The sequence below is a fragment of the Artibeus jamaicensis genome, unplaced genomic scaffold (assembly GCF_021234435.1).
Source record: "Artibeus jamaicensis isolate MK-2021 breed Jamaican fruit bat unplaced genomic scaffold, CSHL_Jam_final contig_1998, whole genome shotgun sequence".
In the NCBI taxonomy this organism is placed as follows: domain Eukaryota; kingdom Metazoa; phylum Chordata; class Mammalia; order Chiroptera; family Phyllostomidae; genus Artibeus; species Artibeus jamaicensis.
Window position 1 is genome coordinate 13,548,349 of NW_026521407.1, and position 106,563 is coordinate 13,654,911.

Here is a 106,563-nt window from a genome sequence, read left to right on the forward strand (position 1 = left end):
TCTAGTCAGATGCTCTTTGCTCCCGTTAATTCAGCAGTGGAGAATGGGGGCAAGCTGGGAGCACACTGGGGCCCAGGCCTGGTGAGGGCCACCTCCTGGCGGACAGGGAGGGTGTGGTGAGCTGGGCAGACTCAGGGAATCAAGTTCATAAACAAAGACGTCTTCTGCCATCGACTCAACCCCCTCTCAAAAGGTCCCACTCTTCATTTCCCGGAGAGCAGGGGTCTCTGTCAACTCATTTGACCCTCACTGAAACTCTCTGATGTAGGACAGGCACCAGGTGCCGGGGAGACAGCTCTCACACCCCCCGTGAAGGTGTGCAAGTCCGCCAAGCACAGCAACGCATGGCTGAGGGGCTGGGAGCCCTGGGAGAGCCTGGTGGGATGGGACCCTCCGCCGTCAGTTCTGGGGTCTTCACCCGGCCAAGGGATGCTTAGTATCCATCTGCCTGAGCCAGTCAGCACAGCCACATGTGGATGGAAAGTGCTAGAAGGTGTTTTAACCTGCTCCCCTAGTTTTTATGAGGAAGGCTTCAGAATTGTCAAGAATTCCAGAGCTGGATTTCCCTGACTCAGTGCATTTAAGATGGAAAAACGCAGTGGTGTTTTTCCTAGAGGGGGAGGCCTCCTATGATTCAGCTTCAGACCTGGCCACACACACGGCGCTCCCTCAGCGCCCCCTGCAGCCCCCCCACTCCCTTAGGACTCCCTCTGGGTGCCTCTAGGCCAGAAGACCCTCCTGCTTTGGGGGGAAGCCTGACCAGAGGCCCTGTCATTATTTTCACTCCTGTTCTCATACTAGTCCCTGTGGAAAGCAAGAAAAATGTCACCTAGATAAAGCCACAGAGCCTAAAAAGGAAAAAAGAAAATAAAAACAAAGAGTGACATTTGGGAAAGTTTAGACAAGAATAGCCTGGGCAGAGCTGAGCTTGGGATGGAGGAGAAGGTCAGAGCCCAGGAGGTCAGGGACACGGGATGGCTGACCGGTGACAGGAGACGTCTGGCCTGGGTTTGTCTCTCACAGACATCATACGATGCTTCTCTGGAGACTTTCTTTTTTTAAGAATTTATTTGTTTATCTTTAGAGGGGAAGGAGAGAGAGAGAGAAATATCAATGTATGGTTGCCTCTCGTGAGTCCCCTGCTGGGAACTGGCCTGCAACCCAGGCATGTGTCCTGACTGGGAATCGAACTGTAGTCCTTTGGTTCGTAGGCCTGCGCTCAATCCACTGAGCTACACCAACCAGGGCCAGAGACTTTCTATATGCTCAGCGCCTTCCATTCATCGTCTCATTTAATCCACACAACATCCTCGGGAGGTCGTTACTCTCATTAACTCAAACAGAAGAGGGGACACTGAGGTCCAGGGAGGTAAACTCACATTTCCAGGTTTCCCTTTCTGTCCCGGACACTGTTCCACACCCACCTGCCACCAAATCTTAACCACTGGGCTCGTTGGGTTACTGGTGCCCCTATGGCCTTGACGTTCAGAGCAACTGAGGTGTCTGAGGGAGTAAAAAGCTCTATCTGAACAGATGAGACTTGCTAAGAGAGAAATCCTTGTGCTCCTAGTGCAGCAAACTGGGAAGAAACTACTCGCAAGTCAGAAATGCTTGAGTCCCAACCCAGGTTTTGTCGCCTACTTGAGTGACTCACTGTACTTCTGTGGGCCTCAGCTGTCTCGTCTGCAGCTAGACTGACCCTGCCTCCTCTGTGTCAGGTTCTCAGTAAGTGGCAAGATCGTCTCTGTTGCTTCCTCAGCGTCTTCTCCAGGATGCAGGGTTTTGGAGTTTCAGTATAGACTCTGATGCCTTCTTTTTGCCAGGGCTCATTGGGTAGGACAGAACCTTCTGATGGGGAACAAGCTGCTAACCCACACAAGCCCTCCTACTCCCCCTGGTATAGACCCAGCTCTGCTCCAGCTTCCAGACATGGGAGGAAGGTTACTTAATGGCTCAAGTGTCCAAACCACTGCCTGGGCCAGAAAGCACCCAACCTCAGAGATGGCTGGGGCTAGGTAGGGCCTCGGGGGCCACCAGGCAACCCTCTTCCTCGTATCTCTGATCCTCTGAGCATCTGCTCCTGCTCAGGCAGCTTCTCCCATATGCTGAACCAAGGTTTAATACTCCCAGTTTCCCCACTGAAGACCAAAACTCTTCTCTCCAGTTTTAGTTACAAACAAGCAAACTAAACAAATAAGGTAGGACTTCAATTGGCTAGGCTTGGGTTGCCCTGTCACCTTCTCAACCAATTATTAAGGTCCAGCCAGAGATGAAAAAGTCCATGATTGGCCAGGCTTGAATCAGGCGATCATGCCTGGGCCAATCATTTTTAACAAGTTAGCTGCTCCCATTCATTTCCCCTGATTAAAGTGGAAATGAGCAGTGCTTTGCCCAGAGAAAGGGATGGGCATGAAAGGTTCTGGGAAAATTAATAAACATTTTATTTTTCAAATCCCAGTTTTCTCTGGGATTCCCATCTAATACCAAAGTGCCACTACTGAAATTTGCATTCTGCTATCTACTCCGGTCCTTGGGTCTGTGGCTTCCTGCCTGCTGGGCACAGCCAAGCTAATGAAGCAGCCCAGCTTACAAGCCTGACAGGTTTTCCTGAGTTCAACTCTTAAACACCTTCCCTACTCTGTCTCTTTTGACAATAATTTCACCCGAGGAGATCCGCTTTCCAGCTTACCCAGGCTTATTCCCATTAAAATGCACATCTTTTTGCAAGTAGGTACTGTCACTGTCTGAAAAATTGTCTACGGTTTGGCATTGGAAGCCTTAGCAGCTTTCCCCCCATTTTGGCAGGAAAAGGGGTTTCCTTGAGGCTGTACTGGAGGGAGGAGGAGACTGGACGGCACGCGGGGGAGCCAACCCACCTCCTGATTCACCGAGTCTGTTCTGGGCCAGTCCTGGCACCTGCATGGGAGCCTTGGCCTCTCTTCTCTCACTGTGGAGAAACAGCAGCTGTTCCTCCCTTTTTTTTCCTCTCCATGTTTAAATGTATTACTTTAAACTCTTTAATTTTCAGATAATTGTAGTTTCACACGCAGTTGTGAGAAATAACACAGAGAAGTCCCACGGGCCCTTTCCCAGTTCTCCCAGATGGTAAGTAACGTCTTGCAAACTCAGGACACTGACATTGTCCTGGTCAGGACACAGAACAGTTTTGTCACCAGCAGGACCTTCAACATTGACACTTCATAACCACCCCTATTTCCCACTCAACCCCATCCTCTCTTTAACTGCTGGCAACAACTAATTTGTTTTCCATTTCTGTATTTTGTCTTTTTGAGTATGTTATGTAAGTGGACTATGGTTATAACAGTGTGTAACCTTTGGGGACCAGCTTTGTTCACTCAACACAATTCTCTGGAGACCCACCCAGGTGGGTATGTATCAATACCTCACTCTCTCTCATTTGCTGAGCAGTATTTCACGCTGGGACGTGCTGCAGCCTAGCGAACCAGCCCCCTGCTGATAGGGCAGCTGTGTGGGCCACCGCTGGGGGCTGTTAGGAAGAAAGCTGCTCTGAACGTCTGCGTACAGATTTTTGTGTGAATGTAGGCCTTTCATTTCTCTATGCAAAGGAGCTGGGACTAATTATTCCAAAGTGATAATACATATACAATGTTTAATCATTTTGGAATAATTTCAGATTTACCCAAAAATTGCAAGGATAAGCTGCAGACCAGTCCCTTATCTCCCCCATCCAGTTTCCCTAAGGTTACTGTCTTTCATTGCCACAGCACGCTTGTCACAACTGAAAAATGACATCGCCACACTACTAATAATTAAGTTCCAGACTTGGTTTGGATTTGACCAATATTTCCACTAAGGTCCTCTTTGCCGCTCCAGACGCCAGTCTTGGATGGCATTTAGTCCCGGTTTAGCTTAGGGGGTTTGCCCTCAGAAAGGCCTCAGGGAAGTGGCCAAAGCTACTGTGAAATGGGGAGGGGAGGGGAGGGGAGGGGAGGGGAGGGGAGGGGGAGGGGAGGGGAGGGGAGGGGAGGGGAGGGGAGGGGAGGGGAGGGGAGGGGAGGGGAGGGGAGGGGAGGGAGGCTTTTTAAAAATGGTGGTATAAGTTACGGACAGTAAAATTCAGCCTCGATACCATGCAGGTCTGTGAGGTTCGATGAATGTACAAGTCACATAATCGCCACCACAATCGCACTTTCAAACATTTCCATCACCCCTCCCCCTGAAAATTCCCACCTGCTCCTCGGTCATCAACCCTTTCCTGTCTTTGGCCCAGACAATCGCGCATGCATCCCTATTGTTTTTCGTTTTTCAGAAAGTCATATAAATAGAACCATACGATCCACAGCTTTTTGATGTCTGGCTTCTTTCCCTGAGTAAATTACATTTGAGACTCACCCATGTCACTGCTTGCATCAGTACTTCATTTCTTCTTATTGCCGAGCAGTAGGTCCCTGTATGATGTACTGGTTTGTTTGTCTGATTGCTGGTTGAAAGACATCTGGGGGGTTTCAAGTTTTTGGTGATCGTGAATAACATCTCAGTAAACATTCACACAGAGCATTTACTGTGTGCACAGTTTTCACTTTTCCTGGGTAAATACCTACAAATAGGACTGCTGGGTTCTATGGCAAGTGTATGTTTAACTTCACAAGAAACTGCCCAGTAGTTTTCCACAGTGGTTAGACCATTTTGCATTGCCAACAAGCAATGCATGTGAGTTCCAGTTGCTTCCCTCAGCCAGCACTTGGTGTTGTCTGGTTGTTGTTGTTCTTGTTTTGGCCATTCTTTCTGCTGTGAGTCTCAAATTTTACAGCCCTCCTTTCTATCTCGGTTGCCCTCTTCGTGGGTACCGGTGAAGTGCAGGTGTGATCACAGTCAGAAGCAGGACACAAGAAGCCTCATAACTGCAGGTTTTAGGAAGGGGTGACTGTCAGCAAGTGTGGCAAGATGAGTCAGGACAAGGGCAGAGGAAGGAGGGGCACAGGGCTGGCAGTGAAGAGCATGGGGACAGCAATCCAGAATGGCAGGACCTAGAAGGCCTGGCCCGTCCACTCAGGGCTTGCTGGCCGTGAGGAAGGGTCTCTGGGGCCCAGAAGGCAGCCCCACTGCCTCTGAAGCCTTTCACGGCCGTCCCAAGCCTTCCAGCCATGTCCAAGAGAGACAACCGCAATCTCCTGGATTTTCACAGGCTTGAGGGAGGGAGAGGGGGCCTGGGAACCAGAAGCCTGGCTTGGAGCCCAGTTGTGTGACACCTGAGTCTTAGGGAGGGTGGCTGAGAGGCCAGGCCCGTGGAACCTCCTGGGACAGCTGGGACAGGGAGGGGCAGCTCACGTTTCATCACCACTTGGTGTGTGACCTGGGCTGTGACCGGGCAGCGGAATGATGCCAGGCCCAGCCCCGTCGGGGTGATAGCTTTCATCAAGAAACAGCCGTCCTTTGCCCACTCCACAGGGACTACTCTGTCCCAGGCTTTAGGTTCTGTGGTCTAGCGGCAAAGGGGCCAGGTTTTAGCCAGCCCCAGGCTGAGAGCCTAGAGTTAGGTCAGGAGGGGTATGTGGGGTGCACGTGTGCATCTGTGTCACGTGTGCCTGCAGCCTGGGGAGATACAGCTTTCCGTGTCTTAACTGTGTGACCTTGGACGTGTAACTTAGCCCCTTATGGCCTTGGTTTTCCCGATTTTTGACGCAAAGGTTTGGACTCAGGTGATTTTCAAATTTCACTGAATATCAACATCACCTGGGGTTTGTTTTCATAAACTACCAATTCCTATTCCCCCCCCACCACCACCACCAACAGACCTACCGAATCAGCACTTCGGCCTGGCACCCTGGCATCTGGCGGTTTAACAGGCTCCTCATGAGGGTGTTTGTGGGGGTCAGCAGAGCACTGACATCCTGACATAACAAGACTCTTGACCTAGAAGTTTGCTAAAGACACAACCTGAGGCAGCCTCTGGAGGAAGTTAGGAAGGAGGGTCCAGAAAGGTGGGAGGAGTCAGGAAACAGGATCCAATCTGTGATCAGGAAGGGGAGGGGCCAGAGGAGGAGACTAGTTAAGAGGAGCAGAGGCAGGCACTGGGATTTTTCTGGCGAGGGAAAGGGAAGAGGTGGGCTGGACAGAGAGGGAGCTGGGCTGGCCATCCAGGAAGGGAAGTCTCAGAAGAGAAGCCAAAGTACTTTGGTTACTGCTGTGTCATGGTGCAGCTCCTCGAACCATGAGACGGTTAGAAGGACATCCTCTTTGGGGACAGGAGGAGAGGGTGGGGACAAGGGAAGGGAATAAGAGGCACATCCCAAGTCTGCTTGGAGACTTAGAACAACAGGTCTAGGAGAAGCTGCCTCTGCCTGGGAGGACACCATAAACAAATCCTGCAAACCCTGAATAGCTTCCGGAGAATACATGGCCACTTGGACCCTGGCCAGTCCGCCTCACCATACCTGACTCAGCGGGAAGACCCAGGAGCCCCGGTTTGCTGCTTCCTGGCTCCGTGACTGTGGCCATGTCCCTCAACCTTTCTGACTGTGTTGCCTCATCTGCGGAGTGAGGATAATAGTCACCCATGCCCTACTCCTCACTCATTACTGTGGACCTCATCCAAGATGAGGGGAGGTGACAGCGCTTGCCTCCTGCAGCGTGCTGTGCAGTCCAGTGGGAGTGGGCACTGATGCAAGCCCAAAAGGGAGGGACTGACCTCGCTCATCTGCCCCAGAGTTGTAGTGCCTGCGCCTAAAATAAAACCACACCGGCCATTTCCCTTTTAGACTGTTACACAGCCACAGGGAGCCTCTCCTTTGACACACACCTCACTTTCAGGACTAACAACAATTATATGAATTTGATGTAATCTACCCACACTTACGAAAATGCCTTTGTACATATGCATGGACATTTGGAAAATATACAGTATTTTGTGAGGGTGTGTGTGTGTGTGGCTCATTTGACATAACTGGTGTCACACTAACCTCACACTCGGCAAATGCTTTTTTTTAAAAAACTCAAGATTTTATGTGGCAGATCTAATTAGGTCACCTTTTTATCTGCTGTGTAGCGTCTCACCGCGTCTCTTGCACATGTTGTCTGTTTTGCTTGATGTCAGAATTGTTGCCGAGTGTTCCTTGTGACTTTTCTTGTCCCATCGTCCACCTTCAGCCATAAGTCCAGTGGAATCAGTAAGAAGTAAGAGGCCTCTGAGGAAGCCTGAGGATGCATCCGTGAGGATGAGTCACGCCTCTGAGCCTGGAGGGGGCGTCGCCTCTGTCTGGCCCCCCTGGCTCATCCGCAGCCAGGAGAGAGAGAAGCAGAGAGAATACGAGAGTGCTGCCCTGAACTGACCGTACACCTCTGTCTGTGGAGTGAGAAGAAGGGGGCGGAGTCTCCCTCATCCCAGGGAAGGAAGCCGAGGCCCTGCTGCCAGAGGAGACGGTGAATGGGTGGTAGCATTGCTCTGCCCCAAACCTTCAGATGAAAGTCAAGAACTTTCGTCCAACATCAGGGCAGGCTGCATAGTTTACAAGGCCCAGTGCAAACTAAAAACGCAGGGCGCTTGTTTAAAAAGTATTAAAACTACCCTGGCTGGTGTGGCTCAGTAGATGGAGCATGGGACTGAGAAGCAAAGGGTCACAGATTCGATTCCCAGTCAGGGCACATGCCTGGGTTGCGGGCCAGGTCCCCAGTAGGGGGTGGGTGAGAGGCAACCACACACTAATGTTTCTCTCCCTTTCTTTCTCTCTCCCTTCCCCTCTGTCTAAAAATAAATAAATAAAATCTTTTTTTTTTAAGTATTAAAGCTGCATTGAGCCAAAGTAGACTCTTTCTAAGTCTGGAGCCTCATGTGAATGCATAGGGGCATATCCAAAAAGGTCACAGGCTAGTGGGGAGCTAGGTAAAGAGCCAATACAGCTCACAGCTGTACACTAATGCCAGGCAATGCTTTCTTTTATGGAGGAAAAATAAGCAAGAAGGAGAGTGGAGAGAGGTGGGGGGGGGGGGGAGCCCTGCAGGAGAGCTGGCGTTTAAATAGAAGCTGCAGCTGAGAGTGAACTGGGGGACTTGGGGAACCCCGGGTGGGGAGTGGGATTCAGGGAGAATTCCTTGAAGTCCCAGGCTCCTCCATGAGCCAGTGGGGACACACTCTGCTTGCCATCACAGTAAATTAAAAAGTCACCTGGCTCAGAGCCTGTGCCAGAGTCCTCCGGGCAGCAGCGGCCTCTTTCAAAGAAAAGAGTTTTACCTAAAAAGGGCAGCGTGGCGTCCTGCTGGGGATAAGCGCTTTAAAGTTTTAGGCGGAAATGTGTTGAAACCCCAGCTCCAGCAGGATTATGGTTTATTTCTTAATCACCCGGTGCCCCAATTTCTTCATCTGTAAATGGGGATAGTGCCTTTTTCTTAGGGTCGTGGTAAAGGTTCAAAGAAGTAGCCAGGATAAAATGCTGAGCGCAGCCCAAGCTTCCTGGCAGGAAGGAGGAGTTGGAGAAACGGTGGCCTTTCTCACCCTTTTCATTCTCCTGGTGCCCAGTGGGGCTCCTGGCTTCTCATTCATTCCCCAAGTATTCCATCTCTTCGCTGCCAGGCACTAGTGCTCCTGGGCTGCCCGGAGGAGCAACACCTGAGCTGTCCAAAGGAGGGACGGAGAGAACACCAGTGCCAGGGCAGAGCCCTGGATGCTGCCCGCTCGGGAGCCCTGCCGACATCCAAGGCCTCCGGGGCTGTGGGGGCTCTACTGCAGGAGGAGGCCACGTGGGGAAGTGCTCCGGAGGGCGCAGGTCGGAAGTGAAGGCAGAGGAGGGGGAGGACCTGTAGGAGAAGCGGCTCCTCTCATTTCCTCCCAAGTCCCGTTTCCACTTCTAGTTCAGAGAGTAACTGTACAGCTGGTCTTGGGGCCACCACCCTTTCGGCACACCCTCTCCTCCGTTCCAGCCCTTCTCTCCTGGGCCACCTTGGGCCCTGGTACTGTCCCTTTCTTCATCCCATATCGAAACGTACCTCTCCTGTGTACCTTTCTTTCCTTCGGAGCTACAGGGAACTAGGCTCTAAATGGTATTAATTCATTTATTCAAAAAGCTTTTCATGAGTTCGGTGCCAGGACCTAGTTCAGCACTGATGGTAGAGGAGTGGACAAAGCAAACAAAATCCCTGCCCTCAGTAGCTCATTCTAGAAACTAAGGGGCAATAGTGATTTAGTGCGCCGTCTTGTTAGAGTACAGGTTCTCGTTTATTAGATCTGGGGCGGGGCCTGAGAATCTAAGTAATGCCAGTGTTGCTGGACCACGGTACAGGTGGCTAGGATTTGTGTGGTATCCCTCGAAGGGAAATTAAAGTCTGAAAGAGAACTCCCTGAGATGGCATGACTTATCCAAAGGAATAGTTATCTAATAGGGGAGCCCTGGACCGGTATAAATGGGGTGAGCGGGTGCTTGAGCACAGTAACGCTACCGGACTGGCCTAATGGTAGCTTCTTCCTTTGTGTAGAAGGCTGGCTCAGCTTTCCATCTCTGGCTCTTTCCCTCCCCACTGCTCCTGTTCAGCAGGGCTGTGGGTGAGAACAGCTGGAAGGGATTTCCTGGAACTGGAAGGAATTTCCAGGCAAATGAGGTTCTGTCAGCTGAGCCGGGAACACCCACCCCTGCCATCTGCTCCAGACATCATTGCAGAGTCTGGGAGAGGAACCCAGCCATTGCCAGCTCCCCGGGGGGCACATGTGTCCTGCCTGGGGCACTTCAGGGGATCGCACTGCTGGTGCTGGGGCCTGCTGGGAGCCCGGCTCCTGGGTGCACAGGCGAGTCCCTTCCCTGGCTCCCTTTCTCCGCTGGTGGGTGAGGAGCCTTGCAATTCCAGAGACGCTCTGAGGCATTTTCAAGGACGGTGATGGAGGGAGAGGCTGCCCTGGTTGTCAGAAACTGCCATCAGCCCAGAATTTCCTCACCTCGCTAGGCCACATTTGTCTGACTTACCTGTGCTCCGCCCCATGTGACTTCTTAGTAATACCCACCTGGAAATACCCATCAATGTACACTGATAGCCCCACGTACATTCCTGTGTCGCGGCGTTTTCAGCTTGGCCTCATCTGATCTACATAAAACTCTATGAAACTCTTCTTATCCTCACATCCTCACCTCCCTACAGACAGAGACACGGCAGCCTGGAGAGGTCAGGTTATCCGCAGCAAGTGGCAGAGCCGGGCTTTGAACCCCAGGTCACCTAATACCAAAGCCCAGTGCTAACCACTTGGTCACACTGTCTCCCTACATGTTTTTCTTGAAACAGGCGCTGGCCGAGAGGGATGACAGGGCTGGATGGGACCTTGTTCCGCTGGAAGCCTTGCCTCTCCCTCCCCTCTTTCCAGTAAGACCAGGCACCGCAGGTTAATGAAGGTGATCAAGGACTGCCATTGAGTCTGGGAGTTACTCGGCTTCAAGGATGAACCCATCCAAGGATGACAAGGATGGTGACATCCTTGCCAACAGCAAATGCCAGAGCACAACACCTGATCTCAAACCAGGAGACCCAGGTGTTCACTCGGGAACGCCCAGGGGTCTCCCTAGAATAGCCCGCCCAGCCGTGGGGCAGTGGGGTGGGAGAGCCAGGGCTTGAGGTCGGCTTTTGTGGAGCCGGGATGGAGGCTACAGCACTCGCACCCCAGCCCCACTGTCACCCAGGGATGTGGGCGAGTTGTCATTGGATGTTAAAACTGGACGTTTACCCCTCTGTTTTCTGTCGTGCTGCCCTCCCGCCACCTCCACTCTCTCCCGCTCCTTCCCCTGAGCATGGGTGCCCTGGCCTGGGAGACCAGGCTGTGTTGGCAGGCGGATTAACAAGTCTCGGTGTGTAGGACTTGTGCCAACGGCGGTGAAATAGACCCCCTGCCCCTCCCTGCTGGCCCGGCCGGGATCTTGAGACTAAACAGGCAACACAATAGCTCTGACTCCGCCTGCTCTGCTGCCCTCTTTGTCTGCTGTGCCCTCGGCTTTAAACCTGAGCCTGGCATGTGTGACCAGGGAAAGAGGGCTCCTGGACCAAGATCGGCCGAGAGATTAGGGGCCCCTGAGGACAGGTCTTTGTTTCTGTATTTTGGTTTCACAGCTTGGGGAGATTGGAGATAGTGCACATTCCCCTGAGTGGACAGGCTGTGAAAGGTTCTGTGAAAGCCAGTCATGGGACTCTCGCCTCTATAAATGGGCAAACATTGTCATTTTAAGGGGCTGTACCACCTCCCCTCTGCGGGGGGGAGAAGAGTCGTCCTCCACTCCTGCCCTAGGATGAGGCAGCAGCCCAACCAACACGACAGGGCAGGGAACAGAATGTCGGGATGCTGGGGGACAGGCCCTGGCTCAGTGTGTGTGTCCAGGCCAGTGAGTCACCGCTCTGGGTCTTGGATCCCAGTGGAAAGAGGGAAGGAGTGATTTCAGAAGAGGAGGATATGGAGCGTGGACGAGAGAAGTCAGAGTGATCGGGGAGGTGGGTGCAAGTCAGAAAGAAGAGGGAAGGGGGATTGGGAAGCAGGTGTTGAGAGACTGGACAGGCTTGAATGTGTTGTCGTCAGAGGCCGAGGGTCCCTTTCCACTGGTGTCCACCACTCCGGCCTCCTCCTTCTGCCTGGGTGCCCCTGTTTAAGGAACCCGTGCTGAGTGGGCAGGCAGGTCGACATATCAATATGCATGTGGAATTGTGCCAACCACAGCAAAATAAACCCCACAGGCTTCCAAAGGCCTGGCCAGCTCCCTGCCCCTCTGGCACTCCCCCGACCCACACTGGGGGCTGCACAGCCTCCACCTGCAGGGGGGGTCACCTTCTCCCCAGGGTCCGATTCTGATCCTGCTCCCAGACTGAGGATTTAAGGGGTCCATAGACTCAACATCAAGTCACCTATTATCTTCTTGGTTCTGTGGGAATCTGGCCTTTATCCTGGTTCCAGGCTGGGGTTCAGGCACAGTCCCAGCCCCAGTCCCAGGCATGCGTTTGGATTCCAACTCACAGCCTGACATCTACACCTTCCTTCTGCTCCAGTCCCTGCTCCCTCTTCTGTGAAATGAGCATAATATCATGCCTCCCTCCGAGACCTCTTTGAGGATTTGATGAGCTACTAGCAAAATTCTCAAATGAAGTAGGAGCTTGATAACTGTTAGGTGGCAACTCATGGACCCCTTGATGGGCTCCCTTGGGTTGGGCAGCTACACGAGCTTGTTGACAAAGGCCTTGGCCATGCAGCCCACCGCTAAGGCACATGGAGCGATTCCCTACTGCTGCCGTCAGCAGCAGAGGGGTAGGGGTAAAGGGCACTGCCACTTGAATGCTTTCAGAAGGCCAGACCCTTGACCTGCAAAAGTTGTAATTCTCACATCAACCTTGCAAGGAGGATTTTCTTATTCCTGTTTCAGAAATGAAGAAACACAAGTTCTAGCTTCTTAAATACCTTGCCCGAGTCCTGCCGTGAGTGAGCGGTGGAGCCTGGATTTGGGTCCGGCCGCCATTCCCAAGTTGGCTGGGATCTCTTCACCACCCACTCTGTGAGACATGGCGTCCCTTGGGCAATGGGTGGACAAAGGCTGATGGGGCCAGGTGAGGAGAACCAATTCTAGAAGCTAAGTACCTAAAATGTCAAGGCCAGGGCAGCCAGGCACACTCAGATGAACACAGAGAGCAAGAACAAGCCAAAGGGCCCTAGGGACCAAAGACCTGGCTGGTGGGAAGACAGACAGGCAGAAACCCAAGCAAAACAGTGCCCTGGGGCACAGTTCTGACAGTGGGAGCGAGGAACACCAGAGAAACCGGGGCCACAGTGTCCACCGAGTGTGCAGGGAGGGGGGCCTAAGCAATTCCTTCTGGACAACGCACTTTCCCGGTCTAACAGCACCTCATAGGAAAGCCTGTGCAATCCACAAAAAACCAACATCGAGGCACGGCCTGCCAACGTCTCAGGGTGCCCTCAATCTGCATCTTGTTTCCAAACCCAACTACATCTCCCAGAATCCCACCAAAAAGCCAGGCACTTATGTAACTTGCAGACTCACCCAAGGTCCAAGATACTATTCCAGCTATGAATTTTATTGCTAGCCAGCTGACACTTGAAGAGGCTCAGAAATGGGGCGAGAAAAAGTCCCCGGTTGTGACTATTTAGCGTGTCCTGGGAAGAAGAAAGGGCTCTTTGTGGAGCAATGAAAGAGATCCAGATAGAGGCAAGCCCCTGCCCTCCTGAGCAGAAATCATCTTTTCCATCAGCAGTTTCTGCTGTGCAGGGCCCAGGCCCATTGTGCCTCTGCATTCCTCCAGGGGCCAGAAGAAGATGTCGGGATACGGGGCTTTCTCGGCACAGGTGCATGTGTTTCTACACAAGGGCCTGAACACAGATCTCCTCTAATCATCGTTACTCAGAAATATTTTGACAAATAGTTTCTCTACAGATATATATCTATTTTCCTCTGCCTTCTCAGTTTATCTTTTTTTTTTCTTCTTCCCAGGAACAATGTAATTCTCTAACACAGTTTGCACTGTCAGGCAAGGGCAACTCTGAACTGAAAGGCAGGCGTGGGGGCCTGGCGGACAGAGATGGCGCATGTCCATGACAAGAGCATAAGCCAGATGGCCACCAGCACCTACAGCTCCTCCAGATCAGGCCTGCCATGGTCACGGCCCCCACGGTCATTCTTCTCCCACTCTGTCCACCCTATGTCTCTGCCCCCCTTCTCCACCTGTCTCAGCACTCGAGCTGTGGCAGTGAATCAGTCAATGAGCCCTCTTTCCAACCCAGTGGGCCAGGATACTCAATAAAGATGTTTCTAGAAGCAGTGGGTGGCCAGCTGTGGAAGGCCGATGAAACCAGGTGAGAAGCGCTGGTTTGGAAAGAAAAGCACCCAAAATGTCAAGGCCGGGGCCGTGATGCATAAAAGAGATGGCGTCAACTCTCGAGGGGTTTTTGTCCTAGCTAAGGAGGTAAGACAAGCATTTCAACATGTCGTGGGCGCAGTGGCCTCTGCAGAAGGCAGTGATGGTGAGGAGAGGTTGTTGGGCCAACGAATGAGAGAGCTAGCGTAACACAAAGCTGCTGGCCCCGGGCGATGAGCTGGGTTCCCTTGTCCCCAGGATGCCTGCTGTCCATTCCTTCCTTTTCTATGCACTCACGCCATTCTCCCATGGAGAGGTCAACTCTGTTCCTCCCTCCACCTGAATCTGGGCTTTCCTCAGTGATTGGCTTGACCTGTACAATGTGACAGAAATGGTGCTTGGGGTTTCTAAGGCAAGATCATAATGATCTTGAAGTTCCTGAGCCTCTAGGGACTGGGCGCCTTGAGTTGCTGTGTAAGACCAACTACCCTGGGGCTGCCACACAGTGGGGAAGCCTGAGTCGCCACGTGTAGAGAATGAGCAGAAAGAGATGTGCCAGACTGACCATCCTCCAACCGGTTTCTGCTCCCAGCCACTGTTGTCATCTGCACTACAGCCCCAAGCTGCAGAGGTGAGCCACTGCCTCTGTGTTATGTGCCATTGAATTGGCTCTGACTCCTGACAACTCTATGAATGAGTGATGTCCACAATGTCTTGTCTTTAACAGCCCTGCTCAGCTCCTGGAGACTTAGGCCTCTGGCTTCTTTTATGGAGTCAATTCATCTCATATTTCCCTCCTCGTTTCCTTTCGCCTTCTATGTTCCCCAGCATTATTGTCTTTTCCTAGGAACCCTGGCTTCTCACGACGTGCCAGAAGTAGGACAGCTTCAGTTTTGTTATTTTTGCCTCCAGCGATGCTTCAAGCTTAATTTGCTCTTGGACCCACTTGTTTGTCTTTGTGGTGGTTCAGGGTATCTTCAGAGCTGTCTTTCCAGAACCATATTTCAAATGAATAATTTATTTTCCCCTGTCAGCCTTCTTCACTGTCCAACTTTCCCGTCTGTCCATAGTAACTGGGACTAAGGAGGTGTGGGTGATCTGAGCCTGGGTCTAATGACACGTCTTTGCTCTTGGTGACCTTCCCCGGTTGTTCTGTTGCTGCCCTCTGGGTCTCAGCCTTCTCTGGGTTTGACTACAGTCTCCGTTTACGTTCCCTCTGTGCCCCATCCAAATTCCTGACCCAAAGAGTGTGGGACATGATAACAATAAATTGCCTTTTAAGCTACTAAGTTTGAGGTTATGTGTCATGCATGCATCAATAAATAACAGTAACTGGGGAAGGGGACATGTGTAAGTGCCAAGGGTCTCTGTTGACTCAGCCCACTCCCTTTAAGACAGTACCTGCCTTCCCTACTCCCCAGGCTTCCTCCACCATGGCCCTCCTGAACCCTGGCACTGCCATCCCTGGGACCTTGGGGAGAGCTAGGGGACACTGGGAGAAGGGCAGGTTGTAGGTAACCCATCTCTGGGGAAGGTCCCCATTGACTGGCTGGTGGGAGAGGATGCATGTGAGTCTGTGTGTACATGGTGCTATGTGACTTCCTCCAGGGAAATGATAAAGCTCGTTCCTGCCTCCCAACCAGAACTCATGTCCAGCCATCTGCTGGGCTCTCCTGGGACCTCCATCAGGTTCCTCAAATCCAGCACATCCCAGACCAGAACCCACCCTAAACCCACCCTTAAGGCAATGTCTGGTCCTCCCCTGTTTCTGCCAGGGGTGTCTAAGTCCCCGGGCCCATCCAGGTGTGGGCAGCCAAACGTCCAGGGACAGAACTTGCCCAGCTGGAGCTGAAACCAGCAAGACCTTGCCCAAACGGTTGGAGATTGGTTCTAGAGATGCCAAGGTAGGAGTGGGGGTGGAGGGACTTTTGGGTAGGGGCTGAGATGAAAAGCCCCTACTTGTGGCTAAGCAGCTGGGCAGAACCCAGCCAAGGTCATAGACAACCCCAGGGTTCCTCCTGGACATAAAAGGGATTCTGAGGCTGTGTCCTGGGGCTGGGAGATGCCCATAGGAGGTTACAATACCATCTCCACTCTCAGACTCCTCTCTGACTCTACCCCTACCAGAACCCCCAACCGCCCTGGTTCTGGAGCAGCCACTGGGAAACCCTGTAGCTTCCTGCTTTCTGGGTTCCTCACTTTTCCTTTCCATTCCCTCATCAGACTCTGGCACAGCTCGTCATCAGCCCCTCCCTTCTTCTGGCCTCCCTCCTGTCCTCTGCCCACACCTCCCCCTTCTGCTACCCACATATCACTCCTCTGAAATAAGTCCCTTATCATCATAGCACTCATCTGCCCAAAGACCTCCAGCTGCTTCCTGTTGCCCGAGGGATGATGACCCTCTGTGGCCCAGTGGCCCAGACCCTGACCCCTGTCCACACTTCCAAGGAAGCTGTGAGCTTCTGGCTCCTGCCACTTGGGCCTCCCTTTAGGGCTCCTGACCTCCTCTGTGGAGTCACTGCCCCCCACAACTCCCTCAGCCTTTGCTGCCCCTAAACCTGCTGGGGCTTCAAGCTTGCCATCCAGGCTGGTGGCCAGTTGCCCCCAGGGGGGCTGTTGAGAACTTGGAATGTAGCACTGATATTCATTCCAATTACTGAAAACTTTGAAATATGTTTGGAACAATTTGGGTGTGTAAACCTACCTTTTTGGCTGTTAATTTAATGAAATCCAAATGCAGATCTAATATATCCAATGAAAAATACTTCTCTGAATTTAGTGTCCACATTGAGATACACTGTGTTAAATACACATTGGATTTTGAAGACTTTGTACAAAATAAAAAGAGAATAAAATATCTCAATACATTTTATTGGTTAAATGTTGAAATGATCATCTTTAAGATATATTGAGTTAATAATACAGAGAGCAAAGAGCAAAAGTAAATTCTTCTGTTTCTGACTTCCGCCAAGATGGAAGTGTAGGTGGAAGCACTGCACCTTCTCGCACAACCAAGTTTAAAAACAACAAAGTTTTAGCAACAAAAACGCAGCCAAACCACAGAAAATTGAACTACATGGAAGTCTGACAACAACGAACCCTTCAGCCAAACCGGTAAGAGGGGCAGAGCCAGCAGCAGAGCGGGGTCGGGCAAGAAAGAGCCACCGAACCGACCCGGGCGCGAGACCCAGGTGCGCCAGCAGCCGTGGGTGGATCCCAGGTGTGGAGAAGCAGGTGGACCCACTGAGGGTGCAAGGCGGTGGACCCACTGAAGGCTGATCGTGGTCACAGATTGGCCCGCAGATAAACTGGTGAAGGACGGACCGCACAGACCCCAGCGGCAGGAAGCAGCAGAGGGAACTGCCATTGTCCCTCTCTGTTCACGCCCCCACATATAGCATCACAAACCAGCAACATGGGTGGCCCTGCCCTGGTGAACAACTAAGGCTCTGCCCCTCATACATAATAGGCACGAACAGATCAAAACATGGCTCAAGAACAACTCAGAGCACCAGAGCCAATAAATCTAAGCGATGAAGAAATAGCCAAACTTTCAGATGCACAGTTCAAAACACTGGTGATCAGGATGCTCACAGAACTGGTTGATTTTAGTCACAAATTAGAGGAACATATGAAAACTAAACTCATTGAAATGAAGGGAAATGCACAGGAAACCAATAGTAATGGAAAGGAAACTGGGACTCAGATCAAAGGAGTGAACCAGAAGGAGGAAAAAAATGACCAAACAGAAAAGGATGAAGAAACAAGAATTCAAAAAAATGAGGAGAGGCTTAGGAACCTCCAGGACATCTTTAAACGCTCCAACATCCGAATTATAGGGGTACCAGAAGGGGAAGAGGAACAGCCACAGGTGGAAAACTTATTTGAACAAATAATAAAGGAGAACTTCCCCAATCTGGCAAAGGAAACAGACTTCCAGGAAATCCAGGAAGCTCAGAGAGTCCCAAAGAAGTTGGACCCAAGAAGGAACACACCAAGGCACATCATCATGACATTAGCCAAGAGTCAAATGAAGGAGAGAATCCTAGAAGCGGCAAGAGCTAAGGGGACAGTCACCTACAAAGGAGTTCCCATCAGACTGTCAGCGGATTTCTCAAAAGAGACCTTCCAGGCAAGAAGGGGCTGGAAAGAAGTATTCCAAGTCATGAAATCCAAAGACCTACATCCAAGATTGATCTATCCAAGCAAAGCTTTCATTTAGAATGGAAGAGCAGATAAAGTGCTTCTCAGATAAGATCAAATTCAAGGAGTTCATCATCACCAAGCCCTTATTATATGAAATGTTAAAGGGACTTACTTAAGAAAAAGAAGATAAAAAAGATGAACAGTGAAAGGACAGCAAACTCACAGTTATTAAGAACCACACCTAAAACAAAAGCGAATTAAGAGGACAGCTAGATCAGGAGCAGAACCATAGAAATGAAGATCACATGGAGGGTCAGCAACAGGGGAGTAGGAGAAGGGGGGAGAAGGTACAGAAAATAAGTAGCATAAATAATAGGTAGAAAATAGATAGGGGGGAGAGCAAGAATAGTATGGGAAATATAGAATCTAAAGAACTTGAGACACATGGTCATAAACTAAAGGGGGGAATGGTCGGGGAGGGGTGTGCAGGGTGGAGGGGAATGAAGGGGGGAATAGAACAATTGTAATGGCATAATTAATAAAATATATATCTTTTAAATTAAAAAATAAATTCTTCTGCTTCTTTTACTTTTTAAATGTGGCTGCTAGAAACTTTAAAATTACGTATGTAGCTTGAATTCTGTTTGTGTTAGACAGCACTTATGTAGCTCACTCATCTAAGCACATGATTGACAGGTCAGCCCCACCTTCTTCTTCCCTCCCCCACATCCTCAGGCTCAATCTGGCCCCCTTGGGCTTACATATGACCCACACCTGGTATTCTGATCTTCATATAACACATGCATGTTTACGAGTATGTGTGTGTATTCATGTGGATTTGTGGATAGATGTCCCTACCCACATGTGTGTACATGCATGTCTGCATCAAGACCTCTCTATGTTTCCATGTCTGAGCACCCAGGAGGGTCCCCTGTGTGGAAGCATGCACAGCCCACAGACTGTGGGGAGCTGACATGGGGACAGGGCCTTGGGTATGAAGCAGCAAGCTGGTTGTCCACCCTCAGAGGATGCTGGAACAGACCATGTTTCCCTGGCAAGTTGATGAGAATGTCATGTAAGACTGAACCCCCAGCCACCCAGAAATTAAGATAGATGACAGCTCCTTCGCCTCCCTCACCAATGAGGCCCGTCACTCTATCACTGGAGAGGAAATTAAATCGGTCTGGCACAGTCTGCTGTTTCCAAAGCCAAGTCGGTCGGTGCTGTGTAGTGTGTTATCCTCTTCTGGGTGGTGTCTAATTGATTGTTTGGTTTATTAATAAATTTCAGAGGAGCTAACCACAGCACAGGAAATTAGGAGGACATCCTTGTTCTTTTTTTCTAATCATGTAAAAACACCCATCCATTCATCCATCTATCCATCCATTCATCCAGTCATCCATACACTGAGTCGCCCTCCTTCAGCCAGCCTATACTGAGCATCGCCCGAGTGCTGGACAGTGTGCAGAATAAAAAAGCGAGAGTCTGAAAAACCAGATTCCAGCACCAGCTCTTGGGCAGCTGTCTGCCTCCATGGGCCTCAGTTGTTCTCTGTAAAATGAAGAGATTGGACTAAAGATCTCATGGCCCCTTCCAGCTCTGGCACTTCGGGGTTTGGTCTGATTTTCTGGGGTAGAGATTTCTCTTCTCCACCGGTGGTCCTTGCATGGGTAACACAATGGGATGAGGGGGCCACAGGCCCCCAAGGTCATGGGCCTCACTCCATTGGCTGAGAGCCTGATTTACAGGAATGAGGTGACCCTGAAATACAGAGGGTTCCAATCAAGTGGTCATTTGTGTGTTGTACCTAAGAGATTTGGGGGCGACCAGGCCAATCGGCAGTGTCTTTGTCCATTTGATCTGCTACAGTAAAACTACCACAGACTGAGTAGTTTGCTTAAACAACAAATATTTACTTCTCACAGTTCTGGAGGCTGGAAGTCCAGGATGAAGGTACCAGCAAATTCAATGTTATACACAGCTATCTTTTCCCTGGGCCCTCACTTGGTGGAAGAGGTGAGGGAACTGTCAGGTTTCTCTTTGATAAAGGTGCTAACCTGTTTGATCCCCTTGATGAGAGCTCCCAGAAGCTCCACCTCCAAATACATAGCACTAGAGATCATATTTCAACTATGGACTTTTTTTCCAGTAGGCGGGGTCCCAAACGGTCCATAGGGAGCAGAATGTGGCACTAGTATTTTGGATGCTGTGGCTTGGTTTGTGGATTCTTTGGGCCCCTTGGAGATGCAGGGACGCTGGAAGCCCTTTCTGATCGCTAACTATCTCCACAGGTAGTGGGTGTGTTTGGGTAATTCCAGGGTTCCTCTTCCTTATACCAAATAAGCTCTCGCCATTTCCAGGCCTGGCCTTCCTTCCCCACTGCTTCCCTTTCACCCTGGGCGACTGCTTCTCAGCAGGGGCCGGAACGGCCACCCTGGGGCATCTTATCCAGCTGGCTGTTGGAGGCCCCCAGGACCCATTCCAGGTCCTGCTCAGCTCTGCCTGGCTGATGGGTGCAGAGTAACGGAGCTGTGCTGATCTGTTTACCCAGGAATCTATATTCCTACCACCAAAGTCAGACACTGCAGAAGCTGTCTCAGGTCCCCATCCGTGCACCATCAGTCTTCGTAATGAAGATGCTGATTGCATGCTGTCTGGGCAGAAGCAGAGGGACAGGGACAGGGGAGAAGCTCTGGGGATGAGCTTTGGCTGCCTTGATCCTGTCTACAAAAAACAGTCTCCTTTGGCTTCTCCAACATATAAACCCAACAAACCTCAAGCCTCCTACTGACCAAACCACAATGATGATGGCATGTTGGAATATCCCAGAATGCAGGGGCAGGGGGGTGGGGTGGGGAAGATGGGAGAAGTGGATGTTGAGAGCGCTATACACACTTCCCAGCAAATCCCTCCCCCCAGCTCACCTCCTCTCTGTAATTTAGACTGTCAAGGGACTCATTTCTGCTGTGTCCTCTGAGCCTAGCTCAGTGCCTGGTATGTAGTAACTGTTCAATGAGCATTGTTGAATAAATGGATTTCTAGCTCTAGAATCACTCCAAGAAGATTTTTTGGTAATAAACTAATTAGGAATGGCTGAAGGTATCCTCTATCCATTCAGTGAACATTCGTTAGACAGCTCTAGGCTCCTGGCACTATGCTAGCTGTTAAGGCCTGTGATACGACTGTTCAACTAGACACCAAACTATTCAGCAATGTGCGTTGAGCTCCCACTCTGCACCTGGCATTGGGTTCTGGGTTCTGGGTTCTGGACATCAAGAGGTGAATAGGACAGATAGTCCTACCTCCACAGAGCTTATATGTTCCCCTCCACAGAGCTTATATGTTCCCCTCCACAGGAGAGAGACACTAATCAATACATGACTAATAAGCAAGACAACTCTAGGTTCACAGGTGCTATAAAGGAAGTATGCAGGTGTTGTGATGGAGAGCAACTGGATGGCCTGCTTTGGATAGGGGCAGCTACAGAGGGCCCTCCAGGACCCGAAGACTGAAGAGAAAGAGCAAGGGGGCTGGGCCAGGAGCCAAGAGAGAACATAGTAAGTGCAAAGGCCCTGAGGCTAGAAACTGCTCAGCGGGTCTGAGGACCAGAGAGGAGGCCAGTGCAGCAGCAGGAGGGTGAGACAGAAACAACAATGGTGCAGGATGAGGTTTGACACGTCCCATCCTGTGAGACGCAGACAAGCCAACAATCAGTGCAGAGCCACAAGTGCTGCATCAGAGGCAGGAGCACGCGGGTGAGCCCTAAACCCAGCCTGGAAGAGACTACATTGGCACCAAGATGCGAGTCTGCTCTTAGAAACCTCTCTCTGGCCTGGTGTGGCCTTCTGTCCTTCTGTCACAATGGACCTTGCTCCAAGACCCCCACCCTTTCCCTGCCAGGAGCAGGGGACTCTGGAGTGGTGTCAGCTGCACCCCGCTCCGGCCCACAGGAACATCCCCAAATGATTTCCCTGCCCTGAAGCTTCTCGAAGCCTCTTCTGCTGAGAAAGTTGCTGGGTGGCAGTGCCTGCAGTTACCTGGGGCGAGCAGGTTAGGTAGTTGTCACCCTGCGGGATAATATCGTCAACAGGGTGAGTCTCTACCTTTCATCTCTCTGGTCTCCCTGGAGCTTTTACTGTCATTGAGCCCCGCATCCAGCAAATAGCCCCGCTGCTGCCTTTTATCTGTTTGGCTTTCAACTTGAGACACTCTCTTCAGGGGCCTTGCCTGGCAACAGCGCTCTTTAGAACCACAGAGTGGGCTGCCAGGTGTTCAAGTAGTAATAATAACAACAATAATAAGTTAATTATGTAATAATAACTGTAAAATCCGTTCCCCATTTATTAGGGTTCTGGGAATTCCAGGCACAGTGCAGCATTTTATGTATTTCTTAGCTCCACATTATAAGGCCGGTGGTGATAAGGGTCTCAGAGAGGTTAAGTAACTTAGTAGGGTTGCACAGTAAATAAGTGCTCGAACTGATATTAGACCTCAAGCTGTCCACTTCCACAGACTCTTTCTCTGTATACGAGTGGTTTCCAGCTCCAAGCTGGTTACATCAGAATTGTCAGGGGAGCTTGTTAGAAATTAAGATTTCTGGTTCCACATTCTCAGAAATTCTGATTCTGTAGATTTGGAGGGGGGCCCAGGAATCTGTGGAGTTTTTTTGTTTTTTCAGTGTGTTTCTATTTTAACTGGTTTCCTTAGGAGCTTCAGGAACGAGGCCAAATGTATGTAGGTACGGAGCCCAGTGACTACAGGTACACTTTCTGCAGGTGTACACGCAATCTTCGGGAGTAGGAGGCGGAGATGAGGTGGGTTGGCAGAGAGGAGGTCTCTGGAAAGAGCATGTCTACCTCTCGGGCCCCACCCCACCCATCGACCCCAGTCAGGAGCCAGAAGCTGATCCCTGACCCCCTTCCCAAGCTCTCCTCTCCTTCCTGCAGTGGGGGACAGCAAGAAAACAGGGTTGAGAATGGACTGAGTAAACGGCTTTCAGGGGACACAGGAGGGGTTTGGGGACAAGGTGTCTAAAGTCGGAAGCCAGGCAGGTAAAGGGCATGAGGGAAGGTGAGGTAGGTGATCTGCGGGGTGTTTCCAGATTAAAACACTGAACCACAGTGACAGTGAAGCTAGCCGGACCCTTCAGTCACTGGATGAAAATATAGTGGAACCTCGGTTCTGGAACTTCATTTGTTCCAGAAAACTGTTCGAGAAGCCATTTGTTCAAAAACCAAATCTCCTTTGTCGCCTGAGAGACGCGTGACTCACCGTACAGGTGTCAGCATGAAAGGGTTGTCAGGGAGAGAACAGAGACCTGAAGTTTTGTGAGACATCCAAGGCATTTTTCCATGAACAACTTGGTCAGGGACCGAATTGTTCGAGAACCGAGACACTCAAGATCGGAGGCTTGACCGTGTCCATGCAGCAGAGTATGAACAGCCACCTCCCTGGAAAGAGGCTGCGGGGCAGAGAGAAGCATAAACCGCGTCCTTGCCCCAAGCCCCCATCTCAGCACCTGGTATTCTTGTTGGCTCGTGTTAATCCTGCAACACAATTTTGTCAAATGAATGAAGACCTTCAGTTCTAGGAAGGGCACGTCCAAAACCATGGAACAGCAGACATTACTATTGGGACTATGCAAAATTAAGTGTTAACACACGCAACAGCATGCTTGGGCCTCGAGAACAACAAGCCGGGCACACGAAAACAAAGACTGCGTGGTGCAGCCGGTAAGAGCTACCAATGGTAGGCAAATAAATTCATAAAGACAAAGGGGAATGGCGGCTGCGGGTGGACAGGGGAGCAGGGAGTCACTGCTGACCGGGCACAAAGTTTCCACTTTGCAAGACGGCCAGGAGAGTTGCACACACTGTGAATGTGTTTAATGCACTTAAAATGGTTAAATGGCAAATTGTGTTACGCGTATTTTACCACAATTTAAATTTTTTTGTGAAACAGAAATGTATGAGGGTGGCAGTTCCTGAGAAATAAGCTACTCATCTCTATGGAGACAGCTTTTGATTTGGGGATAGGTAGCCAAAGAGAAAGTCACCTTCAGGGCACAGTCCTGCCTCCCCAGTGCCATCTCCATTTCAGGAACAGGAGGTGGGGAAGACGTGGGCAGGAGAAAGGAGAGTGCCAGTGAGGGAGGCATCTGACTGGGGAGAAGGCCTGCCCTGCAGAGGGGTGGGTATCAACAGCCCCACCCCCTCCCTAGCCTTCGGATGGAACTTCTGGGTTCTGAGAAGCACCTTTATTTTCTGTAATCACAACGTCCCGGTGGAGCAGGCAGGACACTCACAAAGTGGCATTACCCCATTTTGCAGCAAAGGTGAGCCTCAAAGAGGCGATGAGGGAGCCCAGGCATTCAGCTGCCAGGAGGCATAGGAAAGTCCTCCAAGGTCAGGTGCATGGTGGGTGCAGGTGTCTGAGCAGAGGCCTGACTGATGGAGGTGGTGTCTGCCAGTCCAGAGTGGATTGTGGGAGGGAAGGGAGCAGGCAGGGACTGAACCTGGAAACTTTCTGATGCCTGGGGCTTTCTCGTGCCCAGCACCCTCCTGCACCCTCCTGCACCCTCCTGCACGCTCCCCCACCCCCGATTGCCTGCAAAGAACCTTTTTGCTGCTGAGCTCCCTGTCTCCACATACATCTGTTCTTATCTTTCTTTTAAAACATCAGAATGAAATTTTATTAAAAGAAAATCAATACCCGCTACATAAACTGCAGCAGATAAATCAGAGACGCTTAGGTTTCACAGCCTCGGTGCCTTTGCAACCATGTCTGTGTCCCTGAAGTCTCCCTGTCACAGGGCCTTTGATGAACCACATCTGGGAGGCCAGTCCCACCCTCTCCTCTTACCAGCGGCTTGGCTCAGCAGCCTGGCTCAGCGGCCCCTTCTCCCCTCCCATTTCACCTCTGTTCCCCCTCCTGGCTGGCTCCCCCCAGCTCCAGCCCGGCCAATCAATGTCCTACGGACTCACTCTTGCTCCTCACTCAGCCTCAGTTTACCAGCCCCTCCAACAATCAGGCCCTTCACTTCCTTCAACACCGGCTTCTAAGTCACCTTCTCCAAGAAGCAGGTACTTTGGAATCAAAAGCCTCTGGTCTCCTCTCACCTCTGTGTGACTAACCCCGGGCACACTGCATAACTTCTCTGAGCCTCATGTCCCTCATGGATAAAAATGTGGATAATGACATTATGTTCACTGTATTTTGGGGGCCAGGAAATTACGTAGAGCATGAAACAGCCCTTAGCACATGCTCAGGGTAGTAAGCTCACGGTAATGTCTGATTCCTTTCTCTGGGCCCACCTGTGCCCTGCTTCTTCATTCCACCTCTCTGGTCACTTAAATGTCGGATAGTTTATCCCAGGAACCGAGCAGCCTACCCCTCCCTCCTCTACCAGGCGCATCCACTGTGGTAGGCATCAGGCTCCTGTCTACAGGGACAGAGCCGGAGTTCTGTATGGATGAGCACTCAGGGCACATGAAGGGAGGTGGCGCCAGAAAGGCAGAGAGAAGAAGGAGGGACCAGGGACAGGGAAGAGGGGAGGGGGGAGGGAGGAAGGGAAGAAGAGAGGGTGGGAAATGTGGTGTCAGTCTGTGTTCCCCGAGTACAGACTTCCCTTCCTGCCCAGCTCTGCTCTCTCTTGAGGTGGGATGGGGCTCCCAGCAGGAAAGAGCCTTGGCTCCAGCGGCTCTGCACTGCCCAGTAGACCCAGGAATGCCCGCCCTGGCCAGGTGCAGCTTGGGGGCAGGGACAGCAGAAGCAGCCTGTCCTGACCCAGACAGGCCAGATAAAGGGTGCCTGGCCCGTGAAAGCTGCACTTGTCTTCCTCAGTTTTCCATCTAGCCCCCAGCTCTCCAACCCAGGCCTCGCTGAGGGGCAGGCCTGTTTAGCTCACCTGGGGGCTGCATTCAGGCTGTAGGCGCAGGGGAAGCAGAACAAGGGCCCTCTGGAGATTACCGGGCTTGGGCAGGCCTCCCTGGGTGGAGGGAAGTCAGCCACAGCAGCCGCCTGGCAGGCAGGGAGCTGGGAGCCAGCCCAGGCCTTTGTGGAGCTGCCAGCACCCGCACTCACCTCACCCTGCCCCCGGAGAGCCTTCTTCAAGATGAGAAGAGGGAGGAGGGGAAACCCTTAGTCTTCAGCCCCTTCCTAGACATCACTGAGCAATGAGCCCAGCAGAGTCTCTGAGGGGTCCTGCAGCGAGGAAACCTGTTTAACTGGAACTCACTGCTTCCCGAACCCCTCCTATCATGGAGACTTATTTTTTCTAAAGGCACTTAATTCACAGCTTGAAGATACTAGAGTTTCATAGGATGCAGTTTGGAAGTGCTGAGGTGGATGAGGGAATAGAATTCTGGCACTGGAGAAACTGAGAGAGTCACTGAATTCCCTCTGGAAAACTCCTACCGATCCTCTGAAGTCCATTTCGGAGGCCCTCGGGCTCCCCTTTCCTGTGGAGCTGGTTGGTTGTGCCTGTGTCTCTCTAGACACGTAGCTTCTTGAGGGCAGGACCCTGTGTCGCTCAGGTTTGTTTCCCTACCACCTGGCGTGTAGTAGGTGCTCAATGCGCATTTACCGGTGGCATTAGTACAGCACCCCCATTCGACAAAGAAGTGAGCTGAGATCTAGGAAGGAGCCAGCCCCTGCCCAGTATTCACCAGCTGGACTTGTCCAGGGGGGAGGGTGTCATCAGACTTCCGGGTTATCCACCCCCTCCCCAACCCACCCTGTCCTCTCCTTGACACTGGGCCAGTCGTCACGAGTGCTGGGGTTTCTCCCTGTGTTTCTGTTAACAGGTATGCAGGAAAAGCTCTCAGGTAGGGAGAGGCCGTGGCTCAGCCAACCTTTTGGGTCAGCAGGTGTTGGGGTGGTCACTTCTGTTCCCACTTTAACACCTCATTGTTGCCACAGACGGCTGCAGGTTTGGTTAAAGGGCGGACGCCCCTGACCATGGTCCTGCCCTGAGCCTGGCTGGGAGAGGATTGTGTTTCCTCTTGTTCTTTAGAGTTGGAGGCTGACTACGAGTATCCAAGCAATTCAATAAATATATTTGTATGGAACGAAAAGAATAGACGGCCAAAACTGCTTATTTATGTGAATAAGCAGACTCTCTGGGAGGGGACCAAGAAAAGGATAACCTTGGAACCTCCAGCGAGAGGGATGAGCTGCCTGACAGCCAGGAAGGGAGGGGCATTTTCAGGATATATTCTGAGCACTTTTGGATTCTTGCATCATGTGCAAGTTCCATGGTACCTATTAAAAATATACGTACACAACTTAAAAATAATTGTAAAGAATAACCATAAACCGGGTGTTCAATCGCAGAGTTTTGCTATAATGATCAAGCCAATGTTAGCTCGTCTCAGGGAAGCTGAACCCGTGGCTGGTGGCATTTCACCTTCCTTCTCTGATTCAGCGTCCCCGTAAGGTGGTTCTGCACCATTACCCCAGGTTTCTAAGTAAGGAAAGCAGGCCTGAGGCCGGTCTTCCCCCAAGATGCTAAGTGTCAAAGCCCTCCTTCCCCAGCCCTTTTCCTGGGATACTGGAAGCTTCCTCAGTCTTCCCAATATGGGGAAGGCCACAACCCTTCCAGCACCGAGCAATGTGAAATGCAGGCCACTGTCCTTGGAGAGGACGAGGTCAGGCGGGGGGCTAGATGAAACGGCCTGTCTGTGGGAGCTTCTACTGGGTGGGCACCATGTTCTCTTTCTACATCCCAGAAGCCTGGTGCAGCACCTGGCACATTTGTTGGATGGATGGATGGATGTCGTTTTGCCCCAGCATTCCAGGCATGGAGGACCAAAGGTGAACAGGACCCCCTCCTCCTAGCTCCTGGGATCCTGGGTCAGGGAGCGGTGGGAGCAGAGCTCTGGAGCTGGACACGTTCTGCTTCAGACAATTAAATAAGACCCCATCGAAGACCTGGCTGGTGTAGCTCAGTGGACTGAGCGCAGGCCTGTGAACCAGAGGATCTCGGTTCAATTCCCAGTCAGGGCACATGTCTGGGTTGCAGGCAGGTTCCCTGCAGGTCAGTTCTCAGCAGGGGGACACACCAGAGGCAACCATACATTGATGTTTCTCTCCCTCCCTCTCTCTTTCCCCTCTAAAGATAAATAAATAAAATCTTTAAAAAATAAATAAAAATAAAAATAAAGTGAATAAATATATGCTCAGGTGAGAATAAAAAATAAAATAAATTCAATTAATGAAAAAAACAAGACCCCATCGAGGGGATGCCCAGTGCGCTGGCCTGTGGCGGGCTCCGCCAGGTGTCTGCTTGTCCCTTCCCCTCCTTCGAGCGGCAGAATGACCACCACGAAGACCAGACATCGTCCCCCCTCTGCCTCCGACAATCACCTTCGTGTTGAGAGGGTCCTCCTTCTATCTAACTGACGCTTCCCGCTGTTACCAGGTCCGTGGCCTCCTGTGCCATTTGTCCAGAGGAAAGACAAAGAGCTGTCAGCGAGGTCCCGCAGGAGCCTCTTCCACACCTGCGTGCAAAGACAGTCAAGGTTGAGTCCCGTCAACTGCAAGACAACTGAGCGCCCAGCAGGCCCGCCCCTCCCACTTGGTCCCCAGTGCAGCCCCCAACCCTTTTATCCTCTCTGCCCCCTCCTGGGTTCAAGGACCCTCAGTGCAAGGTCAGGGAGAGCAGTCCACGGTTTCTGCTCCTCGCCACCCCACCCCCTTTTCCCTCCTCCAAGAAATTGGCAAACGGCTCAGACTCTGATGTTGGGGAGATTGAACACCTGCGCTGCAGCACCGACAAGTTGCCTTTTACAACAAATCCCGCCACCAGACCGTGGCATCCCTGATATATGGCAGGGAATTAGCTTATGTCCCTGGCAACCAATTCTTGAGCTAAAAAATCTTGAGCTAAAAATAGGTGGCTTGTGGGTTCGCCTGTCCCTCCTTAACGTTCGATCTCTGCTGGTGCCAGAAAGGAAGTGAGTCTGGGGTCCAGGTCCTGCCTGGGTGCTGCGGGCAGGTGTCAAAGGTTAAAACAGCTTTAACGAATGAGACTGTCAAGGAATCACCCAGCAAGACAGGGGCCTGGCTGCCTTTTGCTGAGGAGGGGAGCCAGGCTGAACTGTTTTTATTTTAATCGTACAGGCTTTTTCTTTTCAAAGATTTTATTTATTTTCAGAGAGAGTGGAAGGCAGGGAGACAGAGAAGGAGAGAAACATTGATGTGCCAGAGAAACATCAATCAGCTGCCTCCCCTGAGGGCCCCCAACTGGGGACTGAACCTGCAACCCAGGCAGGTGCCCTGACTGGGAATCAAGCCAGCTTTCGATTTGCAGAAGGACACCCAGCCCACTGAGCCACACCAGTCAGTGAAATCCCACAGGCTTGTTTGAGTAGAAAACCACCTTCCTGAGATCTCCCTGGTTGGTCTCCCAGAATACGCCCTCTACATCACCCCCCCTCCCCCACGCCCCTCCCTGCACACCCTTCCAGCCCGCTCGTCACCTTGGGCTGGTCATTTCTTTTGCAGTTTCCTCAACTGCAAAAGGAGCGAGTGAAAGAGTCCATCTGTTTATGTACCGGATTCGCAGACACGTGGACTGAACTTTCAGTATTTTGTCCCAAATGTCCTCACACACATCGAGGTCCCTGAAATGCCAACACATTAATGCACAAACGCCCCGCAGACCATCAGGCAGCACATCTAGTGGGACAAGCCTTTGTCAGATGCTGCGTGCTCATTTTTCCCCTGAAAAAAACCACTTTAAAGTTATTTTAAGAGTCCAGTCTGGCTTTTAAAATTCCAAAATTCCTATTTTAGAGCCGCTTACCAACAGCAAAATACCAACTGCCCCTATAAAATAGGTTGTTCATAAAGTCTTGCCAGTCAGTCACATCTTAGTATGAATGAGTCTATAACGCCCTATCCTGGAAGTGGAGAAGGAGCATGGAAACTTGGGGTCCTTCCTGGGGGGCCCATCAGGTTAGAATGTGGAAAGCCTCACCTGGCTTCCTACCACCCCTGTGAGAAGCCCCCCACGTGGAAGTCAAGGGTCCATAAACCATGGCCCCTGCCCACCATGCCAGCCTCAGAACCTCCCGGGCACGCCCTGCTCCAGGTCCACAGGACTTCTCGTTCCCCGAAGAGACCCAGCACAGTCCCGTCTCCGGGCCTTTGCTCAGCGGTGCCTCTGCCCGGAAGGCCACTTCCCCTTCTCCCCTTTGTCACTGTACCATGTTTCTCTGTTGGCGGGAATTCTCCTTATCTGTGAAAGTATAAATTCCACCATCTCTTTTGTGAACCCATGGCTAGAATGAGCCCCTCTGGGTCCCTCTCCTCTTCTACCATCTTTAGGAACCATGTAGTGTCAAAGCTGGAAGAGCCTCAGGGACCATCTCCACAGTCAAAATATTTTGGCTGTGACCCCTGGTAAGGAATCCATTCTATACTGTGACCTAGCAGACACATGAAGAGATACACCCATTAAACACACAAAAACACACATGCACACAATGTATACACACTCACCCACACAGGGGCATAGCCATACATGTGCACCCACCCACACACAAACACACATGGACACAAAACATACATGGACACACATACCCACAACTGAAACAAGTTTATCTATGTGACGCTTTCTTCCCAGCACCACGTGCGGTGCTCTGATTCTGTACGTGCCTTCCTTTATTTCAAATGCTGGTTCTGACTCACTAAATTTATTTCACCGTCTTGTAATGGGTTACAAGCTGCAGCTTGCAGAGTGCGGACCTAGTTTAACCCCTTATTCTACAAAGAGAACTACCAAGGTCCAGAGAGAGGAAGGGACCAGCCCAAGGTCACACAGCTGGCTGGTGCAGCCACCTCTCCTGTCACACATGGAGCCCTTCGAGGTGTAGCCACTCTTACAAGTTTATAGATCCACAAGAACAATGGCCATGTCCCTACACCACCACCCCTCCCGTGAAGCCTGGCCCACGTGGGGCACCAGTAAACGGCTCCATTGGAATGCTGAAATAATGATGAGACAGGGTTTGGGAGGCCAACGACAGACCTGCCAGAGTGAGAGATTAATAAATGCAGCGCCACGGCCTGGAGACCCGGTCCACTTTAGCTCATTAGTGGGGCTGGGCTTTCCCAGGGTTTAGAAATGCTGAAATTGCCAGTGGAGCAAAAATCCTGCTGCTGATTGGGGGGAGGGGCGGAGGCAGGAGGAGGGGAGGGTGGATGGGAGAGGTGGAGCTGTCGGGGAGGGGATGTTAGAGGGAAGGTTGGGGGGGGCAGCCGGTGCTCAGTGCTCTGGGCATGTTTCAGGGGGTAAGCGGGGCTGTGGTTCATTGAAAATCTGAACCAGCTCCAGAGAGAATGGAACTGGGTGGGTGTTCTTTAATCTCTTCCTGTCATTCTGGGGAAAGCAGCTCAGGAGGGAGACGAGGTGAGACAAGGATGCGCACAGGGAGAGGTGAGAGATGGTGGAGACGTAGAAATGAGCACTGTGGACACAGCTCTGCTGAGTTAATACCAGATGTGACGCCGCTCAGGGGCGGCCTGGAGTCACTGCCCTGGAGTCACAGCCTGGAGTCACTGAGGCCTGCACAGCCCTCTCCCTGACCCCTGTCACCTCCACGCCACATCAGAGCTCAGCCACCCTGGGAGTGGAAACTCAGAGGGAGATAGTAGCTCATTCACCCACCTCAGCCCCTTGTGGGAAATTAGACCCAGGTGTGGGCAGCCTGGGAGGGGCAAATGCTCATTCATTGACAAGCTGAGCAGCAACTTGGTCCACACCATGCCCTTGAAAGACTCAGACTTGGAGTCGGCCAGCACAGACCCCTCAAACAGCCATCTTCTGTGGGCAATGCCCTGGACATCAGTGACCAGCCCACATGCAGGATGTTGAAAAGAGAACAAGTACGGTGTCCTGGCCAGAGCCGGGGTCCGGCCATCGATTTATTCATTCATTTGACAAGTATCTACTGAGTTCCAACCAGGCCCAGGGCAAGGTATGCTGGGTTGTACTTGTGAATAAGACATAGTTAGGGCTTAGTGTGTAGCAGGGGAATCAGACTTTGGACGGGTGTTTCAAGTGCCATGGGGAGGCCCACACAGCCAGCTGGGGCACTGGTAAGGGCTTCCCAGGGGAACTGAGAGTTAACGTAAAATTTCCAAAGACAAAGCTGAGGCATCTAGAGTCCAGGTGAGGAGCTGAAATGTGATAGGTGGTTTGGGAGCCCCATGTGTCTGCAGTTTGGTGGGGTCTCCTCAACCCCGTGTCTTGGGAACTTTGTTATTCTGACTGCCACCAATGGGATGGGGCTCAGCATGCTGGCTTACAATAAACAAACTTTCCAGAGACCGAGTCACATGTCAAAATGCTAGCTTGGTTTTCTCTAATGGGAGCATATTTGGCAAGCTAAACCTCACTGGCAGTGTGGTTTAGGATGAGAGACCCTGGCTGTGAATCTCAATGCCACATCACACCAGCAAAGCGACTTTAAGCAAAACTTTAATCCTCTATGAGTCTTGGTTTCCTCATCCGAAAATAGGGATCACAATGGCCACTGAAGGTTGTGATGAGAATGTGAGTGATTGCATGCAAAAGTAGCTCACTTCTCCCTAAGAATATCAGTGCACAGGTTAGTGATGTCTCCAATTTGCATTTATTTTGTAATAGGAGATGAACACACATGGTTCAAAATTCCAAAGGCACCAAAAGATGCAAGTTGACAAGTGAGTCTCCTTTATGTTCCCTTTCTTGGGATAAATAAATACCATGACATTTAAAAAAAATTAAGTCATAAGAGAATTAGGACTTTTTTCCAAGAAGACTTCTCTATCTTACAAAAGGACTCATGTTTTAACAAATCCAAAGACAACACAAGGAAACACAATGAACACTTTCTCTTTCTGCAGAGCCCCCAGGCTCACAGCCAGAGGAACTGCAGTCAATAGTTTCTCGTGTTCCTTTAAAGGGGAACTATTGTTGCTGGCTCCTGGTACACCTTCTGATGAGGAGTCTGCTTAGGAGACCAGGTTACAAATAAGGACGTGCAGGATTAGTCAGGAAGTGGGCAGAGACACTGCAATGTTCCCGAGGGGCCAGTTCTATCAACTTAGGACCATGGAATAAATTGTCTTTCTCCATTCCAGGAAGATTTGTCATCCACCCACCTACCTACCCCCCCCCCCCATCCAGCCATCCAGCCCTTATGGGCTGGGCCCTCTGCCAAGTTTGTGGGAACTACAAGATGAATAAACAAAGTATGTTTTCTTCTCTCGAATCTTCTATCAGCAGGAAAATGGATATAGATCCATCAATTTATGCAAGCCTGAAAGGGACAGGAGAGTTCCCTAATATACCACACCTACCAACACTACCGCTTCACAGACAAGGGAACTGAGATGGAGAGAAGATGTAACTTGCCCAAGGCCAGGACCGGAAAGCAGGTGCTGGGATTCAGTCCTAATATAAGGCGGGGACTGATGTGGGACAGAAGTGGGCCTGGAGAGCTGTGCAGCCCAGAAGAGGGAGTCTAGCTGTGTTAGAGAAGGTCAGGGCACCCAGGCAGCTGGCAGAGCTGGGGGGAACTACCAAGGCGAGAAGCCGGGGGTCTCTGGGATCCTTTCTGGCTTGCGCAGGATGTTAACCAGGAGGACCCAGAGCAAGACGGCAAAGATATTTGGTAGGAGATGCTTGTCCAGCTGGTGGGGACCGTCCTTGGGAGTATAGCAGCCACAGGTGCAGGCCCCCAGGGCACCCCCGGGGTGGTGCAGTGCACAGCTGGACAGGCATGGGCAGAGCCTGGCTTGCTGCTTTTTCTTAGAGCCATCTGCCTCCTGCTCGCCCCTGTCTCATAACATTATCTTTCCAGTGAGGTTTGGGAAGGCCCTCGGGTCTCCTCCTAAAACCTCTACCAACCACTTGTCTAGCCAGCTGCCCTCCACAGGGGTCTCTGCTCATGTGTTTCAGGTTGCCTCATATGCTGCCTTCACTCCTAGTCCTGTCCGTCCAGCCAGGCCCCCTGGGGAGGGGGGCCTCGCGGTCTGTCCAGTTCACTAGGGTTATATGCAAGAAAAGATTCATTGTGTACTCACATTTGCAAACTCAGCTCTGAGCCGCCTGCAACAACCAAGGTCTTAACCAGAAACAAACGGCCCACTTGAATTCGATAATTTAAGAAGGGCTTACTAAAGGGACTGTTTATAAAGATTTGTACAGACTGAGGAAACCACAAGGTGTCACGTAGTACTCTGAGGCCTGTGAGAACTAACTATTCTTAGATCCAAAGGGCTGAGGGGGAAGGAAGTTACCAGAATCCTGAAGGACAGTCAGGGAGCGAGGCAGCCATGAGAGCATCAGGGACACAGCCAGCCCCCGACCACCCCACAGGGAGACAGCTGTTGGGGTAAATTCCCCTACTCACTCCCCTTCCTTCTGCTGATCTACAGCTGAGGCTTCCTATTGGCTGAACCCATCAAAAAGTGGGAGGGTGAGGAAGTCCATTGGTGCAATTACACAGGTCAGTCCTAGAGCACAAAGTGGGGGTAGATGTGTAGGGGCAAGTGGGAGGTCCCCTACACAACCAAAATGACCTCCTTCATTACTGACATGCCCTCAGGAGCCTTACCAAACGCTATTTCCTGTGAATGGATCCCCCACCTGTCTCTCAGGTAGCTCCCCTCTTTGTCTTCGTCCTCTGCCCCACGACTCCCAAGCCCTCTGTGTTCCTCTCCCACCGGGCCTGCAGGTGGGACCCAATATTTTCTGCCTTTGTCACCCTCCTGCCCTGATCACATGGGGATGGAACCACATGGCCAGTCTCAGGCAGTCCTGTCATGCAGGAGGGACTCGGGAAGGAGCAAGCATGAGGCCTTCCTCCTCTGGGATGAGCTGCTGCTGTGGCCAGTGGGCCAGGCCCTGGTCAGCACTTCCACAGCTCAGGCATGCCTGGAGATGCCGGCTCCCATCCAGCTGAGCCACTGGGGCCTGGCCAGATGGCAGCAGGCAAAGCCGAGGCTGGCTCCGAGCCACAGGCTTGGCTTAGCCGATTTGGAAATCAGGCAACGAGTGTCTCAAGGGAGGCAGCATGCTCACAGGTACCTCGGGGCCAGGATGGCACGGCCCAGCCCCAACCCAGCTGTGGCTCAGCTTGGGTCTCAGGTCCATTGAGTCTGGCAGGGGCCACAGGGCCTCGGCTTGGCCTCGGGAAGGTGGTGTGGTGCATGCAGAGTTTGTCCAGCTCTGCCCCAGACACAACCGCGCTGGGAAAAATTGCTTCCTCTTCTGGACAGAATCCTTCTCCCAAAAGGAGATCTCCTTTAGAACGTCAATATATAAAACTGGTTCAGACAAAAGTACAGCCTCAGTCTGAGCTTCCTCCTGTCTCCTCACCACCACCTCCTCTCCACACTCCACCTCTAGCTTTAGTCCCTGAAGCATGTCTTTCGAATCTTGGGGTTTACATACAATGAAACCCTGTCCTGTGCACTCCCTAAGTGGGGTTAATATGCTGTGAAATTTTTAATGCATAAAAATAGACAAAATGTTACCATAAACCCTGATGTACCCACCACCCAAATTCAATGAACAAGTCATGGCCAATCTTCTCTTTTTTCTTTTTAAAGCATTTTAATTTTTAATTGTAGTTGACATGCATTTTTATATTAGTTTCAGGTGTATACACCAGTGATTAGACATTACATGATTTACTAAGTGATCATCCCCAAAAATCTCACACCCACCAGGCACCATACATAGTTACTACAATATTATTGACTGTATTCCCTGTGCTGTACTTTGCGTCCCCATGACTGTTCTGTAACAACCAATCTATACTTCATAATCCCTTCACCTTTTTCACTCATTTCTCCAATCCCCTCCTTTCTGGCAACTGGCAAAATTTTCTCTGTATTTATGAATCTGTTTCTATTCTTCTTATTCATTTACTTTGTTTTTTAGACTTAACTGTCAATAGATGTATATTTTTTACCATTTTATCATTCATATTTTAATCTATTTTTCTTATTATCCTTAAAGAAGACCCTTTAATATTTCATTTCATATAATACTGATTTGGTAATGATGAACTTCTTTAGATTTTTCTTGTCTGGGAGGCTCTTCATCCCTCCTATAATTCTAAATGATAACTTTGCTGGGTAGAGCAATCTTAGCTGTAGGTCCCTGCTTTCCATGACCTTGAATATTTCTTGTCAGTCCCTTCTGGCCTGCAAAAGGACCAGAAAGGAACCAGAAAGAATCATTTCTCTGTTGAGAAATCAGTTGACAAGCTTATGGGAGCTCCCTTTTAGGTAACTAACTGCTTTTATCTTGCTGCTTTTAAGCTATTCTCTGTCTTTAACTTTTTACACTTTACTTACGATGTGTCTTGGTGTGGGCCTCTTTGAGTTCATCTTGTTTGGGACTTTCAGTGGTTCCTGGATTTATATGTCTATTTCCTGCACCAGGTTAGGGAAGCTTTCTGTCATTATTTTTTCAAATAGGTTTTCAATTTTTTGCTCTCTCTCTTCTCCTTTATGCATCCCCATAATGAGAATGTTGGTATGCTTGAAATTGTCCCACAAGCTCCTTATACCATCCTCATTTTTTTAAATTCTTTCTTCCTTATTGCTGTTCTGATTGGGTGTTTTTTGCTTTCTTATATTCCAAATTTGATTCTCAGCTTTATTTGCTCTACTATTGGTGCCCTGCAAATTATTCTTCAGTTCAGTTAGTGTATGTATATTTCATTTCTGACTGGTCATTTTTCATGCTGTTGAGGTTCTCACTAAGTTCACTGAGGATCCTTATAGCCAGTGTTTTGAACTCTGCATCGAGTAGATTGCTTGTCTCCATTTTGTTTAGTTATTTTTCTGGAGTTTTGTTTTGTTCTTTCACTAGGGACATGTTTCTTTGTCTCCTCATTTTGGCAGCCTCCCTATGTTTGTTTGTATTTATTAGGTGGAGCTGTTATATCTCCCAGGCTCGGTAGAGTGGCCTAATGTAGTAGGTGTTCTGTAGGGTCCAGTGGTACAGCCTCCTTATTCACCCAAGGTGGTCACTCAAGGTATGCTCCTGCTCTCTTCCAGGTGGGCTGAGTACATCCTCCTCTTATAGTTGGGCTTTGATTGCTGTTGACCCATCAATGGGAAGATTTACCCCCAGGCTGATCAGCTGCAAGGACTGGCTGTGACCACTGACCACCAACCCCTGACCACCATGGAGGATAAGCTGTGTAGGGGCCCACTCCACAAAGAAGGACTTACTTCAGTGGAGTTCTGGCACCTGCTGATTCTGCCTCTTCAGTGTGCTGCTTGTGGAGGTGGTTGGGTGGTGATGCTTCAACGTTGATCTGTGGTACCCTGGGTGTGCTGGCTCTGAGGCCTCCTGGGAGGTAGGTGCAGGCCAAGGTCAGCCACTGCCTGCATTCTGCTCAGAACCACCCAGCATGAGCTACAAAGTGATCTGCAGATGGCTGTTACTTGTGCTGCACTTGGAGGTGCCCAGGTGAGACCAAGCTGCAAACCAAGGCTGGCTTCTGCTAGTGCCAGGCCTGGGGTGACCAAGCAAGAGGTACAGGGCACATTGAGTCCAGCTGCTGATTTCTTTTAGAGATTTTAAGAAAATCTGAAGCATGAACCACTGGAAACAACTTGGGTGAACCTTAAAGTTGGGTGGGTGGGGCCTCAGGATGTCACCAACAAACAGTGTGAGCCAGGTTGATGGAGGCTCAGATATGGCACCTGCCGGCCAGCTGTATGGGAAGAGGGCTCGTCAGAGAAACAGTGGCCTCTGCCAGCACTTCTGTCCAGTTGAAAGCTGCCCCACCGGCACTCTCCCTGATGCGGACAATTCAGTTCCTCCTGGAATGTCTCTGGTGCCTTTCCAACGGCTGGCCCAGCAAATCCCAAACATTACACCATTTCATCTGTAAATATTTCAGTTTATGTCTCTAAAAGGCAGGGATTCATTTAAAATATATAAACACAATGGCATTATCACACTTGAAAATATCTAATCACAATTTATATTTCCAATTGTTTATTTACAAGTTTGGAGGTGGGGGGTTGGATTGGTTTTGAACAATCGGTTAGAGTCAGGGTCCGAGTGAGGTCCATGTATTGCCCCTCTCAGTCTCTCTTTGTGTTTGTCTGTGAAGTGCAAGTGGCCAGTGGTGCTGGGGGCAGCCAGTAAGTACACAAGGGCTGTGAGGACATTCCCAGCAACATGGAGGAAGAATCTATTTTGCCCTGAGCCTTTCTGAAAGCCAGAGGGAAGAGGAGAGAAGGAGTGAAAAGGCTGGCCTGGGGCTCAGCGCTGTGGTTTCCGACAAGGAAGCTGTAACTGTTTAGTTTGGGGGCACCCACGCAGGGCTGGGCGAGGCCATACCTAAGAAGTAAGGGGCACTTCACTGGTGGTGAGAAGAATCCAGAAGAGCATGGGTGCCTACGGAGTACGCTGTCCCGGAGGCAGGAGCCTGGGGTCTACTCCACTGGTAAAATTGACCATGACCTGCGAGCATTTCATTTGGCGTCCGCTGAGACACAGGACTTTTCCAGAGGCTGGGACAACTGAGATGAATGGGAAGCAGTCTCTGCCCTCCAGGAGGAGCTCACGGCTCTTTTGAGACACAGACAAGCACTGTTGTGCATTGAACCTCTACACTTCAGTGTACCGACCTGGAAAATGGAAACAGCGGCACCTTACCTATTAGACCAGCAGAAAAGGGACAAACTATACCTATAAACAAGGTGGAGGGGGTGGGCTGAGTGCTAGCCTGGGGAGCAAGGGGAGGAACATTCATAGAAGACCCCAGAGTCCTCAAGACCAGCAGGGTGACCTTAAGTAGGATACCCCTGCCATTGATGTTACCCCAGTGCCTTCCCAGGAGCCTTCACGTTTTGAAAATGATGGAGTTCAGGACATGTAGAGTGGAGAACGCTTGCCTTTCTGTGATGTTCAGACAAAATAGAATGTCTAGGTTTGTATCACGGCCCCATGGGAAGCCCGGGTTTCTGCTGTCCGTGGGACCACCCGATAGTGCAGGTCACAGTGCCTCAACCCCAGCACTGTGGATATGCTGAACCGAGCTAACTCTGCTGTGGAGGCCGACCTGCGCATTATGGGATGTTTAGTAGTGTCCCTAACCTCTATCTACTAAATGCCTCCCCTTCCCTGTTGTTGCAACCAAGAATGCCTCTAGGCATTGCCGCATGTTCCCTGGGGGACAGAAGCACCCCAGGCTGGGAGCCACTGGTCTAGGCTAGAGGGATGCTATTTCTCTGCGAGGACATATGAGTATGTCACTCTTTGCATTTCACTCTGAGTTTCTGGCTGGCACCTCTGATCTGCTGTCACTTCCAGGATGTTCCCAGGGTGCCAACCTTTCTTACTTCAGTGCACCTTTCAAGTTTTCCAAAAAACAAACACCTTCAATGTCCCTCTCAGCCATGCTTAATAAATGCAAAAATATGGTAATTGCACCCAGAGTAAGCACACTTGCCCTCCATCAATGCAGAATCAGACTTGAGAGAAGGAGAAGCCAATAGGTCACCTGAGGAGCTGTCTGTGGCTGAGTGGCCCAACCCCCGCCTGCTGTCACTACCGAACTCTGTGGTGTGGCTTGCCTCTGCTCCTCCCTTTGTCCATTCAGTGGGAAAAGAAAAAGGCTGAGACTGGTCCTAGACCACCATTTCCCTGGAGTTGGGCCTCCGGGGTGGTATCCCAGTTCCGTGAGGGGCCTAGGCTCAGTTCGCCTCTCCGTGGTGCACTGCCAAACCCCTGGAGCAGGAGCTGGACGCCAGGCTGGGATCCTTCCTGGGCCAAAGCCATCCATGCAACTCTCCCTGGGCAAGGGCTCAACCTCAGAGCTCACTTTCTCATCTGTAAAGTGAGGTTATTAATACCTCCTTCACAATTGTTAGAGGGATTAAATGAGAAAATATTCATAAAAGAGCTTTGCAGGTTACCAACTGTCATACAAATCCTAATTTGTATTGTTATTATCTGTTGTTCTAAATGAGGGAATGAAAATTTCAAGCCCCTTAATCCAAGATCCTCAGCCCAGTGGTGTCTGCCCCCAGCTCTGCCGAGCCTCACCCTGGCACTGCACCCCCATCATGTGTCCCCATCAGACCAGTCCCCTCCCCTGCCCCATGCTTGCTCCTCTGGCTGTGTGTCTCTAAGAGGCCCTCCTGCCTCGAAGGTCTCCCTCTTTTTTGGCCCGTTCACACCCACTTCCTTCAATACCAAATGCCGACCCACCTCCCCTAGAAGGTCTTCCCTCTGACAAAGGGGGCAGATTAAGATGCGTTTGCCTTCTTCCCCCAACTGAGCCACCTAGAACCCCAAACCCCAAGCGTAAGCACAGTGCTTGCCGGATCTAGATGGATGATGATGAAGACAGTGATAATGTATCACCATAATAAGGTTCAATAATAAAAACAGCTAACACTGTGGAAGTGCCAAGCACTTTACACAAACCTGATGTTTATAGAGTGCCAGCTGGCCATATGGAGTGATGATCTGCCTCCAAACCACAGCACAAAAGCTGGAATCTTTTCCATTGACCCGGGGCAGAGTGAATATTCTTGCCTCCATGCCTACAGTCTATTATTGACCTAATTTTACTGGATTTTAATTATTCATCAGAGTGACTGTCTCCCCTTCCAGCCTGCGAACATCTTGAGGGCTAGAGTCCTGTTATATTTCTCTTTATTAACCTTAGCATCCAACAGTGACTGACACATAGCTGCTGCTCATTAAACGTTTGCTGAATGAAGGCACAGATGAATGGAGTAATCAACACCACCTGCCCTAATGTTTACGTGGTTTTATAAGCCGCTCCCTCAACGAGGCCATTTTCCTGACCTCATACTTCAGAAGCATTCTGGTCCAGTGTTGCTCCAAGCATGATCTGTCTGCAAACTATCTGCTGCAAGTTCATGACAAGGTTAATGCAGAAACTGAGGGTGAGCATTTAGAAGTTTTGAAGCAATTCAACAGTGTTTGATGTCCATTGGATCTAAAAGTTTTAAAAATTGAACTTCTACCTTGTATGTCTTTATTTTGTATCTTTTTCTAACGATGCATTCCCACTATATTTTGCAATCGCATCATTCTGCAACAGATTAGAAATTTAAAAATCAAAAACCAGTTCTTTGGCACAAGTAGCCTAAGACGTATGGTTCCAGACCATGGACCTCACTGGGATGCTCAAGGTTAAAGCCAAGTATCCCTCAGACTCAGCCCTCCATTGCTCTTGCTGGGTCCTACCCATCACCACTTCTTATCACATCTGGAAGGACGTAGAATTGTCTTTTATTCCTTTTGGGATTCCTCATATTTTCCCTTTCTTCCACATGTGGCAGGTTAAATGAATGAAAGCCCATGGTGGTCTGGGCCTAGACAAGAAGAGGTGAAGGCCAGAGAGGGGTTGGAGGAAAGTGTGAAAAGGGCCAGGCTGGGAAGAGGAGGGTGGAATGGAGGAGAAGGCTGTCCTGAGGAGGGTGTAGAGAAGCTGCCTGAGGAGACCATGCTGAGCCATCAGTCCAGAGAGGCTGGGACTGGGGCGTAGGGAGGCTGAGGGGGCTGAGCATCGTAGAAGGCCCTGCCAGTGCAACCTGAGCCTATGAGAGTGGGAGGAGGCAGTTTCAGGACTAATGAAAGACGGTATGAAATCCTTTTACAGAAGGGGTGTTAAACACGAGGCTCACATAACCCCCCTCAGTCAGTCAAAGCCAAAACCATAAATAAGTGATGAAGTGATACAATAGGCTTCTTCCTCTTTGCTCAGGGCAAAACGGGGGAACAAAATGTGCCATCTGTAGCTGCCCCTATAGAAAGAGAAAGTCCAAGTCCCAGACCTGAAAATCAGGAAAAGCAAGACTTGATTACAGCCTGATCATGGCATTAGCATATTTAAAGATCAAGTCAAGGGGAGGATCAGGGGCTCAGAAAGGCGAAAATGTGATGGTGTTTATTAAGCAAGAAAAACAGGGAATCTGGAAATCTGGAGCTGTCTGGTCCCGGGAGAGTCAGCTCCAAGGTCCTGAGGCAGAGCTGGGAAGCGATGCCGCTGCAGGATCTGGGCAAACCTCCCTGAGGCCCCGCCAGCTTTCTCTCCTCTGATTCCACAGTCTCCTGCTCCTGAGACCTCTCATCAAGAATTCAGCTTTCCACCAAGAACTGCCTAGAGAGAGGGACCACGCTGCCCATCCCTTTGAGCAACTAGTCTCCTCAATGATGATGCAAGTGATGGTGACTATAGCTAACCTTCTTGAAGACCTTGTTATGGACCAGGCATCATTCTGAGCCATTGAAACATAATAATTCATTTAAGCCTACCTATGAGGTAGGTATTCCTACCCCTGTTTTACAGATGAGAACATTGAGGCACTGTTAAGTCATTTCCCAGTTTCATACAGCTCGTGAGAAGAGCCAAGACTCAGACCAAAGCTCTGCGCTGCACTAGAACACCCTGCCAATTTTCTTGAAAACAATAAAATGGCAATCTGGTTGGAGCATGTTCACCTCTTCTGGGATTGGTTGGGGTGAGTCAGTGCCAAAGTCAACAAGACCAGCTCTGGAGCCCTTACCAAATGGGGGTTTTGCAAGGCTCCAGACTAAGTACTTCATCTAGAAAGTGCCACCCTGTGTGGCTAAGCCATTGTGACCAGATGGCTTCCACAGCAACATCCCTCCCCACTTCAGAGCCCCAGACGTCAACAGGGTCCACCTGTACAGGCACTTTGAGCTGGCATTCAGGGGACTGAGGACTAAACTTACCAGCTCTGTGACTTTGGACAGGTCACCGAGCTCTGGGCCTCAGTTTCCTTGAGTAATTTGCATATTGGGTCAAACGACCTCTACAACAATAACTCCCTTTCCACATGAAGAATCATTTAGAGCCATGAATGCACTGGCTCCTGCCAGATGCGCTGAAAAGTGGGCGGAAAAGAAGAGGGAGGTGGGCACTGGCATGGTGCAGAATCCAGGGCAGCTAGGTTCAAAGTGGTGCTGCGGAAAGAAGATTGACATGAGAGGTCAAAGTTCTGCCCAACTGGAAGTATTGGAGGGGAAAGCTTAAAGGGTGGAGGAGGCAGGGGCTGTTCTCCAGAGTTGGGGGTGCACTGGGGTCTAGGGTGACCAGCAGAAGAAAAACCTCGAGGTCTGGAGGGGCGGGTGACCCTACCCTGAGGGCTCGGCCGAGAGGGGGCGCTGTGGCCTCCTCCGCGCCCTGCCCGCTGGATTCCTAGCGGCTTTCCCCGGGCTGTAATGCAATGCGCGTCCACTTTCCCCTCCGCTGCGTTCGGATGCCAGCTAGTGCGCAAAGCACCGCCGCCTCCCCATCTATTGAGGTTTCCAGGTTCAGCCCCTGGGCAGGCGCTTAAACTGTAGAATGAATGAGTGAGTGGATAAACGAGCAATAACGAAATGAATTAAAAGGAATGAATAAATGAGAAGGGTTCACCCCACAGAGCTTTCACGTCTTTGCCTGCACCGGGTGTGTTACAGCCCAAGGCACCGTGGGACACGGCCCCTGCACCTGGCCCTGCCGAAGTGCAGACTGGCGAGGACCTTGTCCCGCATCGCTGCAGGGCGGGAACTGCCCAAACGCAGTTCCCATTTCTTCACCCGGCTTTCCTCGGTGGCTCTGCTCAGTCGGGGCCTCCGATAGCCTTGCTCTCTTAGATTCGCCAAACTCCCTCGAGTCTCCCTCAGACTCCTTGGACTCCTCAGGCCCCGACCGCAAGCCGGGCGGGAGGTGGAAAGGTGCCTCCTCTCCTGTCCCCCGCCCCCCATCCCTGGCTTCTCCCTGGACTGCGGCGGCCGCCACCGCTGCCAGCGCGTCCCGCGACTGCCGCAAACCCGGGCTCAGGGAAAGGGGGTCAGCGCGGCGAGGGCGCGGGGAGCGGGCCCTGGGAAGGGGAGGGGACGAGGAGGCGGGGTGGAGGAGGGACTCAAGTGGTGGGGAGGGAAGAGCTGGAGAGGGGAGGGGACGCCGCGGCGAGGGGGCGGGGAGCCGAGGCTAGCGCGGCGCGGACGGAGGGGTAGGCGGCGCAGGCAAGCCGGGCTCCCCGCAGGCAAGAGGTGGTTGCCTGCCGGGCTGAGTCAGGGAACGGCAGCCGGGCTTCCCTAGGGAGGGGAGAGCGAGAGCCCGCCGGGCTAAGCAGCGACCAAGGAGCGCGGCCGCTCACCCCGCGTGCGGAGCCCGCACCCGCCGCCTGCTCCTCTGGGATGTCCGAAGGACCCAGGCTTCCAGGACGGTGACCGAGCGAGCCGGAGGATGGGACGGTCCCCGCAGCTCCGGCTAGTCAAGGTACGAGCGAGCCGGTCAGCCTTCGAGTGCTGCGGCCGCCCGCAGCCTCGGGCCCGTGCAGGACGTGGGCGGACTGGCGGGGGGGGGGGGTGTCCCCGGGGCAGAGCTGAGCACAGGTTTGGGCGACGCTGGGGTTTGAGGGGCAGCCCAAACCCTCCTCGCTGACCTTTGCAGCCGGCACTGGGTGGGTGGGGGCGGAACGCTAGTGAAAAAGAAATCGTGGTGGCGAAGCTGCCGAGACGTGGTCGGAGGAGGGGTCCGCCCACCCGGGTTACCAGCTCAGTGCGGAGAATCGCTTTAGGCTTCGGGAGTCCGGGCTGGGTTCCACCCCCGGCCCGCGCAGACCCCAGCACCCGGACTGGAGGCTCTGGAGATGGGCCCCCCAGCCTCCCCGGCGTCCTCTCACCGGCTCCCCCAGTCCACACGCCCCCTCCCGGTTTCTGCGAGCGCCTTCCTGCCCCTTCGCCTCCGCGGAAAGCTGCAAGTCCGGAGTAATAACTGTCCCCCGCGCCTCCGAGCCCTTGATCAATATCGCAGTCTCCGGGCGGAGACCGCGCATCCGGCTGTGGGTGCCGCGCCGCCCGCCCGCCGGCTGGAGCGCCCCGCTCGCGCTCCGAGCCTTCTTACCTTCCGTCCGCGCGCTGCGCAGCAGCTCGCGCCGACTCGCTCCCACCTCGGGTCTGGCGCCGCGATTGCGGCGCTGGGAGTTCAGGAAAGTCGCCAGACCGCACGTCCAGCGTCTGCCCGCTGAAGTTCGGGGGCGGCTGGGCGCTGCCCGCAGGCGGTGTTGGCCAGGGAAGAGCTGGGGGTCAACGGTCGCGCCCGCGGCGGACAGCCACCTCTTCCCACTGCCCGGCGTTGTCCCGAGTGGTGGGACTCAGCGCGCGGGAGCGGAAGCGGCAGCCGGAGGGCGCGGCGGGTGGGCCTCGGCGCCGCTGCCGGGAAGCTCGGCGCGGCTCTCGCCGGAGGATCCGGACTCCGCAGGGTCGACTGCCTGGGCCAGCTTGACTGGGTTCAGTGCGTTAAAAAGCAATGGCATTCACGAGAATGGAGGGGAGGGGAGAGATTGACTTAATGTCATTTTCCATTAGTCGTTAAATACAGTTGTACGTGTACCACCAGCTCACAAAGTGGTTCGCATGAAACCACCAAGATTTTAAAATTCAGCTGCTGCCAGGGCATCCTTTGGGAGGTTATGAGTTACCGGGGCTTCTCCATCGTCTGCCTCCTTCCCCCAGATATTTACAAGTTTTTAAAAAAATGTGTTCCATGGGTCCCAAATCCCTTTCACTACCCGTTAGCTGAGGTCAGGGGGCGAGCTTAGATTGTTTCCTGGGTGATCAAGGAGACTGGGAGACGGAGGTAGGAAGGCAAACATCCAGAGAGGTTAAAAAAGGGGCATTGAATGGGAATATTTTCCAAAAGGCTACTGTGTGCTGAGCCTTGGTCTAAATTCACAAATCAGTTAGACCTAATTCGAATTCGACGTTTTAAATGGATTCGAAGGATTGAACTGTACGTTTTTTTGTTGCTGTTATTTTTATTCCTTTTTCAGTTTACTTGATAGCAGGCAAATGGCCTTTCTATGGCCTTTCTTAGAATTGTGTGCAAGCCTCTACTTAGAATTAGCACATTTTCCTAAAAGAAAAAAATACTTTTTTTTCTGTTATTGCCTGTGTTTACCCACTAGTTGATGGGGTGATGGTAAAGAACTCAGTAAGTGCCCAATAAGTTCCAGATGAGTGAAAGGCAGTGAGTGAATGGGCAGCTAATGCTGGTTTCAATTAAATAATCACTTTTTCCTTTTATTTATGTGCCCTGTACACCTTGCTGGACATTGTTCTACGTACTCTGCTAAGATTAAGCCGTTTAATCCTCAAGAGCCCTAGGAAGTAGGAATGATGACTGATGCACAGAAAGGCTAAGTGACTTGGTTAAGGTCACACAGCCAGTGAGTGATGAAGTCAGAATTCGAACCCAGGCAGTGTGGCTCGAAGTTTGTTTTGATGGCTTTTATCAGAAAATATCATAAGCTACTGAAGGTCTGCCAGATGAGAGCTCAGGCAGTTTTTGTCAGCAGGAAAGTGCGAACCTAGGGGAGTTAATCCAAAACCCAGCTCTGTCCGAACCAAGTCAACCAGTGTTGGGGGAAAAAATCCACTCTGGGACCCTTCTTGTGGGCCCAGCACTGCACTGGTCACAGAGACCTGGGGGAGAGTGTCAGGGCAAGAGCACCTGAGTGTATGGGAAAAGTGTGTGTGTATGAGTATTCGTGAGAGAAGAGTGTGTGTGTGTGCCTGAGACGGTAGTTGTGTGTGTTAATGAGAGAGAGCTGATGTGTGCATGTGTTTGTGGATGTGAAGGAGGAGACAGGTGAAATATTGTCTCTGCCCCCAGGAGCAGGGCTACCGAGCACCTCTGAGTCACCTACCCACCAGCCCCAGCTCCTGAAAGGGAGACCCCAGTGTAGCTCCAAAAAATGTGGTTTCTGGCCAGTGGGAAAGGTGAGTAATTAAAGGACAGTTGAAGAGGGAGCTGGCTTTATTGCTGTTGTTATTATTATAAAAGCAATCTTGCTGCATTATACAAAGTTTGAAAACCACAGGAGAATATTATTACGACCTCGCTCTCCTAACACAGCTATGTTACCCTTTTAAAAAATAACCCCTGCGGGCCCTTGTTCAAGTGCAGGTTTGTGCGCAGCTGCAGCCACTGGGCAGGCGCTCTCACTCACTGTGGTTGGTACAGCCCAAGACTTTCCCATGTTATTTCTGAGCTTTCAGAGGGAGATTTTTAGCCTCTGTGTGTTCCCTGTGAGTGGATGTTCTTTGCATTCCTGTATCGGTGCACATGTGGGCCATTTCCAAATCGTTTCTTTGACAAGTCAGGCTTTTGAGGGGAGCATTGGCAGGAGGGATACTGAGGGCAAGTAAGCGAGCCCAGAGTCGGGTGATGGGCTGCCATGGGGTGTGGGGACAACTGGCCCAGCTGCCACCACCAAAGTAAGGTAGGAAAGAGTGCTGACAGCCAGGCCAAGCTGTCCCGTTTGATATGGCCAGCCCCCAGGAAGGGCGTGTCGAGGGTCGGTCCACTTCTCAAGGAGGCTATAGATTTGTGGAAAAGCAGGGCACTGGCTGGGCCAGTGAGGACAAGCTCCAGTGGAACGTGCATTTCTCACTCTCTCTGACACTTGGATCCTTGCAGAGCATCAGCAGCCAGCAGGGTTCAGCTGCATAGAAAGAGGAGTTTGGAGGGTTCAAGGTGCCCCTTGGCAGCATCCCAGTGTCCACGGAGTTTGCCAAGTCGCTGGGCCTGAGCCCTGGCTATGGCATGGCCTGGAAGGAAGGGTTTGGGCACAGGGCTGATCACTGCAGCAGCTGTTGGGAGGGAGACCATCCGCCTGGGAGATGGCAGACCTGACTTTGGTTCCAGCTGTGCCTCTAAGGGGCTGTGACTTCAGGCAGGTTGCTTTCCCTCTCTTACCAAGGCACAGTTGGTAAACAGGGAGATTAGCCTGGATTCTCTATTACCTTTCTGTCTCTGTAAAAGGTGTGCTTCCACACACACCTTAGGGCCATGACCCCACATGGGAAGAGCAGGGCACAGCAGATTCAATCCCCAGCCCAGCTGTGAAACAGCGGCAGTACCTAACTCATAAGGTCGAGGTAGGAACGAAATGAGTTAGTACGTGGAAAATGCTGGGAACAGTGCCCGGCACAGAGTTTGTGTTCAGAAAAAGTCACGGGGCAGCTGCTCTTCAGAGAAAGATAAGGCAGGAAAAGCAAATCGCACTCATATGTAGCATTTCCACCTCTTTCCCCCTTCACAGCACTGCACCCAATAACCACGGCAGGTAGCAGGCATCTCACAAATGTTTGTTGACCAGATGCGTGGCGTTATTGTTGCTTCCTCCAGTTTAGTGTTTGTTAGACGATTGGAAAGAACTCACTGCTGTTCCCATGAGAAGGAGATGTCGTGCCGAACAGGGAAGGCTTAGGAAACCCCCGCTACGCGGACATGCCACCTCTGATGCAGGAAAGAGTAGCACTGCCCCTTAAGTGCGCTCTGGTTATTCTTTAGGGAGGAAGGGAGGAAAGGAAGAAGGAAAGGAGAAAATGAAAGGGAAAGAGAAGAGAAGAAAAAAGAAAAGAAAGTGCAGCCCTAGGTCATTGGAGAATCCCCTGAGGGTAGGGCCTTGGCTGGTGAAGTTCTAGCCCCTTTGTCTGGGGGAAAGCAGGTTGGTGGCAGGGAACCTGGGGCCGTTCCTGCTCTGTAGGACGGTGGGTGATCTCTGCCGTCTCCGACTCTGCCCTAACCCCTCCTGGTACCAACAAAAGGAAGAGGGAGACTGCTTTGGAGCTGAGGCCCAGCTACAATTTTAACTACAGTGTTATATGCGAAGAATGAATTTGGTAGTGACATATGACTCCTATATAGATTCTCAGGGGATCCTATCAGCAGAGTTCCTTGGAAGTAACACCAGGTCCTTTTAAAATGCTCGTCTTTGAACTCGTCCTCTGGGCCGGCCAGCCCTCCCCGAACCGCAGTCAGCATCTCCCTGTGTGGCTGGGAACATCGGGTGAAGCAGATGTGGACTTGATCCTGACCCTGCTCTGAAGCTCTGGGAAAATTGGGTCATCACTCTGAACTTGGTTTCTTCATCTGCAAAAAGCGGGGAGATAGGACCTACTTTGGGAATAATCATGATGACGTCATGAGATGGCGGGTGTGAGACTAAGCACAAGGGCACCGTGTCTGGCACATAGTAACTGCTTAATAAATACTAGCTACAGTAGTCACTCACTAAGTCTCACCAGATTTTATCAGTCCAAGGAAACCATCAAAAGGAGGAGTGGGGGGATGGGAGAAGGAGTGCTCGGCATTGTAGAATCTTCTGCCTCAGGTCCTTTAGACAGTCCCTGCGGAGAAAGGATGGGGCCACCTGCTGTCAGCTGAGCTCAAAAGTCAAAGGACTGAAGCGCCTGCTAGGAACCCTCTGAAATCTCTAGCACGTAAGCACACTTGACAGTAAAAACAGACGTGTGGGGAGGATAACACAAGATGATTAACTCACAGATGCAAACAATTGTTTTGAAAACAACTAGCTGGATTCTGTTAAGCAACAGATTATTCACCATTTCGTTCCAGAGTAAGTGGAGTCTGCTTCAACGAAAGGGAAAGGCTAGAAAGCGGGGGGGGGGGGGAGGAAGAGAGGGAAGAAGACTTGGACACCGACACACACTGCCTGTTCTGTGAAGGCGGCATGTGGAGATGGGTTCTCGGAGACGGTTCTCTGCACACAGAACATGCAGCTCAAATGCTTTAGCTCAACGCTTTCTTTGGTGACTGTGCCCTGGCAGCCATGGAAGCATTTTTGGGCTGTTCGTGGGTACTCTTCCCACCCTATAAACTGGCAATGTTACAATCCTACCCCTTGCCCTGCTGGGCCTCAGGGCGCAGCCCTAGTGAGATGCTTAGAGGTGAAGGTTGTGGATGCGTACCTGCCCCCTACACCTGTCAATCATTCCCAACCTCCAGCCCATCTGGCCATGAGCCAGGGCACCTAGGTCAGAGCCTGGGACGGAAACTGGCCAGACTGGTCCATCTGCTTCCCAGGCTGCAGAATAAGGGGATGGGATTGTTCTAGGCTGACTGACTAACTACCATTTGGAGCCCACCCGTGGTGAGGCACAGTGGGACACAGTTGAACCCTTGGGAGGGTCGGGATAAGGTATTGCTTGGTACCCCTGGCAGGTACATGGAGCCAAAGAGCTGGAAGGCAGCCCGCCTAGTGTGACAGGCTAGAGCACAGGTGGCGAACACAAGGCCCACAAGCCGAATCCGTCCCTCCACCTTGTTTTATCCCGCCCAGCACCTTGTTTCTACCCGGCGGCAGCGCTGAGCTCCTTGCCCCTAGTTAAGGAGTAGTTACATTTATACAGTCCTAAAATTACATTCGGCCCTTTGAAGGCAACCTCGAGGCTGATGCAGCCCCCGGTGAAAATGAGTTTGATACCCTTGGGCTAGAGTGAGAGATGGATGCAGGGATTTTTTTCCCCCCATTTACAGCAGGGATTCTCTCCCCACCCCCACCCCCATCTCTTGAAACACATTTCTCCAGCCTCCTTGGCAGGGGTGGTTTCCAGAGGTACCAGCTGTTCCTCAAGGCATAGCAGCCTCACCACTGCCGGGACCGAGCTAGGTGGGGAGAAGCGGGGAGGCTTGGGGATGAGGGGCTGGGCTGTGCAGGCAGGAGAGGAAGATGGGTTCCGGAGGGGTTTGACTACCCTGGAGAAGGGTGGAGGGAAAGCCCTGAGCTGTAGGAGGCGCAGTCATCACAGGGCCAGGCCCCTGCACGGGGAAGCCCTGACCCTACGGTCAGAAGCAAAGCCCAGCTGAGTGCCCAAGGGCCTGCTGAGTGTGGACAATTATATCCTGTAAGATGTGGGCATGTGGACAGACAGACAGACAGTGAGAGAGAGGCAGACATGCAGACTAACTAAAGGTGACGCAGAGAGGTAAACCACTGGCTAAAGTTGGCGGGGAGAGAGAATCAGGACAAAGTTCTGAGAGGAAGCAGAGGTCAGGTGGGAGAGAGGTGGGACGTGGGGCAGAGAAGCGGTAGCGAGAAAAAGACCTATGCGTCTTTTTTGTTCAGGCTTTAAACTTTCTTCCTAGCACACAAGAGAATGAGTGTCCCTGGTTCTGAAGCCAGAGATGGCGCTTCCTAGAACTGCCATCCCCTCTCCATTTGTTACAAGAATCACCTCCCCCATCCCTAGCCCGGAGGAACCCTCCCAGGCTGTCAGAAGAGCCCCAGCGAGTGGAAGGGATGGGCCCAGCACCCGCTCCCTCCTCCATGGAGACATTTACTAACCAGACCCCACGCAGATGCGGTGGGGGAGCTGCAGATACATGTGTGTGGGAAGGAGCTCTCCCCTGATCCCACACCCTCCCGCATCCCCAGGGCTGGGAACCCCCTGGGGTTCAGAAGGCACAGAGCCTGTTGCCTCTCTGCCTGGGGCTCTTTCACGCACACATACTCCCCCTCGCCTGTCCTATAAGCACAGACCCAGGAGGCCGGTGTGTGGCACCCACCAGCTCAAGGCCAGGGCTGGAGGACTGACTCCCAGGAGAGCAGGTGGGCATCCAAGGGCCACAGGGTCAGCAGTGGGAGAGGGTACAGGTCAGACCGCCTCCACGGCTACTGTCCAGCCTCACATGCCTGGCTGGGAGGCCGAGAAGCTGGTCCTTAGAGGGAGGCCTGCATCCTGGGCTTGCCCCCTGCTTCCACCCTTTTCCTCCACTCTGCCCAGCTTCTCTCAGCCAGATGTGCCATTTCCTGAGCTGCCTCGGCACCAGGACCCACATGCATGGCCCCACTGAGCCCTCCTGTCCCACTCTGGAGGCGAAGGAACCAGATACTCCCTGAACCTCTCCATCCTCACCTGGCCCTCAGTCTCAGTCCTCCTTCCTAGCCCCACACAGAAGACTCATTACCACCAGCCCTGCCTTTGACCATGCTCTTCCTCCTTTTGGGGCGTCTGCCACCTGGTCTCACTGTACCAAGGCTGTCTGTCAGGTCCACCAAAGCTTTTCTGAACCATCCTGCCCGTCCCCTCCAGGAAGCCCTCCAGTCTAAGTCCATCTCTCACCGGTTGCCCCTTGGCTTTCTCCGTGTCTCCTCCCCTTAGTGTGAGCTGCCCACTCACAGTAGCCATCAGGTTCTCAAACAGCCAGGATCCTCCAGCTCTTTGCTATCTCCTCCACAAGATTCTAAAGACATTTGCTAACCACGCCCCACACGGATCCCTGGTCACTTGCTTCTAACCTGAGCCCTAGTTCCCACCATAGATTCTGGGCTCTGCCAGGGCGTGAGGATTCCCTTAAAAACAAAATCGGAAGACTGTGCCCCAGCACCCACTGCAGTGCTCCAGAAGCCTGGGTGCTCAGTGATGCTGGACCCTGTGGAGGGCGTGCCCGCTCCTGCTCTCTCCTGCACACCTGTCTGTGTGCATGGAGGTGCTACGGCGACAGCAGACTTGGAAATGACGAGCTCAACAGACAGAGGCCTCGGCCTCTGCCTGTGGATTTATGACTCAATGGCTTATCTAACCAGCGCTGTGCTGTCAGCACCGCTAACATATAGCAATCGCAGTCCTGCCCCTGTTCCAGCCCCAGCCCCAGGCCCCCTGGCACAGGGGGCATTTGTCCACATGTAAAAGCAAGGGCTGCGTTTTGCTTCATAACAGGTCCTGGAGGCTGGTGGGAGACGCTGCCTCAGGGAGGTTTGAAGCTGGTCTGAGGACAGAGTGCAAGAACTTTCTCAGAACCTGGGGTCTTCAGAAAGCAGGTCCAGGGCACGTTGTTCTCCAAGCAGGGGCTGCGGGGGACATGGTGTCAGCCTGGGGTTCCCGCCGCTGCCCCAGCTCTGCTGGTTGTGAGGCAGGAGCAGCCAGGCCAAGCGGAGGTTGGCTCCCTCTACAGGATCCTGCCTCTCAGTCCACACCCCAACCTCCCAGCTACCCGCGGGCTGGGGTGGGGCGGCCTTTGGTGCCTTTCTCTCCAGTGTGCTGGCCCCAGCGGCCTCGCCCTGACCGCTGCTGCCTGGCTGTGCAACATGAGGCCCATGCAGTGGCAGGGTGTGTGTGCACCCCAGCCGAAGGAGCACTGTCCTTAAAGCTGAGGAGGTAGGACACGGGCTCTGCCACTTCCTGGCTGGGTGACCTTGGGCAAGTCACACAACCTCTCTGGGCTTGGTCCTCTTCTCGACCATGATGGAGAATAAAGGAGGAAGAAATGCCTGTGTGGTGGGGGCCTGTCCCCACGAAGCTCAATGAGTAGCCTCCCCGGCCCCCTCTTTACTCCTCCCTTTGACGCTGAGCCCACCCATCACTCAAGACCCTCCCCCTCCATGGGGCCTTCCCTGACGAGCCAGCCATCCAGCTCTCTCCCAGAGCCGAAAAAGTAGAGCTCCTCAAACCAGCCAGGGGAGAGAATCACATGGCTCCTTCCAGTCCGTGGCAGATTGGCAGGTGGCCCTATTGCGTGTGACAACTCGCAGCCTGCACCACAGGGCTCACCTGGAGTGTTGGACAACATCTGAATTGGCCTAGGCCCTGTCCAGCAAGATGAGTCTATTAGCAACATACGTGGATGTCACGGCAAGGACACATTCCTACCAGTTTCCAAATGCTTCCTGCAGGAGCAAAGAGTTTGCAGCCCGCCCTAGTCCTGGCCACACTGGGAGTAGCGCTGGTCTAAATCCCTCCCTTGGGGACAGAATCCATGACCAGATCCCTGGTTTACTTCTCCCATAAGGTCTGGCTGCAGGCCACGCTCTGCACCGCCTGCTGTGAGGACTCAGGGCCGGAGCGGGAGGAACCAGTGACCAGGAGGGTCGTGGAAACCTCTGGTTTACTCAGAGCCCTTTCCCCTGGTGGTTGTGGGTAAGCCCCTCCCCCTCATTCTCACTCATCAAACATGCACCTTGTCGCCAAGGTCAGGGGGAGGCTCATGACACTCAGTGGTCCCAAGGCTCTGGTGGGCTGAGGAGGCCCTTCCTCTGGGGTGGGCTCAGCCTGTCTTGGGTTCTAGCCCTTGTCCTCACCAGAACAAGGTGAGGACAAGGACCCTGGTCTTCTCCAGTGCTTCAGACCAGCTCTGTCTCCTGCCTCTGAAGAGCTGGCCCTGGAGAGAAGCCGGCTGAGCTCGGCTTGCTGGCTCATGGGTGTCCCCACCCCCGGGGAACACAGTGAGGGGAAGGACTGCTCAGTCGGTCAGGAGAAGTCATTCCCACCAGTCCCCTGCCCTGAGACTGAGGCCAGGAGGCTGGCACATGGCTGGTTCAAGGCCACACAGGACCCTGCTGGACAGAGGGACATGCAGGGCCTCTTCCTGTCTTGAAGGCCTCTTTCTCTTGTTCTCTCCTTCTTTCCAGGGTTCCTCCCACCATCTTCCTTCCTCCTTCTCAACGTGTACGATGGGCAGGCAGTGGGTGTTTTCAGAGCTGGGAGGAAGCTGTAAGCTCTCCAGCCCAGGTTTGGCGGTCTCCGGGCCTGGGTGGTCCTTTGCTGTGGTCCTGTGCTGTGCATTTGAGGATGTTGAATGGCATCCCTGGCCTCTAACCATGAAATGCCAGTCACTTCCCCCCCAATCGTGGCAACCAAAAATATCTCCAGACACTGGCACATGTCCCGTGGGGGACAGTAGTGTCCCTGGTTGACAAGCACTGGACTAGTTCAGTTACCCTCAATTCTGGTGACAGTTTAGAACCCCCTGGAGGGCATTAAAAAGTAGAGTCCTCAGTTTCCTCTCAGGTCTACTGAACGTGAATCTCAGGGGTAAAGGCCGAGACACAGAATTTTCCATCTCCCAGGAGCCGTCTGGAAACTTGTGATTTTGCCTGATTTTTTTTTTCCACAGGCAAAGAAACAGACGGGGTTATTGCTTGTCCTGTGGACAATTGCATGGTTATTTCTAATCTCTGCCCTACACCCCTCTGCTCAGTAGGGTCTGGTGGTCCAGCAGCCCCCTTTCAGCCAACCCCTCGTGGCCTTGGAAGGCAGCCACTTCTCCAGGAAAAGCAGCCTCCAAACCTTCAGCTGTTTTCTAATAGAATCTAATTTCCACTGACAGATGATTTCACTCTGCCTTCCCAGCCCTCTTCACACTCCCTTTAAAACGCAGCTTCTTGAAGGAAGAAGCCCGTTCTGCCCACGCCGAAATCCCCCTCACTTTACGCTTGTCAGAGAGCAGGCTCAAGTGAGAACACAGCTGATAGTGGCACCTGCGGAGCCGAGTCTCTCTCCCCTCCCGCTACACACGCACCTTTGCTCCGGCTCCCAGACTAGCAGATGTCCCCTCCCCGGGACGGTTCCCCAGTTTCTGGGTGCCACAGCCAGCCCCCAGCTGAGCAGCTCCCAGGGCGGGCGATAGGATCAGAGCCCAAGCCAAGCTCCATTCATCTTCAAGAACCAAATTCAACTCTTCCTGAGTCCCCCATGGACAGGGCCCTACTGGGGGCCACCCCCCAGCTCTCATTGCCAGCTCTTGGTCAGCCGAGCTGCAGCCCAGAGATAGAGGTCAAGAGGGAAAAAGAAACCTGTACCTCCCCTTTACTTCCATGCTGGGGGTGGGGCTGGGAGTGGGGGTGGGAAGGGAGGCAGGGGAGACAGGCAGGGCACAGCCCCAGGATTGGAAAGGAGAGAAAGGGGAGGGGGGGCCAGGGAAGACTGGGAGGGGCGGAGTGAGGAAGGCAGGTGAAAGGAAGGCAAGAGAGAGTCGGAGGCAAGAAGGCACAAACTATGAGAAAAATATTAACGAGTGGATCTGAGAGAGAATCGTAACAAGGGGGAGAAAAGGCATGCGTGAGAGGCAGAACAGGAGGCTGGGCGGCCACAGGAGCTCAGCAGCGCTCCCGGCTGCTGCCTGCCATCCGCCCTGTGCTCAGCAAATCAACCTCATGCACATTGCAATTTTGCTGGTGGTCGCTGGCTCCTGGGAACAGAAGTGGTGGAAAGTGGGTGTCCCGGGTGGGCAGGGGACTGGTCACGGAGCGCTTGTGGGGAGCAGGCCAAGTAGGGAGGGAAGCAACTTGCACGCAGTAGTGATCACTGCTGTTCGTTCCCTGCTCACTGTGTGTCAGCCCCGTGCTGTCTTAACTGCCTCGTATTGTTGAAGTTCTCCAAGAGCTTTAAATACTTCACTCCTAGCCCCATTTGTAAGGGAACATGGAGGCTCGGAGATGTTAATTGATTTGCCCGAGACCACACAGGGAGGAAGGGGCAGATAAAAGATTCCAGGGTGGGTCTCTCTGGCCCCCAAGTCAGAAGTCCCAATGTCTACCCTCCCTGCAGTCCCGGAGTCAGAGTGCATTCAGACCCGGAAAGCAGAGAAGGGAACTCACTGCCCTCCTCCTTCCACAGATGAGCAAACTGAGGCCGGAGGAAGCAGGGGAGCGACTTGTCCATGGTCACAGAGCAAGTCTGTCAGAGTGAGAACAGGATCTCAGCCCCACACTTCCTACCCACAAACACTTTTTCCTTCAGCACACCCTTCCTGAGTCCTGGAGGGCACTCAATGGGGGAAGCCAAGGCCAAGAGCAAGAGCGCTCCTGGTGGCCAGGAGGGACACGCAGGGAATGGGGACTAGGGAGTGAGCCCGTAGCTGCCCTGCTGGGAATCACGATGGGACCGGCTGGTCACAGGGGGCGGAAAGCGAAAACCCATCTGTTCATTTACTGGTCAGCCATTCATTTATTCATTCCATAACCATGCCTTGGGGCCTGCTCTGGGCCAAACGCAGACCCTGCCCTCAGGGAGCTTCTGACCCAAACGTAGAGTCTATCTGGGGCCCTGGGAGGGTGTATGTATATTCCAGAGCTGGGGTTCCCCAAGCTCTCCCTGCTCCTCAGGAGGGCGAGCCGGCAGCTCCCGGCTTTCAGCACTGCTGGGAGGCAGGGTTGCCTCATTAGGGGATCAGAGGAGTGAAGTGGCAGGAAGAGGGAGCCGGGTGGGGCAGGGCAGCCCTGAGCCTGGGACTCCGGGGAGAGAGCCTGGAGGCGGGGAACACCCAGGCACGCCCCCCTCCCTGAACTGTAGGCAGGAGATTTTCGTTTCCATTTTTTCCTCTCTGCATGACAGTAATTTAAGTTAATTAAATGTAACGATAAATTATTTCTTGTCTGCCGGGAATAATCTTTCACTGTTCACCCCTTTTGGGGGAATACGTGGGCTCTTTGCCTTGAGGGCAAAGAGATGGGGGCAGGTTGTGGCTGTTGTGGAAAGAGGCCGTGGAGGAGGAGCTGGTGGGGCAGGACGACAAGAAGAGGGTGCTCAGGGGCCGAGAGCCCTGGGCAGTCCGGCCTGGAGTCCTTTGTCCCCAGGCAAGTTTTACCCTGATTAGTGAAAAGCCCTCCCCACCCCCACCCCAGGGCCTCAGCTCTGCTGGTGCACAGCCTGCAGGCCCAGCCCCCACTGACCCCTCTGGTGCCTCTGTGCGGGGCAGAAACTGGGGGACCCTGCCCCTCCCCGTCAGTCCATTCTGCAACTCCAGATACATCCCCCATAGGCACCGACAGGTTACAGAGAATGGATCGTGCGTGTTTTATTTCTGCAAACCAGATCCTAGTTCTTAAATGCAGTGGGAGCCAGCTTTTTAAAGAAATCTGGACTCGTGACCCCACCTCTTTTTCATACTCAGATTTTCGTCTCTTGGCTTTGCTTAAAACAGGCTATACCTTGCAAACCGCATATGGTGAGGCTTTAATATCCCAGAACATTAGGAATTCATACAATTCAACATCCCCCCAAATACCTGAAAAAATCCTGTTGAAAAAATGGGTGAAGGACCTGAACAGACATTTTTCCAAAGGAGTCATTCACACGGCCAACAGGTACGTGAAAATGTGCTCGACATCACTAACCATCAGGGAAATGCAAATCAAAACCATGGTGAGATATTATCATCCGTTACAATGGCTATTATCACAAATGCAAGCAATAACACTAACTGGTGACGACCTGGAAAAAAAGGGGGCCCTGGTGCACCGTTGGTGAGACGGTAAATTGGTGCAGCCGCTGTGGATGACAGTGTGGCGTTTCCTCATGAAATTAAAACTGGAACTGCCATATTCCAGCCATCTCACATCTGGGTGTTTGTCCAAAGGAAACAGAATCATTATCTCGAAAGGACGCCTGCACCCCCGTATTCAGTGCCCTGCTGTTCGCAGCGGCCAACACATGGAAACAACCTCAGCGCCCGCTGACCGGTGAGTGGGTAAAGGAAATGTGGTCTGTATACAGTGGAATAGTATTCAACCGTAAAAAAAAGAATGAAATCGCTCATCTGCAACCATGTGAATGGACGTTTTAGGCATCGCGCTAAGTGAACTGAGTCAGAGAAGGACAGACCCTGTGTGATCCCTTACAGGTGGAAGCCAAAGGAAGTGAACTCCTACAAACAGAAACAACAGTCTGGCTGAATCAGGGTGGGGAGGGCGGGTCCTGCCTGCAGCCCCTCCTCCACCCGCCGGAAGACTGCTGAGGCCCAAACCTCTGTAACTGGGGAAGATTCCGGGGCCCACGGCTGCCACAGACGGCCGTGTGGTGTGGTAGCGACCACACGGACACTTGGAGGGGCCTTTCCTTTTCAGAAAGCATCTTACTCCTCCTTTTTCCTCAGGTGGCCCACACCCCCGTTCCTCTGATGCAGGTAACAAAGGCCTCCTTGCTCAGAGGGGCCCCGTAAACTCCAGCAAAGTCACACAGTGGGTGGCAGGACTGGGCTCCGAACCCAGCAGAAGGGGAAGGAGTCTTGCTGAAGGATCACTCTCAGATCGTGCGGCTGGGGCTGGGGCTCTCCTCAGGGCTGTGGCCGGTTCCCTCCGTGGCCTGACCAGAACCTTACCTGGGACCTCCGGGTGCTCTCCCTGCTGAGCATCAGATGGAACCGTGAAGGGGAGGGAGGGCAGGCCCCCTTCTCATGACTCCTCATGAACCTCTAGGAGGCGGGGGCCAGCCCTTTTCCCTTCAGAACCGTCCCTGAAAGGTTAATCACCAAATCATCCCATCAAAGGAAATTGCACTTTGTGCCTTAAAGACCAAACTGAGCTCCAGCAATGTAGTTATTTATGGTCTCTAATAAGCATTTTCTGGGTGTGATTAACCTTTACGCCAAAGTCACACTGGAATTTAGGATGGCAGCTTCAATTCTAGCCACGTTCTGTGCTGGCCTGGGGGTGGGGGCCTGGGCATCGGCTGGAGCAGGAGGCTGGCGGCCTGTGGCCCTTCCACCCCACCCTCCTGCACCTTCCTCTGTCCATCCCTTCTTCCCATGCTCTTTCCTGACCTGGGCCATCACCCGCCTCCATCTTTCCTCCACTTATGAAACAGACAGATTGTCTGCTTACTGGATCCTCATCCTCATGCAGCAGCTAAAACCAGTTCAGTGAACTTGAGCCCCTCCACTGTGAAATGGGGAGCAGGAGACCTGAAGGTTTGGTTTGTCGAAAATTGTTCTGAGAGGAGAAAACGTGGCTAGGGCTGGTGTTGGAGGGAAGGAGTCGGTGGAGGAATCCAAACAAGGGGCAGGTCCCAGGTCAAAAGCACGTTGGTTTGCTGTCAGAGGGAATGACATGTCTGGTTTGGTGAGGCCCAGGCCTCTGATGGGACCACACTTGCCATATGCTCTGGCCACATTCTGGGGGTGTTAGACGTCCTTGAGAAGTGGAGGATGCTGAGCACCCTCCCCAGGAAGATGACTGGCGTCTACTCACAGAGTTTTGTGTGCCCCCCATCCTTCTGCACTCGGGGACCCCAGATTCAGAACTCTCAGCTTTAGAAGGAAACAAACCATGTCCTTGAAACTTTGGGGCCTGTGCCTACAATGTGGTAACTGCCTGTTGAAGGAGCCGCAAAACTGCAGTTCAGAGGGAGACCAATGTATGATGGGAGGAAGTGCACAGGAAAACTCCAGATTGTCCACGGACTGTGGTTCACGAATAAGTCGGAGCCTTTACAAGCCCTTCGGCAGAGCTGGGATGGCGTGGTCCAGGGTTCTGCACAGGGCTGACCTTCCCTTAGCAGAAAGGTTGGTTCGGGAATATTAAGAAGCCTTTTTCTCTGCATAATGCAAAGCCAGCCCTCTCTCGGTAGAAAATGACTGTGAACCATCATACCCAAGAAGGAGATGTAAGGGTCAGTGTTGCGGGCAGCCAGCCAACAGCAAGCTAGTCTGTCGCCCGGTGGCCTTTGGTCTGGTTTCATGATGAATCTGGATTGCTCTGCTCCGAATGGACCCCAGGACATTAAGACACGAGACTAAGACACTGGCCGGTGTATTTGCCACCTAATTGGAGCGCTGGGGTGTAGGCACTTTGTATTGAGGCTGCCTCATGCACCTGGGACTAGTCCAGGGTTCAGAAGGGATGTGGACACACTGAGCGGGTGATGAGTGCTCTGCTTCCGAGGGCTGGGGATGGTGCTGCCAAGGGCCGGGGTTGCGGAACTCACTTTTGAGGACGGCAGAGTTCATGAGGTGACTGGTCGCCAGGGTGAGCAGGGGCAAAGAACGGCAAGAGCACAGGTGGGTGGACACCACCAAGATCGGAGCGACCGGGAGGAATTCACCAGGAGTAGACCCTGTAGGGCTTCAAAGCGGCTCTGACTGCTGGCTGATGCTCCAGGCACAACCTCAGGATCAGAAGGATAATGGTGGGGTGTCAGGCTGCAGGAGCGATACTTTAGAATGCGGTATTTCCAGTTTCTTCAATTTGCCTGTGGCTGAACCCCACTTTCATCCTGTGTGTGTGTGTGTGTGTGTGTGTGTGTGCATGTGTTAGGAGGGGGCAGGGGCAGGGTGGGGTGACAAGCTGGGGGCAGAAAGTCCTAGTCTCCTATCAGAAGGAACCCTTGGGGACAGGGCAGGGCTGGGTCCCCGCTGACTGCTAAGCTGAGCAGGGACCCAGCTCTCATCCTGAGGACTCTGCTCTCTGCTTTGCCAGTGAGAGCCACTGGTGGCCTGGTAGCTTCATTTTCTCTCTGTTTCTGCATTTTCATTTGGAATATGATGGTAAAGATATTTTGCCATCTCTTTGGAGACTGTGAAGTTTAATTACTGATTAATAAACTGCTGGAAGTTGCTTCGAGCCAGAGAGTTGAGTGGGTTTGTTCTAATATCTCCCGGGCCCCGGAGCGAGGCAGCTAACCCCAGCACCAGTTGCCGAGCCTGGAGTGCTGGGCGCAGGATGGCTGCAGGGCTGGGGGCGCGCTCGGGAGCTTGACCCAGCAAGTGCAGAGACCCCTCTGATGGGACGGAAAGAGTGTCCCAGCGAGTGAATAGAGTCAACGAGCCCACTAAGGACTCAGGCAGGGCACTGAGGGGACAATGTGTGTGAATTTTCAGGTCAAGGGGGGCTTCCTGAAGAGGGCGGTGACAGGACAGGCTCCGACCTGGTGTGGGGAGCACTCGATTGATTCCACCACACAGTGTAGGGTCGGAGACAGGAGCAGAGCCTGCCTTTGTCATCGGCAAGCATGGGAAGGCACAGGCACCAGGAAAAGTGGGTGGCAGTGGGGGTCGGGGGGACAGGGCAGGAGAGGACATTGGGACAGGCGACCCTGGGAATTTCACCTCTGGAAAAAGGCAAGTTGGTTTGCTTCTAAGGGCCGGGGGAAGGTCCTGAGGTCCAGAAGGGTGCAAGGGGAGGACGTCCAGTGTTAGGGAGGGCAGAGGGGGGACAGTAGAGTCCAGCTTGGACAGAAGACTGGCGAGCAGGGCAGGGCCAAGTGAGGGCGAGGCCATGAGGCCAAACTTAAGGAGGTGCCAAAAATCTCAGTAATTGAGGTAAATAGCATTTTAATATTATTCTAATTTTCCCTTTATCCCACGTTCCAATAGGCTGCAGTACCACTGCAGATCCTGTCTGTTATAAAAAGGTTTAAAATATTTTGTTCATCTTGGATTTTTTGCATTAATTGAGAGTTTTTAAAAATGCTGCATTCCCCCTGGCTGGTGTAGCTCAGTGGATTGAGCACAGGCCTCCGAACCACAGGATCATAATTCAATTCCCGGTTAGGGCACATGCCTGGGTTGCAGGCCAGTTCCCAGCAGGGGACCCACGAGAGGCAACCATACACTGGTATTTCTCTCCCGCTCTCCTTCCCTTCCCCTCTAAAGATAAATGAATAAATCTAATACTGCATTAAAATATTAGTTACCTTGAGCACTCCCAACAAACTGGGGTTTGTTGCTGGACCCCCCCCCCCCTTTACCCCCCGCCCTGCAAGTGAGGGCTGTGTGTGGTGACTGTGAGCCTATAGCCACCACCCTGACTCCGGTCTAAACTAGCCGTTTGCTTGGTGGGACTCAGACAAAACCCCTGCCTCTCCTCGACCTCATTTCCCCACTGTGAAGATCACAGGGCCTGGTGCCTCGAAAGTCTTCAATAAAAGCCGGAGAGGAAACTGAGGCACAGAGAGGTCAAGAAACCTGTCGGTGGCAGCACAGTGAAACCGGGGCTGGACGCCAGGTCCCTTCTGACTCTAAATCCTTTGATGGAAGGGTGATGACCTCAAAGGAGGGGATACAGTGGTTGTGTGGGGTGTTTGTTGAAGAAGGGTCAGTCCTCCAAGTGTGGGGCCCACACCACTCTCTCCTCAGCGGACTGAAATTCTGGAATCAGAGCGACACAGAGCGGCTGGGGAATGGCAGGGATAAAGGTTCTCCCTGGCATCAGGCAGCCACTTTTCCTGGCATATTTATTCCTCCACCTCTCTGGGCCCTAGTCTTCTCATCTGCAAAACGAACAGCCACATCAGCCCCAGGGAGAATTAAATGCCCTCGCAGATGTAAAAAGGCTTGACGAATGGGGAGGCACGACTTGCAGGGACTGCTAATGAGCTGGGCAAGGACCAGGGCTGGGAAGCAGCTCGTTGAACAAGAGGCCGGGAGAGCCTGCAGCTCAGGAGCCAAGGTGGAGGGAGGCTGCGTACCAACGAGAATCTGCGAGCCCTGGGTCTCCAGGCTGTGGGACAGAGTTGGGCCGTGCTTGGGGTCCTGTGTGGACGGAGGCAGCTTCTCTAGGCACGTTGCTTCTCTGGCGGTCTTCCTTCTCACTGGGAGCCCCAAGCCCTGGGGAGAAAATTCACCTGTCCTGGGAACCTGGGCCCTTGCTCTTAGCAGCCTCCGTTCTGGGCCCCTCTAAGAACAAGGCAGCTCTAGACCTTCCAGGCAGAGAGGACATGGAGGCGGGGTGGGGGGAAGGAGCCCGGAGATGGGGGCAATTGTCTGGGAGAAGACATAGATGAGAGAGGGGAGGCAGAGGCTGCGGGCCGCCCTGCTCATGGCAGTCTAACCGGGTCCCTCACCACCCTGTGCCCACAGGCTCTTCTCTTCCTGGGGCTGAACCCCATCTCTGCCTCCCTCCAGGACCAACAGTGTGAGGGCCTGTCCCTGGCCAGCAACATCTCCGGTAAGTACCCTTACTCAGCTCCTGCAAGAGGCCAGGTGACCACAGCCCTGCCACCTGCCCCCACCAGGGTCTCCCGGGTGCTCACGCAGGGCCCCACCCCAAGGCAGGAAGAGCAGAGAGATTCCCCTCTGGGGTCCATGCAGTCACTCTCTCCACAGAGGGAATGCTGAGTTGAGCGGGACCCTGACATTGTGGTGGGAAAGGGAGCTGCGACTAGGCAACAGCATCTGTCACGGGTGCAGGAGGGGCATGTGGCGAGTGTGCTGGGTAGTTCTCTTCCCTGCTTTGGAGTGGCCAACAGGGGAAGTGGCCCCAGCCCTTGCTGCTATGGGGACTGGCAGAGCAGGGCCACGCTGTGACTCAGGAATCAGGAGGAGAAAGACTGTGCTTCATGCCGCAGCATAACAGTGCAGGGGCCGGCCCTTTGCCAGGGCCGGGGGAGGTGTCTGAGACATATCAACCCAATTCTCTCCTTCAAGGTAGGTCTTATAACCTTCATATTACACACAGTGAGATGGAGCAGAGAGAAAAACTAGTAAGTGCTGGAGCCAAGGTTTGAGCCCAGGTAGCCTGGCCTCCGAATCCATCTTCAACACTGTGCTCCACACCTGTGAACCCTCACTGGGCCCCTTTATCAGCGTCTCGAAGATGCTGCTGCTGGCCAGGTGGGAGGGCCCCTGCCCCCGAGGGTTTTAGGGAGCCTCAGTCTTTGGTGATTTATTTTCCTCTTCCGGTCTTTCCTTGATGCAATCCAACTCATTAATTGAGCACCTACTATGTGCGAGGCCCTATGCAAGGCACTCAGGGAGCAAAAAAGGGCCCATGGTCTGATCCTGGAATTGAGCCCACAGATACACATACTGTGAGGCAGGATGCAAGGCATATACCAGGGCAGAAACAGACCCAGGGTGCCAGCAGGGAGGCCAGGCCTCAGGTTCTGAAGCTGGGCCTCTGGGGAGAGGTGACTTCCCCAGCTCAGAGCAGCTGCCCTGACCAGCTATCTTCACTAGGAAGGTCCTGGGGTGGGGCGGCAATGAGCACTGGACTTGAGAAGGCTGAGAGGGCTCCCAGGCTCACCGTGACACTCAGTCTCGTCCTGGCTGGAGGTGGGGACACCAGTTGCCACAGGGATGAACATGCCCCTGAGCCTCTCTTTGCTCAGTTGTAAAGTTGATGTTGGGGGTGAGGGGAAGGGCGACACCTGCCTCAAGGGTCCATTACGATTAAATGCACTCAGTTGCATGGTAATATTCCACAAACTGTAGATGCCACACCGCTACTGAGTATGATTTATTATTGTTGGTAACATCTGCAGGCTTTTGAAAGTGCTTACCATACATCTGGGCTGAGGAGAAGGCATTTGCCATGAATTGCTCACTGCAATGCAGGTGGCAGGGAAGTTAGATCAGGAGTGGTAGGAATCCAGGAAGGCTTTCGGAAGGAGGAGATTTCAAGGTGAGTCTCTGAGAGACTCTGAGCGTGGACTGGCAGAGAAGATTCAATGCTCTGAGACAAAGCTAGAGCCGATTGCGGACCAGCAGGCAGGTTTGATGTAAGAACAGGGGAGGGGTTAGGAGGGAGGAGCAGCAAGTCTGGAGAGGTATTGGGAGCTTGCAGCATCTGGCTGCAAAGTTGGCTAAGCTGGTCACGGGGAACGGGAAGTTCCTGAACCAGTGTCTGGAGTGCTGGCAGAGAGACTGGGGGAGAGGACGCCCCTCAGAGGCTGGGCCTGAGATGACAGGCCCTGCCTGCAGCCCCCCAGGCACTGGGGCCAGGTCAGACTCCATTAATTTGCTTGCTGTGCTCAGGAAGTGACATCTCTGAGCCTGCGAGGGTCTCACGTGTCCTTGGAGGCAACAGGCCATGATGAGTGCCATTCATTCCCCAAGTATCCGTACTCCGTGCCACTGCCCCCTAGCTTGGCCAAACCTGCATGGCTTCATGGCGCACAACCCATCACCCTCTACAATGGTCTCTGGTAATGCACCATTTGTCTTCCCATGCCAAGACCTACCCGGACCAATGGGCACTGGTAGACAGATGGTGAGAGTGGGGTGGAGGGACTGGGACAGATGGATGAGCGTCTGGCAGGGGCAGCTGGCACTGAGCCAGGGCCTTTGGGCGGGTTTCTCACATGCCAAGAACAGATGACCCTGGGTGGGTCCCCAGGGCCATCATGTGGCAGATCACAGACTGGGCAACTCATAATATCATGTCCTGAATATGACGTTAGAAAGTATAGAATTATTGACTAATGACATTAAAGACAAAAGGAATCACACTGTTGACACAAACCCAGGGTCATCTGTTCCCATCCCCATCTTAAGATCACGAATGATAACAGTGATTAATGACGGCTAAGACTTATTTGGTGCCCCTGGACGCGTACTCACCATTCTGAGTGCTCTAATCTCATGCAATCATCACGACGGTATAGTCAGAAAGTATTTTTATCCCCATTTTGTAGAAGAGGAATGGAGGCCTCAGAGAGGTTGACTAACTTGCCCAAGTACCTACAGTTACTAAGCAGTGACTCTAAGATTTGAAGCAGGTGGGCCCGACTCTAGACTTTCCCACAGCCACGTAATGTGGCTGCCCAGACAGCCATGGTGCCCAGGGCCCAGCGCGGTCAATCATCCTGGGGTGCAGAGTCCCCCCTGCAACTTCCCAGACCCATATTGGCTTTGCGTATGGCCCCTCATTTTCCTCCAGACCTACTATGTGCATGGCACTGTGCTAGGTACTAGGAATACAAATATGAAGGGCCCACAGACCCACAGGACAGGAGGCCCAGCCATTTGTCTTGATGAATCACACACCCTACAAAGGCATCTTTCTTCTCTTCCGAGAGGAGGCAGCCGAACCACAAGGTGGCAGAGCGAAGAGCAGGGCTCTGCCTGCCCTCTGCCACTCTCTCCAGGCCGGTGACCAGGCAGAGCCCCTGCCCATTCATCCCCGCAGCACCTTCCTCTGAATGGGCAAGTGTGTGTGTTTCAGAAGCTGCCCTTGGGCCACCTGGCTGCTCCCCTTCTGGACAGTCTTGGCTGTGTTCCTCTCCTGGGCCTAACCCAAACAGGGGGATGGGCTTCCCAGCCACAGGGCTGCTGCCAAGTGCCCACCTACTCTGGTTTGTTCAGAAACCCCTGTCGAGAGACCTGACATAACTGGGGCAGGAGCCAGGTTCCAGTTTCCCTCAGAAGGATCTGCTGAGCACATGTGGACCGGAGCCTGATGGGAAGGGAACTGTGTTACCTGCTTGGGGGAAGAAGCCAGTGTCCAATTGTGCACAAGCATTAAATAGGCCACCTTCAAAGAGTTCTTATCTGTTCAGTAAAGCAGCACCCCCACCCTGATCCTGACTCAGCAAGAGTTTTTTTCAGAGGCAGGTGGAAGCCACTATGCTACTCCTCCTCTTCCCTCCATTCGCAAGTGTTTGGTGTAGCCTGACCACCCTGCTGCCCGGAGCAAGGAGAGTGTGGGTCGCTAGGCATCTGCTCTGTGCACAGGCGTGGAAGGAGGAAGATGCAGGACCAGTGGTACGTTAGTCCACTCGACTCCAGCCTGCCCAAGAGAGACCCTGAAGGTACCTAGCTGTCCCAGGAATGAGGGGATAAGCCAGCAAGTGAGAGCTGTGTCAACAGTTTAGACACACCAAGCACACACCTGCCTCGGGGGCCTTTGTGCTTGCTGTTCCAACTGCCTAGAGCACTTTTCCCCATTCCGTCCTATGCAGATGGCTCCCTCCCTCACTTCCTTTAGGTTTCTCCTTAAGTGTGAGTACTTAAGCACCACCAGTTTAAATAGCCCTCCGGTCAGTCTATCTCTTCATTCTGCTTTTTTTTCCTCCATAGCATTTCTCACTGCTTAACAGATTCATCTGTTTGTTCGTTGTTTACTGCCCCCTCATTTCACGGAGGGTAGGGCATCCGTTTTATTTATTACTGTATCCCAAGCACCTAGATAATTTCTCAGGTGGTCAGTAAAAACGTACTAAGAGCCGTCATTAGCATTCTTTCCGTCTATAATTTAACTGACCAGGAGGGGCGCTGTGGAACAAGAAGCTGTGGGGTAGAGTTAGCGCCTAACAAGGGCTACTGAATTGGCTTGGCTAGTTGCAAGGCTGGCTTAGTCCCATCCGAACTGCTACTCGCCCCAGATCTATGACATTCGGGTGGGAGAATACCCGACAGTAGTGCAGAAGGGGTTGGACATTTGTGATAGCGGGACCTGAAAGGGACATTGGCGCAAGAATCAGAGTCCAACAGCCTTGACTTCGAGGTCCTTACAGCCCCAAGGTGAGAGACACGAAGACTTCCCTTCCTTCCTTCTCCCCTTTCCAGCTGCGGGATCCACTCCCTCCCGTTTCTGGAATCTATGATTTTTTTTTTTTAATCTTTATCCTGGTTTTCTATCTGCTTCTCTCTGCTTTAATCTCAGCCTTTGTCTCCTTTGTTTCCTCCCGCCCCTCCTCTCTCCTTGCCCACTTGCCTCCCCCGCCCCTTGTCCTCAAACAGTGGATTGAATTGAGTGGCGTGAGTTCCATAATGGAAAGCGCCCTCACACCCCCTGGTGCAGTGTTCAGCAAACGTTGGTCTCCCATTTCCCCCAGCCCCCAAGTCCTATACACTCTTCCAGAGGACCAAACTGCAGTATCCCAGGGTCCGGCGCCCGCCCCACGGTGGGCTGCAGTCCTGTGCGGGAGCTGCGACCGCCGCATGAGGGAGCACGTGGCGGGAGGCGTGCAGCCTATGAGTCAAGTCGAGCCGAGAGGGCCCATGGGCAGCGCCCACTTGCCTGGAACAGCGCATCTGAGGCCCGACCCTGCTGCCTCACCCCTTCAATATACCTCTGAGTCGCTGCCCTTTCCCTTCACCCTCCCTTCACTCTTCGTTTCCCTCCAAGTCTCTACGGGCCCCCTAAAACTGCACCACACAGCCAACCCCCTACTGAACCTTTTGGGCAGTATTTTTGTGGGGCCGTCGCTCCTGGTTGCTGCTTGTGCCTTCGGCCAACCTAGGAATGGGTCCGCCCCTCCCTTGGCCCCGCCCACCTAGCTCCTGCCCCTGCCAGCCACACCCCGGCCTGATCCGCAGAAGGTAGGGGCTACTTTGTCTCATGACCCCTTTCATTTGCTTTTAGTCTTCCAGCATGTAGCTTCTCCCTCCCTTTATTCCCACCTCTCCCAGACTTTCATTCCCTCCGGGGTTTTCTGGTCTCTTCATCGTAAAAGTCACTTCTGAGGAGTGTTCCCCACACCCCGTCCAGGCAGCTGCTGGGGTGGGAAGTGGTGCTGGCGGGTATGGCAGGAGACAGGGAGAGAAGCAGAGCGAGGTTGAAGAACTCAGGGTGCAGAGATGCGTGCAACCAAATGCTGTGAGGGCCCGTTGCCCAGGCTGGGACCCGCCGTGGGGCAATGGGAAGAGCCCTGGGCTGGCACCGAACACACCAGCATTGGACACCACTTCTGCCCCTTAGTGCCTCTGTGGCTTTGGATAGGCAGTGTGACTGCTCCGGACTCCGTTTCCCTGTGAAACAGAGAACCAGCACCCAACCTTGGCGGGCGGTGCTGCGGACTGCTAATCCACACAGTTAGGGGCAAATATCCACAGCTCTGCTCATTCCCAAACCCAGACCAGCTGCGGGCGGTGCTGGGCCTCAGGGCACTGGCTGGTGCCTGGTTCTCCAGGCCAAAAGACCCATCTGCTCAGGGGCCGGTCCCCGCCTTGGCTCCAGCCTGGTCCTGGCTGTGGCTGGTGCCCAGTCCTGCCCTACCCTCTGTTCTTTGTGGAGGGGGCTCTGGGGAACTGTCCGAGGCAGGAAAGAGAGGGAGAAGGAAGAAGGGGAAGTGCAGGGTGTGCTAGGCAGGTTCCAGGTGCTGCCGCACAAGACATGCCATTCAGTCTTCCCAGAACCTCGCTCAGGAGATGCTGGGAGTGAGCGAGAGACTAAATGGACAACCTACCAAGGAAGGTACAATGACGTCACTGAATCGGATGGAATGTGTAGGCTGCCTGGCATGTGCCCATCACACTGTCAGCCCTCGATAAATGTTGCTCCCTACCCCACAATCTCTTTGACTGTTCCCCTCCCTTTATTGGAACAAAATGTGGTATAATAGAAAGAGCACTGGATTCAGAGTCAAAAACACGAGGCTCTGTATCTTGGTTCTTTCGCTCATTGATAAGTAACCTTTGGCAAGTCAGTTACTTCCTGGGACCTCAGTTCCCTCATCTGTAAAAAGGGAATAACGACACAGCAGGGTGGATGAGAATCAAATTAAATATATGAAGAAAGCTTTGAAAAAGCAGAATATGGTTCATAATATAACCCCTCCCTTCCCATGGCCATATGCCTCCAGCTACCCACTCTGGGCTCAGCTCTATCAGCATGACCCCTGAGGGACTAAAATCTTACCCTGCTCTCCTCACTCCCCCAGCCTCTCCTGCACTTGGTGAAGCCATTCACGGATGCTGCAGTGTGGCACGGTGCCAGGGCCTGGCCCACCCGGCTGCCTGGCCCATCGTCTCCTCGAGCCGTTGAGCCCCAGTCCAGATTTCTTTCTCTTCCAGTTAAACGACTTGGTGTCAAGGCCTCCGCCCCTTGAGCCCTGATTTGCAGGAACACCCTAGGAATAGCTTTGATTAGAAAGGAAAACCGGCATTTGGTACAAGTGCTGCTCAGCACTGCCCTGCAGCCAGCAGGGAAAGGCCGCCAATCTAACCCGCACTGTTTCCTGAGAGACTGGAGACAAGCTAAGCTGGGGAGGAGATGGCAGGTGGGCCCCAGCCAGGGCTTGGCAGCTGCTGATGCCCGGACCTAAGGAGGCTGCCCCCGCACTGGTTCCTGGCTCTCCCCGGCTTGCCTGTGCCATCCCAGGTTATTAACTCCCTCTCGTCGTGCTGGGCACGCTGGGTCTTACTAGGACCACCGTGCCAGCCTCCTGCAGGAAAGGGGCATCAAAGGGCAGAGAAAGCAGGGGATGTTTCAGGAGAGGTGCCAGGACTGGCCTCAGCCCAGCCCCTGCCCATTGGAGACCAAAAGCTCCCCTCTCTCCAGAAGTGTTACCGTGGCTTCACCTCTGCCCTAACACACACACACTCCACTCCAAAAAAAGCTCTTTAATTAAGGGCAGATATTTGGAAGGGGAATTTGATATTCACTTTCTAATTCAGCTGTTTACATCCTTTTTAAAGTCATAACCCCTTTGAGAACCTAATGAAAGCCAAGGTCCCGTCCCCAAGTAAAATGCATGTACACACCAAATTTTCAAAGTAAACCTTTTATCAGACACATTTCTTACATTTGGGGTGGAATGCTTGCTATGACAATCGGTATAGTTACATGCCATATACAGAGGGCTAGTGTTAGTGGTAGAAAGTTTTTTCATAGTAAGTGTATTAGTTGATCTTTACTATCAGGGTCTCTATCAACCCTTAAAACTTCCATGAACAGAGATTAAGAATTTCTGATCGGATCCAGTCACTTCATTTTATTATAAAGACACTGAGGCCCAGAGAGGGCAAGACTTGCCTGTTGTCACACAGCAAATTAGTAATAGAGCCAGGGTTCCAGACTCCTGGTTCAGTGTCCTCCCTACTCCCCTGGACGGCGTCTCCCTCCCTTTTTTCCCCACAGCCCTGTTCTCGGTCAGTCCTCTCCTGGGGCACAGCACAGACCAGAGCACAAACCGTGTAGGTTCAGTAAATGTGGTCGTCAGGCCAGCCGGAAGGTGGGCCAGCTTCACTGAGCTGATTCCTCCTGCAGGGCTGGAGCAGGTGTGTTTGGGTTCCAGCGGTGTGTGAGCAGGGCTGGGTCAGGGGTTGGCTGAGTCTGTTCCACGCTGCAAAGTCTGAGAGCTCCAGCCTGCACCAAAGTGATGTGCTGAGAGAAGTGTCCTCAGGCTACAGAGCAGGGGACCTGAAGCATGTCCATCCTTCCTCTAAAGGCCAGCCAGGACCTCAGCTTTTAATACCACCTCCTGCCCTCTCTGTTCCTCCTCTGCTCTGGAGCCCACTCTGGCTCCCAGGTGCCCAAGCATCAAATTCCGGTTCCTTTCCTGGTACCCTGCTCTGCAGAGGATGAGCTATCTCTGCACTAGGATCATCACTCCTGTCCTGCCCCAGCTGGTGTGTGCGGGCCTTTGGGGAGATGGGTAGGACACAGGAATGGGGGTCTTCCTCTGCCTCACCAGCTGTCTCTGCCCACAGGGCTGCAGTGCAATGCATCCGTGGACCTCATTGGCACCTGCTGGCCCCAGAGCCCCGCAGGCCAGCTGGTGGTTCGCCCCTGCCCCGCCTATTTCTACGGCGTCCGATACAACACCACAAGTAAGGGGTCCTGTGGCGGGCGGACTTGTGGGAGGTGGGTTAACTAATAATGACAATAACAGTAACCATACCTCTCGTGGGTACAGTCACCAAAGGCCAGCTCTGCTCTGCTGGGCGCTCTGTGCTCACACTGCTGATTCTCACAGTACTCCTGGAAGGCACTATGTGTAACTCTGTGGTGCTCGTCACATAAATAAAGCTTCTGAGGCTCAGAGAGGTTAGGGATCTTGCCCAAGGTCACCAGGTGGTAGGAGGTGAAGCTGGACTTGCATCCAGTCCGTTTGACACTTTCTTCTGCAGTTGACAAACTGGGTCAGTTGACTTGAACTCCAACAGCCCCGTGAGGCAGGGCAGGAATTATCAGGGCCCTCCAGCCGGGAGGTGGGAGACTCAGTTCTCGATTCACCGCCAGGAGGCCAGGCCCTGCATGCAGGCCCGTAGGTGACGTGGGGGTGGGGGAAGACTAACCCTGTGACCAGATACTTGATCCCTTTGTAAACACCTCACTCCCATGAGGCTGCGAGCCTCCACCTCCAGGCTTTACAGCTCCTTGCTATGTCACCTGTCACCCTCCCCTGTCAACAACTCACAGCCCCTGCTTATCCAGACAGCAACAGCTGCCAGCCAGAGCCCCTGACCTGTCCAAGGGGAGAATGGGGGCCCCTAGTGGAGCCTTGGGGTCTGGTGGGCCTCAGCTCAGGGACCCCAAGAGGGTACCCAGGGGACCAGACACCAGAGGGTTTACTCTGAGACTCGCTCTGTGACCTTCAGCGCATGTTGCTCTCTCGTGGCCCCCGACCCCCTCTGAGGGTGGAGAGGGCCAGAAGACAGGCTTCTAAGACCTCATTTAACTCAAAGCTCCCCAGTTCCTTCCCCGGCACCTTTCTCCTTTATCAGCTGGTCGAAGGGGATTAGGGTTGGGGGCTGCAGCCAAGAAAGAGTTGGAGGGCCCTGGGGAGGCCCTGGGACTGGACAGGAGGCTGCAGCAGCCAGGCCAGGCAGTCTCGGGTGCCTGGAGCCCGCAGGAGGAGGAAGACCGGAAGGTGTGTGGGAGGACGCGCAGGCAGGAGGAAGCACAGGAGGCTGTGAGAGGCCAGCTTCTCACTCAGTAGGGCCCATTTTACCATTAGGAAATGGGGGCAGAGCCCGTCAACTGCCCCGGGCCACAAAGCTTGGAAGCGGGGCCAAAGCTGGAGTCGGAGCCCCCCTGCCACCCCCCTCACAACGCCTGCAGGAAGGAAGCAGCACTGGGCTGGTGCATAATGGGGGGCGCGTTGGAAGGAAGCCCCTCTCCCTCTGAGCTACCGGGTCCTGTTCTTTCAGCTCCAAAGTGATTCTCAGGTCTAGCCCCACCTGCTCTCCATCCCCAATGCCACCATCTCCACCCGAGGTACCTGATCTCTAACCCTTGTTTGGCATTGGACCCTGTCAAACCCTTGCTTGGAATCATCCCTCCTGTGGCTCCCCACCGCCTCCACGGCCAAGTGCACTCGTGGGCGAGGCTGCCAGGCTCTCGGGGGCTGCAGCCCCACCTAATGGCAGCCAGCTCTGGCCACTCCCCGTGGGCTTCCTCCACTCGTCTCTCGGGGCAACTTGACACTCCCCAAAGTAAACGTTTTCAGAATGTGATGCCTGGGGCGTGCCGCTCAGTTTGCCAGTCCTGACCCACGTGGAAGCCGGGCGTCCTGGGTTCCGGCCTCAGCTCTGTCTGCGACTGGCTAAGGAACCCTCGGCACCGGCTCTCCTGGGCCTCGACTGCCCCACCTGCAGTGTGGGTGCAAGGCCCGGGTGGGGTGCTGCTCCTTGGCTTCCTCTCTCTTCCCTCTGTGATCCCAGGAGAGGAGCTGGGGGTGACAGTCCTTAGACGTGGGGGCAGGGCTGGCAGACCCCCCTTTCCAGGTACTCCAGTGCCAGAACAGTGAGGAACAGGCCCGTGAAGTAAGCAGTGAGTGAGAGCCCAGAGTGGCACCTCGTCATTAGCGCTAATTAATTCATTTACTGGTGAGGTGCTGCCCGGACTTCCAGGCCTTCTCCGTAATGCCCTCCTTCCGGGTGCATCTGATCTTCAAAGGGATAGGACGCATTTCCAAAAATATCCATTCTCCCATGATTCTTCGGGAGGACTGCTCAGCGCAGCAATCAAAGACAAGGAGGTCGAATCCTCCCTGGCAACGACTCCCTGCTTGTTAAGCCTGTCTTCTTCCAGGGTCGCCTCCCGCCTCCCCAAGCAGAGCCTTGGGAGGGACTCTGGCTCCTGGCTCCAGGTTGGGGGGGGGGGCGGTGCAAGGGGGGCTTGGGCCAAAGCAGTGACTCTTATTATTACCCCCTTTGATAGGGGACAAGTGACATGTTCCGAGTAATAACAGTTACAGCTAACACCACATGCCGGGTAGAGCTCCAAGCCCTCTGCATACGTTAACTAAAAATGCTCAACTCAACCATTAGATGGGAGCATCTTGCAGAGAAGGAAGTTGGAGTGGTTGTGTGACTTGCCCAAGATCACAGAGCTAGTAATGGGTGGTGCCAGATTTCGAGCCCAGGCTGTCTGGGTAGAGAACCTGCTCTTAGCACTGCTTCGTGCTGCCTCTCGTAAGGAGAAGAGCCACCGCCCCCAGACAGTGGGGGCAAACATTCTCTCTTTGCAGACATTCCAGAGCAGCCAGTAGTCCCAGGCACTCCCGTCCGTGACAGAGACCCTGTATCCCTGTATCCCTTGCCCCCTGCAGACCTCCCTGAAAACCCTCTTACCGAGCCCTCTGCTCTCTGGCTGCTTATCCCTCATTCAGCAATTAGGAGAGAACCGCAGCATCTCAGCCAACTCTGCCCAAGGGCTCAACTCTGCTGAGACTCAGGTCTGTAGGCAGGGAGGCTGAGCAGAGCTTTAAAATCCATTTAGCCTCATTTCCCCTGGCAGGCCACGGGTGGCTGGGCTGTGTGAGCAGCCTCTCAGCCCTGGAGGCCAGGCCGCGTCTCCCTCGGGGACATACCACCTCTCCCCCCACCGCCCACACCATCATCTCCCTCTAATCCTGATGCTGCTACAGAGAGGCAGCTCCCAGGATGACTCCTTGGGAAGCATCTGGCCCCGCCCTCCCTGGTACACAGGAGGCCAGCGCCCAGGTCTGGCCCTGCCCCTGCCCAGCCACAGGCTCCGGGATTGGGATTCAGGCAGTTTCCCCAGCCCTTCTCCTACCCACTGTGATGTGAGGGTCAGTGGGAACCATGGAAAGGCCCACAGCTCTGGGAAATGGCTCAGGACTCAATTCTCTTCCAGCTTATTCTGCCTGGAGTTGGGGCCAGAATTAACTTAAGGAAATATCTTTAGAGCCACCCATGCTGGAGTGGGTTGGGATGGGGTAGGATGACATTTACCAGCAAGGGAGAAAAGACCCAATGTTTGGATCTTCCTTGGCCCTTTTCCTACTGGGTTCAGAGCCCTGGTGACCCCCCACTCAGCTCTCATCACCCCAGAACCCTGAAGCCAGGCTCACACCACAGGACTTCACCCCATCTCCTTAGAAGGTGGCAGGTTCTGGGCTGCAGCCAAGCCGATGGCTGCACAGACCCCCGCCGCTCCTTGGGCCGTGCGCCAGGCTGTGAGCGGTAGCAGGGCCTGAGAATGAGACCTTGCTGTGTGAGCCCACCCCCTGTGATGTGCCCCAGCACACTCCTGCTACCTGTCACCTTCTGTCCCAAGACACGAGCTGCTCTGGGGAGATGCCACCCTGGGGGCCTTCCTGTGAGCCTCACCCCGCGTGGGACACTGCCACGGGAGGGCCACCCGCCCCCACGGGACACCTCACCACTGACAGCCACTGTGTGAAACCCTGTCATCTCACTGCCACGCGGGCTGTCCCCACACCCCCTTCCACCATGTCGTGCCCAGCCTTGGGAGCGAGAACTGACTCATCAGGACTCACCATTCTTCTTTCCTGTCACACCAGACCCCCAGATAGCAGAGGTCTCAGAAGGGCACGCACCACATATAGGCTTGCAAGGAAACAGCTCAGAGGGCTGGTCAAGACTGTCCAGGGGCCAGTCTCGTGGGCGTGGGCATGCCGGCATGAGTGGGCAGAGTCACGGCTCCATGGTCAGGTGCTGGATCAACGCTGACCCCTGTCGGGACTGGTGGGCAGAAAGAGGCAGGAAGATGGGGTAGCAGGGAAGCCCCTCTGCCCAGCTTCACCCAGCAATCAGGCCCCTGTGCTGGCCTAGGTGGATGGGTGGATGGACAGATGAATGGACAGACAGATGCCTAGGCTGCTGCTTGCACGAGGAACCACAGGTCATGTTGCCTCTCTCTCCTTTTGCAGACAACGGCTACCGGGAGTGTCTGGCCAACGGCAGCTGGGCGGCCCGAGTGAACTACTCAGAGTGCCAGGAGATCCTCAGTGAGGAGGTGAGGCTGCCTGCAGGGAGGGCTGCGTCAGGGCCCCCAGCTCGCGCCGTGCCTGCCACATGGCCGATGGCTGGTTAGGGTCCGGGAGCCAGAGGCTGATGTCAAGGCTCGAGGGAGGGAGTGCCGAGGGGGCGATGGGCAGGCTCACAGCCTCCAGCTGGGTCCTCAGCTCTTCCTCCTTCCATCCCTCCCTGCCTTCCTTCCAGCTACACCCCCTGGAACAGATTGTCACCCATTTTCCACCTCACCCACCTGAGCCACACATCCAGGCGAGACTAGATCAGAACCGAGGGTGGGCAGCGCAGTTTGAAAAAGCCCTTTTAGAAAACACTGCACATGGTTAGCTGTGTGTGAGACGGTACTGCGCACACGCGATCCAGAACTCGGAAGTGCAGGCGCACACAGAACGGCTCCCTCTCAGCCCCGCTGCGGGGCTCCCTCCCTGGGCAGCGCTCCTGCCAGCTTCTTACGTGTTCTTCCAGGGGCCTTCTCTGCACGGCCAAGTAATTAGGTGCCTGTATTCTTTTATGTTTTCAGCAAAACGCTGCACATTACACACCCTGTTGGACACCTTGCTTTTTCCATATAATTATCCATCTTGGCGATTGTTCTGTATCAATACATAAAGAACAGCTTTGTTCTTTTTTTACATTTGCATAATATCATGTTGTACAGATGGGCCATAATTTATTTACCAATTTTTATTCTCAGTCTTTGGTTATTACCAACAGCAATGCAATGAATAATCTTTTAATGTTGACATTTGGCAGATGCTCGGGTGTATCTATGTTTCTGGTGTTGCTGCCCCGGCCCCTGGCCCCTCCCCTGCATCTCCACCCACCCTTCCGTGGGTGCTGAGGAATGTCCCCGGGGTGTAGAAGTGAGGGGGGCTGGCCCAGGTGGCCCTGGGAGTGCCTGCCCAAAAGGGTCTGACCCGGACAGGACCTCAAAGATCCTCTTTCCCATCCTGACCTGCTTGGGAATGAGAGTCACCGGATTCCCATACAGGTCCCAGGGCTACACCCAACACCCAGTAAATGAAATCCTCCAAGGAAGACAGGGTGTGATTCTGATGGGAAAAGAATGAGAAACTCTGACCTAAGGCAACCCGTTCACTTACAAATGGGGAGACTGAGGCCCAGCATGGGGGAGGGGCTCACACAAGGTTACATGCGGAGTGAGTCGGGCCTGCAACCTGGGGCTTTGGGGGCCAGATTGTCCTGTGCCCACCCCTAGATACTCAGTGAGAGGCCAGGCTGGTGGTGGGAGAACAGCTTTCCCCACCCACCTAGCACGGCCCCCCACCCCCAGCACTTTGGTTCTGGCGTCTCAGATCACACGTGCCAGACAGCGTGGTCTGCCCTAGGCTGGGGTGGGTGGTGCGGCTCCCTGACAACCTGACCTGAGCAGAGACGTCCCCCAGGTTGCTAAGCACGCACACCAGGGAAGTCCTGGGGGTGGGGAGGAGGGTGCCCCCTGGACTGGGAGAGGCAGGTGGGGTTCCGGGTCAGGAGACATAGTTGAGCCAGAGAACCATGTGCTTGGTTAGGGGTGGGAGGGCAAGCAGCCCCGTCAGCGGGCGGGGACTCCTGCCCTGTAGCACAACAGAGGTGTGGGAGGATGGGAAACTGGCTCATGCTCAGGAAGGCAGGTCGGTGCTGTCCGAGACTCTGGGGACCACAGGCGATGCCCAGAGACGGGTGGTATGGAGGCTGCCAGGCTAAGGCGAGAAGTCTCCAGCCCCTCCCCACCCCCATCACACCCACCTTGTGCTCTGGACGGATCTCCAGGCAACAGTCCCCTTCGAAGACATCGACAAAGCTGGAGAGGCCAGCTGCTCCCAGCCTCCCCGCCTGCACTGGAGCCTCCTGAATGTCCTGGGAAGTTCACGGTTCACCCAGATCTTTCTGGCTCTAGTTTAAGCCCCTTCCTTTTAGTCGGCTGATGGGGAACACTCAGCAGCCCTTCTTCCCCCAGTGCCCTCCAGAGACTCAGGGGCCTGAGTCAACTGTCCTCAGCCTTCTCTTCTCCCCATCCTGTCGCTCCCTCTGGGATTGGGGACTCTCCCTCTCTCCACCAGTCCCTCGGGGTTTGGTTGAGAAGGAGCATTAGGAGCACCAGCTTCTCGTCAGCTCCCTTTGGGTTATAATGGGAACTGCACAGGCTGTGGAAGCACATGGTTTGGGGCTTGGATTCTGGTTCCAACCCTTGTGTTGCGTGACCCTGGGCAGATCCCAGCTTCCTGGTCTGTCTATCAAAGGGCCAGAAGTTACACGGTCTCTGCCTCCAGGTAGAGGACGGCAGTACCTACGTGTATCTTGGCCTGTGGAGGGTACCATTCCTGTCATCTCCCTGGAAGTCATGGGAGGTCGCAGCATACACCACGGGGGTCTCCTCGTTGATGAGGAGACCACGGATCACACGCCACCCTTTCCTCTGGCAGTGACTTGGTGGGGGCTGCCACTCACACCCCCCGCCCGGCCTGCCCTGCCTGGCTCTGTCTCCCACCCTTTTCCCAGCAGCCTCTCCCAGCCCTGTCGCCTAGCAACTCTGGGTGATCAACTAATTTAATTTGTGACACTGCCAGGCCCCTCCCCACTCCCAGGACTCCCCGGGTCTCTGGGGCTACTGCAAAGAGTAGAGTCTCCAATTAACCAAGCACCCCGGTTTGGTTTCTCAGCCCTGGGCTCTGGCTAAGCCCTAATTAAGCACCAGCCCCCAGGGGGATTGCAGATAATGGACTGGCAGACCCACAGCCTGTGAAATGGGACTTGTGAGGGTGCCCAGAGGCCAGGCTCAGGGTGCGGGGGTGGGAGACCTGCCCATAGCCATCACACCCAGGGGACAACCGTCCCCCCACCCACCCCCGCCATTGGGGAGCTCCCCAGAGGGCACTGACCCTTCAGCACCAGCTATGTTGGCCCCAGCTCCCCGCTCAGCAACCCTTCCAACCCTTCCACACAGTGTCCTTCCACTGCAGGGACACCCCTGCTGCCCCAGACCCTCCCCCACCTTCTGTGACACTTGCACCCACCCTGCTCCCTCCCCGACACCCTGCCCCTCTGCCCAGGCTCCGCTGAGCACAGGGAGCCCAGGCCTCTGCACAGCCTGGGAGGGCTTGCTTAGGAAGATGTGAGTGAGACCCTGTGGGCACAAGGTTACGGGCTGGGACTCACTGAGCACACGGCAGGCGTTTGAGAACTTCTGAAATGCTTAGGGCTCATCTGGGCTTCTTGCTAAAATGAAGATTCCTGACTCAGTGGACCTGGGGCGGGGCTTAAGATTCCACACTTCCTTAAGGTTCCTGCAGTCTCCCAGGTGATGCAGACGCTTCCTAGTCTGGGGATCACACTCAGAGGAGCCAGGGGCCTGCTGAGGAAGAAGCTCCTCCGGAGGCCCAGGTGGAAGGAAGGGTCCCAGAGGGCGAGGTCAGGACTGGGAGTGACCAGGGCTGGGAGGACCTGGGCTGGGAGGACCTGGACTGGGGTTCTTGGCAGGCCCGGGAAGGCCGGGCAGTGGGGCCTGGGCTGGGAGCACTCCTTGCGCCATCCTGAAAAGGCCCCGGAGCAGCAAGTGTTTCACTGTTGCCATTTGGGACGGGATGCAGCGTGCAGAGTCTGGTCACAGTTGGCGGGACACTGCTTACTGGGTTCTGGTCACTGAAGGTACGGTGAAGTGGTCTCCACCCAGTGCCCCACTGCTGCACCCTCCCTGGGATGCCTGAGGTGTCCATACTGCACAGGGACAGAGTGCTGGTCAGGTCCCCGGGCATTGGTTGTGTCCGTTTGTTGTTTGGGCACTTCAGCGGCTCCTGTGGTTTATGGTGGCCTTCTCCCGGGAGGTCACTGGCTGATTCCTGGGTGTTGTTAAGGTCTCTCAGAGTGCCACTGGTGTATCTTAGGACGTTGCTGGCTGTTGTCTTTGGGTTTCATTGACCACCTCTCAGGGTGTTGCTGACCATCCCGAAGGGTATCTCTGGCCATCTCTTGAGTGTGGCTGGCTGCCTCTCCTGGTGATGGCTGGTCATCTCTTGAGGTAACACTGCCATCTGTCCAGCAGTCTTCTCCGGCTCTCCCTGCACTGTGACCCCCACCACCACCCCCGTGCCCCAGCTGGCTTGCTTCTTGTCAGATTGCATCAGACCAATGTGGCAGCAGGGAGACGGGGCTAGGACCCAGACTGGCCTCCGACCCCAGGAGCCGCGCAGAGGCAGCCCTGGAATGGTTTGTCCCAATTCTCCCCTTTCAGCCTCAGTGGAGAAGACCCCTTGTGAGCCCCCTGCCCGCTCTGCAAAAGCCCAGGACTGAGAGAGTGCCTCTGTTTTCCGTCCCTGCTAGTCCCCCAGGAAATACACCGTGGGGACGGGGGAAGGAGGGTCTTTAAGACCAAGCAGTACTGGATTCTGCCTGCTGGCTGAGTGGCTTGAGCCGATTATGCGGCCTCTTCAACTGGAAAAACAGGGACAGAAGGACAGTCTCAGAGGGCAGTTGTGATAAAGAAAAGCAGTGACATCTGTAAAGCTCGTGGCTCTGTGCTCAGCATACAGCAGGTGCTTAACACGTGACTCATCTCACCCCAAACCAAACCACCCTGTGGGGGTCAGTGCGGTGGGGGAGGGCAGCTGACAGCAGGTAGCGGCCCCCTGTGTGCTGTGCTCATCTTCCTGGGCCTGCGAATGAAGCAGTTCTCACACCATGCCAGGCGTCCGGGGTTGTCATCACCCGGGGGCTTCACAATGTGGGTTCGAGGAAAATTGAATAAACGGTAACTAAGCACAAGCTCCGCCCAGGCCGGATGTGTGCATGGAGCCTCCGGACTTGGTGTCAGCTGCCAGGTGCTCAGAGACTCCCTCCACGAGCACAGCCCATTTCCTCCCCGTCTCTCTCCATTTACACCTCTTTGGGTCTCAGCCCCTAGGAGCCTGAGTTGCTAATGTATTTCCTGCCATGGTGCTGAAAGCCTCTCCCAGGAATGCCAGCCCCTAAAGCAGAGCCTCTGAGGTCCTGGGGCCCTGGACCTCAGAGGTTCTGCAGCGAGGAAGCCCCTTCGGGAGGGGGTGGGGCGTGGCTCCTGTGCCTGCTGGGTGTCCTGCAGCGGCACGTCCCTTGGGTGAGTGGGCTTGGGTCTCACTGTTCTCATTCGGGAAGATGGACAGGGCCTAACTTGATGGGCCACCAGTATATGAAATGAATTAAGTAGTAACACTGGGGCCTTTGTTATATAGCCCTGAGGCAGGATTCTCTTCACTTCAAGCAGACCCCCGGAGCCAGGTACAGGCCCGAGAAAGTGAATGATAGAACCTGCGAGAGCTTCCGTGATGTCTCCTGATTCTGGGGGTGCTAGTCCACAGCAGCTCTTCCCCCTCACTGACAGCAGCAGGCTTCGGCTACGGCAGGAGGGATTCAGGGTGGGGGTGATCCAGAAGCCGGTGGCTCCGCCCAGAAATGGGGGGTGGAAGGGAGCCCTGGAGGGTGGTGTCTGCACCGAAGGGACACGGGAGTGTGAGAGCATGCCTGTGAGCTGTGCCCACACGGTTGTGCATGCAGAACAGGGAACGCTGTGCGATGTGGCGTCAAGTTCACTGACGTCTGACAGCACAGAGCCATGGACAGAGCATGGGATTCAGGGACAGGCAGACAGTGGGACACAGTCTCAAATCACACGGCACTGCTGCAGGGCAGTGCGTGACACCTGGGGTAACTCAGTGGGGGGTAACTGCTGTTAGTGTTGCCCACTTTGCCCCTGCCACCCACCGGGGCTGTCCTCAGACACCCAGCGGGTGCAGGGGTGGGGCTGTTCGGGAACCTCACCCCTGCCCCTCTCTCCGGCTGCAGAAGAAGAGTAAGGTGCACTACCATGTCGCTGTCATCATCAACTACCTGGGCCACTGCGTCTCCCTGGTGGCCCTCCTGGTGGCCTTTGTCCTCTTTCTGAGGCTCAGGTGAGAAGTCCCCAGCTCTAGTCCTGGGCCTGGAGTGGGGTGGAAGAAGTCAGAGGCAGGGGGCCACTGGGGAGAGGGATCCTGCCCCCTCTCTTCAGTGGGAGGAGGTGACAGACATAGAGTCCCAGGTCTCCTGGAACCTCAGGCAGAGTCACTTCTGCCCCCTGCATGGAACTGCTGGGGGCAGGCAGGGAGGATGGTGCCGGCCAAAGCATCAGGGCTGACAGCTGCGGGGAGGCCTCCCACTGGAGGCCTTGTGCTTTCTGACCCTCAAACCTGGCGTCACAGGGAAGGCAGGAGCACCCATGGCAGAGGGGGCAGCCCTGGTCCTGGAACATTGGCCGTGGCAGGTTCTGCCCCAGAGCTGAGGTTTGGGTGGGCCACGGCGGGCGGGGGGCAGGGGGCGGGTCCTGTGTGACTTAGCCAGTCAGCCCCACTCTGAGGCTCAGTTTCCTCATCCACATACCTGAGCTGGAGTGGTGCTGGCGGCCTGCCCCTCATCCTCTCTCCCAGCCTCTTGCTTCCATCCCTCACCCTCCCCTGCTGCCCCCAGGAGCATCCGGTGCCTCAGAAACATCATCCACTGGAACCTCATCACAGCCTTCATCCTACGCAATGCCACGTGGTTCGTGGTCCAGCTCACCATGAGCCCCGAAGTCCATCAGAGCAATGTGGTACGTCCTGGAGGGGCGGGGCCAGGCTGAGGAGGGGCCAGGGACAGGCCTTAGGGCCCACCGAACAGGCGTGAATCCCAGGGAGTGCCCCGTATGGCTGAGGGGAGGCCCCAAGCCCAGGGTGGGGTGCTGCCACTGCCCCGGCCTGTCCCCAGGCTTATTCTCATCTCTGGTGGGGGTGGGGCGGCAGGGCTGGTGCAGGTTGGTGACAGCTGCCTACAATTACTTCCACGTGACCAACTTCTTCTGGATGTTTGGGGAGGGCTGCTACCTGCACACAGCCATCGTGCTTACGTACTCCACCGACCGGCTGCGCAAGTGGATGTTCATCTGCATCGGCTGGGGTGAGCAGGCCAGCCCCCTGCCCATCCACCCACCTGCCGCGCAGGCCGGCTGGCTCAGGGCCAGGTTGGGGTGGTGGGATGTGCACCACAGCCCCCTGCCCCTACTGAGGGGTGGGGGCAGTGGGAACATCTTGAAGGAGGTACAATGGGTGAGTGGGTCGCAGCTGTGCCCTGGGGACCCCTGTCTACCTTCAGGCCCTGGGCTGCACTGGGGTCCTCCCAGCCCCACACCCCAGCCCCCACTGACTGGCTCTGTGACAGCCAGTCTCCTCCCCAGGTGTGCCTTTCCCCATCATCGTGGCCTGGGCCATTGGGAAGCTGTACTACGACAACGAGAAGTAAGTCACCTCCTTCCTTTCTCTGCCCTCAGGGCCCCCTGCACCCCAGGTCCAGGCTTTCAGCTCAGCTCTGACACCCCCCAAGGGCCTTCAGCCACGTCCCCTTCCCTGTCAGGGCCACAGGTTCTTCGTCCATAACGAGAAGGCGCTGGAGGCTGGGCTCACTCCAAGGCTCCTTGGCGGTGCCCAAGGTGGGACAGGATGGGCAGATCCAGGCCATGTTATCTGTCCTGGGCTCTGCCAACAGTCAGGGTCACATGAGGGTCACCTGCTGTCTGTGGAGCCAGACTTTCCAGGGTCTGAGCTGTGGCTCCATCAGTAAGTAGCTGTATGACCTTGAGCTGCTTACTACAGTGTGCCTCAGTTTCCTCATCTGTAAAGTGGGCATCCTAATAATAGTGCCTCCCTCACAGGGTTATTGGGGGGGGGGTGATGTGAGTTAATACATATTAAGCAATTTGAATAGTGTCTGGCACATAGTAGATGCTTTATAAATATTTCCTATTAAGACTTGTTTTAACAAAAGATCCCACAGGCTTCATAGAAACTGATCCAGACAATCTCAGGCACTCCTTCCAGCTCTGAAGTCCTGAGGTGCTTTACTAAACAGGTGCAGGTGCTCCCAGCTGCCCCTGAAAACAAGACTTCTGGTCCTAGCCTTGGCTCACACTAGAGCCATCCAGGAAGCTTTAAAAAGCACCAGTGCCCAGGCTTGAGCTCCCAGCTTGGGTGTAATTGGTTCAGAGTGTGGCGCAGGTGCCGGGCTGGGTTTTAACTGCCTGGGTTGATTCTGCAGTGCAGCTGAGATAGAGAACCGCTGAGACAGAGGCAGAGAAAGGGGACAAAGCCAGGGGACATGCCAGGACCTTCTCCACCACAGTGGTTTCAGGAACCCATTGTCTGGCTGGTCTTCCAGGCGGTGTCCATCAGTGACAATCCCTCCCCACCATCACAGAGGGCAGCCACCACAACCTCCCTGGGATGGACAAGGGGCCTAAAAAAATTATGTTCACATTTATCAGGGTGATCCTTCCTGACTCTGTTTGCACAGCCGATGGGGTACAGGCCCAGGCTGGGAGGAGAGGGCAGCAGGAGCATCGTAAATCTTGGGCCATGGTGCCTGTACCTGTGCCTGCAGGTGTGCAGGTGTGAGTGTGAGTACTGGGCGGAAGAGGACGAACAGGTTTCCCACAGGGGCCCAGCAAGCATCTTGAAGGGAAAAGGCTGCCAAAGTTGGCGTGAGTAACTCTGGATCGCCACCTAGTGTTCAAGAGGCTGCACTGCAGCAGAAGGGATTCAGACTCAAGGCCTAGGACTAGAGTTGACTCTAAGACAGCTCACGTTTGGTCTACACAGTATTATGTGAAAACTTGAATGAGCTGCCAGTCTTTAAAAAGTCAAGATTTTTCCACCTAAAAATCCCAGTGCTGGTGTATGGAAGCATTATGAGATCTAGACACTGCAGGTCTACATGCCCACGGGGGCATCCAATCCATCCATCCTCCGGGCACAAGGAGGTGGGACTTCCTATGGGTCCCCTCCCTGCCCACTCCCCAGACCTTCCCAGAGCTCCCACCCACTCCTCACACCACCCAGAGCTTGCTGGAGGGAGCTCAGGAAAATGCACAGCAAGCCTGCCTCCTGCAGCAGGTGGAACTATGGAGTTCCTGCCTCAAGACTGCTCACGCTGCAGTTGAACAGATTCAGAGGTTGCAGGCTACTGGGTGCCCTCTGCCTGACAGGGGCAAGGCACAGCACCTCCCGCGGGCACGTGCCAGAGCCACTCAGGGACCGAGAGGGGAGCCGTGGTGTGCTGGGCCCATGCCTCTTCCGCTCGGCTGTCTTTTCCATGGTCTCCTTGCCACACTGCCTGCTTCCTCACTTTGCCTGATAGCTTCACAACTAACAACAGAGGGCTCTGTACATCCTGCAGATGGGCTGTGGTGGGACCATGTGGCTTGACTATTTGCTGGGGTTGGAACTGGGCACCCACAACCTGGTTTCGAGCCCCACCCTGCTTTGGCCAAGCACCGCCCTTCCCCCCATGCCACTGAACTGGACTGACCCTCTGCTCTCCTCTCCACCTGTGGCCTTTTAGGTGCTGGTTTGGCAAAAGGCCTGGGGTTTATACCGACTACATCTATCAGGGCCCCATGATCTTGGTCTTGCTGGTAAGAACCTGGGTGGGGGGCAGGAGAGAGGGGCACAATGTGAAGGGGCAACCAGTGCCTATTGGGGACCCAAAGGATCCCTCTGCCTGGAATGTTCGGGTGCTAGTGAAGGCGGGGGAAGAACAGCAGGGGAGACCAAGGCCAGACCTGAGATGGCTGAGCCCCTGACATGGCCGCCCCCTCCGGGCATCATGCGCACACACACACACACACACACACACACACACACACATCCGCACCACCCCACTGTGTGCTCCATTGCAGATCAATTTTATCTTCCTTTTCAACATCGTCCGCATCCTCATGACAAAACTTCGGGCGTCCACCACATCTGAGACCATTCAGTACAGGTAGCTGGTCCTGCCTCCCCCACCCCTGGGGGCTCCAGAGATCCCAGCCCCTGACCCACGGTCTCCCCCCCAGGCCTGGCAGTCCCTCCTGAAACCCCAGTCCCTTCTGGGGTGGGCTGTGACTCCGGGCCTCCCCACCCCCCACCCCAGGAAGGCTGTGAAGGCCACTCTGGTGCTGCTTCCCCTCCTGGGCATCACGTACATGCTGTTCTTCGTGAACCCCGGGGAGGACGAGGTCTCCCGGGTCGTCTTCATCTACTTCAACTCCTTCCTGGAGTCCTTCCAGGTACCGACGTCTACTCCTTCCTCTGCCCCTGCTGCCCAGCACCTCTGGGGGTGGGCACTCTCCCAGGCTGGGGCCTGGGGGGCAGGACACTGGGGAGGAAAGGGGGCCACCCAGAAACTGGGTGGGGCGCACCTTGCTCTCCCTTGACCCGCCTTCTCCCCCTGCCCCAGGGTTTCTTCGTGTCTGTGTTCTACTGTTTCCTCAACAGCGAGGTGAGGACCCCAGGCCGGGGCTCGGGACCGCAGCAGGCCTTTGGGCCCAGAGATGGTCTGTAGCCTCCCTCTGCCCTCCACATGCCGGCCCGCCTCCCTGCCCCCAGGTTCCCGTGGGGATGCACGGGGAGCCCGGGCTGCTCCTGCAAGCCTGCTCCTCTGCCCTCATAGGCAGTTGACATGAAGGTGTGGGGGGCGCGAATCTGGGGCTTCAGTCTCATCCACGAGTCTGTGAAATGGGTTGTTAAAAACCAGGAAGCTGAGCCCTGGGGCAGGGGATGCACGTAGGTGGAAGGTAGGGGTTCTTCGTGGCAAAGGCACCCCTTCCTCAGGACACTTGAAGAAACTGTCCCAACAAATATGCAAATCAACAATGTTGCAACAGTGTTCCTTAATGGCCTCTATACACCTCACACCTGAGTCCCACACCTGTGCACTGCTCACCTGTAGCTGCTTGCCTGTACAACCGCTTATGGAGGGGAGGGAGGGAGGGAGGGTGGCCTGTGACTGGGCCCCAAAGCTGTCATCTGCTCTGCGCCCACAGGTCCGCTCTGCCATCCGGAAGAGGTGGCACCGATGGCAGGACAAGCACTCCATCCGCGCCCGTGTGGCCCGCGCCATGTCCATCCCCACCTCCCCGACCCGGGTCAGCTTTCACAGCATCAAGCAGTCCACGGCCCTCTGAGCTGCAGGACCATGGGGCAGCCCCGAGCTCTCCGGTGGAGAAGAGGGTGGCCAGGCTCAGCCGGCTGCCGTGTCTGTGGAGGGGACCAACTCCTGCCCACTCTGTACCTTCAGGAGCACTGACATTGAGACCTGGGAGCCCCCTCCCTGTCCCCCAGCTGAGCAGGAGTTCTGGCCTGTGAGAGCAGCTGCTCTGGGCCACAGGACGGATGGAAAGCTACCTACAGGGCTGGGCTGGGCTCGGGGCTTCTGGCTGCCCCATGCCCCAGTCCTCCCTGGCGAATGGAGTGGGAATGGGCAGCCGGGAAGTCCAAAGCAGCACAGGGGTCCCTCCACGCGGTGTCTTCTCCCAGAGCACAAGGTGGCCAGTGCACGGGAGACCTGGGGCTTCCTCCACAACCGTGGGGGGCCATTCACTGCCCCAGGGGCATCATGGGAAACCCCTGCAACAGCACCCCGACCCCCGCCATGATGCCTCCAGCCCCTGCGATGCTTTCCAACAACACCGGGAGCCAAGGCCACCTTCTCAGAGACCTGGACCTATTAGAAGCCAGTGGCATCACCAGACAGCAGGCTGCGTCACCAGAACTTCATCTGGCCCTGTGGCACTGCCACCAGAAATGCCCTGCCTCGCTGCATTGCACCCTTGGACCTTTACTGCCCCTCCGGACACACGGGCACCTTCTCCCTACCCAACCCCAGGTGCCTCCCCTTTGTGAGAAGTTGGGGGTGGGAGGGAGTCAACTGCAAGCAAGAGCCAGGGTGTGTCCCAGCCAGAGCCAGTCCCCTTTTGAGGGGGCAGAGAACACAGGGGACCATCCAACCTGCTGGCTTAAGTGACCCGGCCTCTGGGCAACCTCTCTGCTGGTCACAGAGAGCTTCTTACCCCTGGATGACCTCTGAGGTAGCACTGTTGGTTAAACAAAGACAGGAAAAGGGGCAGGCCCCACAGCCCCTCGCTGGCCCCAGTGCCCTGGAGCAGGACAAGCAGCCCTTGGGCCAGCCAGCCGGCTGGTCACTTGCACCAGGTATAGACTGGCCCAGTGCTCCCTGGACCCACCCGTGTCCAGAGGTACGACAGCCAGAGCGAGCTTTGGGAGTGTGGGGCTGGGAGATGGGTGGTGGATGTAAATAATAATATTTATCTTTTCAACCAGCATCTGTGAGGTTCGGGACTGTGCCAGGGCTGGGTGGAGAGCGCCCGTGGGGAAGGGGAGGCCACCTTCAGTGCCCAGGGCCCCAGTGGGTCGGGGAACCTGGTGGCACTCCCATGCCCATCCAGGGTGGGTGCGTGGTGAGCCCTGTAAACCGGTTGTGGGCTGAGAACGGGTGGGTCCTGCTGGACCCAGGCAACAAGGACAGCTCTTGTACGGGGCCAGTGGTAGGGAGAGACGGGCCACAGGTGAGCGATGGGGGCAGGGGATGGCATGAGCAGGGGCACAGCTGGAGCAGAGGTGGCAAGGGGACCGGAGAGGAGAGTCCAGGCCCCAGGGGAGGAGCTCAGTCGGCAACAGGGAGCTGGTGGGGGTGTGAGGCCCGGAAAGGAGGGGTGAGCACACGTAGGCTGCAGGTCCTTGGGGAGCCCGCGTCAGACACGTGCCTCTGTCCTCCCCCCTGAGGAGCACTTGTCCACCAGCTCCCTCAGTCACGGGGAAGGGGGCTGGTACCAGGGGTAGTTAATCCCCCTGCACTTCCCACCACCACTTGGCCCACAAGGAGGACAAGGGAGAGCACCCGACCACAGCAGCGTGTGCAGGGAGGGGTGTGCTGACACCCCACCCCCAGCCTCTGGGCCTCTGACCACGGGTGCGCTGGAGGGCATGTAGTGCCAGAGAACCAGACGGGCCCAGGATGACATGCTGAGAGCCCTGAAGCTCCTTGGAGGGAAGGGAGGTGCCATGGGTGAGGGAGGAGCTAGGGGGTGACCCTAAAAGCTTCGTGGGGCACTCTGCTCTGTCCCCTTAAGTAGAGGGATGGGGAGGGGGACCAGCCGAACAGGAGATGTGGGAAGGGGGTCAGGGAACGCCAGGACCAGTTGGGCTCATGGTGTCCAGAGCAACTGGGGGGAGAAGCCGCGTAGAGTCCTGGCTGGCAGGAGGGACCAGAAGTGACTGACAAGGCCACCACTGAGACATTTTTCTCGACTGCGTTCCACTTGACAGAGAAGTGAGGAAAGGAAGCTTTTCCTGGGCAGTGTCGGGTGTGGGGGGTGGGGCTTCCCTAGGACGGAGGAGCCTGAGGGGGCAGGTGGGGCAGTGACTCCCCTCCCTGTTTGTGCCTCCTGGTAGCTTTAGCTGATGGGGTCCCAACCATCACCTACTGTGTGCGTGGCTCTGTGTGAGGGACAGATGAGCAACACCCCCAGGACCAATGCCAGCCACCGACCATTCAGCTCGGAGCTGCTGACTCTGGAAGGCCATCAGAGGAGCTGCAGAGGGCTCCCTGGGCAGGCGGAGGGGTGCAGGCAGAGGGGCGATGCTTCAGAGGGGCCTCGGGACCCCTCCTGTCCAGAGACTGGGAGGGCAGAGGGGCTGCTTCTAGCACAGCTGGCAACACCGAGGCCCAAAGAACTGCAGCTTCTGTGCCAGCGGCAGGTGCCCAGAGTTTAACCCGCCCTCTGCCGGTGTGTGTTCTGCCTCCAGGCCCAGGGTGAAGGCAGGCCCCCGGTCATCCTGCCCTGAAGTTCAACTTGTGGGTGGGGCAGGAAGGGGTCCTGGGGGGATGGGTGCAGTCCTTCGGGCTTGCTACACTTCAGGGAGGGGCTGGGCAGCCTCAGGGTGGGGGTCACTGTGGCACAGGCCCCTCTCTCAAGCCAAAGAGCAGTCACTAAAACTGCCCTGACTCATTTCTCCTGGGGACCCTCCCTCGGGGGGTGCAGATTAGCAGTGGAAGAAAAACCACAGTGGGCTGTTTTGATTTTCCACTTGGGCTCCCCACACCTCCCTGAGTGTGACAGCAGGCCCTGCCCTGGGGTCCTGGGGTCCTGGGCTCCCCCTCCAGCCTCCTCAGCCCCGTTGCTGCCTCTTCAGACCCCTCCGGCCAGGACAGGGAGAGAGTCAGATCTGGGAAATGCACTTGTCAGGACAGGAGGGAGACTGGAACCTAGATGATAATTCCTTCACTGTAGGCACTTGCAGGTCTCTCTGCAACCTGCAACCCACGGAATCCTTTATAACACTTATCCAGTCCTCACCTAGCTGATGGAGGTGGCAACCAGCCCATTTTACAGCCAAGGAAACAGGCCTGGTGACTCCCCTGAGATCGACAGTCCTCTGGCTCCAATGCCAAGGCTCTTTCTACCCCCTCAGTTGACAAAGTCACTGGGCTTGAATCTGGGGAGACCAGGACTGATAAAGCACCTCTGGGGGAGGAGGTGGCAAGGAGGCCTCAGTGTTTCTGGCCAGTGCAGACCAGGCCGCCAGAAGCCTCTGGGGGTCTCTCTGCACCCACCCAGGCTCTGCCTGGCCCACACGGGGATGCCAGTGGCCTCAGGATGATCCCGTCCACCCACCTGACTTCAAACTCAACGGCCCACCCTTGGTCCAAACACGGGGCAGTGCTTCCTATGCTTCATCAGCAGCGATGCTGTCATGGACTGAGTGCTGACGGGGCACTGGCAGGGCTGGGCCCCTCCCATGCTGGCCTCATCTACTCTCCACCACCCGGTGCGGCCGGTGCTGCTGTGCCCATTTAACCGATGGTGAAAGCGAAGCCCAGAGAGGCTGAGGGCTGCCCAAGGGCACCCAGCAGGGGCACCGCTGGGTGTGAGCCCAGGCTGGCCTCACTTAACCTCCACTGTTTCACTTCGTAGGGTGCCCCTCCCTGCCCTACTGCCCCCTCCAAGGCCCTCCCTGGGGAAATTGTTTTCCCAGTTTGTGGACACACAGCGTACAGAGGCAGAGCTAGATGTCGGAGTGGGTGTCTGAAGCAGGAGCCTCCGGGGACCCCCTCCGAACCCCCTCCGAACCCAGCCCCGCCTCCAGACCGACCACAGGCTGCCAGCCTCCCAGCATCCCGTGCCCCTGCTCCATCTCCACACGTCACCGCCACGCTCGGCCTCCTGCCAACCCCTCCTGATCCTGCTGGGCAGGCTCAGGTCGAGAGAGGCTCAGGCTGCACATATTTTTCAAAGCTCCCAGTGTGTTGGAAACACCAGTGAGATCGGCACTTGGAGATAACTCCAGAGACCACCGGGAGAACTCCAACCAGCCTGTCCTGGGCGCAGTGCCCCACAGCGGACTGGAGTTGGCTCTGGGTTTGCTCTGCTTTAAATTGTGGTAAAATACGCATAACGTAGAACTGACCGTCTCTCCCACGTTCAAGTGCACATTTTGTGTGAGTATATTCACGATGTGCAACCACTGCCACCGTCTGCTTCCAGAACTTGCTCGCCGCCCTCACAGAAACCCCATGCCTTAAACACCCTCTCCTGTTCCACCTTCCCCCAGCCTCTGGCCGCCACAAACCTGCCTTCTGCCCCTACAGATTTGCCTGTTTTCAATATTTCATAAAAGTAGGGTCGTGCAGTGTTTGTCCTTTTGTGATTATCTGCTTTCACGTAGGGTAATGTCATCGAGGCTCACCCTCAGTGAGGAGCCTGTATCAGAACTCCATCCCTTCTTACGGCTGAGTGGTAGACAGTCATTCCCTTACCCAGACAACACGTGAAAATAAACCCTTTATTTACCCATCCGTCAGGTGAAGGACACCTGAGTCCTTCCCACCGAGTCCAAGCTGTTGCCAGCAGTGCTGGTCGGGTCACCAGCAGTGCTGGTTGGGTCACATTTTCGATCAAGCACCACACCGCTTCTGATTCTCTCGGGTAAACGCCCAGCGATACCACTGCTGGGTCGGACGGCGACCCTCTGCTCGGCTTCTTGGGGAACCGCCCAACTGCTTTCTACTGTGGCTGCTCCATCTTACGTTCCCATCAGCAGCACATGAGGGCACCCATTTCTCCACATTTCCGTCAAAACTTATTATGATCCATGTTTTTGATAACAGCCACCCCAGTGGGTGTGTTGGTCCCTGGTTTCTAAAAGATTCAAGGCTCCCTGAGGGGACCGTGGGGCCCCAGTGAGGGAACAGACCGGATGACAGGAGCTGAGGGGCCACAGGGGGGTTTATTCCCACAGACCTCGGCGAGGGGCTGGCTGGCCCCACTGTGCCCGGCCTCTGCGTGCTCGGCTGCAGGGAGGTGCGCTGGGTCTGGACTCCACTGCACTCGGATAAGAAGGATAAGGACGGTGTCAGCCGAGTGTCCCCTCCCTAAGCACCCTGGCCTGAGCGCCACCCAGTCCTTCCTCTGCCACAGGAGCCCAGCAAAGGGGCAGCCGGCCCCACCCCACCTTCTCCAGCCCCCCCCCCCCAGGGCCCACTCGCCAACCCCAGTGTTTGTGCCCTGACGCACTTCTGAGGGTTAACCCATCAGTGCAATGACTGCTCTGTAATCTAATTAGACGTATATACAGACACAAGTGCACAGACACCGGGTGATGCTGCTCAGGAAAACTCAGCTGGATGGTTTGAACGGCACAGTCTGAGACCCACACACAAAACAGCTGTCCAATCAGGTGGCCTGAGACAGACAGAAATCAACGAACGGCAGGGGACTGTCCAGGTCCACACGGTCCCACCTGCCAGCCACTCTGCACGGCCCTGCGAGCTGTCCCTCTGTCTCAAGGAGTCCAAAGCTGGACGGCAGAGACGGGGTCCCATCAGTGCGGACTTCACAAGGCAGGCGACTGGGGACCGGGAGGGATGGACTCCCCGCTAAAGGAGAGGCCTTAAGGAAGGTCGGCGAGTGTGTCCTCACTCCTTGGAAGTGAGAATAAAATGTGTTTTATGGGCTGAATCGTTTCCAAAAGCAGTATGTTGAGACCCTAACTCCAGTATCTGTGACTGTGACCGTATACAGGGTCTTTGCAGATGGGATCGAACGTCATGCCACGTGCAACAGAGGCAGAGACTGGAGTGGTGCAGCCACGAGCCAGGGAGCACCAGGGGTCGCAGCCACCACCTGAGTCAGGGTCCCACCCAGAGTCTCAGAGGCGCACCCTACGTACACCTTGGTTTTGGACTTTTCGGGGTGCGCTCAGACTGCTGTAGGAAATACCATAGACTGGGGGGCTTAAACGACAGCACTGATTTCTCACAGTTCCGGAAGTCCACGATCAAGGGGCCCCCTGAGGCAGGTCCTGGTGAGGGCTCACTTCCCAGTCTGCAGACAGCCGCCTCCCACTGTGTCCTCGCAGGTGAGAGCGTGAGATCACCTCTCTCTTGTCTCTTCTTATAAAGGCACCAGTCCGGTTCATGACATAATTACCTCCCCAAGGCCTCCGGGTACCATCGCACTGGAGATCAGAGATTAAACATAGACTAGGGGGCGGGGGCACACAAACACCTGGTCCACAGCAGACTCCCAGCCTCCAGACCGAGAAAGAGCAAACCCCTGAATTAAGCCACCCAGCCTGTGGTGGGTTGTTTGCTACGGCAACCCAAGGAACCGACTCGATGTGTGAAGGATTTAGGGACGTTATAGAGATTCTCCTCTGGACCCACTTTCTCAGTAACCCCAGTCCCCCTCAGTCCCCCTCACCTAGGGTGAGTGGAGGGCACCGTGCAGAACAGAGCCAGGTTAGCCACGGGCTCCACCTCCCAGTAGCCTGGGTTTGAACACTGTCTCTACCGCTGACGTGTCACCCTGGAAAAGTTTCTTTGCTGCCCTGTGCCTCGGTCCCTTCCACTGTAAAACGGGGTCACTCGGTCACGTGTCCCACACACATTTCCTGAGCAGCAGGGATAGTAGCTAAGGTTCTCGTCTTACTGGCACTAAACAAGCAAATACCCAGGACCGTGATAAACGCTCTGAAGGAAGTAAATCCTGCCCTGACCAGTGCGGCTTGGTTGGTGGGGCATCGTCCTGCACAGTGAAAGGTCACAGTTTCGATTCCTGCTCAGGGCACAGGCCTGGGTCGTGGGTTCGGTCCCCGGTGAGGGGCAACTGATATTTCTCTCACGTCAGTGATTCTCCCTGCTCTTCCCCTCTCCCTAAAAATAAATAAATAAAATCTTTTTTTCAAGTAAATCCGAACTTGGGATCATCACGTGCTGAGAAGGGGGCTGTTTCCTCCTGGCCACGCGGCGGGGCTATCCCTGGAGCTGAGGCCTGAAGACCGGGAACGGGCAGGGCCGAGCTGCAGGGCCAGGGGCCCGAGGCGCTCAGACGGCCGGGCGGACCCCTGTCGGTCCCTGGGCAGGGCAAGGCCCAAGAGACATGTCCAGCCCAAGAGCTGGGTCTCAGGACCGGGGCTGGGGCCCAAGGGGTGGGCTTCTCCGAGCCTCAGGTTTCCCCAACCGTGACGTGGGGGGGGTTCAGGTGAGGCTCAGCTAATGTGACAGACCCTCAATAAGCCAACGGCTTAAGGAAGATAATGTGCCACCGTCTGTGGCGAGTGTGCCAGGCCACTGCTCCAGGCAGACGTCCACGATGTCCCCCTTTCCCGTCAGCGACCTGCTGCCCGTGACTGACTTGTGAGAGCGGGGGACAGGCGGACAAGGAGCCCACAGTTCCCGGGCAGGCCTCTGAAGGACTCACATTACTGTGCTCAGCTGCACAAGTGACCATGTGGCCATTCCTTACCCCAAGGGAGGCTGGCAGTGAAATTCCAGTCACTTACCAGGAGAAAGCACAGGTTTGAAGGATGGGTCACAGCCTCGGGCTGGGTGGTTCTAGTGACACCTTGTAGGGACACAGCTCAGACAGATCAAATACTCGGCACCTAGCAGGAGCTCAACAGAAGTGACCATGGGGGCAGGGGCTCGCAGGAGCCTCAGAAACTCTCTGATCCAGTGCGCCCACCTCTCTGCAGCTAAAGAAACAGGTGCAGAGAGGAGAGGCATCTGCCTGGGTCACCCAGCAGGCGAGGGGCTGAAGTTGGTCCCAAATCCTGTCTGGGATCCTCAACCCCATCCTGCCACATCTTATTTCAAATTACCTGGCTCTGCCCCACCTGGGGGTGGGCAGAGCAGGGACCCAGACCTACCCCTCTACAGGGTCTTGTGGGACGGGCTCCTGAGAGGGGCCCTGTTTTCTGCAGCAGTGCCCCCTGGCCCCAGGGGCCCAGCTTTATGACTAGGTAGGTGTGGCCCTGGTTTCCAGGAGGGGAAGCCACACTGCTCTGTGACAGAGGGCCACGCCCAGACCCTGGGAGAGGGACCTGGGCTGCCAGCCGCTGCCACGTCGGGGTGACTGAGGAGGATGGCGTGCCTGGGTTTCCTCCTCCTCCTTCTCGCCAGCGCAGTGGCCCGGGGGGAGTACGCCGTGGCCCACGTGGTGTCGCAGAATTGGAGCAAGGACTACTGTGTGCTGTTCAGCTCGGATTATGTCACCCTGCCCCGGGACCTACGCCACGCCCCACTCCTGCCGCTGTATGATGGCACCTCGGCACCCTGGTGCCCTGGCGAGGACGACTCCCACCAGGCCCCGCCCAGCTCCCCCAGCCAGCAGCCTCTCCACCGGACCACCGCCCTGGTCATGAGGGGCAACTGCAGCTTCTACGCCAAGGGCTGGCTGGCGCAGGGCCGAGGCGCCCACGGGCTGCTCATCGTGAGCCGGGTCAGTGGCCAGCAGTGCTCAGACACCACCCTGGTGTCCCAGGACCCCCACAAGCCCCTGCCAGACCTCACCATCCCTGTGGCCACGCTCCAATACACCGACATGCTCGACATCCTCAGCCACACCCACGGCGGCGCCACAGTCCGCGTGGCTTTGTACGCGCCTCCGGAGCCTATCCTCGACTACAACATGGTGGTCATCTTCATCCTGGCCATAGGCACCGTGGCCGCCGGCGGCTACTGGGCCGGCCTGACTGAGGCTGATCGGCTGCAGCGGCGCCGGGCCCGAGGAGGAGGGGGGCCTGGAGGTCACAATCAACAGGAAGCAGCGGCAGCCCGGCAGGGACAAGAGGAAAAAGATGAGGACACAGCGATAGACTTCACACCGGCCATGACGGGAGCGGTGGTCACCATGTCCTGCTGCATCATGCTGCTGCTCTACTGCTTCTACGACCGCTTCGTCTACGTCATGATCGCCATCTTCGGCCTGGGGGCGGGCACCGGCCTCTACAGCTGCCTGGCCCCGCTGGTGCACTGCCTGGCCCTGCAGCAGTACCAGTGGCCCCTGCCTGGTCGCCGGGCCTGTCTGCTGCTGCCCCTGCTGCTGCTAGCCGGCCTGTGCACGGCGGTAACCGTCCTCTGGGTTGCCTACCGGAACGAGGACCGCTGGGCTTGGCTCCTGCAGGATGCGCTGGGCATGGCCTACTGCCTTTTTGTCCTGCAGCGGGTGCGCCTGCCCAGACTCAAGAACTGCACCTCCTTCCTGCTGGCCCTGCTGGCCTTCGATGTGTTCTTCGTCTTTATCACGCCCCTCCTCACCAGGACTGGTGAGAGCATCATGGTGGAGGTGGCCTCGGGCCCAGCAGATTCCTCAAGCCGCGAGAGGCTGCCCATGGTGCTCAGAGTGCCCCGGTTGAGCTTCTCGGCCTTGACCCTGTGTGACCAGCCCTTCACCATCCTCGGCTTTGGTGACATTGTGGTCCCAGGCTTCTTGGTTGCCTACTGTCATCGCTTTGATGTGCAAATGCGCTCACGCCAGGTCTACTTCATGGCCTGCACTGTGGCGTACGCTGTGGGTCTCCTGGTCACTTTTGCCGCCATGGTCCTCATGAAGATGGGCCAGCCTGCCTTGCTCTACCTGGTGTCCAGCACCCTGCTCACCAGCCTGGCCGTGGCTGCCTGCCGCCAAGAGCTCACCCTCTTCTGGTCTGGCCAGGGCAGAGCCAAGACACCTGCCCAGCCCGTGGCAGGGCTCCGTGGTGCCCACTCGGTTCGCCCCAGGCAGAAGTGGGAGGGCACAGCGGACGTCTACATAGCCAGTGAGCCTGCGGGGGCCACCAACCACTTGGCAGGGGACTTAGACAGCAACTTCAGGGAAGGCACTGCCAGGATTGTCACCACAGCTAAGGATGAAACCACCAGCCTGGTTGGCTACAGTGACAGCTCTGAGGGCTGGAGTGATGCCGTCCTGGCCCCAGAGGAGCTGCCCTGGGCCTCCCCAAGGGCCTTAGAGGAGCCAGTGCCACTGAGACCGCTGAGGTCACCCCCCTCAGAGGCGGGCCAGGCCCTGGCCCAGACTGCTGGCTTGTTCTGGAAGGGGCTGCACAGAAGGATCGGCGTGAAGGTCAAGAACAGCATGTCGACCCAGGCTCCCTCGTGACCCAGGCCCTGGGACATGTGCCGAAAGGAGGGCTGGAAGAACAATGCAAAGCAAAGGCACACGTAGCCCAAAGAAATCAGGGCATTAAAGATATTCCAGATCTACCCAGCCAAGCCTCTGTGTTTGTTAGGATGATAGGAAAGCAGCAGCCATGGGATAAATCCAAGCAGGGCCCAGAGGGTCCTGACAATAGGCACCACCCCAAATCATGCTGCGGAAAAACCGAGGCTCAGAGAGGGCACATGACTCCCACAAAGTGGCTCAGCAAGGTCAAGATTTTCCCCCAGGGCTTGCCAGGCGGGGACTTCGGCTCCTCCTGCCTCTCCTATGCCCACCCCAGCTCCTCATCCCAGCAGACAGGCCCCACCCTATTCCTGCAGCCCCACCCAGCATCACTACCCATCCCTTCCTCCCGCTCGGGTCCAGCTGGGCCGTCACTGTTCCTTGATCATGCCATGTCCTCTGTGCTGTTCCCTCTGGCTGGGGTGACCTTCCCACTCCAGACAAATCCCCAACCCAACTCCCTGGCTCACTAAAACATTCCTTGGCATCCTTCCAATGTCAGCTCACCTCCGTCCCATCTGCTAAACGCCCCTGCTCCGAGCATCCTGGACGGCAGCACCACACCCAGGGGCTCTGCACAGACCCGAGTGCGCACCTGCTGTGTGCATCACCCCGAGATGGGCGCCGAGGCCGGCGCAGTCTCACTGGGGGATGGGTGGGAAGTGGGACACAGACAGCAAACCACCTGAGGATCGTCTTCAAGAGCAGAGTAGAAGGGTTGGAGCTGGAGTGGAAGAATTTAGGAGACACCGGCTCTATTTCACATGCTACCTTCATCAAATCGGGGTAAATGACAGGTCTCTTAACCCTTTGGGGTCTCGGTTCTCATCTTCATAATGGTACTTATAACACCACGTCCACCTGAAGAAGGGCATGCACAGGATGACCTCTCAAGGACCCCACAGATTTTTAGGCCACAGGGTGTGTTTACATGTTGCTGCAGCAAAGCAAACAAACCCTGGGTTCAGGGAAGACTTCATGGAGGAGGCGGCACTGGAGGTAAGGGAATCATATCCTGAGAGTGTGTGGTGCAGTAGTTAGGGTTCTAGAGCCGCCTGCCCACCGGAAATTCTTGCTGTACTGCTGACCTGCACTGTGCCACTGAGCAAATGACTTAACCTCTCAGTGCCTCGGTTTCTTTATCCGTGAAATGGGATGGTAATGACCCCCCATGGGGTTTTGGTGAGGTTTGGTCAGGTGATTGACACCTCATCCGCATGTAGGACGAGCTCTATGAATGTGTGTTTATATTGTTTCCCTTCCTGAAAGCCTTTCAGAATCAAATCCAACTCCTACAAGACCTTTAAGTTCTGGCTCCAACTTCCTCCTGTCTTCCTTCCACGCGCGACATTCCTGCACCTACCATCACGAGGGAGTGGACAGCAGACCCCACACCACCGCCGTCCCCCCAGGGCCCTCCCACAGGCTGGTTCCTCTCACCCTCCTCCCACCCCTAGAACTGGGCCTGGCCGGGCCTCTCCTCCAGTCCCAGCTCACACGCCCCCCTCCAAGGCCCTTCCTTGACAGTCCTGTCTAACCTGGCCCCCAGCCTCAATCACAATACTGTACACGCTATTTGCTAGTTTTCTTATCCATCCCCCCCCCCCCGGCTCCCACCGAGTATCAGCTACTTTCAGGGCCTAGAACGAGGCCCGTGTGTAGTAGATGCTCAATGTGTTTGTTGGAGAAATGAAGGAAGAAATGGCTGAGGAATTAATCCATCTTGAACCATGGAGAAAGACGGGACCCCATGAGATAAAGTTCCCAGGCCACCTCCCTGCAGGGCTCGTACCTGCAGCACCTTGGTTGTGTGAAGACACGACTCTTAGGGGCCTGGCTGGGCACTGGGGGTGGGGGTTAGAGGGCTCATGGGGGTTCAGATAATAGGCGTCCAAAAGGAAGCCCCCTTGCTGGTCCCCTCAGCAAACAGCACCTGACAGCCTGGGCTGGACAAGGGCGGCATAAGGAACCTGGGCCAGGCCCCCGACCGAAGGTGTTGACAGCCTCTCCTACTGGAGCCAGAGACCATCTGGCCAGGACAGAGGGGCCTCTGCAAGGCCCTGGCTTGTCCCCAGCCCAGGCAGCCTCCCACTGCTGATTTGCGTCACTGGGCCTGCCAGGGGTGGGCTACATCACTCTGCCAGGCCCAAGGGGGAGGGCCGGACAGAGCCAAGCCTCTTGGCACCCCCTCAGCCCACCAGACTGGGGGACAAGGGGACTCTTCTCTCCCCAAAACTTAAAGCCAGGTGGCTCTAAGGACACTGGGCTAGAGCCCCTGCAGCAAGGCGAGTGCCTGCGGCCAAGGAGAGGAGTCTGGCCATGTCCACATCCGAGCACCACAGAGTCCGACTCTGCCACCACTGTTCCTACAGGGGCAAGCACTCGGAGAACATTTTATCTACAAAATGGGGAGAATATAACACAACCTACCCCGAGGGTTGTGCTTGGTATTAAGCTACCCAAGTGAGGAGCTGAGCCTGGACTCAGAATCTGTGCTGCTACTCGGTGGTGACCGGGGTCCCCTGCACCTCCCTGGCCCCCAGAGCCATGATCTTCTGAGCTTCGGGCTCAGCCTCACCTTGCCAGTCCCCTTCCCAGGGTCTGGGCCAAACCTGGGTGGCTGGACCCAGCTGCCACCTGTCAGAGGTGCCCAGAACTGGCAGCCCCCACCCGAATGTCAGAGGAACACGGGGTACTGCACACGTGCGTGTGTACCCACGTACACACATGCCCACATCTCTACTGTGCCCTCAGGCATACATGCACATACACACCCTCACACCCCCCCACACACATGTGCACTCATACCTGAGCACATACATACTGAACAAGTGCACATACCTGTGCACGCCCTACACACATGTGCACACAAAGGCTGTGACCTTCGCTGCTATTCCTTTCAGACCTTGCTCTCCCCTCCAGGTCTGTCCTGGGCCTGGGGGAGTGGAGGGGCTGACGCCTGGATTTCCTACCCCAGAGGGCAGAGTGGCCCTTTCCCGGTGGGGCAGACACTGAGACACGCCGCTCAGATGCTCAGACCACCCCTTCTCTTTGAGGAGGATGGCTGTCCAACAGCCTCCTCCAGGCCGCTCTTCGAGGAGATGGGGACATGGGGGGCCAGCTAATGGTGAAGCAAGACACCAGCTCCAGGACCTGGCATCTCCCCCAATGCCTCCTCTCACAGGTAGCCTTTGCTCCCAGCCCCCTGGGCTGGCAGAGGTGGCAGCAGGCCTGTATCCCAGCCTGGTGCCTCCCCCTGCCCTCACCTGCTCCCCCCTTCTCTCCTTTGCACTCTGAACTCCATCCCAGCGTCAGCTTCCTGAAGAGCACAGCCTGTGACAGGGGAAACCTCAGGTGGGGCCAGGGCAGGAGGAAACTCCCCAAGGCCCAGCCCGTGCTTTGCTCCAGCCACCAGTAATTCTCTCTGTGACCCCATTTAACCTTGGAGAGAACCCCATGAACAGAAGAGTCGAGGGCTTGTTTTTGTTGTTGTTCTTGGGGTTTGGGGAGGTTGTTTTTTGTTTTTTTGTTTTAGTTAACAAAGAGTTTGGTACTCTGGATTCCCTCGACAGTGAGAACTAGCAAGGATCCACAAGCTGCCCTAACCCACAAATGAGGAAAGGAAAGCCCAGAGAGGGTCACGCTTGCCCACTGTCACACAGCAATGAGACGGCAGAACTTGAACAACCGTTTGGCCTCCCAGCCCAGCAGCTGGGTCAGCCCCCATCACCAGCCCCCGCCCCTCCGCACACCCTGGTCTGCAAAACACGCCTCCCAGGAAACTGCCTCTTCTAACTCCCTTGCCCGTGCCCCTCAGTTGGTGCAGCCCGCCATTCTCAGTGAGTAGCTGTGCGTGTTGTTTGATAAGGAAAGTTTGGGATTCAGCAGCATCTCCTTGCCTAGCTGGACTGAGCCCGAGACCAGGATTTAATGCTCTGTGAAGCTCTTCAGTGGACACTGGACAACTGAGGCCACCCTCTGTGCCTTGATACTGTCGTCTGTAGAGTCTGCCCAGACTTACCCGTGGGCTTGTGGTACGGGTTAGATAAGGTGAGGTGTGTGTACAGATAGCTGACATTTGCCGAGCACCCATAGTGGGTTAGGAATACATGTTATCTCATGACATGACGCCCAGATCTTGGCATCCCCCCAAATGTTACCATTCCTACCATCAGCTTTCCGTTCCTTGGGGTTGAGCTCCCAAAGGTGTCTTCATCCTCTTCCCTAGGTCCTCCCCTCCCACGCCCTCTGGGATGTGGTGTGTATGTGGGTACCTAGCGGCTAACCCAGGTCACCACTAAAGCAGAGCCAGAAAGAGAGGTCCCTCTGCAGTTTGACTGAAATGGGAAGGTTTTTTCCCTGAAACCTCTGTTTGAGCGCTCCTGTGCTGCCACCTGCTGGTCAGTGACATAAGAGCAGGCGAGCTCACACCAAGGAGCATTTCATTAGGGAATTTTGGAATAATTACAATCAGGATGATGTTCAAAAGATATATACTGACCTAACCGTCAGCAGAGTTCTGAAGCCCATAATGGCCCCAGAGTCAACCCTTTACAAGCTGGTTGTGAGGAGGTAGAGGAGTCCCAGAGAGGGGTCTGGGAGAATTTTGATAATTTATGAAATGAAGGAGCCGCAACACGGCATCACCGAACGTCCTTAATGTTCAAAGGTGGTCCGTGCCCTGACCCTTACCCCAACCCCTAGCACCAGGCCACCCTGACAGAGCGTTCGCAGAGCCCCAGCACTCGGCTCCTTCCCTGGAGGGGGTCCACTGTACTGTCCTCCCACCCCAAAGCCCTTGTGCTTGGAGGCCCACGATGCCCCTCCCCACACACAGCAGCCATCACTCATTCTGTTTGTGAGCAAATCCCTGCCCATCACCGGTTTGCTTTCCAAATGTTTTGCTTATTTTTAGGAGTAACTCTTACCACGACCCGCCCTTCGGCCTCTGGGGCTCTTCCAGGCACGAAAGTCTGAGAGGCGGGTTTTCATGGCACGCTCCCGAGCCCACAGTGGTGATGGGCCCCTCAACAGGGGTGGCTGAAAAGGGAGAGACCATTCCTGGGAGAACCTTGGGCTGCTAAATTCTAAGGAGTCCTTCTGAGAAATGCCTTTAAGTAATTTTCCCCAGCTTCTTGAAGCCTTGAATGGCAGAGAAGTTTGGGGAAGGGATGGGCAGGGTGAGAAGTCTGAGCTTCCAGAGACCTTTCAGAACTCTCCAGAATTGAGGAAAGAGATCTTCCAGAATTCTGCAGAACTGAGGACAGAGAGGGACAGCAGCCTGCCTGAGGTCACACAGCAAGCCAGTAACAAGGCCAAGGCAACCAAGAACCAGGAAACTAACCCAAGAATACTCCATAAACAAAGGACCATCGTTTCTCAGATGCAAACACTTGCCTTTAATGGGATTGTCTCATGAGGTCCCGATGTCTCCCTGCATACTTGATCTTCTTAAAGTAGAAGGCTGTCAGGTCCAGAGAGAAAAGAACTTCTCTGGGCAAAAGCCTTGGCCCCTCTAACCCTCTCTTGGGCACAGCCTCGCCACTGCCTGCGGCTTCAGGCCCAGACAGTGAGGTGAACTCAGGAAGAGAGGCCCTCCTGAGAACCCTCGCCCATCACAGCCCCAGTTCCCTTCCAGGCCACCTCCGCTGGCTGCAGCCACAATGGTGGACCTGGTCTTGACCCACCTTGCTCAATCCTGAAAGCTAGTTTTGGTAAATTAAATAATGTCCCCCTAAAAGATATCCACATTCTAGTCCCTGGAGCCTGTGAACGTTACCTTATATGAAAGACGGGGAAAGGACTTTGCAGGTACAATTAAGTTAAAGATCCTGAGATAGAATGATTATCCTGTATTATTTGAATAAGTTCTACATGTGATCACAAGGGCCCTTGCAAGGAGGAGGTAGAGAGGATTATACACGGAGAGAAGTGGGGAAGGCAATATGACGACAGAAACAGAGTGATGAGGCTACTAGCCAAGGACTGCCAGCAGCCACCGGATGCTGGAAGAGGCAAAGAACAGATTTTCCTCTAGAGTCCCCAGAAAGAGCACTGGCCTGCTGACCCCTTGATTTCAGCTTAAGAGATGCTGATTTCTGGCCTAGGTACAGTGAGAGAATAAATGTCTATTGTTTTAAGCCACGCAGTGTGTGGTAGTTTGTTATATAGCAGCTAAAACAGGGAACTATAACACAGATCAACAGACATCCCTGGCACAGATGGCCTGGGTGCCCGGCACTATGAATTGAGAATTAAACATCTCTCAGGGCACACGAGACAAAAACACAGCGAAACAGCAAAACTCCTAGTCTGCCCGCATGCTCCTTTCTGCTGGGGAGAGCTGGTGTTATTCCATCGCAGATATAACCTCATAAATTTGATATTGTCTTAGTGTATTTTTGGCTGGTTTCCTACAGCACTGTGAAAAATATCTTTGGCTGTAAACTATGTATTTTAGAAGATTTCTGTAAGATAGATCTAGTAATTTTACTTCTTGAGAACTAGGGATATGAAAATCTTGAAAGGTGGTGATTTATTTTGCTAAATTACTTTCCAAGTCATGTTTGTGCCCATGTATCCTCTGCACACGCTGTAAAATATGGAAGTGACCATTCATCACACCCTCACCAGCATCTTTGCCAATTTGACCAGATGGAAAGCAGCATCTCTATCAATTTGCATGTTTCTGATTAACAGTGAGGATGAAATTCTCTTTCCATATACTGATTTATTAATGGAATATTCTCTGCTCCAGGGTTTAGCGCAATGTCCAACCAGCTGCCATTTCCCACCAATTCTACACCAGGAAAATCCCCGGGATTCATTTTATCCTTCCCATCTTTACAGACTTATCTCAAGATGTCATCTCTCGCCTGGGTCATTATTTCCCTTGCTAAAGAAAAGAACGCAACTATTCTTGGTCATATTCTTCCAGATAAAAGGCCTCACTGCCTCCCTACTGACTGTCAAACCAGCCTCAACTCCTGGCCTGGTGTTTAAGGTCACTCATGATGAGCCTTCCCCACCAGCCAACGCTGCCTCTGAGCAGTTCTGTGTGTCTCGTCCTCCATACAGGCTCATCCCGTCCCACTCACACAGAAGGTGCTTCCTGCCCCTTCGCCTAATTCCTCAGCACATCCTGTTGAGTGAGATTCAGTCCTCACTCTCCCGCCTCATTGCGAGGCCCTGTCCAGGGTCCTGGAGACGAAGTGTGAACAGTATGAAGTTCCTGACTCAGCGGGTCTCCCAGGAAGGAGAGGCTAGAGGAGGGAACAGATGTATTAATAAAGCCCTTTGTGGTTTAAAGAGGAAGAACCTGCTCAAAGTGGCCCGAGCCAAGAGAGGAGCTTATTGGAAGGAGATGGGATTTCTCAGAACACCAGGGCAAACAGCCGAGTTGGGGCTCATGGGAATTGGGAATTAGAAAGCTGTCAGAAAGCAAAGCCTCCCTCTCGGCCTGTCCAGCCTGCCTGGTCTCTGCATCCGCTTCCTCTCCCCTTCCCCCACCCGAGCCAGCTGCCTCTCTGCACACTCATTGGCTCCGGACCCCCACTCTGCATCGTGGCCTCCCCACCCAGGATCACCACCGGTGGGCAGTGGTCTCTATGCAGACACCACTCAGAATCTCAACAGAGAGAATCTACTTGGCTTGGATTTACTCCCTTTGCTCAAGGTCCCGTCACTGGCTGTTGGTGAGCCCATGGGCCCTTGAATCAGCCTTCTCACCCTGGTTCGACCAGCTGTGGCTGGAAATGGAGGGCAGGGAAAGCCCGGTCAGATACTACAAAGAGCTGTCAGAATCTGAATTTCTGGGTGACTCATGTGCTTCTTAATGTTTAAGCAGTACTTCTATAGAGCAGCCGGTCAGAGTGTTCCCTGATCCAGCACAGCGGCCTCACCTGGGAGCTTGTCAAAAACACAAATGTGGAGGGGCCTGGGAGGAGTTGGACACTTCACACAGGCGCTCAAAGACAGCCCACCCTCCGCCCTCTGTCTTCACACAGAAAACTCCTATCTTCTTCCCATGACGAAGAGCCAGGGTCTTGGTCTCCGCTTGCCACCAGTGGGGCTGGCAAAGAGAAACTGCCACACTGGCTGTTGTGTGTAAGTATAACATGTCGAGAATCATTTGTGCCGGTCGAAAGTGTGTGAACTCTCCCTTTGGGCCCCCATTTTCCTGTTGAGGCAACAGTGAGGGAGCTGACTGCAGTTGTGCCCCTTAAGGATTATGCGTTTGAGTGTCCTGATTGGTTCCCACCCGGACCAGTTTCCTGTGCTTGCTGTAACAAACTGCCAGATGGCTCACAATGACAGAGTTTGTTACAGTCTGAGGCCAGAGTCTGGGGTTCAGGGGTCGGCAGGGCCGTGGTCCCACTGAAGGCTCTAGGGAGAAGACCGCTCTTCCTCTTCCAGCCCCCAGTGGCTCCAGGTGTGTTCTTGGCTTGTGGCTTCCAACTGCACCCTCTGCCTCCGTCTTCACACAGCTCTCCTCTGTGCGTCAGGTCTCCTCAGTCTTTGTCCCATAAGTACCCTTGTCACTGGATTTAGGGACCTTGTCGCTAACCCAGGATGATCGCACCTTGAGGTATTCTTAACTAATTACGTCTGCAAAGACCTCTTTTCACAATGAGTTCACACTCACAGGCTCTGGGTGGACATATATTTTTTTGGAAGACACTCTCGTTCAACACACTTTACCGCCCTCTCCACCAAATGTTTGGGACCACTAGGGGCAAAATGGTGTCCCCATCCCATTTTTGTCCTTGTCTAGTGTAACTGCAAATGAAAGGTTATTAGAGCCAAACAGAGAAGAACGTCAAAGAAACAAAGCACAACCCCTGTCCTCAAGGAACTGACAGCTGGGCGAGACCTGAACTGCTAAGAAGAGCGTGCCTTTGCTCCCTGCCCTCGTCCCCCCATCCCACCCCCATCATGGCAGCACTCACCCTGGAGGATGAGAGAGTGCTTGCGGAGGGGGTCTGAGCACCCTGGACCGCATTCCGGGAACTGCACAGCCTCCGGCAGCTCCCGAGACCCACATTTCCTCCCTTCTGCAGCTTCCATCCTGCTAGTGCAGGAGGTTCTTTGATTGCCAGGACAGCCATTAAGGAGGGGCCACCAGCCAAATGGCACATTCTTGGGCCTCAGCAGCCAGTTTTCTGTGCAGCCTGTCTCAGGACCAAGGGAGATAAGACTTTCCAGAAAGCGAGCTATGTCCAGACAGGCCCATTCTGGATGGCCTCTAATGTCGTTAGCCCGGCAATGGTGAGTGAAGAAATGCGA

At 54.5% G+C, this 106,563-nt stretch overlaps 2 protein-coding genes across 2 annotated transcripts; both read left to right on the plus strand.

Moving 5' to 3' along the window:
- The first annotated feature begins 44,143 nt into the window (after positions 1-44,143).
- CRHR1 (corticotropin releasing hormone receptor 1) lies at positions 44,144-86,994 on the plus strand. The gene is made up of 13 exons (XM_053673200.1): positions 44,144-44,240; positions 63,126-63,213; positions 71,421-71,540; positions 75,854-75,939; positions 81,774-81,880; positions 82,434-82,554; positions 82,745-82,898; positions 83,176-83,236; positions 85,335-85,407; positions 85,672-85,757; positions 85,908-86,043; positions 86,214-86,255; positions 86,800-86,994. Exons 1-13 carry the CDS (start codon positions 44,208-44,210, stop codon positions 86,938-86,940), a joined length of 1,248 nt encoding a protein of 415 aa, XP_053529175.1. The 5' UTR covers positions 44,144-44,207; the 3' UTR covers positions 86,941-86,994.
- An 8,205-nt stretch (positions 86,995-95,199) lies between these two features.
- On the plus strand, positions 95,200-97,215 carry SPPL2C (signal peptide peptidase like 2C). The gene has a single exon (XM_037163633.2). The coding sequence runs from the start codon at positions 95,200-95,202 to the stop codon at positions 97,213-97,215; it is 2,016 nt and encodes a 671-aa protein (XP_037019528.2).
- The last annotated feature ends 9,348 nt before the right edge of the window (positions 97,216-106,563 follow it).

Coding starts and splice junctions, on each gene's coding strand:
- CRHR1 (XM_053673200.1), top strand. CDS start 44,208: ATGGGACGGTCCCCGCAGCTCCGGCTAGTCAAG. Junction 82,899..83,175: donor GTTCATCTGCATCGGCTGGG/GTGAGCAGGCCA, acceptor TCTCCTCCCCAG/GTGTGCCTTTCCCCATCATC. Junction 85,408..85,671: donor CCATGATCTTGGTCTTGCTG/GTAAGAACCTGG, acceptor GCTCCATTGCAG/ATCAATTTTATCTTCCTTTT.
- SPPL2C (XM_037163633.2), top strand. CDS start 95,200: ATGGCGTGCCTGGGTTTCCTCCTCCTCCTTCTCGCCAGCGCAGTGGCC.